The 141,462-nt window shown below is 37.7% G+C and overlaps 13 protein-coding genes and 1 long non-coding RNA gene across 29 annotated transcripts; 9 read left to right on the forward strand and 5 right to left on the reverse strand.

Moving 5' to 3' along the window:
* The first annotated feature begins 3,363 nt into the window (after positions 1 to 3,363).
* On the forward strand, positions 3,364 to 5,844 carry LOC112178586 (RNA polymerase II subunit A C-terminal domain phosphatase SSU72). The gene is made up of 4 exons (XM_024316736.2): positions 3,364 to 3,754; positions 4,103 to 4,248; positions 5,283 to 5,401; positions 5,480 to 5,844. Exons 1-4 carry the CDS (start codon positions 3,540 to 3,542, stop codon positions 5,579 to 5,581), a joined length of 582 nt encoding a protein of 193 aa, XP_024172504.1. The 5' UTR covers positions 3,364 to 3,539; the 3' UTR covers positions 5,582 to 5,844.
* A 661-nt stretch (positions 5,845 to 6,505) lies between these two features.
* On the forward strand, positions 6,506 to 11,207 carry LOC112176701 (extra-large guanine nucleotide-binding protein 3). 3 transcript variants are annotated; one of them, XR_005803154.1, is made up of 9 exons: positions 6,506 to 7,696; positions 7,780 to 7,917; positions 8,001 to 8,105; positions 8,219 to 8,407; positions 8,534 to 8,711; positions 9,177 to 9,409; positions 9,964 to 10,133; positions 10,240 to 10,926; positions 11,030 to 11,207. XR_005803154.1 is itself a non-coding variant. In XM_024314750.2 (8 exons), the coding sequence occupies exons 1-8, from the start codon at positions 6,740 to 6,742 to the stop codon at positions 10,820 to 10,822; spliced, it is 2,556 nt and encodes an 851-aa protein (XP_024170518.1). In that variant the 5' UTR covers positions 6,506 to 6,739; the 3' UTR covers positions 10,823 to 11,207. The 3 variants fall into 3 exon arrangements, 1 of the variants encoding a protein (XP_024170518.1); XR_002927065.2 differs by having other exon boundaries at positions 6,507 to 7,696; positions 9,174 to 9,409; XM_024314750.2 differs by having other exon boundaries at positions 9,174 to 9,409; positions 10,240 to 11,207.
* A 625-nt stretch (positions 11,208 to 11,832) lies between these two features.
* LOC112175105 (U-box domain-containing protein 21) lies at positions 11,833 to 13,486 on the forward strand. Its single transcript, XM_024312770.2, has one exon. The coding sequence runs from the start codon at positions 11,946 to 11,948 to the stop codon at positions 13,296 to 13,298; it is 1,353 nt and encodes a 450-aa protein (XP_024168538.1). The 5' UTR covers positions 11,833 to 11,945; the 3' UTR covers positions 13,299 to 13,486.
* A 3,159-nt stretch (positions 13,487 to 16,645) lies between these two features.
* LOC112176199 lies at positions 16,646 to 18,258 on the forward strand. Of its 6 annotated transcripts, none has more exons than XM_040511606.1 (4): positions 16,646 to 16,745; positions 17,254 to 17,355; positions 17,434 to 17,804; positions 17,889 to 18,258. In XM_040511606.1, the coding sequence occupies exons 2-4, from the start codon at positions 17,298 to 17,300 to the stop codon at positions 18,036 to 18,038; spliced, it is 579 nt and encodes a 192-aa protein (XP_040367540.1). In that variant the 5' UTR covers positions 16,646 to 16,745; positions 17,254 to 17,297; the 3' UTR covers positions 18,039 to 18,258. The 6 variants fall into 6 exon arrangements, with proteins under 6 accessions (XP_040367540.1, XP_040367544.1, XP_040367543.1 ...); XM_040511610.1 differs by having other exon boundaries at positions 17,443 to 17,804; XM_040511609.1 differs by having other exon boundaries at positions 16,656 to 16,759; positions 17,443 to 17,804.
* A 16,678-nt stretch (positions 18,259 to 34,936) lies between these two features.
* On the reverse strand, positions 34,937 to 39,153 carry LOC121050840. The gene is made up of 3 exons (XR_005804173.1): positions 39,032 to 39,153; positions 38,797 to 38,948; positions 34,937 to 35,028 (listed from the first exon to the last, which is right to left on the reverse strand). It is a non-coding gene; the product is annotated as an uncharacterized LOC121050840 (long non-coding RNA).
* A 16,550-nt stretch (positions 39,154 to 55,703) lies between these two features.
* Positions 55,704 to 57,396, forward strand: LOC112180092. Of its 2 annotated transcripts, none has more exons than XM_024318604.2 (4): positions 55,704 to 55,822; positions 56,348 to 56,449; positions 56,524 to 56,894; positions 56,980 to 57,396. In XM_024318604.2, exons 2-4 carry the CDS (start codon positions 56,392 to 56,394, stop codon positions 57,127 to 57,129), a joined length of 579 nt encoding a protein of 192 aa, XP_024174372.1. In that variant the 5' UTR covers positions 55,704 to 55,822; positions 56,348 to 56,391; the 3' UTR covers positions 57,130 to 57,396. The 2 variants fall into 2 exon arrangements, with proteins under 2 accessions (XP_024174372.1, XP_024174373.1); XM_024318605.2 differs by having other exon boundaries at positions 56,533 to 56,894.
* A 1,380-nt stretch (positions 57,397 to 58,776) lies between these two features.
* Positions 58,777 to 69,518, forward strand: LOC112176206 (separase-like). 4 transcript variants are annotated; one of them, XM_040510065.1, is made up of 23 exons: positions 58,777 to 59,672; positions 59,756 to 59,993; positions 60,405 to 60,677; positions 60,783 to 60,893; positions 61,018 to 61,290; positions 61,415 to 61,540; positions 61,670 to 61,990; positions 62,072 to 62,155; positions 62,290 to 62,508; positions 62,619 to 62,742; positions 62,837 to 63,397; positions 63,633 to 63,909; positions 64,593 to 64,695; positions 66,037 to 66,222; positions 66,541 to 66,578; positions 66,668 to 66,894; positions 66,985 to 67,216; positions 67,400 to 67,626; positions 67,711 to 67,778; positions 68,102 to 68,296; positions 68,450 to 68,537; positions 68,656 to 69,129; positions 69,240 to 69,518. In XM_040510065.1, exons 1-22 carry the CDS (start codon positions 59,065 to 59,067, stop codon positions 69,084 to 69,086), a joined length of 5,010 nt encoding a protein of 1,669 aa, XP_040365999.1. In that variant the 5' UTR covers positions 58,777 to 59,064; the 3' UTR covers positions 69,087 to 69,129; positions 69,240 to 69,518. The 4 variants fall into 4 exon arrangements, with proteins under 4 accessions (XP_040365999.1, XP_024169790.2, XP_040365998.1 ...); XM_024314022.2 differs by having other exon boundaries at positions 67,400 to 67,778; XM_040510064.1 differs by having other exon boundaries at positions 66,994 to 67,216; positions 67,400 to 67,778.
* Positions 69,519 to 72,125: 2,607 nt separating this feature from the next.
* LOC112176208 lies at positions 72,126 to 73,340 on the forward strand. 4 transcript variants are annotated; one of them, XM_040509906.1, is made up of 4 exons: positions 72,126 to 72,208; positions 72,403 to 72,504; positions 72,592 to 72,953; positions 73,039 to 73,340. In XM_040509906.1, the coding sequence occupies exons 2-4, from the start codon at positions 72,447 to 72,449 to the stop codon at positions 73,186 to 73,188; spliced, it is 570 nt and encodes a 189-aa protein (XP_040365840.1). In that variant the 5' UTR covers positions 72,126 to 72,208; positions 72,403 to 72,446; the 3' UTR covers positions 73,189 to 73,340. The 4 variants fall into 4 exon arrangements, with proteins under 4 accessions (XP_040365840.1, XP_024169792.1, XP_040365839.1 ...); XM_024314024.2 differs by having other exon boundaries at positions 72,131 to 72,208; positions 72,583 to 72,953; XM_040509905.1 differs by lacking the exon at positions 72,126 to 72,208 and having other exon boundaries at positions 72,292 to 72,504.
* A 381-nt stretch (positions 73,341 to 73,721) lies between these two features.
* LOC112175406 lies at positions 73,722 to 75,607 on the reverse strand. Its single transcript, XM_024313081.2, has 4 exons — positions 75,345 to 75,607; positions 75,127 to 75,209; positions 74,141 to 74,196; positions 73,722 to 74,035 (listed from the first exon to the last, which is right to left on the reverse strand). Exons 1-4 carry the CDS (start codon positions 75,514 to 75,516, stop codon positions 73,957 to 73,959), a joined length of 390 nt encoding a protein of 129 aa, XP_024168849.1. The 5' UTR covers positions 75,517 to 75,607; the 3' UTR covers positions 73,722 to 73,956.
* Positions 75,608 to 81,413: 5,806 nt separating this feature from the next.
* On the reverse strand, positions 81,414 to 86,766 carry LOC112175152 (potassium channel SKOR). Of its 2 annotated transcripts, XM_024312815.2 has the most exons (11): positions 86,321 to 86,763; positions 85,568 to 85,856; positions 84,497 to 84,836; positions 84,111 to 84,406; positions 83,791 to 83,871; positions 83,552 to 83,650; positions 82,940 to 83,164; positions 82,657 to 82,845; positions 82,492 to 82,567; positions 82,076 to 82,370; positions 81,414 to 81,751 (listed from the first exon to the last, which is right to left on the reverse strand). In XM_024312815.2, exons 1-11 carry the CDS (start codon positions 86,605 to 86,607, stop codon positions 81,628 to 81,630), a joined length of 2,301 nt encoding a protein of 766 aa, XP_024168583.1. In that variant the 5' UTR covers positions 86,608 to 86,763; the 3' UTR covers positions 81,414 to 81,627. The 2 variants fall into 2 exon arrangements, with proteins under 2 accessions (XP_024168583.1, XP_040368036.1); XM_040512102.1 differs by lacking the exon at positions 81,414 to 81,751 and having other exon boundaries at positions 82,135 to 82,296; positions 86,321 to 86,766.
* Positions 86,767 to 90,470: 3,704 nt separating this feature from the next.
* LOC112179492 (mitogen-activated protein kinase kinase 9) lies at positions 90,471 to 91,761 on the forward strand. Its single transcript, XM_024317917.2, has one exon. The coding sequence runs from the start codon at positions 90,537 to 90,539 to the stop codon at positions 91,521 to 91,523; it is 987 nt and encodes a 328-aa protein (XP_024173685.1). The 5' UTR covers positions 90,471 to 90,536; the 3' UTR covers positions 91,524 to 91,761.
* A 7,896-nt stretch (positions 91,762 to 99,657) lies between these two features.
* Positions 99,658 to 102,700, forward strand: LOC112179054 (dihydropyrimidine dehydrogenase (NADP(+)), chloroplastic). The gene is made up of 7 exons (XM_024317366.1): positions 99,658 to 99,939; positions 100,522 to 100,785; positions 100,859 to 101,029; positions 101,164 to 101,276; positions 101,363 to 101,549; positions 102,176 to 102,285; positions 102,376 to 102,700. Exons 1-7 carry the CDS (start codon positions 99,658 to 99,660, stop codon positions 102,530 to 102,532), a joined length of 1,284 nt encoding a protein of 427 aa, XP_024173134.1. The 3' UTR covers positions 102,533 to 102,700.
* A 3,688-nt stretch (positions 102,701 to 106,388) lies between these two features.
* On the reverse strand, positions 106,389 to 107,509 carry LOC112176210. The gene is made up of 3 exons (XM_024314025.1): positions 106,868 to 107,509; positions 106,707 to 106,784; positions 106,389 to 106,586 (listed from the first exon to the last, which is right to left on the reverse strand). Exons 1-3 carry the CDS (start codon positions 107,507 to 107,509, stop codon positions 106,389 to 106,391), a joined length of 918 nt encoding a protein of 305 aa, XP_024169793.1.
* Positions 107,510 to 125,745: 18,236 nt separating this feature from the next.
* Positions 125,746 to 128,073, reverse strand: LOC112175247 (homeobox protein knotted-1-like 1). Its single transcript, XM_024312908.2, has 5 exons — positions 127,667 to 128,073; positions 127,401 to 127,591; positions 126,887 to 127,000; positions 126,162 to 126,336; positions 125,746 to 126,038 (listed from the first exon to the last, which is right to left on the reverse strand). The coding sequence occupies exons 2-5, from the start codon at positions 127,542 to 127,544 to the stop codon at positions 125,992 to 125,994; spliced, it is 480 nt and encodes a 159-aa protein (XP_024168676.1). The 5' UTR covers positions 127,545 to 127,591; positions 127,667 to 128,073; the 3' UTR covers positions 125,746 to 125,991.
* Positions 128,074 to 141,462: the final 13,389 nt, after the last annotated feature.

Below are 141,462 nucleotides of genomic sequence, written 5' to 3' on the forward strand. Positions count from 1 at the left end.
TAGGGAAATTAGGACTGAGACTGTCCTATGCAAAGGATATGACATTACTCATTCTGTTCTTACAAAGAATCCGTAGGGATTTTGTGGATTGATTCAACCAACTTGCGGACGTTTAAATATCTCATGATGTTAGTTGACACGCAAACACATTGGTCATGTGTTGTGCCATTGTCCACTTGTAATGCTGCTTATGCTACACTCCTAGCACATATCATACAACAATGGGCTCACTCCCCAAATCATCCTATTTAGTCAATTGGATTTGACTATGCTAGAGAGTTTACATCGAAGACTTTCGATGGTTATTGCATTGGGACTAATGTTGGACATTATATTCCCCTGAACACACCCAAATGGTCTCACGGAAACGACTACGATGGTAGTCTGAACATTGGTAATGCGCACCAATCTTCTTACATCCGCTTGGGGTGATGCAATATCGCATGCAGCTATGCTAATTCGTCTACGACCTAATGCCACTCAATGTACCTCTGCGTTACAGCTAGTGACTTGGTACACATCTTTTGTACTTACGCACATTTGAGTGAGCCATTTTTGTGCCAATTGCGCCGCCACAGCGCTCTATGATGGGTCCTTACAGACGAATGGGCAACTACGTTGGATTTGAGACTTCCAACAATCGTCCGCTACTTGAATGCCCTTGCTAGGCGATCTCCTTACCGCTAGATTTGCGGATGTCACTTTGATGAGACAGTCTTCCCGTCGTTAGGGGGAGATAAGAACACGAATGTTCAACAGGAATGACAGGAATTGTCGTAGTCTGTCCCCACTATGTCTCATCTTGATCCCTATTAAAGTGACGAGATCACACAAATATGCCTGCAAGGAAGGACGTCCCTACGAGAGGACGTAAGCGCCACCCTACACGGAGGTAGGCATGGCGCCAATGCCAAAGAGAGTGGCACTCTGGCTTTACAGGCCATGGCCCCAGCTAGGATGCATGGGAGGCCCGTGGGTTCGAAGGATACTTTGGCACATTCCAATCCTTTGATCATCAAGACTCAAAATCCGTCTCATGAGAATCTTCCAGGTTATGGTTACCGTTGGGGGATGCCTCAATGTTAGAACCTATTCCTGAAAATATAGAGCTCTATGAAACTTACACTAGTGTACATGAGACGTGGGATAGAAACTCCATCATAATTGATGATGTAGTTACGCATTTTGTTGCGCATGAGTTTGCTGAGTCCGATGATATCGAACCACGCTCCATTGATGAATGAATGCCAACGTAGAGAGTTTTTGGCCTAAATGGAAAGATGCGATCCAGGTTAAGATGGATTCTCTAACGAAGAGGAAGGTTTTCGAGCTAGAGATGCCAACACCTCCTAACATAAAACCTGTTGACTAATGGGTCTTCGTTAGAAAGCGTAGTGAGAAAAAGAGATGGTAATCTCACCTTATGGCGGAAGGCTTCTCACAAAACGCCCTGGAATTGACTACGATGAGACATATTCTCTCGTAGTGAATGTCACTGCACTCCATTACCTTGTCAGTTTGGTAGTTTCCGAATAACTGAACATGCAGCTTACAAATGTGGTCACTACGTATCTCTATAGGGATCTAGATACGGAATATACATGAAGGTTCATGGTGAACTTCATTTACCCAAGTCAAGTGGCTCTAGACCATGGAGCGCGTTTACAAAGAGGTTGAAACGTTCACTAAAGTGACTACTTGATTGGGAAGGGATATGCCCACGCGTTTCTATGACAAGTTTCAGATTCTATCGCGATTCATGTTGGACATGATCTTCATTAGAAGCCCTTAAAGAGTTAAGGGAAACCGCTGAACACTTGAAATCTGAGTTTGAGATGAAGGATTTTGGGAGAACACGATTATGTCTCTGTTTGGAACTTGAGCATCGTGTCGATAGATGCTTAGGCATTTTTGACAAGGTCAAGCCTTCAAGCACCCCCATGATCGTCCGTAGTCTTGATCCTGAAAAGGATCCTTTTCGTCGAAAGGATGATGACGAAGATGTGCTAGAGGCAAAAGTGCCTTACTTAGTACAATAGGCGCATTATTGTACTTATCTCAATGCACAAGACCGGACATCTCATATGTTGTGTACTTGTTAGTTAGATATAGCTATGCGCCAACGCGACGCCATTGGATTGGTGTAATAGATATCTTTCGATACTTGAGATGTATGAATGATATGGGCTTGTTCTATCCCTACAAAGAGATGATGGATTCGGACCCATCACACACCAGAAACGCCGCCAACGCTGGCCTGCGTTCTCTATCTCCATCCCAAAACGACATGTGTTTTGGAAGGTTTTGCTGATGTTGGGTATTTCTCTGACCCACACAATGGTCATTCCCAAACTGGTTAAGTGTTCACCATGGGAAAAGACCATGATATCTTGGAGGTCTACAGAACAGACCGTAGTCGCTATATCTTCGAACAATGCAGAGATCATTGCTCTTCACGAAGTGGTTCGTGAATGTATATGGATTGGATCCATAATTACGCATGTTCGAACAATTGTGGTTTGAAGTCTACCACAGATGAGCCTACGAGCATTTAGGATAATGCTACTTGTTTTGAACAAATGAGGCAAGCCTACATCAATAGCGATAACACCAAGCATAATCAGCAACAACAGACACTCCTCGAGATCAAAGTGAACTAGGTTCGATCTGAGGACAGTGAGGCAGACTTGTTTACTAAGTCATTGCCCAATACCACGTTCGAGAAACATGTGGCAAGAATTGGCTTGCGGAAATTATCTGAACTCCCATGATCGTAGTCATCAGGGGGAGGTGCAGACATCAGGGGGAGATGTCTACATGTTCGTCTCGAATCGTGAAGGGTGTGTTGTGCTCTTTTTCCCCTTCGACCGAGGTTATTTTTGTCCCACTGGGTTTTTGTTACTCAGCAAGGTTTTTAACGAGGCAACGAGAGAAGCACCGTGTTTGGGCAACACAAGGGGGAGTGTTCAAGGAAAAGCTAATTTGTGTTTAGCCCAAACTCTAGGTTACTTGACCTAGTGGTAATAAGATTTAATTAGAAGGATCTAGAATCCTAATCAATGTAGAATTACTTTCCTTGTATGATTGAGATTCTATGCATTGTAATCCTCTATATAAAGAGGCCCTTATTATCAATGAGAATACACAGCAAATTCCTCTCAAATTCAGTTTCTCTACAACAGTTTTGATGGTTAATCTCATATATTCTAGATTTTTTTTTTTTTTTTTTTTTATATTTTTCGATGCTAACATTGATCAACATAAATGAAACAATGGTCATGGGCGGCACAAAGAACTAATTTGGCCGAAAGTGATCTGCCTTCCAAAGGATATTTTTTATTTTTTATGAGGCTCTACAATTGTATTAAGAAATAGCCAGAGGGTCGGAATTGAAATTCAAACTTGTTAAGGGAGGTTTTATACATAATTTCACCAAAGCAGATTGGGGTTTTCTTAAAAACAAAACAAAGCCGACCAAACCCGTGCCTAAACCTCAGCGTCCTCCAAAGCCCGAACGTCGTCGTTGAGCATCCGATACCATGAAGTTCCGGTACGCCATGGTGTGCTCGTCCAACCAGAACCGGAGCATGGAGGCTCACGCGCTCCTCAAGCGTCAAGGCTTCGATGTCTCGTCGTACGGCACTGGATCCCACGTTAAGCTCCCTGGACCTTCCCTCAGAGAACCCAACGTTTACGAGTTTGGAACTCCTTACAAGCAGATGTTAGACGAGCTCAGACGAAAAGACCCAGAATTGTATCCTCATCTAAACTTGAGCTTTAATTTCGTGGTTTTCCAAAGGTTTTGGCTTTAGTTTAACCAATTGTGAAATTTATGATTATCAAGTTAAGGATGTTATGCTGCACTAGTAGGTGACTAAGATTTTAGGCTCAATACTTCATTCTGTTTGCAATTTTCAAATTGACTATCTGCTGTTATCTGTTGATGTGTGTATTGGAGAGTATAGAATAGTCAATGCTTGTTGATAGTATGAGTGCAATGCTTCTGTTTTGTAGAATGTGGGATTGGATTGTGCATTTGTGTGTGTACTCTGCATTGTATTTTCTTTTAAAGTGAAGTTAATCCTTGACGATAAGAATACAGGTACAAGCGGAATGGCATTTTGCCTATGCTTAAGAGAAACGCGGCAGTTAAACTGGCACCTCAGCGGTGGCAAGACAATGCTGCTGATGGTTTCTTTGACGTGGTATTTACTTTTGAAGAAAAGGTTTTTGATATGGTTGTTGAAGGTTGGTAATGCTCCCTTATCATATTTATGGATTGCATCATATGGATTTGAATGGTATGGTAATCCCAAATCAAATAATTGAGTGCTTGCTTGTTTTGTTGTTATCATTTCTTTATTGGCAATCTGCTTGTACTGCACTGTTGGAACATGAATTGCTGGTAGAGTTGTTCACTTGTTCTCAATTCCATAATAATGTGTCTTAGATGCAGATTTTGCTATATTGTATGGAGGAGGAATCTAACTGAAGCTTTTAAGTTAGCTTCAGTATTATTAGAAATGGTAAAATAAACATAAACAGGACATGAGCCATCTTCCAAATTTGTTGGCCAAGGGTGAATTGTAAGGAAATTAGAAACTTGGTGTCTAATGATTCAATTCGCATAAAACAAGTCTGCTGGTTTTGAATCTTAAAAGAGGGAAAAGTTTAAATCTTTAGACATTGTTTCATAACAATCTTCCTTTTTGAATGATGAAAGGTTTTTCTTAGAGCTCTAGAGGATTAATTTCTGTGAAGATGAAAGTTTTCAACTTTTTAGTACAGTTTTAAAGCTATAGCTAGACAGTAGGTTAGAAACTTGATATGTGCTGGTTTGATTACATGCTTTAGACTTGCAGATAGTTTCCAAGAGAATACCATGGCTATTGAGGGTCTCGTCTTATGCTTAAAAGATGGAAATTAGCAACATAATGAAACAGGGTTTTGGTTAGATTTCTCTGATTTCTCCACATCTGACAAAATCACAAATCTATTTACCTTTGAAGTCTTTTAATTAAATTTATCCAAAGTTTGGATTTTCTAGAGTTATCTGTATGTTAATTGGGGACTTTTAACTTTATTCGCCTGCATGTATTTTTTGTATTCAGAAAAGAATCATAAGCACTTACTAATCCAAGTCATACAAGCTTTGAAGCTTGCTGAACCATTTGTTTTTGTCCAGTTTACATATCTATGAAAATACATGGACTATAAATGAATCTGTAACTTGAAGACTCCCTCTGTGTTGGTTTGTCTAACCTCTGTCCTGCAATGTATAGATCTTCACAATCGGGATCATGTGCTTAAGAAGTGTGTATTGATAATCAACTTGGAAGTAAAAGATAACCACGAGGAAGCAGCTGTGGGAGCTCGTCTTGCTTTAGATCTTTGCCAAGAGGTCTGTATTTGAATAATGCTCTAATTGGCCATTAATTCTACATTGTAAGACACTGATTGATCCTTTTTTTTGGCCTAGATTGATGCGACCGAGTCATGGGAGGATTCAATCGATGACATTCTGACTGCTTTTGAGAAACAGCATCGGCGGAAGTTACTGTATAGCATCTCATATTACTGAAAACTGTGGTGTCAGGAAACAAATATCAATAACCCATTCAATTGTTGCTGATAATCCATTCGATTAACCACTAGTTGCTCTCCCTTTTTGTGACATTCTTGCATAAGACTCCAATTTCAATACAAATCTAGCATCAATTTTGCTTGTGGTATCCTCCATTTCTACTACCATCCTCAATTCTTAATGTTGCAATGATGAATTATGAGCTGTACTTAGAATTTTGCGCTCTGAAGTTATCAATGACCGCTGCAAAAGTTAGAACTTGTCAGCTACCTTTTTCTAATATCATACACTACTTAAGTAACACGAGGGTTTTATAATGTAATGGGTTTTATACTGTAATGAATTATTAACACTCTAGAAATGGTAGCAAGTTTTACAACGTTATGAATTATTCAAACTCTGGTGACACGAGTAACTGTATAAGCATTATTATACGTTATTTAAAAAACACTCATGTGTTTTATAATGTTATGAATTATTGAAACTCTAAAGACGTGAGTAAATTTTAGAATGTTTTAGAGTACTGAAATTCCGGTGATACGGGTAATTTTATAATTTTATAAGTAACACATGAGTGTTTTAAAACTCTGAAGATGCGAGTAAATTTTAAAATATTTTAGATTGTTGAAATTCCGGTGACACGAGTAATTATATAAACATTATTCTAAAGACGCGAATAAATGTATAAATTTTAGTTTTATTGAAATTCCGAAGACGTGAGCAACTATATAAACATCAGTACTATTGGAACTCCGGAGACGCGAGCTAACCGTCTTGTAACCGCATTGGTAGCCAACGTAAAAAAAATGAAGGCGGGAGACGGGGAGAGAAAGAGTAGCGACTAGCGAAGGCTCATTCGTCACGTGCTTAACTTGATGCAGCGTCATTTGGCGCAGCAAAAAATTAATAAACTTGAGTGGATTGGTCCCTATATACATACAAGTCTGAACTCTGAACTGGCAAAGCTCTCTTCTATTCCATTTGGAAGCCCCCAAACTTCAAATCTTCACTCTCAACTTACCCATCGTTGACATCAAATCTCAACCCAAATCAATCACTCCCCACACATTCACTCTCTCTCTTCCCTATTTTGTCAGTTACAATCTTTCTCTCTTCCATTTCCGGTTTTCTAGCGGGTCCTCTAACGGCCGCGCCATGGCGGCTCCGGAACCCGAGGACGAGAAAAGCTGGCAGGAGCTACTCAGAAAGATGCTGCCTTCCGGCGTGCCGTTTCCGGACGACGACCATCTCGACTACTCCATCGCAGTTGAGTACGAAGGCCCTCCGCTGCCCTACGAAGTCCCCAAGGTTGATCCAGTCGACATCGACTCGCTTCACAACGCTGCGTCCGGAGCTTCGGGTTCGGGTTCGGAGCTTTCTTCGATTCCGGTGGCCGAGCCGGTCGATCGGGACGCCTCTCGGTTCAGCCGGATCAGGAACGGCGACGCCGCAAACGAAACGCAGACTTCGACGTCGTTTTCGGTAGGTTTCAGCTCTGAATTTTCAGCTCAGGACTCGAACTCGGAGCCGAAACCGGTCGAGGACGACGCCGGAGGAGGAGGAAAGAGAGCGGCGGTCGTGACTTTCAACACGCCGAGAGAATCGGAGACGGAAGACGACGGCGACCGGTCCTCGTCGCCGCAATCGGAGCCGGTGGGATCGCCGGTTGCTTGGGCCTCGCCGCTGAAGGTAGCGAGTAAGAGAGGGATTTGCAGCAGGTGTGGAAAAGGGAACAGATTGAAGGAGAGGGAGTGGTGCTTGGTGTGCGACTCAAAGTACTGTAGCAACTGTTTGCTTAAAGCTATGGGATCAATGCCGGAGGGGCGAAAATGTGTGAGCTGCATTGGGCAGCCTATAGATGAGTCCAAGAGGCCTAGTTTGGGCAAGTGTTCAAAGCTTCTTTCTAGGGTTTGTAGTCCTTTGGAGATTGGGCAGATAATGAGGGCCGAGAAGGAGTGTCCGGCCAATCAGCTCCGGCCACAGCAGTTGGTTGTGAATGGGAGGGAGTTGAGGGAAGAAGAGCTGGGTGAGATTTTGGGATGTGAAGTACCTCCTCAGAAGTTGAAGCCTGGGAGGTACTGGTACGATAAGGATTCAGGCCTCTGGGGAAAGGTAATGGACGAGCATTTGTTGTGTTTATCGTTCTTCTTCTTTTGTGGATTTGTGTTTAGTTGTGTTTGTGTATTTGATTTCAGGAGGGAGAGAAGCCTGATTGTATCATTACTCCTAAACTGAATGTTGGGGGTAAGCTTCGGGCTGATGCCAGCAATGGGAACACTAATGTCTTCATGAATGGCAGAGAGATCACAAAGATTGAGCTTAGGGTGCTCAAGGTATGCAAAATCATTAACCAAAAGCTCGCTGTTGAATGAACTTATTTGTTAGTCGTCTGAGCTTATTAATTCTTGCATTGCAGCTGGCCAATGTGCAGTGCCCTCCAGATACTCATTTCTGGGTGTATGAAGATGGTACATATGAGGAGGAAGGGCAGAATAACATTAAAGGAAACATATGGGGAAAGGTTCTCTCGTACCAGTGAATATTGGAATCTTGTTGTTTTGTGGGAGTTTAAATTTAGACAAATGAGTTTGAGTCGAATTTTTATACAATTGCAGTTTGGTTTTTGTCAGGCAGGCAACCACCCGTTTCATGTGTTCATTATTCTCATTGCCTGTACCATCTCGTAATCAAAATGGGGCAAGAGAAGATCCTATGACACAACCTTCAAGTAGGTCCATCCCTGAATACTTGGATCAGGCAAGAGTTCAAAAACTTTTGTTATTTGGTCTGGAGGGATCTGGAACTAGCACCATCTTCAAGCAGGTGAGTTTACATTTTGCTACTTTTGCTCCAGTATTTCTTTGCATTGACTTAACCAGTGTAATGTTGTTTAAATTGTTTGACATTTTAGAAATGCTTAGTTTATCGTTCGTTTTTTCTGTGAACTAGGCCAAGTTCTTATATGGGAACGAGTTCACTCCCGAGGAGGTGCAGAACATGAAGCTCATGATTCAAAGCAATATGTACAAGTACTTAAGTATATTACTTGAGGGCCGAGAACGTTTTGAAGAGGAAGCTTCATTGCAGAATACTTCTGATTCCTTGGCCACTGACGAGACGCCATCAGGTCTATATTATTTTAATTACATGACTATCATTTTGTTCTTTTTCTGATGGCAACACTCTTAGTAAGTTGAAACATAGGAAGGTAGCTGTTTGTTAGGTCCATCTTTGCAATATCGTCTCTTGACTCTAGATACATTGTAGTTGAATGGGTATGAATTTATACTTGGCCATGAATTTGATCTTTGCCATTTGGGAAAGGCTTTGAAACCCAAATGTAACATTTGGTTTATTTGTTTGCCTTCATTCAGTATCTACATACCACATGGATTTTGGTGGCTCTTAATAGGGATAGAATAATTTCCACGCTGATGCTGAATAGTACATATGTTTTTTTGAAGATTGTAGAGGAAACATGTTTACAATTGTTAGAAATGTGCAAGATTTTCTTATTTGGTTTTCTGCTTGTAGGCATGAATGACCCTTAGAGCAATGGTTGACTGTGAACTGAATTTATTTGAAACAGTAGTCGATGGAAGTAAGCAATGCATCTATTCTATCAACCAAAGATTCAAGCACTTTTCTGACTGGTTGCTGGATATCATGGCAACCGGAGACTTGGATGCATTCTTCCCTGCTGCTACACGTGAGTATGCTCCTATTGTAGATGAAGTATGGAAAGATTCTGCCATCCAGGAAACATACAAAAGAAGGGAGGAATTACATTGTCTTCCAGAAGTTGCCAAGTATTTCTTAGATCGGGTTAGTTATTTCTTGTTTTGGCCCCACATCTTTGAACTCCTACTTCATTCAGATTTTGTCGTTTATTTTGTCCATCAATATGGTTACATCTGCGGTATGCTTATTTATCTTGATTCATCAAATATCCATCACTAGCAAAGGTCCATCAGCAGTGATTTGTCCGGACTGAAATGGACAAGCCTGCATAAACTTTTATTGTCTTTCTTGTTTTGTTTTGACATTTTGTAATGAAGCCCATATATTTCATTATGCAGAGAATAATGAGTCCTACTTTACTTTCTGACCAAAACAGATAGTCGACTGGATTATGGAATTTCATATCTTTCTCAACACTTTGTTTGGAATATGAGTTTTGTTAATCACTGAATTGGTAGCATTCCTCTAATGGCATATTTTCAAATTTAGTTAATGATCTTTGGCGATTTACTTATCTAGTTGATATTATGTGGCGTATTTGTGGTTTCCTTAATAGATAGATGGATTCCAGCAAGGTGGATCACATTTCAAATCATCAATTGTTAACCTCATAGATATTTGGTGTTTCATTTGAACAGGCTATAGAAATATCAAGTAATGAGTATGAGCCAACCGAGAAGGACATTTTATATGCTGAAGGAGTTACTCAAAGCAATGGCCTTACCTCTCTAGAATTTTCATTTGATGATAGAAGCTCCATGTCTGAGCTATACAACGAAAACTATGAATGCCCCCTTCCGTTAACCAAGTAAAACCTTTATTCTTTCAGCCCTAATCGAGTGCTTTCTGTCTTAGCTTCTTTTTGCTTCTCCTGGAATCATGAATATGTTCCTCACTGGGTTTTCTTGTCTCAGGTACCAACTAATTTGTCTCAGTTCTAAGGGACTAAATGAGGGGTGCAAATGGCTTGCAATGTTTGAAGACGTGAGGGCAGTGATTTTTTGTGTTGCTTTGAGTGACTATGATCAAATGTGGGCCCTTGGTAATGGGCGTCTTCATAATAAATTGCTGGCAAGCAGAGATTTGTTCGAGAGTTTGGTGAGGCACCCTTGTTTTAGTAACACTCCATTTGTTCTTGTGCTGAACAAATATGATGCATTTGAAGACAAGATAGGCCAGGTTCCATTATCAGCTTGTGAGTGGTTCAATGACTTCAACCCTGTTAAGCCGCACAATAATAGTCAGGCTCTAGCTCAGCAAGCATATTACTATGTGGCAGTGAAATTCAAAGAGCTCTATTTATCCTTAAGCGGTCAAAAGTTATTTGTAGTGCAAACCCGAGCTAGAGATGGTAACTCGGTTGATGTGGCATTCAAGTACATAAGGGAGGTCCTCAAGTGGGATGAAGAAAAGGATGATAATTTCTTTGGAATAAATGGGGATGACTCCTATTTCAGTACAGAAATGAGTTCTTCTCCATATCTCAGGCAAGAATAAAACCACTGTTGTATTTAGCTCTGGCAAGTCATCATTGTCAAGTGAAGGATTGAAGCCGTCATGAGACTGAGTTTTATCATTCGTGCTATTACCGCTTGTAGAAGGTAGAGAAGCGAAGTGATCAATTACACTGGAAATTGTTTATTTATTTATTTTATTTTTCTGGTTACACGTGGATTTGCTTATTTCTTCCTCTGTTTTTTGTAGGCTGGATTTGTTTCATAGGTTACGCCGGATTTCTTTTCAAGCTTATTTGCCATTCTGGCTGATTAGATACATGAGATGAATATTGGCTTGTAAAAATAAGCTCATTTTGACTGGAGATTTTTTCTGTACAGTACTTCATATGTGAATAAAAGCATATCTATTAAGGATTCTTACAGAATATTTGGTTCATTCCAATCAACCCGGTTTTGATGCAGCATATGTTTGCGGGTTTGTTGTCACTCATTATGTAATTATATCTGTAATTATCGTATATGTTACTCACTACTCCTTTACCCCAAAAACACAAAAGAATCACTCAAATTCAAAACCAATTAAGAAGGCAGAGATAGCTAAGCTTGATGTAAAAGAAGACCAGGACTTGTTCTTACAAACCCAAGGCGACTTCTTTTCTCCAGTTATACAAGAAAGAATAAAATAAGATAGAAGCAGCTAGCTGGTGGTATCGGTCTTGTTCATCACCTCTAAATTTCAGAGAGAATCATAATAATCTTGGTCAACGCGTCACAACCTCACTCATACCTTAACCAGCTCATGTATGATCATATTTGGATAACTTAATTCGTTTACTCATAAACGTATTAGTCTCTACTTTTACCATTTCCTCTTTGACGGTTGGAGAGTTTAAGCTTTCAAACCTTCAACGGTCAACATTCAAATAATACTATTTCATACGAAAACCCTTCCCTGTCATTCAAATTCCTCTGTATGTACACGGTCTCAACTTCAACTTTGAACGCGGCGGCGTGTGAAAATCCTCAAAACTTGTAGCAAGTACATAAACCCCTTCACATCCCTTCTATTTTTCACAAACACAAACTCACAAGCTTCTTTCTTTAGCTTTCAATATCTCAAATTTATACTACTACTACAACAACTACTACTTCTAGTAGCACTAATGGTTTTGGGTTGGAGAAGAAGGAGCAGCACCGGCCACCGTGCCGCCGCTGCGAAAAAGAAGCCTTCACCTGGCAACCTCGACATGGATCAACTCGTGATCCCAAAGCATTTCCTCTGCCCAATATCGCTCGACTTGATGAAGGATCCGGTCACATTGTCCTCAGGGATAACTTATGATCGGCAGAGCATTGACACTTGGCTAGAAGCCGGCAACTTCAATTGCCCGGTGACCAATCAGGTGCTGAGGAACTTTGATATGATTCCCAACCACACTCTCCGAACAATGATTCAAGATTGGAGCGCTCAAAACCAACGCTACGGCATTCAGCGTGTCCCAACTCCTAGAATTCCCATCATGGCAGTTGAGGTCTCTGAGATTCTGTTTAGCATCACAGCCTCAGCGAGACGCGTCGATCAAAATGGTTGCTTAGAGTGCGTGCAGATAATCAAGAAATGGGCGGCTGAGGGCGACCGAAACAAGCGGTGCATCGTGGAGAATGGAGCGGCCTCTGTTCTTGCTTCTGCTTTTGATGCTTTTGCAAGTGATGGAATAAAGAAAAATGCTAGAGTGTGTGAAGAAATTTTGTCAGCTCTGAGTTGGATGATGTTTCCGTCATTAGATGAAGAAACCCAAAAGTACTTGGGATCTCATGCTTCTTTGGATTGCCTGGTTTGGTTCCTCAAGGTTGATGGAGATCTTTTGGTGAAGCAAAACTCAATTCTAGCATTGAAAGAGCTTCTTTCTAATAGCAATGATCAGAACAAACATGCGGTTGAAGCATTGGCAGAGATTGAAGGAGTCAATAAGATACTTTTCGGGTTCATCAAGGAGAAAAGTTCCATGACGATTACCAAGTCTTCTTTAACAGTAGTCTTCTACTTGGTTTCATTCAGTGAGAAGTTGAGATCAGCATTCTTGGAGATGGGTTTGGTTTCCCTATTGTTAGAGACCCTTCTCGACTCGGAAAAAGGCGTAACGGAGAGGGCTTTGTATGTTTTGGATTGTCTTTGTGATTGCAAAGAAGGGAGGGAACAGGCCTATGCTAATGCGCTGACTATACCAGTTTTGGTGAAGAAGATTTTGCGGGTGTCAGATATGGCGACCGAGTATTCGATCTCTGCTGTTTGGAAGCTGTGTAAGAATGCAACTAGGCAAGAAGAGAGAGTACTTGTTGAGGCTCTTCAAGTTGGTGCATTTCAGAAGCTCTTGGTGGTTTTACAGGTCCGTTGCGCCGGTGAATATGACACTAAGGACAAACCAACTGAGCTTTTGAAGCTGTTGAATCCTTACAGAGCTGGATTGGAATGCATCGAGTCTGTAGATTTCAAGAGTATTAAAAGGTCATTCTGAGATTAAACTTTTCAAACGATAAATTATATTCTTTCTACTAATAGATACTTCATTTTAACTTCATCAATTTGATGAACATATTCATTGTTAGAATAATAGTTTGTTCTCCAGAGTTGTTGTACAATACTGCAATTAAGTGGAATTGAGAAATAACATATTCATTACTAAATGTTTCTCACTTTCTTGTCTATCTGTCTGTTTGGTTCCATTTTCCAATTTTTTTAGGTACTAATATGAAAGCATGTGCTTGTTCCCCTTAAGATGTCACACCAGTTGGTCACGGTGTTTATTTCAATTTAGTCATTAAGCTGCGATGGATTGATGGGTGTTTGCAACATGGTATAGAAAAATCCAAGTGTCGTACCTTGAAGGAAAAAACCACATGATCAAACACATACTTTTGTCCACTTCTTGGTAGCGACTCGACTTAGTGGCATTGAGCCCCAACCAACACTGTTCTTCTTCTAATAAGTACATGGCTACTTCATTTCCATAGATGCTGCCCTACCAAAAGATGAGGTAGGAATATTGGAACTGCATAGTTTTCTTTAGGATTAAGAGAAGTTGGGAATATACATATATATTGTTGGGATCTCACATCTATCAGATAAAACATACAAAAAGATAATCAATTTGATTATTGAAAACTATTTTGTGGCTGTCTAAATTTACAAAAGTGTAAAATTTTAACGATGTACATGTCCACGTCATGTCTTTGAATATGACATATGGGAGAATTTTAATAAAAAATGTGTTGATGAGTATTGATATGCCATAATATGCCATGAGTGCCACAATGACATACCACGAGTGCTAAATCATGACAAGACTACTTTTTGTTCAAATTGCCTTGCACCATAATTTCACAATAGATTTTTAAATTTGCTCTAAGCAACGGCACTCAAAATTGTTGAATTTTTTTTTTTTAATGATTTTATCGATGCCTGAAGACGTATATATGTTTGTGTGTATACAGGAGGGGGGCACGCTGTCAATGCATTGAACATTTGAAATGTGTTCTTCTTTTCTATCTTTTCAAATTCCTCCAAGTGGGAATTTGGAAAGGAGTAGGAGAGCAGCCTTGTTCCAACTTCCAACTGTGGCCATATAGTCGTACAAAACAAAAGCTAAAACTTGGGTTGGCTACATGGTTAAGAAAAGGCAAGCATTGATGCTAAGACATATTATCCAGTCCCCGAGTATCAAGAACACAATCAAATGTGGACTTTGTTGCAGTTTTTGAAGAACAGTAGAAAGAATAGTAGCAGCTGATTTTATCACTCATTTCACAGACCAAATGCAATTTAGTCATGAAATTAAAGCGTGGGTTTCATAGGTCAATGCAAACGCAATTCACGCAAACTCAGGCCAATATATTAAGCACCCACCCTCCAGTGTTCAGATGGGTCAATGCGACCTGTAATTCATACCAAATCATTCTCATACTCCACGAATCACGACTTCACGAGCAAATAGAATTCATATAGTAAACAAAATTTCAAACAGGCATTCGTATGCATACTAAAAATTCCAAAGCTGAGACTTTCCTAAGAAAATTAACTTCTCAATTTCAATCTGGACTTTTAGGTATCTCGTGTCCGTTGCAATGGAAGACCTCACTTTGGACAGGACTGATTTCTTTGAAGTTCTTTGGTAAAAGAAAATCGCAGCCTGATATACGCCCCGAAAATGAAGACTAGAAGAGAATGATATTCTGATGTAATGTCTAGATCCACATAGGTACATAAAACACGGTGAAGTGTGTATGTTTGAAGCCTTGTATCACTGAGGAGGCATCACAAAAAAAGCCTTGTGTCGTTGATGACTTTAATATCAAAAGGAAAGGAGGGGTTGTTACAGAGGAAGATATAGCAGATGAAGACTCTGATGATGATTTTTCCGACGAACATGTTGTGAAGAGGATAGATTTAAATGATGAAGAAAATTTGGAGATATGTATGGCGGAGAAGCACGAAATGCACGATCACAAGAAATGTATGGAATTACAGGAAAAGGCTTTGAACGGGGAGTATGCATCTCAGAATCCAGCTGATATGAGTTTTCACTTCCTTTTGTCTATTTCTACAGTTATTTGTTGGCTTGAATCTTTCTTAACAATTCCACTCGTTCTTCTACATGCTATACCTTTCGATTGGGCCTGGGAGGACTTTGAGATCAAACCGATGGATGAATTAGAGGTTGAGGAATTATTAGATTCAATTAAAGTAGTAACACGAGTTAATGGAAGATATGAGTGTGTACATGCAACGACAATATATTCTTGGCTAAAGCTAGCAGCCATCACGAGGGTGGTAGCTTTTTTGAGTTCAATCTGGTTATTGGTTCTGTTGGTTTTTAGTTAACTTGACATTTGAATGTAGAACTCCGTTTTCCAAAACTTTATGGTGATGAATGTTTGTCTTCTTCAATCCACATGCATAATTATCATAGTTGTTGATCAACTTTGTATAATGGTTGAATTTATTGCAGTTCATATTTTCAACCACATTTGTTTAAATTTTCTTCAATCCACATGCATAATTAATTAATTATCATATGTGTTTGTTGAATTGCAGTTCATATTTTCAACCCCATGTGAAGATCGATATAAACAAATATGATAATTATGGATGAGGTTGAATTATGTAGTATGTCCTGCAATTCATATTTGTTGATCAACTTCAACCCACATTGCAGTTCATAATTTTCAACCTCTCCACGGACATGCCCGAATTTATGAACACATAGTCACTTAGCTAGATCGATTCACAGATTTAAGAATGTTTTTCCCCCTATTTTAGATTCTTGCATGAATTGATGATCATGTTACTTAGCGGACATTCTTACTACAATAATACAAAAACATTCCTAAATATTATATGTGACATTCCTACTAAAATTGCCATAGTAAGGCAATTTTTTATAATGACTATGATGTAGTAGTCATTAAAATGATGTGAAAACAACATTCTTCATGATCATATTGCATTTATGAACCTTACTAACACACAAATTTCAGTAAATTCGTGACGTGATGAATCTTATCAATGTAATACATTCTCGAGGTAAAAACCTATCAACTCCCTAGCAGATTAAGTGATTAACTGTCTCTCCCTAAAATTAACATCTGTCATACAAACTCTGGCAACCTAGTGCTCATGCACGTTTTTTCTCATTATTATTATTATTATTTTGAAGGGAAAAATCTATGAGAACAGTGCAAATATCTCTCATTTAGAAAAGCCTTATTATGGTATAGAAGGCCCAACAGGGACGAAAGGTTTACGGGCTAAGCCCAAACATACGGCCACCAAAACAAGGCGTTTTACTGACTTCCAAGGGTATTTGTGGAACTGCACTTATCTGATTGATAGCGAAGCCAAGCAGCAACCAGAAAACCCTCCATCTCTCTCTCTCTCTCTCCCGAACGCAGATTCTTTGACAATCGTAACCAACCATAAGTCTCCTCTCCCACCCCAGAACCCTAATTATTCTGTTCTAATTGATAATCAATTTTTTGTTTTTGTTATTACTAATGCTCGATTTTGATCTGCATTGTCTTCGATTTTCATCTATTTTGTGTTCGGGTCGAGCTCTTACAGAATTGTTTAAGCTCAATTGTTTTTCCGTCTTATGTTGATTGGATTATTTGAGTATTGATATATATATTTTTTTTATAGTGAAACAAAGTATATTATTTTATTCTGTCAATTAATAATTTAGAATTTGGTGAATGATTTTGAGTTCTTACAAGTAATTCTTTTTCATAGCCTTTGAACTGGTAACTGCATTCTCATTGGAAAACTTCACTTTCTAGTTTATAAGCATTCAGTTAGTTTTAGAAATCTCAATGTGCATTTTCTGTATTCAACTAATGGGCAGCGATGTTGGGTTTAGGTTAACAGGTATTTCTGTGCTATCTCACGTATTTTTTGTTTTTTTCCTTTCCTTCTAGAGTTCGTACCAAATTAAATCGGGAGTTCGCTACAAAAGGCACGAATGGCATCAGAAGTTTGTGGTTTGATTCAAGATCTAAATCTGAATGATCACTCTATTGGTACATCTCAAGTTCAATATGCTTTTGTTTCTGAGATTAATTGTTGTTGGGGTTAGTTTGGCCTAACTCTTGTAACAGTTACCACAGGAGCTTCTGCTGTGGAAAAGGATGATGTTTTGAAGGGGGGTTTTGGTGGGAGTAAAGCGTACGGTGATTTATCAAAATGTGGGAAGCCTGCTATGACTGAGGAGTCATCACAAAAGCAACAGCCTTCTGACATTGATGAAATTAATATCAAAAGGAAAGGAGGGGTTGTTACAGAGGAAGATATAGCAGATGAAGATTCTGACTATGATTATGATTTTTTTGATGAACATGTCGTGAAGAGGTCTGATCCAACTAAGGAAGAAATCTTGGAGATTATGGCGTACGAGCACGATCATAGGAGATGTATCGAATTACAGGAAAAGGCTTTGAAGGGGGAGTATGCATCTCAGAATCCAGCTGATGTGAGTCTTCACTTCCTTTTTTCTACATCTACAGTTATTTGTTGGCTTGAATCTTTCTTAACAATTCTACTGGTTCTTCTACAGTCTGCACTTTTCAATTGGCCCTGGGAGGAGGAATTTGAGAGCAAGCCGATGGATGTATCAGAGTTGTTGGAAATATTAGATTCATTGAAAGAATTAGGAGAAGTTGATGGAACAGATGAGTGTGTAGATGCAGCAACAGTTCTTGGCTAAAGCAGCCTTCAGGGAGGGGGTTGGCTTTTTCAATTGAGCGGAGTTTGATCTGGTTATTGTTTCTTTTGGTTTTTAGTTAACTTGACATCTGAAGGTAGAACTCTGTATTCCAAAACTATATGGTGATGAATGTTTGTTCTGTTCAATTCACATGCGTAATTGTCTTATTTGTTGATCAACTCGATTAATGGTGTATCTGATTATAAATTGCAGTTCATAATTTTCTGTGTTGCCGTGTATTATCAGTAAAATTTGTGTATAAATTACACACACATATATTTTCTTTCCCGTTGGTAGAACAGAGCTGAAGAGTTGGCTCTATTTAAGGCAAATGCATATCTGTTCTGTGAATTATGTTTATTGGGTAGATTAGAGCTCACAAAAAAAGAGAGAGAATGGGATTGATCACAGCTCGTGGGATTGATCAAAGCAGCTCAAACATTGTAATTGTATGATATTGGAAATTTTGAAAATTCTTCTATACACTGGCGGTTTGCAAGTCTTATATGATTGACCGATCAAAGCAGCTCAAACATTATAAGTGTATAATATTAGAAATTTTGAAAATTCTTTTATGCATCGGCGGTGCAAGTGACTCAGTATTTATTAGGTAATCTGACTTATTGATATTTATAATCAAATTTTTTTTATTAATAACCAAAAAGTGTGTTTAATGTTGTTGATGCTCTGAATCATCTCCCTAAGAATTCTGGTATCAAAGTAAATTCATTAAAACAAGGCACAATTAAATAGAATCCCGCCTGCACCATATACAAAGGTCCAAACTCATATGATTCGTGCTTAAATGCCACTTTGGTTTTCATAAAAACTTTAGGGTGTGTTTGGATAAAGTAGTTTCAATTTCCACAGATATTCTCAAATCATGGGAATTACGATTTTTTGAATTTAAATTCCATTGATTGAGAATTCTATTGTTTGGATTTCATAATGTTGAATTTTTAAAATGACAAGAATTACGAATTTTAGTGTTTGGACTTATTTTTGTTAATGGAATTCAAATCAAATTCAAACAAATTATTGGAATAATCAAGTAAAAGTTAGGATCAGATTCTAAACAAAGATCCAACCATAATTCTATCCCTCTTGGCCTTGCCTTTGATCTATAATGTACACTAAATATATATTTCTGTCCAATTTTCTGTAGTTGAGGTTTTGTTCCTTAGTCCTTACTGAGACATCTATATTTAGTGTGAAAATCAGGGTGCAGATTTGACAGAAAATAATAAAGTCTGCGTCTGATTGGTTTAGACATAAAGCACTACATAAGGAAGCTTCTCTGATGGAGAAATCAAGTACAACATGGATGTAAGAGTCCTTAACTTCAGCATGGGCAAGCCTCGCGTTATGTTCAATAACAACGAATTTCAACCTCAGGATTTACGAAACAATCCATTGCATATATTACACATACTCCAGAACAGAACCATTGTTGTCTGTATTCAAAGATCAAGAGCTACATCATGCATAAAAGGTGCCAAACCACAACCAAATGCAAATAAGAAGAAACAGTGAGAGGAAGAGCAGCTTACAGAAAAACCACCAAACAGATATGAAACAGAAATTCATGTTCCAACAGAATTTGATTCTGACGCATCAAATATAGATCCAGCATCACAGCCACAAAAATCATTCTTAATCAATCACAAAAATCATCTATTCAACTTTTAATATATATATATATATATATATATATATATATATAGAAGGAGATATATCTAATTTTTAGAAGAAGAATGAATTTTCAGAAGATAGACAATGAAGTTGTATGTGCAGCCAATTTTCCAATAAGGAGGCCACGACTATATCCAACAGCAACCCTCCACTTCGTCTTCGTCTTCCTCTATTATCCAATCAGTTCCTCTTCCTGTGGTACTTATCAAAGCTCCTATCTTACGGTTCTGAGTTGGAAGACTTTGATATAATTATAGCTTTATATAAACTCATATAAGATCTTCACCGCCAGACACGAAGGCTTTGGCACGATGGAAAAGCAAATCTCCCCGCTTGGACGGAATTGAAGAATAACGCCTATATTTGAAGGAATTGAAGTCGGGAATCTCCATCTCCAATTCCGTCGATTTTTCTCGTGCAGCAATTGCAAATTTCATGGAGTGTCTATCCAAACAGAGGACTTTGGGTCGTGGAATCGTGAAATATCGACTTTTCTTTAAATTCCCCCTTTTTTTCCCTTATCCAAACACACTCTTAGGGTTGTCAGTTTTCCTTCGGTTGCTCCCGTCCAGCAGCACCCCCGTGTCGGCACGTGCTTTTGGCCTCACCGGTGCGTGGTGGTTGTTGCCGGATGGGTGGTTGGTGCTTTCATTATGGTTTAGCGATCCTAGCACTATAGTGGTGCTCTGGTTACGGTGTCAATTCCATAGGATCTCTGTATTCTTTTTGTGGTCAAGGTAACGGGGAAGAGCTCCTACACATGATTTGGCGGTTTTGGATCATGGATTCATGGTGTTGAAGGGGGTAAGTTTCTTCTTGAGATTGGTTGCAAAGAGATATGGAGACTCTTGGATTAGGTTTATTGATGAGCCATTAATTTGGTGTTCTTCTTAAGGACTACATTTGATATTATCAGTAGCATCTTATCGTTAATATGGTTGTGGTCTGACTGTTTGGGGATACAGTGTTGAAAAGGGTGACATGGTTGTTTTTACTGTTGGCGGTGAGAATTTATCGCGACTCTTAGGCTTAAATGCCACTTTACAGTTTGCACCTATTATTTTTATTTATTTTTGACAGAAAATGAGCAAATTGGCTGTTAGGAATAGATAAGTAGTGAAAACTGGAAGTAAAGAATATACCAAGGGCTAAGTTGGGATATTTTATCAAAAAGAAAAAGTAATGGGCACAAATTGACAATTTATGCCAAACTAGAGGTGCGAAGTGTCAATTTGTGCCAAATTAGAGGTGCAAAGTGGCATAAAAGCCATTTTGCACACAAACAAATCTAGGAAGCAGTTAAATCCGGCGAAAGAGCCGGCGGCGGCGACCCTTTGAGTTCGATCTCCACCAATACAATACAATACGTACATATTTTATTATGACATTTGTCGAAGGGTAAACCCACTCCGTTTTTGAAAGCATTTTCTCTCCCGCGCTAAAGCTAAAGCTAAACCCTAAACCAGATTTTGGCTCCATGACCTCCTCCGAAGCCGACGTTCTGATTTCCGACCTCTCCACAGGTAAAGCAGGGATTCATGGACGCATTTCGGCCTACTTACTTGTGTTCAAAGAACCCCTCAAAAGCCGGTCCCAAAAGCAATCTCTTATTACCGATTACTACCCCTTCCTCAACCGAGCGCTTACTCTTCTCCCACGAAAGCTAGGTCATCCTTCAAAGTTGAATGAGAAATTCGCCGTCGAATGGTTCGCTGTTTACCGATTGTGCTTCGGCTGCATTGCCGTCATCTCCAGGATTCTAACGAAACCACTCCTGCTCCTTGATGAAGGGTTCAAGATGCTGCGGTGTTTCTCGCGTTGGCGTCGTTGGGAGGATGGCGAGAGGGAGGGACTAGCAATTTTGAAGGGCATCAAGGAGATGCAACGCCTCCCTGTCAGTGTCACATCCAACTTATATTTGCCGGATTTGGATGCCGATGCCGATGATGCAGGGGATGCAGCATTGCTTGCCAAAACGGTGCCCGTGCTGTTTGTTTGCGCAGCAAATAATAAGAAGCCCAAGCATCCTGACCAGTATCACCGCCTTTATCATATTGCTACCGAGTTTCATACATGGACCAGGCAGCTAGCTAGGTTATTTATTTATTTATTTATTTTAATTTAATTTTTCACATTCAAGATGTTATTGTTTTGGATCTAATTGATTGGTTCAAATATCACAGGGTATTGGATAAAGATCCCCGCCTGCTCGTGCTCGAGGAGCAAGCGAGCCATCTTGCGACTTTTAATTACCATCTTTTTAGTTGGCGAGGTTGATCAATTTGACTCCAAATTTGATCTTGCAAGCAAGTTTTGTGACCTAATTATCACCACATCAGTCCAAGGATCTCCTCACCTAACGAAGCTATGTGATTCTCTTTATCAAATTGGTGTGCGAATGTATAGTAACAAAGAATTTAAACAGGTTGTGTGATTAGTCTCTTTTTTAACTTCATCAATTTGATGAACATATTCATTGTTAGAATAATAGTTTGTTCTCCAGAGTTGTTGTACAATACTGCAATTAAGTGGAATTGAGAAATAACATATTCATAACTAAATGTCTAAATGTTTCTCACTTTCTTGTCTATCTATCTGTTTGATTCCATTTTCCAATTTTTTTAGGTGCTAATATGAAAGCATGTGCTTGTTCCCCTTAAGATGTCACACCAGTTGGTCACGATGTTTATTTCAATATAGTCATTAAGTGATTAAGCAGCGATGGATAATGGATTGATGCGTGTTTGCAACATGGTTTAGAAAAATGCTAGTGTCGTACCTTGAAGGAAAAGACCACATGATCAAACACATACTTTTGTCCACTTCTTGGTAGCGACTCGACTTAGTGGCATTGAGCCCCAACCAACACTGTCCTTCTTCTAATAAGTGCATGGCTACTTCATTTCCATAGATGCTGCCCTACCAAAAGATGAAGTAGAAATATTGGAAGTTTGGAACTGCATAGTTTTCTTTAGGATTAAGAGAAGTTGGGAACATACATATATATTGTTGGGATCTAATATCTATCAGATAAAACATACAAAAACATAATCAACTTGATTATTGAAAACTATTTTGTGGCTGTCTAAATTTATAAAAGTGTAAAATTTTAACGATATACATATCCATGTCATGCTTTTGAATATGACATATAGGAGAATTTTAATAGAAAATGTGTTGATGAGTATTGATATGCCATGAGTGCCACAATGACATGCCACGAGTGCTAAATCATGACAAGATCATAATATTACTTTTTGTTCAAATTGCCTTGCACCATAATTTCACAATAAATTTTTAAATCTTCTCTAAGTAACGGCACTCAAAAATGTCGGATATTATTATTTTTTATATGATTTTATCGATCCTCGAAGACCTGTATATGTTTGTGTATACAGAAGGGGGGCACGCTGTCAATGCATTGCACATTTGAACTGTGTTCTTCTTTTCTATCTTTTCAAATTCCTCCAAGTGGGAATTTGGAAAGGAGTAGGAGAGCAGCCTTGTTCCAACTGTGGCCATATAGTCAAGTACAAAACAAAAGCTAAAACTTGGGTTGGCTACATGGTTAAGAAAAGGCAAGCATTGATGCTAAGACTCATATTATCCAGTCCCCGAGTATCAAGAACACAATCGAATGTGGACTTTGTTCTTGCAGTTTTTGAAGAACAGTAGAAAGAATAGAAGCAGCTGATTTTAGCACTCATTTCACAGACCAAATACAATTTAGTCATGAAATTAAAGCGTGGGTTTCATAGGTCAATGCAGACGCAATTCACGCAAACTCGGGGCCAATATATTAAGCACCCACCCTCCAGTGTTCAGATGGGTCAATGCGACCTGTAATTCATACCAAATCATTCTCGTACTCCACGAATCACGACTTCACGAGCAAAAATAATTCATATAGTAATCAAAATTTCAAACAGGCATTCGTATGCATACTAAAAATTTCAAAGCTGAGACTTTCCTAAGAAAATTAACTTCTCAATTTCAATCTGGACTTTTAGGTATCTCGTGTCCGTTGCAATGGAAGTCCTCACTTTGGACAGGACTGATATACGCCCCTAAAATGAAGACTAGAACAGAATGATATTCTGATGTAATGTCTAGATCCACATAGGTACATAAAACACGTGGTGAAGTGTGTATGGTGATTTATCAAAATGTGGGAAGCCTTGTATGACTGATAAAGTAATCTGGGGTTCACATCCAAAACCAATTGGCAATGGATGGAGTGACCCAAATCCTTATAAACCTATATGTAAGGTCCCATTTTTCCCATGTGGGATTTACATATTCTCAACACGCCCCCGCACGTGTGGCGAATTTTCAAGCCATACACGTGGACAACTTTGGGTAACGTGGAGCCCATGTGGCCGCGAGTCATGCACACATGAGATAACCCGCTCTGATACCATGATAAAGTAATCTGGGGTACGGTTCATATCCAAAACCAATTAGCAATGGATGGAGTGGCCCAAATCCTTATAAACTTATAGGCAAGGTCTCATTTTTCCCATGTGGGATGTATATATTCTCAACAATGACCGAGGAGGCATCACAAAAGCAGCCTTGTGTCATTGATGACTTTAATATCAAAAGGAAAGGAGGGGTTGTTACAGAGGAAGATATAGCAGATGAAGACTCTGATGATGATTTTTTTGACGAACATGTTGTGAAGAGGATAGATTTAACTGATGAAGAAGATTTGGAGATATGTATGGCGGAGAAGCACGAAATGCACGATCATAAGTGTAGATACCTCCATTAGTATGGAGAAATAACTATGTCACCAAGCATATGTATCACCCTCTTTGAGGGGCCCACAAGCCATGATGGGACCTAACCACGATATGCATCCCGTAGCCAAATGTCCAAGCTACGCCATGGTAGTTGGAAATGCTCAAGAGCTTGCCGGGAAGCCAACTTCTCAACCATGAAAATATGCCTTCACAACATACTTTGAAGACTAGAAGAAAGAATTCTTGTCCCACATTGAAGAAAATGTAAAGGAGAGTGGACTCCCTTCCTTAGAAAAGGGACCACTCCTCCCACATAGTAAAGGGAGATGAACCACTATATATCTTGTGTATCTTTCTTCTCTAACGTTAACTAGACCCTCTTGATTTCTAACGTTAACATTGGCGCCGTTTGTGGGAAGCCGATACAATGGCTTCATCACTTACCACGCATTAAGTCAGCTTAACGAAACTTTCTTATTTCTTCTTTTAGTTATAATTTGATCGCTCGCAAGGCATCAATTTTCTTTGATCATCACTCAATATTTTCAAATTAATTAACATCAGCTCTCAGAGTCTCAGTGGCTCCCTTCATTACGTCAAGTATCACACTTGGCGATAACACACACAAAAAACTATGCCATCTTTGGCGATAAACACACATAAGTATCCCATACTTGGTGGTAAACAAAAAAAATTTCAACATAAACTTGTTCCCGGTGCTTGCAAAGTTTCAAGTCAAAATAAAGTCAACGCCAATTTAGGATGATCAACGCCAATCCATGAGGGCTGGCCAAACGCCAACATAAAAATAAAATTAAAAAAAATAAAAAAATAAAAAGGGGTCCTTGACCAAAAGCCCCAAAATGAGCCAAAGTTATCCCACTTATCCCAGCAAGAGATTTTTATTCCCATATACACAATTTGACGTCAAAAGACCATTTTGTCCTCAACCCATTTAAAGATTTACAACCAAACGCCACACACTCTCTCTCTCTCTCTCTCTCTCTCTCTCTCTCTCTCTCTGATCACACTCCATCTCTCTTCTCTCGAGCCTGTCACGATCTTGGCCAGATCGTCGTCGGCGTGGTCGCCGGTCGTCTGAAACTGTAACGTAATCCTTCAGTTGCCAGGCTCTTCACCCAATCGGAGGCCCGTCCGGCTTCGATGCTCCGTCGAGACTCTCTCCATCGCCAGGCTCTTCGCTCTGAATTTTGGGTTGGATATTGACCCACATCCTCATGGGAGGGCTGTTCCTCATGAAAGCCTTGAATTTGATTTGAGCGTTTTGTTGTTCGCGGTGATCGTTTTGATCGGAACCGGTTGGTCAGTTTTGTTGATGATTGTGATCCCTCTGCAATTTCTGGCCAATTTATTGGCTTCGGTTGTGAGTGATAAGACTAGGCCGTTTATTAAAGATTGGGTCATTTGGAAAGAGGTCTTCTTGTTTGTTGATATCATATGCTGTACTCTGTTTTGGCTTCTTTTTATATTTTAGTATTGAATTTTGTGTGCTTTTTCAAAGGAACGTGTTATAGCTATAGATGAATATGATGCTACCATTTGGCCTCTGAACTCATTCATCATGTTTACTGTTTAGAGCAACTGTTTCCCCTCATCCTTATTGGAAAAGATGGAATTGGATTTAGAAGGTCGCCTATGCTTTTGATTATACTGTTTTTCATTATCCTTTCTTTTATTTCTTATAAAATGAGGCCCAGAAGGAAAGAAAAAAGAAAGAAAAAAAAAGCTTATATTGGGGGGCAATAGACGTCTATTGGGGTGCAATAGACGTTTTGAATTAATGTAATCTCCTCTTTTTTTTTTCTTTAATTAAAGTTATATTTGTGTAATTTTTAAAAATTAGTTCTCATTTCTGTAATTGAAACGTCTATTGGGGGGCAATAGACGTCTATTGGGGGACAATAGACGTCTATTGGGAGGCAATAGACGTTTTAAAATTGATATAATTTCTTCGTTTTTTTTCTTTAATCAAAATTTTATCTGTCTAATTTTAGAAAGATTAGTTCTTATTCCGGCTACCGAAAGTTTTATTGGCGGGCAATAGAGGTCTATTGGGGGGCAATACATGGCTGATAGTCGTCTATGGAGGGGCAATAGAGGTCTATTGGGTGCAAAAAAACTTTCCGGTGAGATTTTCAGCAAATTCTTGTAGGCGGTAGCCGGTGACGGGACTCCGGCGAACGTTGACCGGATTCCGGCGACCGATGACCGGACTCCGGCGAAGTCTCCCATGGTTTCTCTCTCTTCCATTTTCTCTCTCTCTCTAAGTAACAAAGGGGTAAGGGTAAAATGGTATTAAAAAAAATTAAAAAAAAAAAAAATCTTAATGGGGTATCAGGGAAGTGTTTTTGGTAAGAGAGAATTAAAAAAACTTAATAGGGTAAGTGGGAAAAAAATCTCTAAAAATGGAGTAAATAGACAAAAACCCTAAAAAAAAGGGGGGTGAAATTGGCACTCTTAAAATTACAAACCACACCCCATTTCAATTTTTTAATAATATTTCATCTCAAGTGTTTTTGCACTTCCTAAAATACCCTCAAAAATCAGATTTTCTTTTTCTTCTTTTTGGGTCTTTTCTTCCCTTTCTCTCTCTCACTTTCACTCTCACTCGTTCTCTTCTCCAAAATCACGACGAGGATCCTCTTCTCTCTTTCTTCTCCAGACAAAGCCCAGCCATCTCCGACCAAATTCGCCGACCTCTTCCTCATCTTGCATCTCAATTATTGGTTCCCAATACATCATCACGTCCTCATCATCAACCTTACCATGATTGGTCGATGGTGAATTTGAACTCTGAATTTTTGTTTTCTGCAATAACTCTTCGGCTAATTTCCGACAACCTCTGGGCATCAGGTTTCTCAAGATTTGCATCCCCAAAAGAAACATTTAACAAGTCATCCTTATCCCTCTCCCTCGAAAGTTTCTCCCAATACTTGGTCAAGTATCCAGCACCGGCAGCTGCTGCGAGCCTGCGACAACCCACAAATCCATATCCACTATCCCTTCTAACAAAGAGAGCCTAACTTAATACCACCACACACGCTCCTCTTTATTTCAAGCCTCAATACCCCATAACCATAAACTTCCATAAAGCCAAAATTGGGGAGACAACAAAAAACCTTTGAACCAATGAATCAAACACCCTTTGATTACAAAAAACTCAAACTTGAACCAAAATCCAATGCCCAGTTCATCAAAAACAGAACTTCAGCTGTCAATTCTCAGCATCAAAAGCTGGAAAATACTACTTCCACAGAACAACACAACACTAAACAGGCATCAATATCCAACTCCCAAAAAACTGAAAAAGAAACCTCCAATTTTCTGCAAGAACAAGAACAAAAAAAAAATACAGAACTGAACTCCTCAATCCACAGAAGAAACCAACCAAGAGCAACAATATAAACAACATATATAAAATTCCAAGCACTACCCACTTCATAGCAACCTACAAACACTAAAACCCATCACTCAGAAAACTCCACAAACCCCACCAAACCCATTACTGAATCAAACTCATTCCACCAATCACCATTAGCAAGAATGTGAAAATGTCTCAGTGCTCTGAAAATAAAACAAGAAAAAGATAAGAGACTACGAATTATGAAGGTCCTGGAGGCAATCCAAAAGCAGCCCAACTTGTGAATCTTGAAGAATTAGCACCCGCTGCTCTGTTATCTACAGGGCTCCGATGCAACCCACAAGTTCTTACTCATGTCATCTCCGATCCTCCATTACATCCCATTGCAAGTATATACAAATAGCTCCGGTCTTGACAGCTGTTGACGAAAATGTATAACCTCCTCAGAGCCTCCTCCAGCTACTCCAACGGCTCTCGAGTCTCCGGATACCTCTTGAGCTCCGAGATCTTGAGTTGCTCCAATAAATTCCCGATCAGCTTCGATGCTGCGCAAATTGCCTGCAGTTCTTCTTGTGCATTCTCGTCGTGGCCGCCGCCTTAACTATCATTCCGATCAGCTTCACGGCGTCGAGCCCTATCAACTGAGCCACATTGGAGAAGAAAGAGAGAAGAGGATCCTCGTCGTGATTTTGGAGAAGAGAACGAGTGAGAGTGAAAGTGAGAGAGAGAGAGAGGGAAGAAAAGACCCAAAAAGAAGAAAAAGAAAATCTGATTTTTGAGGGTATTTTAGGAAGTGCAAAAAGATTTGAGATGAATTATTATTAAAAAATTGAAATGGGGTGTGGTTTACAATTTTTAGGGTGCCAATTTCACCCCCCAAAAAAAATATGAGGGCAGCAGCAAACATGACGAACTCCTCTTCAGTGCCAAAGAAGGCCCGTCAGCGGCAAAGCAGGTCCGTACCAAGAAAGCCATCAGCGGCAAAGCAGCTTGTCGCACCGCCAACAAGAATTGCAACTTTGCTTCTTATCTCCCACCACCAACTTTGATCGGTCAATTCTCAGCACCAAATCGCCAAACTCCAAGGTGTGCACCGCCAAGCCGAGCCTTGCGGCAACATCATCCCATCCTTGGTGTTAACAAAAAAAAAAAAAAAAAGAGGTTTGCTGCCATTTACTCTGGACACCCAGAAAGAACACGAGAAGCTTGCTTCGTCAGCGACACACACATTGACGCACCGCCACATCCTTCTTCTTACTGCACCGCCGAGCGGCAACCGCCAAGCACCGTTAAGATGTTCTGCCAAGAGCCTCCGCCATGTTCTTCGATCAAAGCACCGTTAAGATCAATCCACCGCCAAGCATCATCCACCAAGGGTGGTCTCCGCCAAGCATCATCTACCAAGGGTCATCAGCCAAGGGCCTCCACGAAGCAAAGTGCACCGCCAAACACGGAGAGTCATCCGCCAAATGCCAAGCAAAACCACCGCAATACAAAAATGTGACGCAGCTTTGCTTCTTGTCTTGTCGCACCGCCAACAACAAGAACCACCGCTTTGCTTCTTGTCGCACCGCCAACAAGAACCTCAACTTTGCTTCTTGTCGCACCGCCAATAAGAACCTCCCGACATACCCATTCCTTGCAATCGTCACCGTCAACTGAACTTGACGGGGTCGTCACCACCATCCTCTCATCATCGTCAGTTCGTGAGCTCATCTCTCTCATTCAGGTCTTGCAGACCACTCCGAGCACTTCTTCGAAGAACAACCGCAGCTGAACTTCTGTCTCACAATCACCTGCATATTTGATCCCGCCATGGCCATTTGCAGCTATATGATTGGAACACCCATCTCATTACTCTTCACACCCCGAAGCTGATAAGTACACCATCAAGGCATCAATTGCAGCTTCAATTATCCTCAGCTGCCCAACACCCTTCTTCTTCAGTCATCTTCAATTATCACAAATGAGATAAGCACCTTCTTTCATATACTCGATCTGTTTACATTTCAAACATGCTCTGCGGTTTTCATTCTTATTTCCTGAGCACAAACCAACCCATGAGTTATATATATGGGGCTGCAAACGACCGTGCCACTCCAGACGCTTGCCATGTTTTAACTATATGCATGATCAATTATGCTAGCTACTATACTAAATCGATGCCACGTATCAATGGCATGAGTAAATTTGTCTGCACACACATATTCATCCCACCATTTCATGAATGCTCTTGTATATGCGATCTCTAGCTACTTCGTACAAGCATGCATAGCCATGCCTATTGACACATGCACAGGCCTACAGATGTTTGAACTTTTGCCTTCGAAGTTACTATACATTTCTGGCTTCTTTAGCTCGTAAGATGCCAACAGAAACTACCCTTCTAACCTTATGTTTTATGGGGCGTGGGTGTATATGTATAAACAATATGTATAAGTGGCTGCATATGCATGTACATTAAAGGGTTATCTCACTTTTACCATATGATTTAACGGGTGCATCTATCTAAGCACACAACCTAGCTGCTATGTTTAACTATTACACATAATGAATCTTGTAGGCTTCCCTGCCAATTTCAGTCAAAACAAATTTGAGTATGGGTTTGTCGTCAAGAGACCACATAGCTTTCACTACTTTCTTAATTACTCGTGCCTATCCCACGTTGTTTACCAAAAACAAGCAAGAATGTGATTATTTATAATCTTGTTCTACACTTCTACCACAAACAACTGAACGGTGCTCAATAACTTAATGTACCCATACCACATATCCATTGTTGTTTTCATTATTATCAAGATGCACCGTCAGTGGTTATAGTCATATGTGATTGCCTACGGCATGTCAGCGTAAATTCGCTCACTCAATTGACCTCACTGCCTTTAGAAAATGCATGACATGTGCACATATTAGCTAGTAAACTCACATAGCTACTGCATATATGTATACATACGATTAAGGCCATATGTCGTATATGTTTTTTTTTTTTCCGACATTATAATTGCACATTCAAAATAGCAACCACTCTTGGTCCAAACCTAATTTAGTCATTGTAGTTCAATGCTATTTTGGTATATGTTTATATAGGCTCCAGCGCCTAGCGCACATATGATGACCAGTGCACAAATGACGACCTATTTTCATTGCCAATATTAAAAAACAAAACAAAACAAAACACGTTAGAAGCACACAAATACAACATGTCATTTGTTATCAACTACTACACTATTGCATTGTTTGTACACTTTGCTCAATTGATACATATATTCAAATAATTTGTCTATTTTATCAAAGCACTTGTGCAAGTTGCTAATGTTGATTTCACAAATTCATGTATTAATCATCTTTTTTTTTTTTTTTCAAGGAAATCCAACTTTCCTGTTGAGCATTTACCTACTTGCAAGGAGTACCTTGATGACGATACTCATATCGATACGTTGACAACTTTAACATGAAGCGTCATGCTTGGACAACTCCAACATGATTTGGGTACTCATATCAATTCCAACTCCAATCTACTCCAAATCGGCATAAGATAAGTAAACATATCTCCTTCTTTATGCTCTTGCATTTAGAGCTCATGCCATGCTAAAGCCAAGCTTTATTTTATACGTTGCAAATGATTTTAAGCATGCTCACAACTTGTACCAATTTTAGTAGCACACCTACTATGCTTACATAATATTGCCATGCCTTAACATGTCTCCATGACCCTTAAGCATGCATGTCTACAAAAATGCAAAAATGTTATTAGCAACTTTACTACAAGTACATGCTATACACATGACATGCTTCAATCCATTTAATGTGACACTCACTTAAGAAAACTATGTCATGCTTATTTGTTATTCATATAATTAGCACACTTTACATGTACTCTATATGTAAATATATTGGCTAGCCTCTTGGTCACCATACTTTGTCAAAATCTCCCTACGAGAAAAAGACCTAAAATAGGTCTAGACTTCACGAGTCTATAGTCCCTGACCAACCGCCAAGTGGTAAGGCAACGCCTCATAATGACTATTACCGCTACGCTGCAATGTAGTCAAGTTTTTCTCCTCTGGGAAAGAGTAAAGGGACCGGTTAATGCAGCTCATGGTAACCATTGATCCGGCAGTTAACCCCTGACGCTTGGGTATCAAAAGATTAGATTCGCTACCTAACGCCCATTGTTAAACGCAGCTCCCTTCATCAAACAATTTTCTGACCATACGGAGGTCTATAGCCAGGAGTGGGGGACTCCTTGGAGGGCCTAGCAGGGGTCCACCCGAAAAGGCATAAGTGTTCGCTCTGACAAAATTCTAGATGGACGACGCATTTGCACTAATTATGCTCGCAATACGGCACAAAGCCACGCTTTGGTATCAACTTCGTGAGAAAACCCTCCTTGACTGGGGATTTCGGGGACTTGTACATACAGCTCAGCATAATTAGCAACGGTTGCTCTCATGTCTCAGGGCATCACCTTCAAGCTACCCGTTAATGCCTCATGGAATCCTCGTGCTTTAACACTCTTGCCTTCTCGACAACCCCTGAGCTTCACGCTCACTCCTCCCCGGTATTCCCGACCTTTACACTCGTGTCTCCTCAGCATAGTACACATTAATGAAACATTGAATTCTTCTACCATTTGTCATTTGCAACAATCAAATTCTTTTCACATTCCATTAATCCGAGCAAAAACCAAACTAACACAAGCGTTTGCATATTCATTGTTCATGAGTCACAAACCATTGCCTTCACGACACTCATGCAACTTACACCTCACGAGCATAACCTCGTCAATTAGACCTTGTTCGTTTTTCTTGCGCACATCACGCATTCATCATATGCAACCCATACAAGTATGTGAGTTTTCAAGTTTATATGTCATAACCGATCGCACTTGGCGCCGTTCACATATATACATGATCATGTATCATACGCCTCATACATTCATACATGCTAACGCATATCGATGCAACTCTCATACGTTGCCCAATATAACAAGCATTCTACATGTGCGTGCTTCTATCTTTCTTTAGCAGGTTAGAGAGTCTCTTCTTGCTTATGGAGTTTGGGGACTTATAGAGGCTGGGCGCCGGCCGGACTTCACTTATGCTTGATGACACCATGTTTATAACTCCCCAACCAAGAAGCTCCTCTTACTTGGGGACTTGTAGATATCTCCATTAGTGTGGAGAAATAACTATGTCACCAAGCATAGGTATCACCCTCTTTGAGGGGCCCACAAGCCATGGTGGGACCCAACCACGATATGCTTCCCTTAGCCCGATGTCCAAACTACGCCGTGGTAGTCGGAAATGCTCAAGAGCTTGCCGGGAAGTCAACTTCCCAACCATGACAATATGCCTTCATAACATGCTTTGAAGACTAGAAGAAAGACTTCTTGTCCCACATTGAAGAAAATGTAAAGGAGAGTGGCTCCTTTCCTTATAAAAGGGACCACTCCTCCCACTTAGAATCCACTCCATTACAACTTGTAATCTTCTTGGGCTGCAAGGCCCAAACACATAATAAAGCTTCAAGTGGATGTAGTCTTCCCCAAAGTGGGAGACGAACCACTATATATCTTGTGTATCTTTCTTCTCTAACGTTAACTAGACCCCCTCGGTTTCTAACGTTAACAATAAAAAACGTATGAAATTACAAGAAAAGGCTTTGAACGAGGAGTATACATCTCAGCATCCAGCTGATATGAGTCTTTCTTAACAATTCCACTCGTTCTTCTACATGCTATACCTTTCCATTGGGCCTGGGAGGACTTTGAGATCAAGCCGATGGATGAATTAGAGGTTGAGGAATTATTAGATTCAATTAAAGTAGTAACACGAGTTAATGGAAGATATGAGTGTGTAGATGCACCAACAATTCTTGGCTAAAGCTAGCAGCCATCACGAGGGGGGTAGCTTTTTTGAGTTCAATCTGGTTATTGGTTCTGTTGGTTTTTAGTTAACTTGACATTTGAATGTAGAACTCCGTTTTCCAAAACTTTATGGTGATGAATGTTTATTTTCTTCAATCCACATGCATAATTATCATAGTTGTTGATCAACTTAATTTGTATAATAGTTGAACTGGAAATTATGCCCACGCTTTGCCGCGGGAGTTACTCGTATGAATTAGAACTACATAATGGAAGAAAGAAATTATTACATAATATTTCATGGTATCCCTGATCTCATAACATTACTATTGTTCAGGAGAGTAATTGCTTGTGTAGACAACGATAGAGATCAATTCCGCGTGATGCTGCGGGTTGGTTATAAGTTTAACTACAACAAAAACAAACGTTCAAAACATTACGTCCGTAATCAGAGTATCTTTTACAGATTTGAAAATCTGGTATGTTAACCAGATACATACATGAGCGATTTTGATCCAATTAGGTACATCGGTGTTGCAAATGAAACCAAGAGCAACAGAAGATCAGAACTTTAAGAATCAGATTAATCAAACACGAAAATCAAGTCAAAATATTCTTCCAATTTCAGAGTAAAAAAAGTTAAAAATTTTCCTTATCAAACTTAAAAGCTGAAAGTTCATCACTGTAATTATAAAAAAAAAAAAAAAAAAAAAAAAGGGAGAGAGAGCAATTTTTTGCCATGAAATGTTCCAATATTTGCAAAACATCTAGTGAACAATGAAATACCTAATTCCCTAATAAAAACTTCCATTCTTTCAATCGCTGTCCCAAATTTTTGTTTTGGGGGAGGAGGGGAGCTAGGGGGAGAAATAATCCCACAGAATTGCAATAGAATCATTTGAGCACCATGGCCCCCTAAGAGTTAGAAGTGTACATGTTATTTATGCAAGTGCATCATCTGTAAATGATATAATCAATTTCCTAACCACATGTAAATGAAAACTTTCCTTCCATTTTTCAGAAACTACATGAAACAAAAGAGCACGAACAATCAAGCAAGAATTGTGCTAAAACAACTCACTCCTCAAAATCTGAACTTTGAAGAGTAAAGGTATTCCCAATGTTAGAAAAACCAATACAGAAACAGCAACATACTTTTTGCTATTTGTTAAGCAGCAGACAAAGGGTTATTACCTGCTATGGCATTTACAAATGTCTTAATTTGAAAGTTGCTGCTTCCATCATTCTTGCCACTGGTGCAAAATCTTGGCAAACATCCTGAGGTGTAGAATGTCTCTTTAGCTGCAACAGGCGCCATATATCTACCTTAAAGATAAAAAAAAATTGAGGAACAATTGTGCTAGATCGCCCAGCTAGAAATACACAAATAGCGCTAAATGATTGCTTACACATTTAAACTGATAAATTCAGTTGTTAAAGCAAAGGAAACCAGTAGCTTACAATCCCAGGTGTGATAGTTGGAAATTAGAGAAGCGACTTGCTGAAATGCTTTTAGCCAATATGTAATTCATAAGAAGCAACCAGCCATAGCTGCTGTAATCAACCAAGTTAAGCCTTTAAAGCTGAAGACTAAATTTGAAACTATGACCGAATGACTCAAGCTAGAAAAAACATGCAGATGCCAGACAAATTGGAATCGAAGCTTTCAGTAGAATCAGTTGATCTATTTTCTTGTATCTGTCACTGAAGCCTAGTGAAATTTTATCAAAAGATTATATGCCTTTTTTTAAAGGATGTTAAGGCTTTAAGGTAATGCATAAATGAAGCATTTTATATTAACTGTTCCTGATTATTAGGCTAAAACGAAGCATAAAATTTTAGAAAATAAACAGACAGAAGAAAGCAGTATATCTAAAAGATGTAGATACAGATCACAAAATGCAGAAACTTGAGAAAAGAAATTCATCAATTAAAAATTTTGTTTCTTGCTGGAACATGGTGCAATTTGTTTCGTTTGAGGAAGATCACTTTGTTAATCATACAGTTAACCATTTCATGACAACACCAAAAGCTACTATGCTAAGTTAATTGAGCACTATAGAGATGTTTGAACGAAAAGACAATGGATTCAGATTCATTCACAACTAAATAATAATTCTGGTAAAAGGAAACAAAGTTTATATAAAAGGATTATAAAACATGAAAAGAAAATAATGATCAAAATATGAAAGATGATAACTGTAACACCCCAATTTGCACCACACCAAGTTGGAAGTGTTACAGTGCCACAAATCTTTAAGAACACAAGCTAAGAGGGCTTAACTCATGTCCTAAAGAAGCGCAAGACAATAAAGTTTAAAAAAAATTTGAATGGTAAGATTTGGCGAAAAGCGTAAAGAAGTTCAAAGTGTGGTGATATTGACCATGTTAGGTCAGTTAAAATGGCAACTCAAGGAATACTAAAAATAATGGGTTTTAGTTCCAGCCATCACTTTTGTGAAAGAACATAATAACGAAGTTATCAATCCAGAACAATGGAGAATAAGACTCATGAAACTCAAGTTGGTCTCGAACACTTGGCACACCAAATGAAAATTAACGGAAGGAACTAAGCAAAGATTGAGGTCATTACAATCAAACTGTCGCCTCAAAGAAATAATGACAATTAAAACAGAGGTGATTAAATATGTGAATGCAATTATACCGAAAGGTTTAAGGTGAATACACAACACCCAGCTCAGTCCCAAAGTCCTCCTCAATCCTCGTGCACAATACCTGCATGACCAACTATAGTAGGGGTGAGCTTTCGTTCTTGCTGCTCAAACATCAACCCTAGCTAGGTTTGAAAACCAAATAGTAATTGGCGCCAGTTGAGTAAAATGAAATAAAATCGATAGAAGTTTTTCCAATGCAAAATAAAATGGAAATTCAAGAGTACCCGGATAAAATCCAAACCTGATGACCGGTCTAATACTAGCCAACTACATCCTCACCGAAGATATAAATCTTCAACCATTGGTGAAGCGTAGCGAGAGTGTCCATTTATGCCGTACCACCTAGATCTAGTGTCACACCTCAAAGGATGTCAGACACTGTCCCGTCCGTACAGCCCCTCCGGAGGTTTTGGGATCGAAACCCAAGGAAGTCGCTATGCCTCGCTCACTCTCAGGGCATGTTTACTTACTTGAAATGTAATGGAATGATTACGGAGTAAAAACACCCCTGTATTTACTAACACATAAAGGAATCGGAATGATTCCAGGTAAAAGAATTCTTGTGTTTACTAACACATGAAGGAATCGGAATTGGTGTAGGTCCCACCTATTTATCAGGAATCGATTCCTGAATACTCAGGAATTCGATTACGAAGGGGAGAGATGAGTTTAGGAATCATTCCTCCGGAATCAATACCAATTCCTTTCTTCTCCCATTCCACTTGTCTCCGATTCATGATTATTTTCCATTCCAAGTAAGTAAACGTGTCATCAAGTCATCCTCATCAACTCAAGTAAGAAAATTTTATAAAGCATTTGCAAATAATAAAAGAATTTAGAAAAGCCGCTAACTAGGGCGAGCCTCCCTACCTCGATTGTTAATTCATGGTGATATATCGATGCACATGATCTTCCTTTACTGGTCCTCCATCGATTTCAGTCCAAAGCTTGCTCGAAGTCCTAGTATAACAGAAATCACAGATTTTCAATCTCATGCTCCATTTTCTATGCAACCTTTACGATGTCTAAACTCTCAATTCACTCATAACTCATAAGGACAGTAGTGACATATGAAGAAGTAGGATGAGATAAGGTTTGAAATGAATATCTTTCAACTCTGTACATTTGGGAACTCAGTGGAAGTATTTGGACCAAGTGTACAAGAACAAAGGTTGGAATGAAAGAAACTGCTCAGGTTTGGAAAATCATTAAAATTTCAATTTTAAACCAATGGCCATGAAACTTTCCAGATTTAAAGGTAACAGGTTCAGGTAGAACATACTAAAATTTCATGCCATTTGGAGTTCGGGAAGTGAGGAAAAGATGAATACAAACTGACTGAACTGTCAGACTTTATAAAAATCTCAGCAGCGTAGTTTACTTTGAAAATCACCAAGAATTCAATCTAACTCCAACTGAAAAGAAATCCATCTTAAAAAGAAAATTTAGGTGTCTATTTTGAAACAAGATCAACTCAAAGGGTGAATCCAACAATATCAAGGACAATTTATCAAACCGTCTACAAGGCAAATTGTAAAAGATGATCTTGTCAAAAACTTGAAACAGAGTAAGCTAATATTGCACAAGAGAATGAGATAAGATTTTAAGTGAGCTTAGAGGCACATGATATCTAATGATCACTATGTTATTGAACTTGAAACAATATATAGAAATTGAACAAGAAGGAAGATATTCGATGTACGTCATGAAACTTACCAATTAGCACTCTTGAAAGTTTCGGAGCAAGATTAAGGTGAAGATCTCATGGGTTAACTAAACATCACTGTAGGAACATGACCCATTACGAGGATGAATTGAATTTGGAAGAAAATAGGACATGCAAACACAAATTAGAAAAAAAATGGCAACTATATATCAAAACAGGATTTTCCCTGAACAATACACGGTTTTAACTTGATCGTGAACAATCCAACCGTTGCATTGTTATGATTTTCGAGCACAGCATAGAAGACATGATTTCGAACAAGTTTCATGAAGAAATATTGATGAAAAGAATCCCAGATGCAGTACTAAACATCCATCGAAGTCGACTGACAGCAATAGTAACGAGACAGGATGTCACCCATGCAGCTTCCTCAATTTTGCTTCAAAAGGTTAAAAGGAAACATAACAATAAGGTAGGCATCAGTGAACGCGTGGCCAAGGTCTAGGCTTTTCCCTTCTTTGAATGCCCCAGAATAGACCACATGCCCTAGTAAATATATATACAATTCTAGCTCCTTCAATATCCTTCAAAAGTTCAATAAAACAGTTTAGGAGTACCCAAAAAGTAAACGAAGAGTACAACGAACTCCTTCTCTTGGAAATGCACACTTGAGTTCAAGAAATTATGAAGTATACTTCTCACAATTATCGGGGTCTCACAATAACTCACGTAGACACTGCTGGCCATTGTACTGGTGCCCAAACGCATTTTTTCTGATCAATTCTGGCAAGTTATCTAAGAATCCAAACTAAACCAAAAGCATGGGCCAGAGAAGACCCACCTGGTTTGAACCCCTTATATAAATTCCACATCTTGAATTCCTGAAAAAAAAAAAAAAATTTATGTTAAACCTTAAATTGCAGGACTCAAACTTTAATTTGCAATATGCATTGGCATGCCTTACCTTTGAATTGCTCAAAGGTCTTCTTCTTTCTGTTTCAATCATGACAATAGCATGTGAATGGATCCCTGCAAATATAGATGATGAAAATCATGAAATTAATTCATTATTTTCTCCCAATATTCATATCAAATCAATTGCACAACTAAACCAAACAATGACGTAAAAAGGGAAAGACTAAACCAAAATGAGTGAGGATTAGTTCAAATTAATAAAAGAAATTGGTAAGTGTAAATGAATGAAAAAGCTTGGGTAACTCACCAAGTCTGTGCTGATGTTGATCTTGATGGAGAAGTTTGTGTAAGACATAATGTGGACTATCAATATTCATCAAGTATTACAATAACTAAGCTGCATACTTACAGAACAAGAAAATAGACATTCCTAGTGTTAATCGATTCGTGTTGGATTTCCTATTGCTATCAGTACTGATTTAAGAGGTTACTTTGCTAATGAGGTATACCTAATTGCATATGGAACAAGAATAAGGTTGGCCTAAATGTAAAAGGATTAGGAAACCTTTATGGGAGGCACCTAATCCTCAATGCCTATTTATAGACCTTGGTCCTTGCTCTAACAATATATACAAGCATTCAAGTTCTCTGCCCCATTAGTGAGATTGCCTTCATCAGATTGTTCAGAGGAGAAGATCAAGTATGTCTTTTTCAGGTTAGTGTTATGCTCTTTACTCTTTAGACATTATTTGTATTGGTGTGTTCTTAAATTGAGTGCAATATATACATGTTTATGTTAACTACTTCTTACAATTGGTATCAGAGCCATTGTGCTCAACTAAGAACCTAAAACAGAAAATATATTTGTTTTCAAAAAAAAACAAATTCTATTTCTTGTATAAAGTTTTGGTTGGGCCTCGCTTCATTATCGAAGCCCATCACCCACTCGGAGACAATCCAAAGACCCGCTTTAGTAAGACAGTCCTTCATTCCAACCTAAATGTTATACCCATAACGGTCAGCCCCAAATTTCATTCCCAAATTTCTAGGGTTCTTCGATGGCGATCTCGGTCATGGTTTTTCCGCCTAAATTTTCTTGAACTATGATTGGAATCGTGATTGGACAGCCCTAAAAGCTGTTATACGGGTATGTTTTTGTAACGACCTATACTTTTAATAATATTAAGAAAGTAAGATATAGTGAATATTTTATTTTTGCTTGAGTATTAACTTATATTCTTAATTATGGGTGTGTGTGTATGTATAATTATTTTATGGTGTGATATATATATATATATATATATAAATATATACACACACACATCACCAAGACGTGTTGTTTATATATAAGTATATATGCTATCTCTATATTTTTAGACCAGCCCATTATTTGTTTTATTTATTTATTTTTTTTAAAACCCAAGTCAATCTTAAAAGCCCAAGACCAATTGATTTATACTTCTATTGGATGTCGTTTAACGACAAACCAATCTCAAACCCTCGTCTGCTACCTTCATCGTCTTCCTCCCCTATTTTTCTCTTTGCAAGCACCACTCCACCTAAACCAAAGGATCAGTACCACTACGATAGACTACCCGGATAAGAATAATCTTAGAAGCTGGAGGTGTCGATGTTGCTGAAGAGCCTTGGAGAGTCAGTTACCAGAGTTGTGAATCATCAAAGCTAAAAGCAGGAGGTGGATCCCTAGGAGCGTGTGGTGGAGACCTAGAACCAGGAGGTGGCAGTTCTTATCAAAACATAGAGGAAGCCAATAGTGTTGGCATCCAAAGCTACTCTTTATTGTGCTTATCTAGAATAAAAATCTGACCTCTTTGCCATACACTATAAATATCCAGGTTTGATTTACTTTCTTTATTGAGTTCCCTTGTATTTGTTTACAAAAAAAAAAGAGGAGTGAGGGAAGGAGAAATTTTGAGACTAAGGAGGAACCTGAGAAGTATAAACTAATTTCCGAAACAAGGTAGGGGGGATCTGGGGAAACCTCTATTTAATTTGTAGGTTTGCTGTGTTGCTATATGTGATTTCAGTTATGAAATTTGATTGATGGATGAGTTAATGGGTGTTATCTATTGTTTATCATATTGTTTCATTAGCATATTCATGAAGTCTGAGGCATGGTTTTGATAGAATAGAATGGGAATGAAATATGTGGGAGTATTCTTTTGTGTAGTTGAGCTTAATCCGTAAGGACCAAATTTCAGGTGGGCTAATAGAGCTGTACGATTTTGGTGATCGAGATTAAGTAAGATGACTAGCAAAGAGGGAATCATGATTTGGGTTATGGGGTTAATTCATATGTTATTTCATCTAGAGTCACCTCAAAAAGGTAAACTACATGGTATGGGACATGTAGACTCTTTGTCTCTTGGCATATGAGTTAACAGGTAATAGATGAAAGTAGCATTGCATATATCCATGTATTACTGGTTTGTGTTGCTTCAAGAGGCTTAGCCTCCTACTGAGCTATTGATGCTCACCCCTATTAATATTGCAGGTACTGAACATGAAGTTTAATTTTCCCTTTTGAAGAGCTTTGTGATTGATGTGAAGGAAGTGTGAGCAAAGGCTGCCAGTTTGTAGTTTGCCTTTGAAATATAGGTTTGAATTTTCTGTGGGAATAATGAACTATCAAGAAAGTTTGTACTGTAATCCATATAATTGTGTTTGTTGTATTATAAATTTCTTCTTTTTTTTCCCTAATCCATACTATGGTCATTGATTCTGTTATGTCTTTTAATTGATTCTATGTTCTTTGATTTGTTTCATTATGTTCCGGTTCTTATATTTAAAATTCATTGGCTAAATTCAAGGTAGAACAAAGGTCTACAAATCTGAAATTGTGTTTCTGGGCTTTTGATGCAATTGCCTTTTTACTGAAAACTGTACATTTTGGTTGGGTATTTGAAGTTGGTGTCTTCATGAAAGTTGCAGTAGACATCAAAGATCATTTCAGAATTGGAATCTCTTGAAAACGATTTTTCTAGAATTAGTTATGATTTTTCAAAGTTACAGTTCTGTTGTATTAGTATTTCTGCTGGAAGGGCAACTTGGTTATTTCTTTCAGTACTTCAAATCTGATTCAAATGGACTACGAATTTTCTTTATTATGTTTCTATTCTTTAATATACAAGTCATACCTTCAACTAAAAAAAAAAAAAAATCCCTGAGTTGGGTTGTGACAGTTTTCGAACTGCTGCAGAACAATTTTGAAGGAAAATTGATCTAATATCCCGATTCATATATGTTCTACGTTATTTTATGCTCCTTACTATTGCTGAGACATGTTTTTCGATCTTTGGTTTTGTTGGCTTATATGTGATTATGCTTAATTGGTCCTTTGTGAGTATTTGTAGTTTACTGCTATGTATATGTATACCTATAAATCCCACTTGATTAATTATGTATTCTGGGTTTATTGAGCTTCTGCTATATATCTTCCTATTCACTAGTAAATTTATGCGATTGTTTTGTGTGTCTTGATTATTCTTGTTCATTGGCCAGTAATAGAGTACTTATCCTGTATCTCAGTATTTTCTGTGATTAATTGGTTTTGTGTCTACTTCTCCTCGTAATCATTGTTCACTGTTTGTATTACTATTAAAAATGTAAAACTTCATATGTTCTTTTGATCGGTCTCTCCTTATCAAAAGGAAGCAAATAAATTTTTGTATTCGGGTATGTTTTCGCATTGCTAAAGACAAGCTTTGAAGTGAACCAATCTTAAATATATAAATTTAAATTTATTTTGCCTTCTCTTACTTAGCTTTGTTGGCATATGTGTGATTACGTATGTGACTAATTATGTGTTTTGGGTTTCTTGTACGTGCTTCTGCATCCAAGTATTGTGTGTTCACTGCTTTATGTTTATCTCCCTATTCAGTATATTAAATTTCTTGTGAACACGCTCTAACAAAACCCAAGACACAAACTTCATATATTCTCTTGATCCAGTTTAGTTAAATTTTTCACATATAGTATTGTCAATAGCAATCCCATGTTAAAAACTTTAATTAAACCTCAGTGTTGGATCAACATCTTGTGACATTAGTTTTAGAAGCTGGAATCCTTGCTCCCCATAGGAGGTTTAAATGATTATGGCTCCTGAGATTGATGTCAGCATATAACAGGCTTTAAAACTAGCCTTCAGAAGGTGAACTGAACTGTCTTCTTGCCACCCTAGGTGTAGACATGTTCTAAACAACCTATAGTTGAGTTTTGATTTTCTGCTTATATGATTCAGTTAGTGTCTATATGTCTTTTGCCACTCTAGGTAAGGCAGACACTTTATGTATTATTTGAGGGCACTTCAGTTTAATGCCATGAATTCAAATTTATAAATTTCCTACTAAATCTGGAACCTTTTAATGTTTTTGCTACAGCCATTAACCTCCCTTTAGGATTTCATCAAATTGAGAGCTTAAATTGATCAAACTTTAAAAGATGGAAGCGGGATATAGAGCTGCATTTAGGCATGATAGATTATGACCATGTCCTTAAGGAAGATCCACCAGTTGAACCAACACCTACTACCAGCAAGGATGTGAAGGATAGGTACCATTAATGGCACAAACACAACAGATTGACCCTAGTAATTATGAAGAAATCTATGACAGAAGCTGTGAGAGGTATTATACCTAAGTCTAAGTATGCTAGGGAATACTTTAAAAATGTAGAAGAAAAATTCAAAGTGTCAGATAAAGCTGAAATTGGAAACTTGATGAATATTCTCATTACCATGAAGTTTGATGGAGTTGGAAGCATTAGAGAATATATAATGAAGGGTATTGATGTAGCTGCAAAACTCAAGGTCCTAAATGTCAGTATTGAAGACACCTTCTTGGTACACTTGCTTTTGAATTCTCTACCTCAACAATAAAGTCAGATGCAGTCAAATTACAATACACAGAAGGAGAGTTGGAGTGTAAATGAACTGATTTCAATATGTGTCCAAGAAGAGGATAGAATTAAGAAGGGAAAGAGCATCGGAATTAACCTTGTCAGCAAGCCTCAGTTTAAGAAGAATTCAACTATAGATCAAACCAATCAGGTGCCTCATCTTCTAAAGTTTCTCAAGGGTCTAGCAACTCTGAAAATTTTAAGAATGGTTCTGTAAGATGCTTTTTCTGCCGAAAGCCTGGACATATAAAAAAGGATTGCAAGGGTTTCAAAGACTGGCTTATGAAGAAAGGGATTTCTAAGGAAGAGGATCCCAAACAAGGAGGCTAGGAGTTAAGGCAGTTGGTTTGTTTCAAATTCTTATGGGAATTTTATTAAATTTTTGGTGCTTTACATTAGTGGGAGGATTTAGAATTTATTTTTCTGCATTATTTGATTTCATTGCTGTAGACTTCATTCAAATTTATTTAGAACATTGATTTTGAGGTTCCTGTTTCAGTATTTTAAATCTGCAGATTTCTGACTCAAGAAGTATTATTGAAAGTTCTGCATTTGTGATGTTTTACTCGAGTATGATTGATTCTTTCATTAGCCTTATTTGTAGGAATGTTCAATATACTGATGAAATTTGTGTTGAGCTTGTTTGAAAGCACTAAATTTACAGATTCCTTAATTTTCAGAATCTATGTTTTGGATCATTTTCTTGCACTGCATTTTGTAAGAAAATCTGAGTTTCATATGCAATTGTGCTCTTGTGTTTTGTGAAATATTACATTGTGATTGCAGGGTGCTAATGCTTGGTTAAGCATTAGGTTTCCGGTGGTTCAATATAATGAATTACAGAATGACTGAGTGTTGGAATGAATTTGATGATGCTAAGCATGTCTCTGTGCACACTTCATTTTTGCTATAACTGATGCAGCAGCTTTTATTATTGTTTGAACATTGATAGTCCAAGTGGGAGATTGTAAGACATAATGTGGACTATCAATATTCATCAAGTATTACAATAACTAAGCTGCATACTTACAGAACAAGCAAATAGACATTCCTAGTGTTAATCGATTCGTGTTGGATTTCCTATTGCTATCAGTACTGATTTAAGAGGTTACTTTGCTAATAAGGTATACCTAATTGCATATGGAACAAGAATAAGGTTGGCCTAAATGTAAAAGGGTTAGGAAACCTTTATGGGAGGCACCTAATCTTCAATGCCTATTTATAGACCTTGGTCTCTGCTCTAACAATATATACAAGCATTCAAGTTCTCTGCCCCATTAGTGAGATTGCCTTCATCAGATTGTTCAGAGAAGAAGATCAAGCATGTCTTTTTCAGGTTAGTGTTATGCTCTTTACTCTTTAGACATTATTTGTATTGGTGTGTTCTTAAATTGAGTGCAATAGATACATGTTTATGTTAACTACTTCTTACAGTTTGATGTCGGCTAAAAGCAGATGCTGATAACAATGGAGGCTTCTCGAATTAGGATAGTACCGGAGATCCCTCTTATATATTCAACTATTCAGGGCAAAACTGTAATCCCAAAATGGAATCCATTTCGAACACTGTTTGTCCGATTGTGAAATCTGAAAGAATCGGTATTCTTCGTTTTGTTTGGACTTGATAATAGCATTATCTGCTTTTGTTCGAGCTTGCAGGTTGTTTCTGCCAGCTGACATAGTATGAAACACGTAGAAAAACGTGTAATTGGGAGAAAAATTCAAGGGCATAATGGCCTTTTCGACCTGATGAACAGTAGTAACAGTAACCAGCCAACCGGTCTTTCGTATATAGTATAATTTATTGCAGTTCATATTTTCAACCACATTTATTTAATTTTTCTTCTATCCACATGCATAATTAATTAATTATCATATTTGTTGAATTGCAGTTCATGTGAATTTATTGCAGTTCATATTTTCAACCACATGTGAAGATATAAACAAATATGATAATTATGCATGATGTTGAATTATGTAATATGTCCTGCAATTCATATTTGTTGATCAACTTCCACATTGCAGTTCATAATTTTCAACCTCTCCACGGACATGCCCGAATTTATGAACACATAGTGACTTAGCTAGATCGATTCACAGATTTAAGAATGTTTTCCTTGTTGTAAATATTATTATCTATATGGCTGTCCACGTAAATACTCATTACTTGTGTACTTTGATGTAAACCCTACCTCTATATAAAGGAGGCTAATGAGACTGAATGAGAACACTTATACTTCCTCCCAACTATTCTCTCTCTATCTTCTCTCTACTTTATAATACGTTATCAGCACGTTTTGCTCTTATTCTTTTTTTTCTTAAAAACTCGATGATGATCTAAGATGTCTTGGCGCAACGTTTGTTGCTTTTGACCATGATTCATGATCTATGAGTTTTAATTTTCATAATTATATCGGTTGATTTTGTGTAACCTATATATGTTTTTGATTCACAGGTTATATAATTATGCAAACAAATTGTTTTGATTTGGATATATTACCATCTTGAATTCTTGATTAAGGGACGGCTAGCTGCTGACTTGCTATCAAATCATTTGGTTCGATTGGATTTAGCAACCCTTTGTCAATACTCTTAATTTTCATTGTTTGGTTTATCAATTTGTTATTCCCAATGTCGTGATATGAGCAATCTGATCCTTTGATTTACCTGATATGCATGAGATAATTATGAGCAATCTGATCCTTTGCTCGTAAGTTTATGGTTTCAATTTGACATTTGCTATTACAGGCCCACATATATGTTGGTGAAATATGAATGGTTTTTTTTTGTTTCTTTTTTGTTTTCCGTTTATTATCGATCACTGATCAGTTCCCAAATTTTCAACCCCTTGGTTAAGGTTAGTCAAAGCAATTACATCTGACAAATATATTATTGCATTCCTTTTTTTTTGTGTCTGCATACACACCACAAAGCATGCACGCTCTACCAAACATTTCATATATACCAATATATTTTTATCTTCTATTCTGGGTACGTTCTTTTGAAATCCAGGTATATTTTTATTGATCAATATTGTTTCCTGGAGAGAAGATTTAGCATTTATTGGTTCAGGCAAGGCTGAAGAAAGAGGGAGTTTGGTGATTTTGTGTATCCCAATTCCAAACCAATATACACATATACATGATCAGTGCATATTTCAGCCTTTCGATTGAAAGAATTTCATATCGAGACCTTAAGTCTCTTGATTCAATTACAGAGGGCCTGAAGTTCCTCGAGTTACATAATCAAAATTGCTACATGAAGTTTCTCAGAACTTATGCAATTACGAGGGCCAGAAGATCCTCATAGTTATATAATCGAGTATATGAACTCACATATTTTTATCTCAATAATTATAAGAGGGCCAGAAGTTCCTCAAAATTTTTAGGCTGCACGACAATGTGATTTTGAAGTTCCTTACCTCATTTTGATATTATGTTCTTGTGCAATTAGAGGAGTGACACAAGATTATCATATTTTAGTTAAGCAGACCAGAAGTTCTGTGTACTTTATTCATTCACGGAACCAAAAGTTTCCACTATTTATTTGTTTATTTTTCTTCCCTGCAATTTTCCTATTATGTTGCAATTTTCCACTATATACTTTTGTTACAGTACTTATCTTTTAAATTATTTTTTTGTTACTCATACGGACCAGCAGTCCTATACCTCGAACATATGAATTTTGAGTGTAATATTTTTGAACCAGAAGTTCAAAATTTCATAGTAGAACCTGAAGTTCTAACAGTAAAACTCAAACCCGAAGTTTTGAGTATAAAATATAAATTAGTTAAAAGTGAACTTGAAGATTCACTTTAGTCACCTCGAGCCTGAAGTTTCGAGCACCAAATTTATTTGAACCCGAAGTTCAAATTACAAAATCTTGGAACTTGCAGTTCATAGAAAAATATTCAAACCTGAAGTTTTGATTACACATATAATTCATTCATAGTTTATTTGACTTTAAGTCAACTCGAACTAGAAGTTTCGAGTAAATTTTCATATGTCGATTGATAGATTCTTCTTTTATGCCTGCTTAAAGTATTCCACCTTAGAACTTAAAGTTCTAATTGTGCAGACTCGAGCCATAAGTCTTGAGTAAATATATAGACAATTTATCATAAAGTTTTAATCTGAGTCAACCTCAAACCTGAAGCTTTGAGGGGATTATTTTGACACCAATTTAAAAGTAAGCAGATATTTAACCGTTGCTTTATGACGAATGAGTATGAGTATACCCCAAATTTGTGATCGTGAATTTTTGTAATTAAAAGAGATCAGAACCTGTAGTGAGACTTGCAGTTCCTTGATCCTTAATTACATGAGGACCTGAAGTTCCTCAATGATCATATTCACTACATGACCATATAAAATCTCTCATTTATAAGTTATAGTCATGATTGATGGTACTACAAGATGGTCACATGTAAATACCATATTTTAGAACATGCAGTTCTAATTAGTAAAACTCGAACCAGAAGTTACGAGTAAATATATGATGGAAACTTAATGTTTCCCGATTATAACAGGATTAGAAGTTCCTTAACTTGGTATTACATGAAAATGGGCGTACAGTCTCTCTTCTTATAATTACATGTGAACCTGCAGTTCACTCCACTCTTAGAACCTGAAGCTTCTAATTGTGTAGACTCGAACCTGAAGTTTCGAGTGGATCAAGAATGAAAAAGTTCTAGTATGTGTCACCCTCAAACCTAAAGTTTCGAGTAAGTTGTTTTTCAACATGAGATTGTACAAGAACCTGAAGTTCTAAATCCTGACACATCCCATTTATGAAAACGTTGTGTCAACAACATAATGCAATCGTGTTCATGGTTTTTTAAAGCTCTGGTAATAACAATAATCTCAGGTCTTGTAGATCTGATTGATCGATGACTCCGGAAGAGTTCATCTAGTGGAGTATAGTTGCATTATGCACCTCCAAAAGAGACATATGTTGGAAGAGCTTACCATCTTGTATGGATTGTATCATAAAGCCAATTTTGAAATGGCTAAATCATAACCACAAGAAGTAGAATAATGGCAAATGAAAAGACCATATAAGTGGTGCCCAAAAATCATGGGAATGCTTTCTACATGTGAGATGGAATTAAGCATTGGGCATATGCATGTTTTGCACTCGATACTACGGCAGATTTTTATCAAGCCACTCTGGAAGAGAAGTGACCAAAGTAAGCACTGAGATGTTTTCAACATGCTTGATATTCCACCATGCTATGTTAAGAGTCATCCTTTATTTTGGCTAGGACTTCCACCATAATAATATTGAAACATGGTGTTGTGAATTTTGTGATTGAAAGATATTAGAACCTGAAGTTTCTTTATCTTTAATCACATGATGAGAACCTGAAGTTTCTCAAAGGTATCGCCAAAAAAGATATCGAAACTTGAAGTTTCTTGATTCTTGATTATATGAGAGCTTGCAGTTCTTCAACAATGTTAATGTGGATCCTCTAAATAAAGTTCATGCTCCTTTTGGAACCTGAAGTTCCAAAAGTTATTTAAACTCGACCCAGAAGCTTTGAGTATAATTAAAGGGTCACAAAAAGCACAACTATTAGCCTCGAACTAGAAGTTTCGAGTAAAATATTGTGACATGAAATTCAAAGATGTTGACTTGTTAAGAACCTAGAGTTCTAACATTTATGGATTCCAACGCATCGTTTCCTTCTAAGTAAATTTGGCGAAAGAAAGAAGGAAAAATATGTGCTGCAATGATGCGCATGATCTCTAAAGATCATAAGTAGCTCTCAACATTTATCTTTACCAAGGTAAATGTAATCTATCCCAGATCCTATAGATCTTGGTGGATAGCTCTAGAAGAGCTCGCATTTATGTTACCAAAATGAGAGATGTCTTTGTGTTTGGTACCTTCAGTACTTAAAGTCCGTGGTGTATATTGAAAAAAACATCCGCTCTCTCATTTGGATTATATTACACAACAATAAGAGGCATATATGGTTATGAACCAGAAGTTCACCAAGCCAAATATATTAATTTGGCATGACCAAATTGGTCATTCATGTTGTGTAAGTTACCAACAAGTTCCAATGAGATCTATTGTCGAATTCAAATATTATTGTGTTAAACAATAGTGATTGCAAAATTTGCTAGTGAGGAATTTTGTCAATGACCAGTATTGCATATATGATTTGTCACTTCAATGAGACAATATTCTTGCCGTTAGGGGGAGAAAAGAATGTCTTTAATGAACGGCGTGAATTAATCATTTCTCTTATTAGGCCTGGTACCTGAAGTACGACGGGTAATTCATCATTCATGCCTGAGCATGAATCAGTAAATTTATCATGTCTCAAATTGAGCCTCGTACATAAAGTACGAAGGATTTATTAATCACTACTTCTGAAGTGAATTGGTTTACAAGTGACAAAATCATGTGCTAAATACAATCCTCATACTAGGGATAAAAATTCCCTAAAGCAAAAATATTGTACAAGCAGTCTAGACCACACTCGAATTATGGAAAACGTGTTGGTCCAAATGGCATGATTCTCCTGATAAGACTGCCATACTAAAATGTTGGCGCTCCTAACGAGGCTGCACAAATAAAGCTTGCAAAAGCTATTATAAATGATGTCATGGTTAGACATTTCATCAAATATGTCAATCGCCTGAAGCGTGACATATCTATAGGTTCCAAAGTTGTAACTACTGTGAAGTAGAGGTCATAAAGCCCTATATCACTCTAACGCTCTAGATGAGGTTATGAGTAAAAGATCCACATTCTCTAAATAAGATCATCCATGTGATATGACTGCTCTGTAAGAGATACAAGTCTATTGAGAAAGGATGAAAGCCCCAAAAGAGGCATGGGTACCCAATATTAATAAGCTATATGGATAGATAATGCATGCATATGAGAATAGTGGGATCACAAAATGGATGATCATCGATGATTGATATTATCTATGGTAGCTACCAAAATTATCAAGGGCTATGATGACATTGAATCACGTTCTCATACAAAATTCGACATTATTATTGGCCAAATTGGAAAGAGGCAATTCCAATGAATTTGAAACGTGATGAAATATTTAGACCTTTAACCCTACATGGTACAAAAGGGTATTTATCAAAAGTGAAGATAAATCACTATGACACAATGTCTATTTATAGAGACATGAGATTATGAATATCTTTTCCTATACGAATGACAATATTCTATAAGCACAGTGTTACATATAGCTGTTATATTGACGAGAGATTTATGGCACGTTGTCATCGTATATTATGAAGATCTTAAAGACACATTGCTAAAAGCAAAATCTCAAAAGTAAAGTGTCATTATAAGCGTATTGCTTATCAAATCCTCAAGGGATTCAAATACATTAATGATTCAAATGCAAGTCCATGAAAGGTTGTAAGAGCCTGAAGCTCACTGATGGAATCAAAGAGTCTAAAGCTAGCTCATATGTACTCATTTCGTTCTAGTCAACGAAATTTAAATTGCCTTAATGAGTACTATGACGAGACTACTATCGAATACAAATTATTATTATAATGTTGCAACATATTCTAACTTTCACAAAGTTATGAATTACTTAGAGCTCTTGAAGAGCTTATATGGGACACTTTGTTTTTAGGACACTTTGTTGAATTCCTTACCCTTCGTTTCTTTACTTAGAGCTTATACGCAAAGATATTGATATGTATGGCTAGGTATGCCATGATGATTTTTCAATGTTTTAAACTATACAAAGTTAAATGTGTCAATTTCTTTATATTGTTTAGCTATTACTTTGTGTAAGGCTCATTGAAAATCATCTAGTTTTGTTGGTATTGCTTAAACTTTACAGGTATGAAAATTTGTGATGAGCCCCCATATGCAAAGCACACATGGTCTCACTTTAGTGATAGACACATCAAACCACTATACATGGTACATGTAGCTTATTGCATACATAAATGAGGCTTGCAACAATCAGGGGGAGATTCTCATCAGGGGGAGCATCCAGAAGCATGCTACCTAGGACATATGCGCGTTGTGCTCTTTTTGTCCTTCGACCAGGGTTATTTTTTCCCATTGGGTTTTTGTTACCTAGCAAGGTTTTTAACGAGGCAACAATAAGCGCGTCCAATATCATCATTCATTGGTGGACATCCAAAGGGGAGTGTTGTAAATATTATTATCTATATGGCTGTCCACGTAAATACTCATTAGTTGTGTACTTTGATGTAAACCCTACCTCTATATAAAGGAGGCTAATGAGACTGACTTGGATACACATTTACGCAAGCGTACGTATCGTTGTCAAGATAGGGAAGTATAATGCCCAAAGTTTATCGTACCACGGGGATTAGTGGCTAACCCACAATCCTTGGGTGGTCGGAACTAAAGTCACTAAGCAAATAAAGGAAATAAAACAAATAAAATAAAATAAAATAACACTAATCTAAGGCACCAAGCCCTAGCAATGCTCAGTTTTGGTTCTCACCAAAGCCTAATCACAACTAAGAGCCTAATGATGATTATCTACAATGAGTCGAAATTCAATATTTTGAGAGATGATTTTATATTAACAAAATGTAATGAAATGTAAAGCAATTAATAAAAATGAAAATAAATTAATAAAAGTGTAACCAAATAAATGGGAATGTCGGGTGTTAGGGAGGTTCCTTCACCCAAATTCTATGTGTCGGAAGCTAATATAATGTAGATGCATATTTCCTATTTTGGCTGTAGTCGTATCCAAGGCGGTTCAAGGCTCAAGGACCGAAATTCCCTTTCATGGTATTCCTACTCCGGTTCAAGGGCCGTAGGGACTCACTTGGCATGAATTAGAGCCGGTTCAAGGGTCACTAATTCACATCAAGAGGCGTAGAGATCGAGGAATTAGACTACTAAGCGACCCGCCCGCGCAATCACGCAACGGGTGTAAATCACCATGCTTATAACCCCTCGAATACGAAATTGAAGGTTTCTAGCTTAGGAATTAGAGAGGGTCAAGCCTCTAACTCCGTCCTAGACATGCTCAAAATACACACCCTAGAGTTGACTAGGCTCCTAGACATGCATTTTAACCCAACAAAAATAGATATAAACATCCATCATATGAAAATTGCATCATTACATTAAATTAAACATCTTTTACACAAAATTTGGGTTAGGGACACAACCCTAAAACCCAACAAGAAAATTACTCACAACCCATAATTATAGACATCAAAACTACAAAATTCAAATAGAAAAGAGTAGAGAAGTGTAGGAAGAAACAAGAAAAATCATAAATAGCTAAAAAACTAGCATGACTAGTCTTGAATTACAACTCCCACAAAATACCCAAATAATGAATTTTGTAGAGGTTAAGCCATTTGATAGATTCTTGAACCTTTGGGTGAGTAAATCCTTGAAATCCCTAAAATAAAACTAAAGAAAAGAGAAAAAATGGAAAAATGGAGGAAGATGTGGGAAGAGAGCAGCCCTTTGGGCTGCCTCTGTTTTGGTACCGAGGTGCGCGGTGCTGTTAGGGTCTTGATGTCTGGAAGGGATGAGCTTGAATATATATATATATATATATATATATATATTATTCGTCACCTGTAAGGCTGTGATCAATTGCAAGAGCAGGTTAAAGGGCCATGGGCCTGGGCCAATGATGAGAAAATGCATTGGTGGCTGATGGGTCGAGAGGAAAAGGAAGGAATGGATAATGTGGCACGTGGTCTGCAGAAAATGTAGGAAAAATTGGTTTGACTGCATGGAGAGATCAGACGTCAGACCACGGTTTAATCAAACCAAATGGTTTAATTAACACATTTGCTTCACGTGCCACTGCTTCCATCACTTTAATTAACCATTGGTTAATTAAATGTGAACATATATATATATATATATATATATATATATATATATATTTCTTCTTTATTTCCACTCCGTCAAAATGCATTCGTAAACACTCTCATTCTCAATCGGGTTCCACTCTCTTGTAGACAGTGATCATGTTCTATCGACTATTTCATCATTTTGTCGGAAATTCCAATATGCTCCAATTTCGCACCAATTTCTCTCGGTTTCCTCAATTCCGCTTATTTCCTACACAATAAATAAAAAAGGATTAATTACATAATAATTGACTTGAGGATTAACTTATTTCGAGTGTTTTAGATACAATTACATGCATATAAATACGTGTAATCAGAGACTGAATGAGAACACTTTTACTTCCTCCCAACCATTCTCTCTCTATCTTCTCTCTACTTTATAACATTCCCCCTATTTTAGATTTTTACGCGAATTGATCATCATGTTACTTAGTAGGGCTGGGCACCCAAAACCGAAAGCCCGATACCGTACCGAACCCGGCCCAAAAAATGGCGGGACAGGCCGGTTTTGAAAATCCAAATTTATTGTTTAAGCCCGTCCCGTACCGTTATGAAGAAACGGGCTCGGGATTGATTCTAGCCCAATGAATCCCGTTCAGGCCTGTCCCGTATCGAATTTATAAAATAAATAAAATCTTGTATTATTTATATTATGTGGCTGAGTTTAATTGGTCCATTTAGTCAAGTCTAACATGAACTCAACCACACTTGATCACAATTATATTCAATCCTAAACATCGAAACCTGATCTCCCCCATTCTCTATCTTTCAGTCATTCTCTCCATAGAACCCTAGTGCCCAATTCTCTATTTCTCTCCTACGATTCGAATTTGTCTCACCAAATCACCAATTCATCTCTTGCGATCATCACTAAAGTTCTCACCAAATCTTTATTCTTCATCACCAAATCACCAGTTCATCACTCATCAGTTTTTTGATTTCGGGATTACACCTATTCTTAATTCATCACTCCTGGAATCAGCTTACTTTTTCTCAAATCCGCCCCCAAAACTCCTCAAAATTGCTTTATTCATCAAGAAATGGCGTCATAGGTCTCAAGGCTCAAACGCCATGCTTTGACCCTCCACCACTTCTGCTTCAAATTCCTTCTTCCTAAGGTACCCATTGAACAATTTATGCTTTCACCTCTCAAAACCAGCAGCTTCTTGCCTCTAGTTATTGAATCCAGAAACGAATAATTGATGAGATGAAGAACAGGTGTAATCCCGAAATGAGCCCGAGCCCGACCTGATCCTGATCGGTTTCGGTACCGTCGGTATCAGCTTTGAAAAATCGAAGTCTCGTCCCGGCCCGTCCCGAAAAATATTAAATGTACCGGGTTCGGTATCAGGCAATAACCGGCCCGTCCCAGCCAGTGCCCAACCCTATTACTTAGTGGGGACATTCTTACTACAATAATACAAAAAACATTCCTAAATCTGTGACATTCCTACTAAAATAGCCATAGTAAGGCAACTCCTTATAATGACTATGATGTAGTAGTCAATAAAATGATGTGAAAACAAACATTCTTCATCATCATATTACATTCATGAACCTTACTAACACACAAATTTCAGTAAATTCGCGATGTGTGGGATCTTATCAATATAATACATTCTCGAGGTAAAAAGCTATCAACTCCCTAGCAGATTAACTGTCTCTCCCTAAAATTAACATCTGTCATACAAGCTTTGGCAGCCTAGTGCTCATGTACATTTTTTTTTCATTTTTGTTTTGTTTTATTATTATCGTTATTTTTTTTTTTAAGGGATCTATCTATGCTGAAAGCCTGAAAATTCTCATTTTTGTTTGAACAATGCAAAATATCTCTCATTTAGAAAAGCCCTATTATGGTATAGATGGCCCAACAGGGACGAGAGGTTTACGGGCCAAGCCCAAACATAGGGCCACCAAAACAACGCGTTTGAGTAAATTCCAAGGGTATTTGTGGAACTGCATTTATCTGATTGATAGCGAAGCCAAGCGGCAACCAGAAAACCCTAGAGCATCCCTCCATCTCTTGCTCTCTGCGTTCGGTTCTTTAACAATCGTAACCAACCGTAAGTCTCCTCTGCCACTCCAGAAACCTAATTATTCTGTTCTAATTGATAATCAATTTTTTGTTTTTGTTATTATTAATGCTCGATTTTGATCTGCTTTGTCTGCGATTTTGATCTATTTTGTGTTCGGGTCGAGCTCTTACAGAATTGTTTAAGCTCAATTGTTTTTCCGTCTTATATTGATTGGATTATTTGAGTATTGATTTTGTTTTTTTATAGTGAAACAAAGTATATTATTTTATTCTGTCAATTTTTCATTCTTCTCCTAGGCTTCTTTTGTTTAAAATAATTTAGAATTTGGTGAATGATTTTGAGTTCTCACAAGTAATTCTTTTTCATAGCTTTTGAACTGGTAGCTGCATTCTCATTGGAAAACTTCACTTTCTAGTTTATACGCATTCAGTTAGTTTTAGAAATCTCAATGTGCATTTTCTGTATTCAACTAATGGGCAGCGATGTTGGGTTTAGGTTAAAAGGTATTTCTGTGCTATCTCACGTATTTTTTGTTTTTTTCTTTCCTTCTAGAGTTGGTACCAAATTAAATCGGGAGTTCGCTACAAAAGGCACGAATGGCATCAGAAGTTTGTGGTTTGATTCAAGATCTAAATCTGAATGATCACTCTATTGGTACATCTCAAGTTCAATATGCTTTTGTTTATGAGATTGTTGTTGGGGTTAGTTTGGCCTAACTCTTGTAACAGTTACCACAGGAGCTTCTGTTGCGGAAAAGGATGATGTTTTGAAGGGGGGTTTTGGTGGGAGTAAAGCGTATGGTGATTTATCAAAATGTGGGAAGCCTGCTATGACTGAGGAGTCATCACAAAAGCAACAGCCTTCTGACATTGATGAAAGTAATATCAAAAGGAAAGGAGGGGTTGTTACAGAGGAAGATATAGCAGATGAAGATTCTGATTCTGATTATGATTTTTTTGATGAACGTGTCGTGAAGAGGTCTGATCCAACCAAGGAAGAAATCTTGGAGATTATGGCGTACGAGCACGATCATAGGAGATGTATCGAATTACAGGAAAAGGCTTTGAAGGAGGAGTATGCATTTGAGAATCCAGCTTATGTGAGTTTTTACTTCCTCTTTTTCTATATCTACAGTTATTTGTTGGCTTGAATTTTTCTTAACAATTCTACTGGTTCTTCTACAGTCTCCATTTTTTGATTTGCCCTGGGAGGAGGAATTTGAGAGCAAGCCGATGGATGTATCAGAGTTGTTGGAAATATTAGATTCATTGAAAGAATTAGGAGAAGTTGATGGAACATATGAGTGTGTAGATGCAGCAACAGTTCTTGGCTAAAGCAGCCTTCAGGGAGGGGGTTGGCTTTTTTAATTGAGCAGAGTTCGATCTGGTTATTGTTTCTTTTGGTTTTTAGTTAACTTGACATCTGAATGTGGAACTCTGTATGGGTTAGCTTTTTTTATTGAGAAGAGTTCGATCTGGTTATTGTTTCTCTTGGTTTTTAGTTAACTTGACATCTGAATGTAGAACTCTGTATTCCAAAACTATATGGTGATGAATGTTTGTTTTGTTCAATTCACATGCGCAATTGTCTTATTTGTTGATCAACTCGATTAATGGTGTATCTGATTATAAATTGCAGTTCATAATTTTCTGTGTTGCCGTGTAATATCAGTAAAATTTGTGTATAAATTACACATATTTTTTTCCCATTGGTAGAACAGGGCTGAAGAGTTGGTTCTAGCTAAGGCAAATGCGTATCTGTTCTGTGAATTATGTTTATTGGGTAGATTAGAGCTCACAAAAACAGAGAGAGAATGGGATCGATCAGAGCTCATAAGTTGCGGTATATGGATGTCGTGTGATTGGGCGGATCAAAGCAGCTCAAACATTATAATTGTATAATATTAGAAATTTTGAAAATTCTTCTATTTACTGGCGGTATGCATGTCTTATGAATGGCTGATCAAAGCAACTCAAACATTTTAAGTGTATAATATTAGGAATTTTGAAAATTCTTTTATGCATCGGCGGTGCAAGTAACTCAGCACTTATTAAGCAATTTGACCTAATCAACTTTTTATTAGTAATAACCAAAAAGTGTGTTTAATGTTTGTTGGTGCTCTGAATTTTGTAGGGAGATATTTTGGTATCAAAGTAAATTAATTAAAACAAGACACATTTAACCAAAAAGTGTGTTTAATGTTTGTTGGTGCTCTGAATTATCTCCCTACAAATTTTGGTATCAAAGTAAATTAATTAAAACAAGACACATTTAAACAGAACCCCGCCCACACCATATACAAAGATCCAAACTCATATGATTTGTGCTTAAATGCCAGTTTGGATTTCACAAAAACTTTGGGGTTGTCAGTTTTCATTTTGTTGCTCCCGTTCGAGGGCACCCCTATGCTGACACGTGCCTTTGGCCTCACGTGTGCGTGGTGGTTGTTGGGGGATGGGTAGTTGGTACTTTCGTTATGGTTTAGGGGTCCTAGTACTATAATGGTGCTATTGTTACAGTGTCAATTCCAGAGAATATATGTATTTTTTTTGTGGTCAAGGTAATGGGAAATAGCTCCTGCACATGAATTTGGTGGTTTTGGGTCATGGTGTTGAACGGGGTAAGTTTCTTCTTGAGATTGGCTACAAAGAGGTATGGAGACTCTTGGATTAGGTTTATTGATGAGCCATTAATTTGGTGTTATTCTCAAGGACTACATTTGATATTATCAGTAGCTTCTTATCGTCAATATGGTTGTTTATCTTTGCACGTGGTCTAACTGTTTGGGGATATGGTGTTGAAGAGGGTGACATGGTTGTTTTGACTGTTGGCGGTGAGAATTTATTGCGACTCTTAGGCTTAAATGCCACTTTATAGCTTGCACTTGTTATTTCTATAGATTTTTGACAGAAAAGGAGCAAATTGGTGGTTAGGAATAGATAAGTGGTGAAAATTAGAAGTAAAGAAAATACTAGGGTCTAAGTTGGGGATATTTTATTAAAATTAAAAAGTAAAGGGGTACAAATTGACAATTTGTGCCAAACTAGAGGTGCAAAGTGGCATAGAAGCCATTTTGCACACAAACAAATCTAGCAAGCAGTTAATTCCGGCGAAAGAACCGGCGGCGGCGACCCTTTGAGTTCGATCTGCACCAATACAATACAATACACGTCATAATATTTGTGGAAGGGTAACCCCACTCTGTTTTTGAAAGCATTTTCTCTCCCGCGCTAAAGCTAAAGCTAAACCCTAAACCAGATTTTGGCGCCATGACCTCCTCCGAAGCCGACGTTCTGATTTCCGACCTCTCCACAGGTAAAGCAGGGATTCATGGACGCATTTCGGCCTACCTACTTGTGTTCAAAGAACCCCTCAAAACCTGTGCCCAAAAGCAATCTCTTATTACCGATTACTTTCCCTTCCTCAACCGAGCGCTTACTCTTCTCCGGCGAAAGCTAGGTCATCCTTCAAAGTTGAATGAGAAATTCGCAGCCGAATGGTTCGCTGTTTACCGACTCTGTGTCGACTGCATTGCCGTCATCTCCAGGATTCTAACGAAACCACTTCTGCTCCTTGACGAAGGGTTCAAGATCCTGCGGTGTTTCGCGCGTTGGCGTCGTTGGGAGGATGGCGAGAGGGAGGGACTAGCAATTTTAAAGGGCATCAAGGAGATGCAACGCCTCCCTGTCAGTGACGTCACATCCAACTTATATTTGCCGGATTTGGATGCCGATGCCGATGACGCAGGGGAAGCAACATTGCTTGCCAAAACGGTGCCGTTGCTGTTTGTTTGCGCAGCAAAGAATAAGAAGCCCAAGCATCCTGACCAGTATCACCGCCTCTATCATATTGCTACCGAGTTTCATACATGGACCAGGTAGCTAGCTAGGTTATTTACTTTTTCGAGTTTCATTAAGATGTTATTGTTTTGGATCTAATTGATTGGTTCAAATATCACAGTGTATTGGATAAAGATCCCCGCCAGCTCGTGCTCGAGGAGCAAGCGAGCTATCTTGCGACTTGTACCATCTTTTTAGTTGGCAAGGTTGATCAATTTGACTCCAAATTTGATCTTGCAAGCAAGTTTTGTGACCTAATTATCACCACATCAGTCCAAGGATCTCCTCACCTAACGAAGCTATGTGATTCCCTTTATCAAATTGGTGTGCGAATGTTTAGTAACAAAGAATTTAAACAGGTTGTGTGCTTAGTCTCTTTTTTAATCTACTTATATATGCTACATAAATGCTTGTGCATTTTCCTTGAATGACTTATTGCAATACAACCAGATATAATGGTTAATAATTTATTCTGAATGGACTATATGTTACTGCTATTGCAACTTCAATGCAATCTATAAGGGGAACAATAAAGATTGACAAATTTACTCTTTGTGTTTTCTTGGAAATTGGATGTTAGATGGATATATCGGCAAGGCAATGTTTTGATTCTCTCTCTTACACATGAATGAATTAAACCATATGATTTATTGGTCCCAATGTGAGAAGGAATTCAGAGTGCTTGTGAATGGTTCTTTCACTTCTTTGTGGCTGCTTATAGAAATTTTCTTCTCTCCTTTTTCGAGTAATTTGTTGCAGTGTCTCTCCAGGCTTCAGACACTTTGAAGTTGTATTGTCAGGCAACATGGCTTATAATCGAAGGAAAACTAAAGGAGGCAGAAACTAGATTATCAAATTATTACAGCTTGGAATTATTTGGCAAGTGGTGTGAAGCAAGTACTTTACTACTCCAAGTTCTTAGTCAATCTGAGGGTACTCATGCAGTGCAAGGAGTTATAAAAGACTGGGCTGAAAAGTGGGCTGCTGAACATTTTTCTAATAGACTGCCAGGTCCCATCTCGTTGGTGGAGCAATGGGTGGAGGTAGCACCTGAGACTTTTCTCATTTTGTTTACTTACCCTGCTGTTTCTGTTTACTTACAATGCCATGTCTTCTTACTTACCATGCGCACCTCATTTTTCTGTCAGATTCAGGTAAAACTCGTAAAAGGTCATGAAAATGGGGATGATGTGGGCACTTTGTTAGGCAATTTGTTTCTATCTTCTAGCAAAGTATCAAGAAAGAAGATCTTGCAGCAGGTCTGACTATTTTGTGCTTTTCTTTTCACATGTAATTCATTAAATGCTTATTTACAGATTTTATTTGTTACGTTGTTTGAGAGTGATATTTATCTCTCCCACGTTTATATCTTGAAAATTGAAGGAACTTCTATTTTATGTTCAAATGCAAAATGACAACCCCAACTTTTGTAAGAGAATGCAAATGATGATTAAGGATTTACTAGAGAAAGATGGGTTTGGCACACTAATTGATTGGTTAGAGGAATCAAGCTGTTTAAGACTGTGTGGAGTCAGAGGTCCAAAATACTGCACTCAATGCTTGTCACAAGCACTTGAAGTTGCTTCTGGCCATCAATTAGCAGTGGCATATTGTTTACGATCACTTTGCACCGAGGAATATGAACCAAACTCAGAGGTATAATTCTAGTTTCCAAAATTAAGCAGTTTTTGCTTCAACGCTTCATACCTTCATTTTGTAGCTCACATCTAATTGAAATTAACGATATTTAACTATCTGATTGGTATTTTGTTATATGCAGAAAGTGTTTCAAGATATTCAGTCTGCCCTTGCTGTGTGGTCGAGCATTCCTACTTCAGATGGCTCCATGGTGCCTGAAAATATAATGAAGATACTTTATTCTGTAATTGATTTGCTATCCCTCAAGGTATGAACCTGAAAACACATGAATGAATATATATTCTCTTTTGAAAGAAAGATTGGGGAATAATCTAAATGGTATTTTGACATGATATTGTTTTAAAACTGACATAGGTTTTTTGTTGTTTATGTACAGGGTCGCGTAGACTTTCACTGTACTATATACAAGGTTATGATTAAGATCTATACCCAGAGAGGAGTCTCGTTGAATAATTTGTTGGCCAAATTGTGGGAATCCAGAAGGATCAGTCATGCACTCTGCCCTTCTCCAGTTCAAGAGGCATTTATGAGCCTGTCAGTTGTTTTTGGCGAAAAGTTAAAGTTAACTGAGTTTTGGATAGAGTGTTTTAGTAAATCCCAGCCATTGGTAGTAGGGTTTCATAACAATTTCTCATCTTCCCAATCCAATATAACAGTTCATAATGTTGAAGAAGTAACTTCTGCACTAATTTCAAGTGTAAGTAAGTCGCAAGTTTCTACCACGTGTTATTGCCTTAATGATGCAATCACTATATTTTATTTGTTACTCTTCTTGTAGGTTTCTGAATCTGGTTCTTACCTAGCTGGATATATGTACTACGATTTGTGTGAAAAATTGGTTTCAAATGGGCGTTCAGTTGAGGTATACATAGTTATGATTTCAGTTTTTTCTCGAGTTAGTGTAAATATCTTCATTTTCCCTTAATTACTCGAATATGCATTAATATTGGGAACTCTGGTTATTGAGTGTGTTTCATATGTGTTAATACTATTTAGGCTCTTCCGTATGCAATGGAAGCCCACCGCTTACGAGTAGAACTATTCAAACAGAAATTTCCATGGTCTTTTGAAGGACGCAGTGAAGGGAATCACGTGCTAGTCTGTAGATCAGTTGCTAGTGAACTATGGTCCTTTGATACTAATTCATGTGACTTGGACATCTGCTATATTAGCCCCTGGAATGCACTTCAGTGCTATCTTGAGAGCATTCTTCAGGTTCTTCTTTCCCTTGTTAACCCTTCGAGTTTAAAAATTTGAAAGTTCAAGAGTGACCCTTTTTTCACTAAAATCTGATACCGAATTTGGATTTTTCATTTAATCTGCAGGTAGGGGTTATCCATGAAATACTGGGAAATGGAGCTGAGGCCGAATATTTTTTGGATCGGGGAAAAAGTCTTTCCTGCTCACATAGCTTGACTCTTTTTAACATTGTTTTTTCTTCCTTTTTGGGTAATAACAACAAACTACTATTTCTTTATGCAATTATTATTACAAACAGCTTGTTGTTTTCCACTTCTGATCCACCATTTTCAAATGTCTTTAGGAGAACTATACCATAAGAAGCAGCGTTGGGCTTCAGCAAAAAAGGAACTTCAAAGTTCCAGGGAACTCTTGAAGGATGGCATAATAGATGGTTTTTGCTCAAAATGCAAAGTGATAGTTGAAGTAACTGTTACACATAATCTTGCTGATTTATACCAAAGCCCCATCAGTGAAATTGAGAGTGCATCTGCAGAGAAATTATCTACTGATCTCTACAAAGAAACTCTAGCCAAGCTACATACTTCTGAGTGGAAAAAGTCTATTGCTTGTCTTGAAGAACAAGATGGTACTATTTTAGTCAAAGATGGTAATTCACAACTTGAAGGCAGTATTGAGTGCAATTCTCCCAATACATTGTGTACGAAGGAACTTTCCTGGGATTTGGATTTGCAAAACTGTGTAGTATCATTTGGGGGTGATGTACCATGCATATGCAAAACAATGGGGTGTTGGCATTGTCTTACAGGGAAAGTAACAAAATCTGGCTTAGTGACTGACGCTATAAAGTTGAAGTGGGAACTAGTACACCGTCGTCTTTCACTCAAGCTGCTCACAGGATTAGGTCTGTATATTTATTCTTTCATATTGGTAATTTTACTGCAAATCACTGACATTTGTTTGAAAAGCATTGGCACATTTACTGCTAGGTTTGGTCCTTTTAGCTGCAAAGCATTTCTACTTTTGAAGTACAATTATTGGTAATTCTAGTGTAAAGCATTAGAATGAAGGGGTAAATCATGCAATCCAATCCGTTGGGCTTCACTTTTTATTTTGTTTTCTCTAATCCTTCCAACCAGGAAAATGCTTGGAGAATGATGGCCAAATTCATGAAGCATGTGAAATTATATTTCAAAGCATATCAGTATTAGTTGGACCAAACCCATTTTGTCGCGCAAGCAAATCAACTTTCTTGCCTGATACGATGGGAAAGGAAATCAGTGCTCAGCGGAAACATATAAACCTATATCATCTAATGGGAAGGGAAATCCCAGGAGATATGCTGAATGTTGAGCGTGCTGTAATACTTTACAACCTATGTTGGTTGTCTTTGAAGGACCGTAAGAAGGATACCAGGTACTTAAAGAAATTTTTATGCTGTTTTTTTTTATATTATTTTTTTATATATCTTTTAGAATAGTTTTGAAAAATTCAGTAGCTTTTATTGGTTAGGCAATAAGATGCTTGGCCTACACGGCTACACACTTGGAATGTAGAAAAATAACACAAATGAAGGGCTAAATTTTAGTAATGATTGTAATGTCGAACACACTCTTAAAGTCTTAATGTGGAATAGCCCAGAAAAAAAAAATAATATAAGAAGGATAAAGCACTGAAGCAGAGGCCAAATGCTTCTTCCAACAGTGGTGGATTACAGGAATAAGTACTGCCCCCTTTTTTTTCTTCTTGATTTTGGATGTGATGCTGTTAGTAGCAGCATTGATTCCAAGAACCCAAGGTGCCCATGTAGAATTCACTACAGTAAAAGATCGGTGTTGGTTGCTATAGTCGTGCTGTAACTTTTAAGTAGCATTATGATTTTAACTTGAAGCTGGTATCTTTAAATGAGGGAGAAAAAAAAATATGCCATGCTACTTCTGATTTCTGAAGAATAGAATGCAAACTGACCCAAGTTCTATGATGAAAAACCCTGTTCTGTTTTGGTTGGCTTAGTTTATTGTTGTCACAATTTCCTATCATCTTGAATATCATTTTTCTACCAGAGTATTGCCTGACACATACTCTCACATATGCAACAGAAATAATCCCCATGTGCTGATTGATATTCCTATATCAAAACTAGTGTCTTGGTTGATGCTTTCATTCGTCCTCTGCCGTGAGGTTCCTGCACTTTTTCAGAAGGTCAAACTTTTCTTGCTTTCTGAATTTTTCTTATAAAATCATGTTGCTGTCTTTTCATCTTCTGTTGTAGTATTATCACTGATATGCTGATGCAGGACAAATAAGGAGAATTCTATAGAACAAGGTTTTCTCCATAGAATCTTGGGATTTTATAGCCAAGAGGTCTAGCTGTTTAAAAATTATAGAGGGGCTGTAGAGAATCAAGAAAATAAATGGATAAATCTACTAGCATCATACCAATAGCGGTCTAGGCTAGCGGTCTAGGCATCACACCTAACATTTACGTGGCACTACACGAAACTGGAGAGAAGCAAAAGCTTTTGATTTTATTACGTCAAGTTTGAACTGAAAATTAAAGATTACAGTTGCCTTTTTTCTTTTCCTGTCAGTTAGGGGTCTCGCGGCCCATTATGGCTTGAATTTAACGTCAGGTCCTGAACTCCTGATTATAGTCTCAATAGTAATGTTTGTATGGTAATCAAATGCATAAAGGACAACTCTGGAGAGTCTTATTCTCCACAACTTTTACTGGAATCACATTAAATTTATGATAATTGTTATAACTTTTAATCAATGGAGGTGCATTTTATGTTGGGTTTCTATAATCACATCCAAATCATGCAGTCCAGAAAGGTGCTTGATAGAAGAATGCTACAGAATTATTGAACATAAGAATCTGGCCTAATTTCACATATCCTATGTTCTTTTACTCAATATTATGATTTAATGGGATATCTATCTTTCTGCTTAGAAACTTGAGACTGATCTTTCCTGTGGCTATATAAGTGATGCATAATTAACGTTTGAAAATATTTTTCTGGTCAAACCAACTTTGAATTCTTTAAAGATTGTGAGGAGTAATTTGGAGTTTTTCTGGATGAATTAATTTTTTTTTACTTGAGTATAGGAGAATTGATTGAGTTTGTAGGTGGAGCTGCATCTTATATATAAGGCAAAAAAATCTACTTGTAACTTTAAAGTTTAAACATATGGAATCGGTTCATGATCTATGTCAAAAAAATCTGCATTAAAGTTGAGTTTATATGGATTTAACACTTGTAACAACTGAAATTATTTTCCAATGTTTTGATCTTTGTAGATTTTTTTCTAATAGTTGATTTCCGTAGTCCCTTTTCCAACAGTTGCACTTTTTTTATTTTTTATTTTTTTATTGCTTTCCTTATATGGACTTTGTTCCCAAAGCTACTATTATTAAGTAATGTAAATATTTGAATGCAATACTTTAAAGATCTAGTGTTGCAAAGGGGATTGTGAAAATCGCCTCCCTTTATATTCTTCTGTTTATTTTCCATGCGATATATTGAATTTTGTTTTCAACAGGTTTCGAGATTGCTGGCTGCTATTTTCTCACTGTCTACCTCAAGTGTGCTTGAAGCTCCATTGTCAACTTCTTGCAAAGATCTCTGTGGACGTCATTGGGTTTGTTTTTTTCATCAAGCTTCACTTGGAATTCAGTTTAATTACCTGTTTTCCATGAAAGAAGTCCAGCAGGGTGCAGACACTAAGGTATGTACGTACACTTCAATTCTGTCTGTTACTCTAATTTTCTTAGCAACTAATCAATCTTCATGCTTATTACTTAAAAAGATTTGGAACTTGGGTGAAATACTGAAGTTATTTGATTCTCTCCTCTCAATGTTTGTTGCCTTTACTAGTATGGTCTTTAATTGGTTTCAAGTTTTCTAATGGTTTTATCCTTTACTCTGCTGATTAGCATGTAGATTCCCGATCTAGAATGTCATAGTTACTAAGAACACCAAATGTTACTTTCTTTTATGTAAAACTGCATTGTAATAAATTAATATAATGAAATCTTTATTTCAGGGTTCACACATGGCATCAGGAGCACAGAGTTTACCTAGGTAATTTGTGTTACTTTTGAGAATAAAGTTCATCATGTGATGAAGCCATTCTCACATGGTTTTTCCCCTTCTGTTCTTACATCATGCAGGCTCGCACCAGAATCTATTCTAAACCTTAAAGACTTTGTAAAAGAATTTTTTGAAGGCCTTCCTGGCACCACAGTCATCTGTCTAAGTTTACTTGGCTGCCCATATACTAGTATGTTTCAGGAATTATTGTCTTGTTCATCTGCTCCTGCATGGATTATGGTGTCTCGCTTAAACCTTAAGAATCTTCCTATACATATTCTTCTTCCGGTGCATTCAGTACCAGGAGGTAATTTGTTTAATATACACATGTAATTCAGAAATTCACAGCTCTCGTAGATTATAATATCTGATGTGTGAGTACTTGCTATTCTTAAAGGAGATTCAGATGGTGTTACAATTTCTGGTGAGAATGATGGTGGTCAGTGGTGCTGTCCATGGGGTTCCACTGTGGTTGATGATGTGGCTCCGAATTTTAGAATGCTATTGGAGGAGAATTTCAATTTAGCAAAGTACGAGTTAGCTTTAAGTCCTGCTGAAAAGAAAGATCATATATATAATGTGTGGGAAGCGAGACGGAGGATTGATGATCGCCTTTGTACATTGCTGAAGTGTGTTATACTCTCCTCCTCTCTATGTAATTTTGGTCTTCTACTATATTTTATTTTTAGTTAACAAGTTCAAATTCTGTTTTGCCAAAAAAATAATAATAATAATAAATAAAAATTAAACACTTTTCAATTCTGATAATTATATATCAATTGGCACTCATTAGTTACATCTTCATGCACCAGAAACTTGGAAGATTCATGGTTTGGTAGTACTTTGAAATATGTGCTTCTTGGTGAAGTGTCCAACTGCAAGGATCTGGACACGTTATGTGAGAACCTTGTGAGGAAATTGAAATCTCAATTCACGGACATAGATTCTAGTCTTCTGAAAGTCATCGTCCTTGGGGTGTCCAAATATGGCTTTAAAGGAGGCACAGAACAAGTTATGTTGGAGTTTTGCCTTAAGAAAGGTAGTTTCTTTAGTGATGTTCATTTCAAGGATGACCATTGTGCTGATGAATTGCGTGGCTTTGCTTCCAAACTACATGAAGCAGTGAAGAAGGTCAAAGGCTTTAATAGAATTATAAAGCCGATAATCTTAGTCCCAGACTTTGACGTCCAGGTATGTTTATTTTATAGATATTAAGTTTCTAAAGTTTTGAAGATAAATGTTTTTGTTGTTTGTTGTTTCAGTTGTAAAGCTTACTATATAATGTATCAATTAGTATTTAAACATCCTATTAGGCTTTCCTTTAGATATCTATGCTCCCATGTTGTTTCATCTACGTTTTTGAATCTATGGTCCTTAATTTGGCTTGTTTCCCTTCATGCTAACGAGTCAGTTTAAACATTGGCAAATTTATGGATCAGAAGTTCAGAACCTATACCCTTTCCAATTTTTGGAACCATAAGTTAAACAAGTTGATTGCTGGTTAATTATTGCAGATGCTTCCTTGGGAGAATTTACCGGTACTAAAGAACCAGGAGGTTTATCGCATGCCATCAGTTTGGAGTATATTGGCAGCATATAGAAATGAGCGCAAGATCAATCCTTTGGATGCCTATTATTTGTTAAACCCTGATGGTAGCCTGAATTGCAAACCCGATTTTGACAAATTGTTTAGAGATAATAAGTTGAAGGTATCCTGGTTGCTATTTCTGTTACTATAGTACCACTTGCATCTTTGTTGTATATTCCTCACCAATTTGTACAGAAATTACATGCATGAGCATCTGACACACACATACAGGTTAAGGTTCTACATAGTAATTTTCATTTGAATTACTGTACAGGGGAAGGTTGGACATGCACCCCCAACTGAAAAACTGGCAGCAGCTTTGGAAAGCAGGGATCTCTTCATATATATAGGCCATGGAGATGGTATGTTTGATATACTTATTGCTTGTCTGATTGTTCTATCGATCAGTTACTTCTGTCTAATTATTTGAGTAACAAGTTTCCAAGCATCAATGTTTTATGTGTATGTGCTTTCATACAGGGTCGTTATATATTCCTAATGATAGGATCGAGAGACTCCAAAACTGTGCTGGGGCTTTCCTAATGGGATGCAGTAGTGCTTCTTTGAAACTAGATGGGTGTTACGTTCCACGAGGTCCTCCCCTATCGTATCTGCTTGCCGGTTCTCCTGTCATTCTCGGCAATTTATGGGAAGTAACAGGCCTTGACATTGATAAATTTACACATGCTATGCTTGTCTCTTGGTTTAAAGATAGGTCTTACCGTAAAGATTGCGATCAGAAGCTAATGATTGGAACATGCATGAGTCGAGCCCGTGATAAGTGCAGTCATTTTCCTTGCTTGGTTGGGGCATCACCGGTCTGTTATGGAGTTCCAACAGAACTCAAAGGAACTATGGAAGTAGCCACTCCTAGCACTGAGCTAAGCCCAACAACCTGCCTTGGGAAATAATTAGATGATGTACATGAGTGTAGCATCTCAGATTGAATATGAGGTGAATTGTCACGTACTGTTTTCTATTTCTACAGTTATTTGTTGGATTGAATCTCTACAGTTATTTGTTGGATTGAATCTTTCTTAACAATTCCACTTGTTCTTCTACAGGCTATACCTTTGGAGGATTTTGAGATCAAGCCGATGGATGAATCAGAATTAATCGAAGCATTAGAGTCAATGAAAGTAGTTAATGGAAGAATCGACTCTGAGAACATAACATCATAAGCAAACCAATCACATTATTTTTAAGCCTCCAAGTGTTTGATCTAATTTTAAAGTAGAATACATCAGCAGAGGTGTCTCAAATTGTTGTGCTCTGTTTCAAATTGAAGATTTCCCAAATAACAGAAAATCGGATAAAAGAAAAATATTGAAGGCCGACTTTTCAGCAAACGAACGTTTTTTTTTTTTTTTGGTGACACAGGAAACTGATTGCAACCGCTATGGATTCACATAGCATTACTTCTACATGGGTCTCACAACCATTATTTGGACCTAACCACCCCACCAATATTGTTTATTTTCCATCAGTGTCATTTTGATACCCTTGAATTTTAATCTGGTTTTCATGATGACAAAAGCAATCCTATCTCCCACTTCTAATAGGGCATATACTTACACTGTACACGAGCAGTCTGTTCTTTAATGCAGTTCACATCAAACCTCAAGAAAACCTTCAAAAAACTTGGGGAGTGACGGGTAATTGTCACCAAAATAAGGCCAACTGGACTGTATGTTCAAGCAAGTAAAACCAGTCATGGACAAAGTTATAAGCACTTTATCATTGTCATGGTTTTCATATGAAGTGGATCGAGCTACCAGGAGAACATGCTAAACACATACTAGATAGATGTCTACAGATGGTTACCAAACAAATTCAAAACATTACAGTATTACTAAAGGTAATGTTTGGTTTCCCATTTACTATGAAAAATATGAACTCAGTTGTTTTCACTGCAAAAGAACAATCATACATGAGAACTGGCTGAAGAGCTACTCTTCCTTGAACCTCTTCTCCACTTCCTCCAACCTTTCAATATCCTTGTAGTACTTGTCGATGCACCTGTGCAAAGATTTTTACATCATTTTTAACCACAATAAATCAATTAGGGGCTCAGAAGTTCCATTTAAGAGAAAAAGATAAGGGCATATGATGGCTAACCAACATACCAGTAGAGAACACATGCTGCAGAGCAGAGAATTACATTCTTTTGAGCCTTGTATTAATCATTCATTCCTTTAGTTAGTTTCAGCTTCAGTAAAATTTGTAGTGTCGAGCAGAACAATTCTGCATGACATATATTATTCTGTGTCAGGTCAAGAATAATGTTATTTAGAATGAAAGAATCAGAACTCATATATTTCAATATTCATGATTGATACAGGGCTAAGAGCATCAAACAATAATGAAGTCAATACTGGGCTGGTCAATACTGAGCATCAAACAATATTCTAGATCCACATAGGTACATAATGCACGGTAGTGTGTATTGTGATTTATCAAAATGTGGGAAGCCTTGTATGACTGAGGAGACTGAGGAGGCATCACAAAAAACAGCCTTGTTTGTTGATGACTTTAATATCAAAAGGAAAGGAGGGGTTGTTTTACAGAAGAAGGTAAATCTGATGATGATTTTTTCGACGAACATGTTGTGTAGAGGATAGATTTAACTGCTGAAGAAATTTTGGAGATATGTATGGCGGATAAGCACGAAATGCACGATCATAATTAAGAAATGTATGGAATTACAGGAAAAGGCTCTGAGCGGGGAGTATGCATCTCAGAATCCAGCTGATGTGAGTTTTCACTCCCTTTTTTCTATTTCTACAGTTATTTGTTGGCTTGAATCTTTCTTAACAATTCCACTCGTTCTTCTACATGCTATACCTTTCGATTGGGCCTAGGAGGACTTTGAGCTCAAGTCGATGGATGAATTAGAGTTTGAGGAATTATTAGATTCAATTAAAGTAGTAACACGAGTTAATGGAAGATATGAGTGTGTAGATGCATCAACAAATAGCAGCCGTCACGAGGGAGGTGGCTTTTTTTGAGCTCAATCTGGTTATTGGTTCTTTTGGTTTTTAGTTAACTTGACATTTGAATGAGAACTCCGTTTTCCAAGTCTTTATGGTGATGAATGTTTATTTTCTTCAATCCACATGCATAATTATCATATTTGTTGATCAACTTTATATAATGGTTGAATTTAATTATTGCAGTTCATATTTTCAACCCATTTGTTTATATTTTCTTCAATCCACGAGCATAATTATCATATGTGTTTGTTGAATTGCAGTTCATGTGAATTTATTGCAGTTCATATTTTCAACCACATGTGAAAATATAAACAAAAATGATAAATATGCATGCGGTGAATTATATAATTTGTCCTGCAATTCATATTTGTTGATCAACAATTCAATCCACATTGCAGTTCATAATTTTCAACCTCTCCATGGACGTGCCCAAATTTATGAACACATTGTGACTTGGCTATGTCGATTCACGGATTTAAGAATGTTTTCCCCCTTTTAGATTCTTGTGTGAATTAATCATTATGTTACTTGGCGGACATTCTTACTACCATAATACAAAAACATTCCTAAATCTGTGAATCTTATTATGTGACATTCCTACTAAAATAGCAATAGTACTAAGGCAACTCCTTAGAATGACTATGAAATAGCAGTCATTAAAATGGTGTGAAAACAAACATTCTTCATCATCATATAACATTCATTAACCTTACTAAACACACAAATTTCAGTAAATTCGCGACGTGAGAGATCTCATTCTCACCAATGTAATACATTCTCGAGCTAAAAAGCTATCAATTCCCTAGCAGATTAACTGTCTCATTTTTGTTTGAACAATGACAGAAAGCCCGATTATGGTATAGGAAGCCCAACACGGACGGGCCAAGCCCAACGTACGGCCACCAAAGAAAGGCGTTTTACTCAATTCGAAGGGTATTTGTGGAACTGCATTTATCTAATTGATAGCGAAGCCAGCAGCAACCAAAAAAGCCTAGAGAGAGCATCCCCTCCGGAATGTTTTTTGACGATCGTAACCAACAGTAAGTCTCCTCTCCCAATGGTAACTGCATTCTCATTGGAAAACTTCACTTTCTAGTTTATAAGCATTCAGTTAGTTTTAGAAATCTCAATGTGCATTTTCTGTATTCAACTAATGGGCAGCGATGTTGGGTTTAGGTTAAAAGGTATTTCTGTGCTATCTCACGTATTTTTTGTTTTTTTCCTTTCCTTCTAGAGTTCGTACCAAATTAAATCGGGAGTTCGCTACAAAAGGCACGAATGGCATCAGAAGTTTGTGGTTTGATTCAAGATCTAAATCTGAATGATCACTCTATTGGTACATCTCAAGTTCAATATGCTTTTGTTTCTGAGATTAATTGTTGTTGGGGTTAGTTTGGCCTAACTCTTGTAACAGTTACCACAGGAGCTTCTGTTGTGGAAAAGGATGATGTTTTGAAGGGGGGTTTTGGTGGGAGTAAAGCGTATGGTGATTTATCAAAATGTGGGAAGCCTGCTATGACTGAGGAGTCATCACAAAAGCAACAGCCTTCTGACATTGATGAAATTAATATCAAAAGGAAAGGAGGGGTTGTTACAGAGGAAGATATAGCAGATGAAGATTCTGATTATGATTATGATTTTTTTGATGAACGTGTCGTGAAGAGGTCTGATCCAACTAAGGAAGAAATCTTGGAGATTATGGCGTACGAGCACGATCATAGGAGATGTATCGAATTACAGGAAAAGGCTTTGAAGGAGGAGTATGCATTTGAGAATCCAGCTTATGTGAGTTTTTACTTCCTCTTTTTCTATATCTACAGTTATTTGTTGGCTTGAATTTTTCTTAACAATTCTACTGGTTCTTCTACAGTCTCCATTTTTCGACTGGCCCTGGGAGGAGGAATTTGAGATCAAGCCGATGGATGAATCAGAGTTGGAGGAAATATCAGATTCAGTGCTAGTATTAGTAGAAGTTGATGGAACATATGAGTGTGTAGATGCAGCAACAGTTCTTGGCTAAAGCAGCCTTCAGGGAGGGGGTTGGCTTTTTTAATTAAGCAGAGTTCGATCTGGTTACTGTTTCTTTTGGTTTTTTGTTAACTTGACATCTGAATGTAGAACTCTATATATATCCAAACGAAAAAATGAAAAAATGAAAAAAAAAAAAAAAAACAGCAGTTTTCAATTCTGGTACTATGTATCAATTGGCACTCATTAGTTACATCTACATGCACCAGAAACTTGGAAGATTCATGGTTTGGCAGTACTTTGAATTATGTGCTACTTGGTGAAAGTGTCCAACTGCAAGGATCTGGACCCGTTCTGTGGGAACCTTGTGAGGAAGTTGAGAAATCTGAATTCACGGACATAGATTCTAGTCTTTCTTCTGAAAGTCATCGTCCTTGGGGTGTCCAAATATGGCTTTAAAGTAGGCACAGAACAAGTTATGATGGAGTTTTGCCTCAATAAAGGTTCTTTAGTGATGTTTAATTGTCACCAAAATAAGGCCAATTGGATTGTATGTTCAAGCAAGAATCATCAACACACCAGTCATGGACAAACTTTTAAGCACTTTATCATTGTCATGGTTTTCATATGAAGTGGATCGAGCTACCAGGATAACAGGCTAAAACACATACTAGATAGATGTCTACAGATGGTTACCAAACAAATTCAAAACATTACAGTATTACTAAAGGTAATATTGGTTTCCCATTTACGACGAAAAATATGAACTCAGTTGGATCCACTTCAGAAGAACAATCATACATGAGAACTAGCTGAACAGCTACTCTTCCTTGAACCTCTTCTCCACTTCCTCCAACCTTTCAATATCCTTGCAGTACTTACAGATGCGATAGATGCACCTGTGCAAAGATTTTTTACATCATTTTTAACCGCAATAAATCAATTAGGCGCTCAGAAGTTCCATTTAAGAGAAAAGAAGGGCATTTGATAGCTAACCAACATACCAGTAAAGAAGACATGCTGCAGAGCAGAGAATTACATTCTTTTGAGCCTTGTACATCTGCATGACATATTATTCTGTGTCAGGTCAAGAATAATGTTATTTAGAATGAAAGAATCAGAACTCACATATTTCAATATTCATGATTGATAGAGGGCTAAGAGCATCAAACAATAATGGAGTCAATAGTGGGCTGATCAACTCTTTAATCATCAAAGAAAATGGCAAACGATAACCACATTAAGCTATGTGAATGGAGTAGAAGGTGGTAACTACAGTTGCCAGTCATGAATGGTTTCAAAAGGACAACGACAACGTAGGTTGCACAAATGCATTGCCTTCTAACTCCAGCATATGGTGGCCACTATAAACAAAAAGCTTGCTCAAGCCCAAATCACTCAGAAAATCCTACTTAACCACATAAAACCCCCCAAGTTCACATCTTAAAGCCTAAACAGACAGAAAAGCACTCAGGTAAGAACCTTTGGGTCTTTCACAAAAGTTCACCCAACCAAACAGTGAGCTTGGCTTAACCGTGTGCATAAGATTACGAAAACAAAACTTTCTGAAACTCATCTAAATTGAAGCTACAGCCAATACTTCCAACAAGAATACTCCATATGAGCAAACCCTTTCGTCCGCACTGATCCTCAATAACCCATACGCAAAGCAAGTCCAGAAAAACAAGCCAAGCAGAAATCCATTCAGAAAGAAACAGTTATGAGACTCCAGGATTTAAGTCATTTAACAGAAAAATCATAAAGAACATTCGAAACAAACCCAGCAATCTAACACCATCAAGTACGAATGCTATAGAAACACTGAAATTAAGTGACTGATTAAACAAACAGAATTTCGTAAATGCTATCATATCCTACCTTTCCGTTTCCCTAATATGGATGAGCAAGATCTAAGATCAAATTTCTAAGAAAACTAAATCGAAACGAAAAAGAAAAAAAAAAGAAAAAAAGTAGTTGGGAAGAAACTGACGGATTTCTCATAGCGGTCGCGCTCAGCAGCAGTGCAGATGTCTGAGGTGCACATCAAGCGATGTTCCATCTTCCAGTAGATATCTACACACCAAAGCAAAGCAAGCAAAATCAATCTCCAATTCAAATCTCTCATGCCTAAGAAATCAGAAATCCCTAAAATGCAGATCGTCGGGAAAAAAACTGCGGAAATGAAACAAAAGGGAGCAAAGATCGAACCGAGGAGCTGGAATCCGGCGAAGGGGACGACGAAGAGCGCCGGCTGAAGAATGAGAGAGATCAAAGAGACGAGGCGGTTCTTCAAGAGCTTGGGCGCGGGGAGAGTTAGCAGAAGGGCTACGGCGGCCTCTGCCGCCACCACGTACGTCAGAATCATCCACTGCAACGCCATTTTCCGATTCACACCTCTTCGTCTTCGTCAAATTCGATTTTAGTATATCTTTGGATTTCTTAGCTTCTTCTTCTGCTCTTGCAGCTACTTGTCTTAATTACCAAGCAAAGCATCGATCAATCTGATGTCGGTTGGATTGGATCAATTTCTCGCAGAGGCCCAATATCAACACCTTTTGGGCCTTGCAAAATTGGTGCACCAAAAGCCCAATCTAATTTTAGGTCCAAGTAATTTTTGGCATTTGGGTTCATGTCAATTGGCTGAAAGCATTTTCACTAGGTCCAAGTCCCTCATTGCTACAGTAGCGCAGAGAAAATCTTCAATAACAAGTTAAGAGTAGCAACAGGGTTTTATACGCTTCAAGCAATGGAGTACGTGTTACCAAAACAACATATTTATGTTTGTGTGTGTGTTAGGTGCATAATTTTTGTCCCTAAACATGAAACTGATTGATTAGTCGTGATGCCCACTGTGATTTATTATTAATAATGTCCAAATTTGGCTCCAAATGAAGGAAAAAACAAAAGAGAAAGACAATTTAAGAGAGACTTATTGTGAAAGACCCAAAGGGAATAAGAGAAAACAATTTAAAACCTTTACTTTGAGACATAGCTATAGTACTTATAATAAGTCTTTCTCTTTTGTTCGTTACGTCAAACATTTTCCTTTAGCCAAATAACTCCATCACTAAGTTGACCAATCCCTCTTTAGTCATGCACTCATGTAATGTCTTTCAAAATGATATCGTATCATTTTTATAAAAAAAAAAATTAAAAAAAATGCTTATACTGAATATTATATTGCAAACTGATCAATCACAGACTCAACTTGTGGATGGTAGATTATAATTTATAAATATTGATAAGACGAAGAAGAAGAAGATGTTGGCTCACACATATACAGCAAGCTACGTAACGTTAAATTTCAAGGAAAATTACAAATGATTAGGTTAGCATGAATTAATTAGTGGTAACACGATTATCATGTGACTGAAGCCGGCTCTTTCAGTGCCATATTGCCATGTATGATCACTCCATATTTTTTTATTTTATTTTAGAATGAATGAATGATCACTTCTTATTGGTCATCCATTGATAAACTATATATTTCTTTCCAAATTTGAATAAATCAATCTCCTCATTGGTGTGACCTCTTATCTAATTACTATTTAAACGATCATTTTTGACTAACAATTGTTGTTTTTAGTGCTTTCGCATACTATTGTTAGAATATCTTGCACCTTTTTCCTCATTTAATTAAATGGAAAAGGTTGATTAAAGTACAGGCAAAAGTCTCATCATTCAAGTGTTGAACCAATCCGATCTTATTTTAGTAACTCATGCTGTTCAAATTAGATTTTCTATTTATAACATATATCAAAATTTTACCAAAGATATATATATATATATATATATATATATATAGACGTATGACCACCAAGCCTAAAGTCTTCATCTCTAACCGCTGATATATATAGTAACTTATAAAATTGGTGGCTTTGATCATCGAATTTTATAAATGACGGTGTATACAAATCGTTAAAAGTACATATTTTCTTACTTTTTTTAAATTAGGGAAATTGTATACGAATTTTTTACTTGAGAGTTGAGAATAATTATATATATGTTCAAGTAAATCCAGAATATGTGTCTGGCCCAAACTCGAGGTTACTTGCTCTAGTTGAAATAGGGATTATATTATAGATATTCTCAGAGAATCTTAGGAGATATCCAATCAATGTACGATTATGTTTCCTTGTACAAATCTATCTCTATGCTTGTAATCATCTATATAAAGAGACCTCTATTATCAATGAAATGACGATTCAATTTTCTCCCAATTCAGTTTTCCTTAAACACGTTATCAACATGAAGCCCTAACCCTGAAACAAATAGCTAAAACCCTAAATCCGAATACAAAACCTTAAAACATTTTCTGCCTCCGCCACACTACTTGAAGAATCTAGAACAGGTAGCAAAACCACCCGAACAGGCCGAAAACCTACCGAACCGGCCACCGAAATCTTCAAACCACCCGCAGCAAATATTCCACCGGTTCACCACCATCCGGACTTCCAATTGCTACCAAATTTTTCCGGCAGTAGCATATCAATCCCATAAATCCGGAACCTGAAGAAAACCCCTGAAAACCGGATTAAAAGTCACTGAACCGGCCGACTGAATCGTCTGGCAGAAAACCGGTAGAAGGAAAAGAAAAGGAAAAGAACAAAAAAGGGAGGAAGGAGAAGCCCACTGCAACAGGCCCAAGCCTTCGGCCCAGAAGCCCACTGACCCAAACCCAGAAGTCTGCTGACGTCAGCAGCAGGGACCTACCGCCACGTTAGCATCCAGCCCACTGCCACATCAGCACCGGTCAACGCCGGTTGACCGTTTCCGGTCAACTTTCAGGTGACTTTTTGCAGCGACCTATTTCGAGGTTTTTCTTTCTAAAAGTGCCCTTTTTTTTTTTTTTTTTAGAGTTTTTAATTCAATTTCTTTTCTTTTTCTCGAGGACTTGCAAACTCCTTTCTTCTACCCCCTTTCTTCATCATAGGGGAGACCTAATTAAGCCGAACTATAGGGGTTCGTGCTCACTCCAAGCTTAGAGCTTGTTGAGATTTCTAAACTTAGAGTTTATAGAGAATTTATGATCGACCACTTACATCATTGTTTCGATCTAATCCAATACCTCTTGGCATTGAATTTCTTGGAAGTGATTATGCTAAGAAATTCATAATTTCTTGGGAGAAACTACACTCAGAAATTTTATATGTTTTCTTCGTAGCCTTTTTACGCTCTAAAACTAACCCTAATTTCTTGTTCTATTTCAGGATGAGTAACCTGAACAAACTAGACTTTGCTCCATTGGGAACAACTGGCTCTGAATATCACAGGTGGGTTCGTGATGTCCGCCAACATCTCAAGGCCGATGGAATCCTGGATATGATTCTCGTGCCTAGCAAGGACGTGCTAAATGTTTAGCAAACTCAAGATTTGGAAGCAAATAAAGCAGCCTTAGAGGCAAATAAGGCGAAAGTCATCATCCTAATGACTCGTCATATGGATGATTCGCTCCAGTACGAGTGTATGAATGAAGAAGACCCCAGAAGGCTGTGGTTCTCACTAGAAGAAAGATTTGGCAACGTCCGTGACTCCCTGCTTCCTGACCTAGAAGTGAGATGACATAGCCTCCGCTTCTGTGATTTCAAGTAAGTTCTTGACTACAACCCGGAAGCATTTCGCATTAAATCCTTAATGGAATTCTGTGGTAAAGAGATCACAAATGCGATATTGATTGAGAAAACTCTCTCTACCTTCCCCGTCTCTGCATTGATGGTTGCTAAGAACTATCGAATCGATGTTACTGCAGGACGGATCACAAGGTTTCATGAGCAAATTGGAGCTATGAATGTCGCTGAAAAGCATGACAACATCCTTGTGAAGAACTATAATTCGAGATCCATGGAAACAGAGCATATTCCGGAATCCAATTATAATCGCGCCCCTAAGAAAGGGAGCTAAGAGCGAAACCCTAATCTTAGGGATACTTCTGGCTCTAGTCCATATGATTGCTCTACATAGAAAGGTAACCGCCAAAATAGACGAACACAGAACCGAAGAGGTCAACGTGGAAAGAGATAGGGAGGCAACACCTCTGGCCATGTTGGTGGCGCCACCAACACTAAGAGTCATCTAAATGACGCTTTCAAAATGCCTCAATCAATGGAGTTTCACAAGCAGGGCAAGGTGATTCATATATACTATGCTGTCAAACATGAAAGTATCTCTTATCAAAAATAATATATATATACACACACACATGGAGGCGATCTAGATCGGACGTCCGCACTGTCGCTAAAGTGCGCACGGTGACGCTGCAGCAGCTTTCAGGCCTCAACAGCACCACAAGACTTGTTGGATGGAGGCCAGGGGTCGATCTCGACCTTCTTCTTGATGGTGGAGTCGTCGGCTATCAATTTGCAGTCGCTATTCAGAACCTTGAAGTTTTAGGTGAGGTTGCTGCCCAGAACCTTCAACCTTGATCTCCCTCGACCTTGATCGTTGCCCAGAAGCGGTTTAGGATGCCTTTGGCCTCCGTCCAGCAAGATTCGAGCCGCCGTCTGAGCCTGAACTTGGCTGCAACATTGCCGTCCGTACTTTAGCGACAATGTGGACGTACGCTCTACATCGCCTCCGTGTGTGTGTGTGTATTATTTTTGATAAGAGATACTTTCATGTTTGACAGCATAGTATATATGAATCACCTTGCCCTACTTGTGAAACTATATCGATACTCCGATACCCTCTCTTCTTTGAGTAATTATAATTTGGTTCTTGAATACTAGCTATGGTGACACTGGCTAATAAATTTGAGACATGTTAGTGGAACACAGTGCATGGAGTAAAAAAAAAAAAATCTATGACCAACCAACAAAAAGTTGTTGCTGAATGAATCAATCACATTAGCGTAGACCACGCTACATATGCTACATATACATGGTGATCCGAGATCATAAAATCTTACAACTAGGTCTTCACCTTGCCCTGCTTGTGAAACTATAGCGATATATATATATATATATATAGAGGCCCGATCACAGGCAGATGTCCGCATTGTCGCTAAAGTGCGAACGTCGACGCAGCAGCAGCTTCTAGGCGGTGACGGCGGCGCGCGGCTTGTAGGAGGGAGATCGGAGGCATCCCGGACCGTTCTGGGCAGCGATTGAGGTCGGAGGAGATCGAGGTTGCACGTTCTGGGCAGCGGCCGAACCTGCAACTGCAAGGTTTTGGGCAACGCCGCAACCTCTTCCCCGAAGACTCCACCCAACTGCAGACCGGCTTCTCAGACCCCTAGCCCCCTCCGGCAAGTCGCACTACGCCGTTGAAGCTTGATCGAGGCCGGAGGAGCGTCGTCCGCACTTTTTCTAGGTTGCGGACGTACGCTCTTGAATTGCTGCGTGTGCACACACACACACATGCCCGTTCCAAAGCGGACGTCCGCACTTCGCTAAAGTGAGGACGACGACGCAGCGGAGGCTTTCCAGGTGGCGACGACGGCTAGCGGCTTGCAGGAGGGAGGCCGGAGGCATCTGGGACTATTCTGGGCAGCGTTCGAGGTTGGAGGAGGTCGGGGTTGCAGGTTCTGGGCAGCAACCCGACCTGCAACTACAGGTTTTCTGGACAGCGCTGCAATGATGTCGCCGACGACTCCGCCCGACCCTCGGGGTCCTTCCGGCAACCCCCGCTGCTCCGTCGCGCCTCGAGCCGAGCTGCAGCGTCGCCGTCTGCACTTTAGCGAAAGTGCGGACGTCCTCTTTGGAACGGCCTGCTATATATATATATTTATTATGTCCTGCACACTGGCCAATATATAACAAGACTGATAACATATATAAGCTAACATCCGAAGTTGTTTAGTTGTGAATTCACTACAAACTTTCGGCGGAATGATGCATTCAAACTTGAATGTTAAGTTGACTTTATTATTTTTCAGAGAAAACTAACCTACACTCTAGCTCGATCCATTCTACACTACTGCAATAAACTAAGACCAGCTAGCTATAAATGTAGATCAATTAAACAACACTAAGAAAAAGACAAGATATATATTAGACAATCACACAATTAGTTACGACGGAATGAATGATAGATGATAGATCGATTAAAGAAAATCCCAAGTGTGAATTAATCAATTGAACAAGTCATGTCGCTGATCATGATCAGTGGTCACCATTTTTAAATAATAAAATAATAAAGAAATTAAGGATGATAATCAAGATGAGTCACAGGTACAACTGCAGATTTAGCACATAGCCAAAAGAGAAAAGATAGTACTAATCGGGCTTATTCCCTTCTCTTTTCTTCAAATAATTACTTGGTATTATCACTAGCTAGCTCTGGTAATGTACGTTTGTTGACCTCTCTTATTCCGTAATGAAGCGGAAGACATGCTCTGCTCTATGCGTACAGTAATAATTAATCGATCACTACCAAGAGTTTTACTAAAATATATCATTTCTAGATCAGAGGATATTGGATCACAGAAGATACACATCAACAGGTAAGCAGAAGATAAGTTTAGAAAAGTCTACTTATACTACAGTTTACACACCTAATTCACTACTTGAGAACCATCAGAGAACTCTGACAACTGAGAAAGTCTTGTAGATTCGAGCAATTGCATTAGCTTGTTACTTCCACCTATGCGGGCTTCATCAAGTGGAGTTTTCCCCCATCTGCAATCAGCAAGTACATAGAATAAAAAGGTTGAACATGTTGCTGTATAAACTCCTTCACTTTACTTTTAGTGCCTTTACACAAAATTGTGAGTACGTTTATTGGTTTCCATGTCATATAAGGAGCTTGCTGAACATAGGGATAAGCCACAGTCAATCCATAAGCAGCATTTCAGGACACAGTAATTTGAAGTAGGACAAGAATAAGAGTTGGTTGATCACAACTCCCCATTCTCATCACATACTTGGAAGTTTCATAGAGACCATGACATCAGTTAGAACAATCTGACAAACAAGATGGACATTCAGATAGTCAAATTGTACCTGTCCTTTGATAGAACACTTGCTCCTGCTTCTAATAGGAACTCTGCCATTGGATATAACCCTTCTGAAGCAGCTACATGTAGTGGTGATCTCTGATCATAATTTTTCGCATTTGGATTCATGTCATTGGCTAAAAGCCTTTTCACGAGGTCCAAATCCCTCTTTGCTACAGTAGCACAGAGAAAATCACCAGCATCTTCAATAGTAAGTGATGCCCCTGCCTGAACAAGTAAAGAAGCAACTTGATCATGCCCATTTTTTATGGCTTCAAGCAATGGAGTCTTCCCAAACTTATCTGGTACAGCAAGTAATACGGAAAGCTAATCAACATTGGTAAATCTGGTACTAGTGTGATTTCCTTCAGATCATACATGATCCAATTGAAAATTTTTTAGCAGAGTTTGTTAGAAGATCACCTGACATCTTGACGTCTCCCCCTTTTTCAATAAGAAAACGAGCAATATCCTCGTACCCTTTTGATGCAGCAACATGCTGTTGGAAACAGATAAACATTAAGAAAGCCTCACAAGAATGTATTGCAGTTTAGTAACTACACACATATTAGCCATTCAGATTCATACCAGAGGGGACCTTCCAGCATAATCCACCTTGTTTGGATCTACACCAGCTCCAATCAAACGTTTTACTCGATAAAAATCTCCATCATAGACAGCACAATTTACTTTCATAACTAACTCCATTTCATGCTTTCCGATATATAGAGTGATATCTGATTCCAAAAGCTTATTCCGGGTATACAAGTCTTTTCCCTGTGGGTTGAGAAGCAAAGCCAATTACATTTTCCGTTTGGATCATGGGTGGAAGTGAGAAAATGAAGACTACCACAATTTCAAGTATATTTACCTCAAGCAGGTTATCCAAGATAAGCCGGCCATCTAAGAAATATATCTCCAGTATTTCTCTAAAGGACTGTCTATCAAGTCGTAAGACCCTACACAGTTGACAAACCCGAACAGCATACGGCTGGGGAGTGTTGCAAAGAAAAGAAACCTCTCCAAATGAGCTATAGGTTTGCAAACGCTCAAGCAGCTCTTCACTGTCATCATCTTCACCCCTTCCCAGCTTTTCCTGTAGAGAGTCTCAAATCCATTAGGCAAAGGTTCAAGAATATATCAATGTGCTAAGCATAAAATACATGTAGCTATCCTCTAACCTTCAGCTGTTACAAAAAGGTAAACTATGAATCTTTTTGTAGATGCAAACAGAAAGATGTGCACACAGGCAAACAGAGAAGGGTATGTCTGAGCAGGGTTGCATGTATGCATAGTTTTATGCAGATATTTATATGTAATCAAAAGGCAGGTATTAAGTTTGGACCAGAGTAACTATTAGCTAGGTTTCACTATGTGCAGGTAGGTATTATTTCAAAAGCATAATATATATATATATATATATATATATATATGCTTTTGAAATAATACCTATATATAAGGATATTCAGATTGAAAGCCATACCAGTTCACCATGGCATACTATATATAGGTGATCTACTACATCCCCCTGCTCTATAATCACTTCTGCTGGAAGGAAAAACTCCTCATGAATTCTCGTTGCCTGATAAACCAGTAACATAATTAAAATTCTTTCCTCTACAATAAGGTAAGTGCAGAATGATTTAAGGTGGTGAAAAAAATCAAATGACAACAGCAATTTTTTTTCCCGGATGGATAAAATTACTGAAGACATTGGCTTACTATCTGTTTTATGAATCCCGTAGAGCACCCTTTAAAAAGATGAACTTCTTTGATGTATGGCTCATACAATTTCTGTGAAATCTGCAATAAAGAAACAAGGAACTATAGTAGAGTTCTACAATCAACAGTACTAACATTTATGGAATGGGAAAGAGAGCTAATCAGAAGTAAGACCCCATGCAAACGTAATGTATCAATTCTCACTAATAGCAAATCAATAATAAGGATCATATTTTTTTGCTTAAATGCTAAAGCCACAGTTTTAGCCTGCTTGAGTATATGTAACCTTAGGCCTTAAGAACTTAAAAGGAGATCAATACCTTACTGCGAATAGAGGCAGGGATATCCTGAAGAACAGCAGCTTCGGTGTAGCTACGGTCATACTGTAATCTCAAATGGTTTTTAATTTCCTTACTTATCCCTCTATCAATACGGTTTCTATTCATGTATTTGATAAGGTCCGCCATCTTGTCCCTAAACTTCTCTGTTTTTGATCCTTTCACTATCAATGCCGCAATGTTACCAAGCAGATAAGCACCAAGAATCATATCGAAAGACACATAAAACATGATGAATATCATCTCCCTCACATTCACTGCATGTATCTCTCCATAACCTGAAATTGCATCATTGAATACAATCAGTAATTTGTAGCATACATATCAAGTTATTAATAACGACAAGTGAACTAAGAATCTTAAATTACCAACGGTGGCCATGGTAACAACTGCAAAATAGAGCGAAGTTATGTAACGCTTCCAAAGATCAATCTCCCTGAAATGTGCATAGCTATAGTCACCCATCTTCAAACTCCCAATCCATGTGTAACCTTCCTGTGATGGAGGCATGGTAGTAGCCAGATAATAAAATATGCAAGCAGCTGTGTGTGTGCTATAAAGTTCAACAACAAATAGCTTGGCAATTCTTGTAAACAGGTAATTGATTCTGATATCTTTCTCCAATTTCTCAAAAAACTCCGTTACTCTCCGTGCCCGGCTTAGCCGTATCCACAGTAAGTACCTCACCGCCTCTTCTCTCCCAGAAGCCTGCACATAGTTATTTAATATGAAAATGTCCAATTCTACATTGTCACATATATATATATATACACACACACACGGGAGCCGTTCGAGAGAGCGGACGTCTGCAACCCAGAAAAAGTGCGGACGTCACTGCTCCGGCCTCGATCCAGCTCCGACGGGGCGGTGCGGCTTGCAGGAGGGAGGCCAGGGGTCTGTAGTCGGGTAGAGTCACTGGCGACGGGTTTTGCGGTGCTGCACAGAACCTGCAGTTGTAGGTGAGGTGGCTGCCCAGAAACCAGCAAGCCCTACCTCCCTCCTGCAAGCCCCGCGCTGCCGTCGACGCAGCAACACTTTAGCGACAGTGCAGACATCCGCCCTTGATCGGGCCTCTATATATATATATATATATATATATATATATATATATATATAGGGTTTTTCTCATCACAGGTGTTTAAATTATTTTGCACCGGTTAAAATAATATCAAACAATTAAAAACGATTTATAGACTGGAAATTTCATATCAAAGTCATACTTCACACTTCCATACAGTGTACTTGATGTTTCATTTCCATCATTCTCTCCATGACTCCATGCATTACACATGCCATTAACCTAAGATGCACGTCGGTACAGATTTTCAAATCTAGGTATAGTATTAATCGTTTTTAATTTTAGGGTATCATGTTGACAGGTGCAAAAAAGTGAATACACTAATGGTGAATGTACTACCAAACGTCAAATATATACATACCTTATAGATGGCATCCCAGGGAAGACAGCCGAGAAAATCGACGAGGAAACGAGACTTGAGGTATCGGAGAGCGATGAGGTGGCGATCGTAGACAATGCGGTGGGAGTGGAAGTCGCGATAGGCGACGAAGAAGCGGACGATGATATCGATGAGAAAGGCTATCTGGCCGCAGCTGTCGAGCATGAACAGGTTCTCCGGCAGGCCTCTGAAGAAGCCGAACTCCAGAGGTGTGAAGAAGGAGGAGTAGACTGCCCATAACAGAATGAAATGCGTCCACCCCACGTACCACCTGCACGCGTAACAATCAAATTCAATTAGACTCCCTCCTCCATTTTCATCTACAAAACCCTACACAAGAGGGTCCATCTATGGGCTATATCTTGGGCCATAATATGGCAAACCCAACCCAAAGAAACTTTGCTTATGTGGGCCTAATTAATAGAGTCACATTCTTGTCCAGGCTAGCTGATGAAGATAATTCTGGACGTTCTCGTGCATAACAGTACGCTCTTTATGATTAAGTGTATTATTATTATTATTATTTTTTTTTTTTTTGTGTGGCAAAGATCTTGATGATAAGTATATTCATCCTAATTAATCCTAGACCACATGTTTCGTCCCAGGCTATCAAGAACAAAAGTGATGATCCATGCTCAGATCGAAATAATAATGTACTATAAGTAGGCAACTAGCTAGCTAGAAAGATCGATTATATATATATATATATATATATATATATATATACGCGCGTACCAGTTATCGGGATGAATGACCATTCTACTGAAAAGCGAATTAGAAGCCGATGATGATGATGTTCTGCTTGCATTGGCCGCAGTAGTCTCAACAGTGGTGGCATTAGTGCCTGCAGACTCACTTCTCTTCAAAGAGAAACGCCTTTTCCACCAGAACTGTCTCGACGACGACCTCGAATCGGTGATGAGCTCGTCGTCCTCGACCTCGAATCCTTCATCGTCAGAGGAGTCGTGGCGGTGACCCTCAGCTCCTCCTGACGATCTTCGTCTTTCTTGAGCTCCATGCATTTTTTATCTTTCTGGTCGATTCTCCAACTGAAAACCATGTATTGTCCAGACCTAGCTATATATAATGAAGAAGCAAACAACAATTTGGCATAAAGTGAATGAGTGCCATGTCCAACATGATATATAATTAATTAATGCCGTTTCGTGCCAATGTTTTAAAGCTAGCTAGCTGTATTTTTCTCTGCCAGAATTTCTAAAAAGTAGGGTACTTTTAATTGTGGTGACAAAAAGAATCCAGGGGTACTGATACCTTTGATTTAATCAATCAGGTAAGGAACCTAATTAAGACGTACATTCATACAGTCGTGCATAATTAGCTCTATCAAATTATCGATTAGGGTTTTTTCTTTGTTTAATATTTTTCCTTTTTCTAGCTTTAACCTTTAGGAATCCAAAACTTTTTCTTTTTTAATTAGAGCATCCAATCCTATCCAATCAATAATAAGATTCTTCCCAAAAGAAATTAAAAGACGGAAGACAAATAGTTAAAGATGAGAGACTAGCTAGAGGAATTAACGCATGTAAAAGAATTTATACTGACCCTGAATTCAAATGGAGGGGAAGTTACACTAGTTGTTGTCGCAGGAGGATTACCGATAGAGTAGCATCGCATAAATCTTATTGCGGAATCATATATGCCTTCTAAGAATTCAGAGATCTTCCCCCATTCTTAGTTTCGAAGGAAAAGTGCAGAGCACTAGCAACTCTTGATTGATTAATGAAGGAGAAAAAGTTGCAAAATTCGGTGATAAAACTTGATTCAGTGATATTTACACCATGAGCTTAAGAAACACAGCTCAGTAACCGTTAAGATTAAAACCCATATATAAGGACATCAATTGGAGAGGTTAGAACTATAATCTATTTGAATCTTAATTGGTTCGCTACATTTCTGTTATCATATCCAATACCCAGCTCACATGTTATTAACATCCTTTATTTACTAATTATACTAATTCCTGTTACAATTTCTTTTTTAAAGAAGAAGAAGAACAACAAGATAGAAGAAGATATAAAGACCATTTTCAATCTCCTTTTAAACCTTCCATTCAGCAAAAGCGGGGCAATTGTTAGAAGTTTCAACTTTTCTTTCCCACGTGGATCTTAATTTCTTCCTCTTCAGCGAGGATTCTTCCGATTAAACTCCAACTAGCCAGGTATTGCAGATTTTTTGGGTAAGGGACTTTGACATTGTCTGCCTATGGGCTTGTGGTATTATCACCAATTTATGGTTAACTCTTAAATTTTTAGACCTTTTAAAAGTACTATCAACCCAGATAATAAGGTTTATAATTTGCCCAACTCTAATCATTAGGAGCCAAATTCTAATTTTCCAACACAATCATTCTTCATCCACTTATGGTGTACAACATGGTCTAAATGTATATCAACCTTTAGCTTTTAGACCTTTAAAAAAAATTGTAATAGGTCCAACACGTTGTTGTTGCAGATGGGTTTTCAAAACATAAGAGTCCACCATCAGGACTCTGGACCTAAGATTGGATGAGTAGATGACCCAAAGTATAGACAATTACAAGTCCATGGGATTAGGGTTAGAGCATTTTTTGTTTTAAGCGATATGGCTAAGAGCCTAGGACAAATAAAGGTTTACCTTCGAGTCTTAACCAAGAAAGAAGACACTTCATCAAAAAAGCCAAGAAAGAAGACATAACCGCTATTGTCAGGCATGACGCATCAAAATCACAATCAATCAATTAAAAATTGGAAGTACACAACGAAGCAACAGGTAGATTGATATTTTTGTAGACAAAACAATTACTTATATAATGCAAAATTTAAAAGAAATCCCATTTTCGTTTTCCTTGGCGATAAACCGATTTGCGATAGCTACATGCAGCTAGTTGCATGTTGTGTGCTTCATGGCTTGCCACCATAGAACTGACTATTGACATCATCAACTTACAACATAATACCCAAATTATGAATTGACCAAAAAAAAAAGGGACAGCTAGCTGGCCCATCTTTGTCATGCATAAATTTGTTAGTTTTTTCTGTATCTAATTATCTATAGATAAATAAATACTTATCATAAAAATCATATAATTAACAATTACTTTCTTCCATCTTGCATAATTGCATTGTCATCCTCTACTTTGCAATTCATTAATATAATGCAGAATATAAAATAAAATCATACTGTATCTGCACAATATTTTACTATCTTAATTTGTTGCTTCATTTTGCTTTGCAAATATGATACCAAAACAACAAAATTAGAATTTAAATTTATGTGGTGGAGAAAGTTGTTGGATAACTTTTTTTTTTTTTCCTGAGATAAAAGTTGCTGGAGAACATTGCAGAGTGTTATACTCTCTCCCAAGATAGCAAAAAGTATTTTTATATTATCATTTTGTTGTTTCATAGATGTTGATCATCGACTTATGAGATTATTATGAAATTGAAACATTGAGGAGTATAAACTAATTAGATGAAAAATGATAACACCAATACCCAAAATGCACATCACATACTAAAATGCAATTTTAATTTCTCTCAAAAATGTGTACTGCCCACAGTTCGTCAGTTGGTAACAACGTTGTAGTGCGATATAAGACCTACAAGGAAAATTAAGTAAAATAAAATTGTGATATTAAATTAGCAAGTATGCCCCATGCTATTTTCTTATCTTATTAACATGTAGTGGAGCAACATGGACGTCGAATAAGACGGAGGAAAGGGCCACCTATGTCATGACATTTTCGACCAAGTTCAATGCACACCTATATATGTCACTTCAATCTCTCTTCGAAACTTGATTACCCAAACTTATTCGTAACTATAGAAACCAACCCCAAAACCAATTTGTCCAAATATGGAGAAATTCAGAACACCGAAATCTAATATAACCAAGCTCCAACTCGATCAAATATCTTCAATTTGTTTTTAAATACAATTATATATCCTCATGTTGCATGCAAGTATATCCTAATTAAATGTGTAATTAGTTTAACTAATTTGCGAATCAATCATTGCAAAGAAAAAGGTAATGGTCTTCTATTAGTTTACTCTCACACAATGGAATCTTGATATCATAGATCTCTACTTGCCACCAAACTTAATGATATGAAAATGAAAAAAGAACAAATATATATATATATATATATATGAAAAAAGCAATAGAAAAAGACCTCCCCGTCTCCGCCCAAAGCACAGGGCTCATTAATCAAACAAAACTTCAGATGCACCTAATATTTTTATTTATTTTTTAATAAACTGCTGATGGCTTACCAAGATTTCCATATTTATCGAAACTTGATTCATCTAACAACGTACAGTTGTGTCTTAATAAATACTCAAATAAGATAAGATCGTCATGACCAATAACAAAATAAGATAAGATCGTAACCCACATGTGATTTTCGTTCATTAATATTAGTTTAAAGATAAACTGGAATAAAAAAGTATATCAAGCCAGTGATGGAGTAGAAGATGATCCAAAAGCCGCTTGCTAGAGTGATAGGGACAGAAACAGCACGTACTCCATTGCCTTGAACTCATCTGATTAAAAAAAAAAATTTGTTTTTTGATACAAAAATAAAATAAAAATGATGATCAAGAAATAGTTTTAAAACCAAGTGGCGGGCTATCCACTAGGGCATGCATTTAAATCACATGTCCTATTTTAACAAGTAGCCCCAAAATAATAATGCAGGTCACCTCCTCCATCGTTACCCTAGCTCGTTATCTGTATGTGGGAGAACTGGACCCCACACACCCCCCCCCATATCCATCCCCCTTCCTCGCTCCCCAGTCCCCACCACCACACTACACTCCAGCCGGCTGCTCAACTCGATCGTCCCCACGTGCTTTTTCATTCCCACTTATATATAGCGACCAAAACCCTCCCCAATTTAATCCCAACCTCCCCCTAGACTCTCCTCAACTCGACTCCTCCCTCCGAAAATCCAATGGCTCTCATCCGGGAACGCCGCCAGCTCAACCTCAGCCTCCCCTTGCCGGAACCCTCCGAGCGTCGCCCACGTTTCACTCTACCTCTCCCTCCCACCGCCGCCGTGGCAACCACCACAAACTGCTCCTCCGCCGCCGCCGCCTCCTTCTCCGCCTCGGACCTCGAAAGACTAGAGGTACTAGGCCACGGTAACGGCGGCACAGTCTACAAAGTCCGCCACAAGCGCACTGGAGCTAACTACGCCCTAAAAATAGTGAAAGGCGACTCCGACCCCACCGTCCGCCGCCAGCTCTACCGCGAAATAGAAATCCTCCGCCGCACGGACTCCCCCCACGTGGTTCACTGCAACGCCATCATCGAGAAGCCCACCGGAGACATCTGGATTCTCATGGAGTACATGGACTCGGGAACATTAGAGACCTCGCTCAAAGAAAACGGCACGTTCTCCGAGGCCAAGGTCGCTCGTGTAGCTCGTCAAGTCCTCAACGGTCTCAATTACCTCCACACTCAGAAGATCATCCACCGTGACATCAAGCCAGCCAATCTGTTAGTCAACAGCAACATGGAAGTCAAGATTGCCGACTTCGGCGTCAGCAAAATGATGTGCCGAACTCTCGATAACTGTAACTCATACGTTGGGACTTGTGCTTACATGAGCCCGGAGAGATTTGACCCCGACACTTACGGTGGAAACTACAATGGGTACGCCAGTGATATATGGAGCTTGGGTCTAACCCTCATGGAGCTTTACATGGGCCACTTTCCGTTCTTGCCTCCGGGTCAGAGACCCGACTGGGCGACCCTTATGTGCGCCATATGTTTCGGGGAGCCACCGGCCTTGCCGGAGGGGGTGTCGGAGGAGTTCAGGAGTTTTATGGAGTGTTGCTTGCAAAAGGAGTCGGGGAAGAGGTGGACGGCGGCTCAGCTTTTGACGCACCCGTTTGTTTGTAAAGATCCGAAAGCCATTCGGTACCTGAAGGATTAATGTTCATATTGTTGGTGTCGAATATCCGCGCGGCGGAATCCGATTGTAATTAGTATTCGGGTCCCCGGGTTTGACATAACTTTTTGGACACTGCTGCTGTAGGATACTACTGAGTAACAATTGTAGATACTGGCCGGATTCGGATTCTTTAATCGTTACTTCTTGTTTCTTCATCATGTTCCATTTTGTCCATGGTTTAAGAATCAGGATAACAATCTCAGCTTTTGAGGTTCCATAAACACCTATTCTCAAAGCCTAATCTCATCTCTTAATTAGTTTAATATGAATTGATCAGAGAAATATCTTCAATTAATGAATGTCAGAAACCGCCTTCAATTTGATATTTTGGAATTTATATATGAAAGTCACATTTTTCAAAATTTCTTAATTTCAGCTATCAAATGCAACGAAACGAGCTAGCTAGCTAACTGATCAACTGATTGTCCAAGTGATTAAAGGTCGAGAGTTCAAGAGATGTACACTTACTTAGAAGTTGAGAAGCTAAGAGCAACTCCAATCATGGTGTCAAAAGCCAAAATGGCTACCTCAATCAAAATCCACAATCTCCAACAATAGCTAAGATAGAGTCATTTTGGCTTTTGAGCCAAAAGAGGAGTCAAAATGACTGCATATTGTTGAACGAAAGCCATATGTGGTGAGACGTGAATTGAGATGGGCCCCAACAGCATGTGATGAATTTATGAAATGACTTTGGCTCTTGACTAAAGATAGTTAGAAATGCAAAATATGAATAAATATGGATGACACTAGGAGAGCCAAATTTTGCAAATGACTTTAACTTTTGACTCCATTGTTGGAGATGTTCTAAGAAACACTAGTAAAAGACCACAAAGGGTTATAAATGTATATGTTCATAAATCGATTAATACTGTTATATATGTGGGTACGGTTGGGGGCGTATCCACGTTGGTGGCTGGTTGGGCTTTAAAACTTCTAATATATGTCAATTGTATGTTAAAAAATTTTACAAAGCCATGAATGGTTCAGTTGGCAAAGTGGTATGTTATTTCCCTTGTGAGCTTGGTTTGAATCCTCTTACAGGCATGAATTTCTTTTGCTTTTTCCTCATTTACTTCTCCCCCGTTTTGTTCTTTTGTTCCGGTTCTTTTTTTTTTTGTTCTTTCTACACTTTTTTTCTCCATTTTTTTCCCTTTTGGTACCACATTTTTTATTACTATTTCTTCAAAATTTCTTACTTGTTTTTTCCACTTTTCACATTTTTTCTCCATGTTTTTCTGTAGTTAGTAGTTACAACAATTTCTAATAGTATTTCTTTGAAATTTAGTGTCAAAATCCTTGAAAGTAATATTGATGGAAAAAAAAAATCTTATGAATAAGCCTTAGAATAGCCCACCCCAAATTTATATCCTAAATCCGCTATTGAGTGCTGTGATGGTGAATAACAATTGAGTAGAAGCTGTACACAGTTGAATAGTTTATCATGAGTCTTGCTGCGTGGCCGTCTACATGACTAAATGTGACTAACCAGCTCTTAAATTAATTCTACGATCGATTTTGTTAAGAAGGAATTTAAGTCAATAATCATATTTTAATGAGCAAGAATATATTAGCAGAATCAACGGCAGAATATTATAAACACACTTAATTAAGTCTAGTCAATCAAATTTCAATTGCATGCAGTATATAACAAAATCTGGCAGGCAACTGGCCAAAGTTTCTTGGTTTGAAATTTATCCATGATTGAATAAGAGTAGCCGGTAGCTAGTTTGGTTAAACCGTGCAAGAAATGTATAAACGTTGCTTACAATTCAACCATCAGTCCTAGATTAGAAACAAAATGATTTGCGGCATATAGGTCCAAATCAAACGTGCTTATTGTAGGTTATTGTTTAATTATATTAACAAGTTAACCATCGTTAGGTGGGCTTTTGTTGTTGTTTTGTTAAAATTTGAAAGAGATGGTTCTACTTCTACGAAGCCTCCCAGTTGCAATTCTAAATGTAATTGGCCATTGATGAGCCTCCAAAGTCTCCAAGTAAGAGTTGGTTTTGGGTGGAAGATGAGCTAGAGTTGGCGAGTAGCACGAAAGTTTGAGATAGATGTTTCGGGACAGCTTCGATGATCATAATCATATATATATATGTGACGCACAAATCATATATCGTCCTAAATCTAAAAGTGATGACCTATGCGGTTATGCATACACAATTCCGTTTGTGTGTGTCAAAATCAAGCTAGCTTTAATAGGTTGTCTCGTGCATGAACCAGAGCGCTCCATCGATATTTCTCTAACTCATTAGAGGGGCCATGCATCAATCAATCAATCATAACGCATCATGTCACTGTCTAAATAGTTACTTGGCTGTATAGGCCACTCTAGAGGGAACATTTAACATTAAAAGCCAAAAAGAAACCAGCCGCTTTATGATTCATAATTTCATATGAATTTTTTGTGTTGAAAATAGGGTTCGGAAATGACAGAACCCGCACTCATATTATTAATATTAATAGACTTACATATTAGGAAAACATAAGGCCGAAATGACAGAAAAAAGTATCACAGTCCTTGAACATTACATCCAGAATAATATCAGGCATCTTAAATTCATTTAAATGAAAACCTTTATGAAAAGTTGGGGTAATCAGCTTATGAAATCTCAATGAATATTTCGAAGAATTCGATCTGATCTTGCATTGATTTTATCATAATCTATTTAACTAATAGAAGAAGATAACAGATAACAATATTTTAGGGATTGTGGCACATGATATCATGCATTGAATCATCCATATAGTATATCCAGCTCGAACATCCTACTTTCCACTTACGCTTTTCAAAAGATAGTACCGCTTGTTCGAATGGGCCAAAAGTGTAGATGTCAAATCAATTACACCTAATGAGTATAGTCTGGCCCAGTCAGTTTGTATAGTTTGGACGCTCCTTTTAACCCTTTCGGAGAATGGAAGATTGTCCAAACAGTGTCTGTTCAGACTATTAGTTTTCTTTAGAAAATTACCTTACCTATACTTTAAAAAAAAAAATCAAAATGGTACCTAAAGATTTACCCCAACTCAATTTTCGTATCTAGTAACAGTAAAGTTATAAACTCCGTTAAATTTTGAGGGGTAAATCTGGCACTTCATGTGGTTTGGATCAGATGCGGAGCTCTACAGAGAACCCTTTACCTGGTCCTGGCTGTCAAACGTTAACCCTGTCGGCGAAGCTGTGGGTTTTAGAGGAAGAACTACATCAAGCTCTGACTCTTTTCTCTCTTTCATTTCCCAAATCATCAATGGCTTCTCCTCAGCAAAACGCACAAGCATTTTTTATTATTGTTGATTTATGGTGTTGGAAAGAACTGGTTTTGGATCGAAGAGTTGAAATGGCTGTACGTGTGTCGATTGAATCCTTATACTTGAGTTTTATGGGAGTTTCTTTCTAAGTTGGATCTAGAACTACCATGTTGAAGATTAGATTAGTTAACAAAATTCTTACTGTGAATTTAAATCCATTAATCTTGTGGCTTTAGTTCCATGCACTCAATATTCCGTCACTTAGATTGTTGAACGTACAACCATAAAGTTTGATTGAGAAAGTAGAATCCCGCACCAAGATTAATTTTGTGCTTCTAGGTCCAATTTGGATTTTGTAATTGTCATCCTTAATTTTGTGCAGGTGTTTCAGCTCATTCTTCAACTCAACCTCTTGCTTGTGAATTGTGATTCCATGGATCAATGAAAAGTTTAGAAAGCTGTTTTGAAATCCAACGGCCGTCGATCTTCTCCACTCTTTGATTCACTTTACTGGAATACATGAAGCATCAATTTTACCCCTCGACAGTTGACAGAGTTGACGACTTTACTGTTTCTAGGTACGGAAATTGGGTTGGGGTAAAATCTTCAGGTACCATTTTAAATTTTTTTCAAAGTATAGATATGAAAATTATTAGTACGAAAAAATTCAGACACTGTTTGGACAATGATCCTTCATGAGAAACAACAAAAATGTCTAAAGAAGATGTAGAAGAAGAAATAAATTATTTCTTAGAGTTACATATGTCGTACACACAAAGGACTTGTTCTCCAACGGGGCCCATCACTACCATTTTCACTCTTTTGCAGTCGGACGACTCCTCAATCCTCATAGTCATACAGGTCGCTCTTTTGCATGTCCAGGGTGACTTGACGCCACACATTCTGGACCTATATACTTTTTACTAGATTTCATATTCACTATATTGACCACTAACAAATTCAGGGAAATGATTCGAAATACGTAATATAGGAGATAGCTAGGTTAGGAGATACAATGACAAGCTCAACTTGTTCAGAAAATAATAGTCGGGCTTACATTTTTACAATTAAATATAAATCTAATATCGCTTGATATAAAGGTAATGTATTTATTTTAAGATTTGCTTTTTTATTTATTTATCTGAACAAGAGAATCGGGATGTGAGTAAAAAGGAGGGGTTTTACTGTAAGTTTGTAAGTGTCATTTTTGAAGACACTATCATAACAGCTTAAAAAAGCTAATAAACAAAAGGAAAATGATTTGTGGCCTAAGATTTGTGGCCTCAATTCTAGGTGCCATGTCATGTTATCTACACAAATCACCTATTTGCCAAATCATGTCATGTAATTCTTGAGTAAAAAGACTATCTTATCCTTCCAAAATCTAATGGCTCTAAATTATTTTGGTTTTCATCTAAAAATAAAATATATTATTTTTTTTCTTCTTTTTTTCGTTATATATATAATTATATATATAATTCGTCAAAAAAAAATTATATACAAATATGTGTTTGTGTGTATAAATATATATATATATATATATATATATTAATGTCATAATTCTAACCCACAAAATTAAAAAAAAAAGTTGATCAAAAAAAAGTCAAATTTAAAATTGATTCCACAAAAATGGAAAGAAAACATATTAATATCTTAATTATAACCCATCAAATTTGGTAAATTGAAGTAATATTCAACTCTTTTAATAAATGAATTTAATAAAATTAATGGAAGATTAGTTTACCTTACACTAACAAGTTAATTAGAAAAGTCAAAAATTAAATTGGATCCACAAAAATGGAAAGAAAATGTATTGAAATCGTAATTAAAACCTATGAAATCCGGTAATTGAAGAGGTAAGAAAATATCATTAATAAATTAAATTGATAAAATTGTAGATTCCATCATTTCAAAATTTCTCGATAATTTAATATTGTCTCATCCAAACGCAACATTAGGAAGTGTTCCTTAAAGGTCAAGTGAGACTTCATTAATACAACTGTTCATTTATTTTTACATGAAAAAATAATTATAATGTTATTAATACTATGTAGAAATTCAATGAACAATAGGTGTATAACACAGCAATAATAAAAAAAAAAGTGCAATTAAGGAAGGTGTAAAATAGAAGTCATCGTCCACATTAACATTAAAGTCAGCTAACATGTCTTACACGAACAAATAAGTAATAAGTAGCTAATAATGAGCCAGTAAAGTTTACTGGGGACTTTTCCCTAATGGCATATTTACACTGAAATAGAAATCATCATCCACACTGAAATTTAAAGTCAGCTAACATGTCTTACAGTACCTTTCAAAAAAAAAAAAAACATGTCTTACAGTAACAAATAAGTACTAAGTAGCCAATGATGAACTAGTAGAGTTCGCTGGAGACTTTTACCTAATGGCATGTTCACACTTAAATAGAAGCTATCATTTACTGAAACTGAAAGAGCTAACATGTCTTGCACGAACAAGTAAGTATTAAGTAGCCAATGATATGTAAAGTTTACTGAGGATCTTTTCCTAATAGCATGATTACACTAAAATAGAAGTCATCATGCACATTATCTTACAGTAACAAATAAGTACTAAGTAGCCAATAATGAGCTAGTAAAGTTCACTGGGGACCTTTTCCTAATGACATAATTACACTAAAATAGAAGTCATCATCCACACTGAAATTTAAAGTTAGCTAGCATGTCTTACACGAACAATAAGTACTAAGTAGCTAATAATGAGCCAGTAAAGTTTACTAGAGACCTTTCTCGAATGGCATATTCACACTAAAATAGAAGCCATCATCCATTGAAACTTAAAATAAGCTAGTGTGTCTTGCACGAACAAGTAAGTACTAAGTAGCCAATAGTAAAGTTCAACGGGGAATCTTTCCCTAATAACATATTCACATTAAAATTGAAGCCATATATCATTCACATTGAAATTGAAAGTCAACTAAGTACTAACATGTCTTATACGAACAAAAAAGTACTAAGTAGCTAATAACGAACAAGTAGAGTTCACTGGAAACTTTTTTCCAATGACATATTTACACTAAAATAGAAGCTATCATTCACATTTAAAAATCATTATTGTCTATTGAAAAATTTGGGATCAACAAAACAAGTATACTTTCAAAAATTAATTTCCTCATGTGCAATATATTGTATTCCATATTAAGCAATTTCTTTTCAGATATCAACTTCCCAATCAATTTAGATATCTAGGTTTTCAATCACCAGATTTATGAGTTAAAATTACTATTTAAATACATTTTCTTTCCATTTTTGTGAATCCAATTTAATTTTTGACTTTTCAAATTAACTTGTTAATGTAAGGTAACTAATTTTCCATTAATTTTATTTATTAAAAGATTTAAATATTACTTTAATTTACCAGATTTCATGGATTATAATTACGATATTAATATAAATATATATACACACACCACATTCATTCTCCATCGAAAATATATAAATTTTTTGGACGAATTTTATATATATATATATAACTTTGTTCTTAACGAATTATATATATACACCCATACTTTTTTTTTGAATATGTATAATGAAAAAAAATCCAAAATAATGAAAAAGAAAGAAAGGAAAAAAAACCAAACAATATTTGTTTTAGAAGAAAGTCAAAATAATTTAGAGCCGTTATATATTCAACAACATATATATATATATATATATATATTTTTTTTTTTTGACAAATTATAGATAAATATATATATATATATATTCACAAAAATATATAAATATAATTTTTTTTAGACAAGTTATATATATAATAAAAAAAGAAAAAGAAAAAAAATAAAATAATGTATCTTTTCTAAAAGAAAGCTAAAATAATTTAGAGTCATTAGATTTTGAAAGGATAAGATAGTCTTTTTATTCAAGAATGACATGACATGATTTGATAAATTAGTGAGGTGTATAGATGATATGGCTTGACACCTAAGATTGAGGCCACAAATTTTAGGCCTCATTGAGGCCCTATATCATTGCCCTAAACAAAAACGCATTTACTACTAACAGTTGTTCTGACTATAACTTCCATGAAAGTACATATCTATACTATTATTAAGAGAAGAAGTTTTGTTAGTCAAAATCAAAAATTTTGACAGAAATGACCTTAAGAGATTAAAATACTTTGAGTATTAATTAAATCACAAGGGTTATTACGACAATTACAAATTATATTTTTCTTAATAAAAATAAACAAAATAAATCCCACAGCCCACTTTTCTCTCCCACTAACTTATCTCTGTAATAACTGTTTTCTTCCATTATCATTTTTTTTTATTTTCTGAAAAAAAAAAAAATTACTTACACATGCTCTGCATGTGTGAAGGAAGGCTAGTTTATAATAAGAAATCAGAAGAAGTGAAAAAAATGAAAGTACATATTTATAATCAGAAATCAGAAGAAGTGAAAAAAAAAAATGTTCACTTATCCTCAAATCTAAACTAAAGATAATCTCATTAAACTCTTGTTCGAAATAAAATCCATCAAGACAAAACTACGACCCAAGAGAAGAGTACCACTTACTTTTAACACAGTTGAGCACTTGCTTACAAAAATGGTCAAAACAATGTTTAGATCTATCTGTCAACAATCACCGTCCACATGCAGAGTCTATCAATTACCTTAAATTATTCTCATTCCACCTTCAAAGTTCAAACCCATTCAATTCAATCAAATACTATACGACGCCAATAATTCCTCCGATTCCACGCTGTCTAGCTAAGTCCCCCATTGAATATTATAACTCAGATTCAATCCTGATCCTTTTCCTCGTTTTCTTGTTATTTTTCTTGGGTTCTCAGAGCTCAGAAAACTTTGCTTGATCATCCATGGCCTCTCTTAGCTTGACTCAGATCAGAGGCAACAACCCAGTTGCCGAGTCTGCCAGAACTCGTTCTCCTCAGTTGGGTTTCCCTCTTCGGTCTAGCAGAGTTGGGTTTCGGGTGTTTGCGTCAGAGAGCAGCAAGGGCCCAGAGCCTGATCTGAGCGTTAATGTAAATGGGTTGCACATGCCCAACCCTTTCGTTATCGGGTCGGGTCCACCCGGTACTAACTACACCGTCATGAAAAGGGCCTTTGATGAAGGCTGGGGTGCTGTGATTGCCAAAACTGTAAGTTTTTTGCTCCTCTCATCTTTCCATTTCATTGTCAAATTGTCAGGTTGTACTGACTACTGAGAAAAGCCAAAGAATAAAATGAAAGTTATAATCTTTGATGAGAGATGTTGCTGGCGTTATTCTACCCAAAAGGCTTAAATAAATGAATATTTAGTGCTGTACAGAGACTCTACTAGCCAGTTAGCAGGTGTATCAGGCTGTTAATATCTTCAGATTATTGGTTTTTGTAGCTAGAAGTGTTAAATTCACACAGGTCAAAGACCATAATTCTATGTTATGTGGTAATCTGTCAAAGTTGTGCTCTTTGAGACTTGGATGGTAGTTTATCACTAAGAAATGTATGATCTTTAGCAGAGATCATGGGTGCTCTGAAGTCTGATACTCTCCACGTGTTTGGTAGAATGTACAGAGATGCTATTAGCTCGTTAGCCTGTCAAACTCACATAGGCAAAAAGCCATTCTCTAATGGGCAGTGTGGAAGCTAATTTCAGGCCTTAAATTTTAAGTTGCATTGTGGAATGATCCAGGAGATACCTTTTTCATTAGAGCTTTGCAATTGATATTATGATTCAATAGGTGTCGCTTGACGCAGCAAAAGTGAAGAATGTCACTCCACGATATGCAAAGCTACGAGCTGATGCAAATGGCTCAGCCAAAGGGCAGATTATTGGGTGGGAGAATATAGAACTTATAAGTGATCGACCTCTTGAAACTATGTTGAAAGAATTCAAGCAATTGAAGGAAGAGTATCCGGACAGGATTCTGATTGCTTCAATCATGGAGGAATATGACAAAGCTGGCTGGGAGGAACTTATTGATCGTGTGGAGCAAACTGGAGTTGTAAGCTTCTACCATAGTTTTCATTCATTGAGCTTGGAGGTTCTCATCTAACACTTCTGACATTTTTCTTCAGGATGCCTTTGAAATCAACTTCTCCTGTCCTCATGGTATGCCGGAGCGCAAGATGGGTGCTGCTGTTGGGCAAGACTGTGTACTGTTGGAAGAAGTCTGTGGATGGATCAATGCCAAAGCTACAATTCCGGTTTGGGCAAAGATGACTCCTAACGTCACTGACATTACACAGGTCAACTTGCTTTCGCTTACCTTTGCATTACTTCATATGTGTTGACTCTTGTGTGCTGAACAATAGAATTACTATAACGAATTATAAGATTTTTATTGTAACATTGCTCATATCAATGAGGTTTTTGTTTGTAGCCAGCTAGAGTGGCTCTTAGCTCAGGATGTGAGGGAGTATCAGCTATTAACACGATCATGAGTGTAATGGGAATAAATCTGACTACCTTACGGCCTGAGCCTTGTGTGGAGGGGTATGCATGCCAAAACTAGCAATACATGTTATACTGTTGATATGTCATTCATCTCATGAAAACATGCCTCAATTTTTATTTTTCAGATACTCGACTCCTGGGGGCTATTCTTCCAAGGCAGTTCATCCTATTGCACTTGCAAAAGTGATGAGTATCGCAAAAATGATGAAATCAGAATTTGCTAATAAAGATCTTTCACTTTCTGGGATCGGTGGTGTTGAGACCGGTGGTGATGCTGCTGAATTTATCCTTCTGGGAGCAAATTCTGTTCAGGTAGGTTGAGAAACTCACTGTTGTAGTGTGGATGAAGGCTCTCAGTATTTTATCTTCTTTACTGATATAAAAAAAAAAATTGTATTGATCTGATGATTTCACATTCTGAGGTGATTCTTTTGTTTTTGCTTTTCATATTTTTCTCTCTCTTATTGCTAGTTTACATAGGAAGTAACCAGTGAAGGCACTTTATTTATTGTGCTGCACATGGTTATCTAGGCAAAATAATATACCTGATAAGTGGCAGAACAAGCCAAAACAGTTACAAAAATACTTTTTCAGAAGTAATATATTCATTTTTGAAGTCTCAGAATAGTTGTTTTGCTGATCTAATAGGCTTGATAGCGTATGCATAGAAAATTCAGGGTGAGCTTTTGATCTTCTCATAAACTAGCCAATGGAGTATGTTCTGCTAAACTTCGAGTATGGAAGCTTGATTTCCACACACACACACACTTGTCTTTGAGATTGAGACTTTTTTTTTCTTCTTTTGTGAATTGATTACATTTTATCACTTTTATCTTCTGTTGTCAACAACTGGGTATCTTCCTCGTTGAATATAGTATTTAGCTAGTTGTGTTATTATGATATACCCAAGCATATGGAATCATTGGTTTCATCTGCAGGTATGTACTGGGGTTATGATGCATGGGTACGGCGTTGTGAAGAAACTCTGTTCTGAGCTAAAGGATTTCATGAGACAGCACAATTTCTCATCTATAGAAGATTTCAGAGGGTACACACTTTGAGAATGAATATCAGACTGAAACATAATCTAATTTCTGCTACAAATGAATTTTACTCATATTTTCTCTGCACTTTTCAGGGCTTCCCTCGAGTATTTTACAACGCATACTGATTTAGTACGCCGACAGCAAGAAGCCATCCTACAAAGAAAAGCTGTGAAGAGAGGGTTGCAGTCCGACAAAGATTGGACAGGAGATGGTTTCGTTAAAGAGACCGAGAGCATGGTCTCTAATTAAACTACACGATGATTGAAAACAAATGAGCTGTTCATCTCTTTTCTGGTCTAAAGTTTAGCCGAAAATCCTTTTATTCCAAACTGAGCTGTGTTCTGTAATAATAAACTGTTTCAGATGCTTTTTACTAATCAATCTAATTGAATCAAATAAACAGTATGGCTTTGTATACTCGTGTGTCTCTGATTAACATCCTTAGTCTGGAAAATTCGCCATGCATTTACTCTCTCAAAAGCTCTTTAATTAATACATCATTGGATGCAACATTAGAATTGAAGGGTGCTAGTGTAATATACACATCGAAATTGAAGAGTTACAAGAAGTACAATGAGCCTCTTGCCAAATCCCATGAATAAAAACTATATAACGAAACATTCAGCTCTATATATTCTCATTCATGGCCATAACACAATGAATTACCAGCAACCATAAAGTCATAAGAGTTTTGGAACAAGCAGTTATACTTAATAATGTGTTATAACAAACAACCAAAGTAAACTAGAGACAGACTGAAGTCTGCTCAATTGAAAAGTGCCAGCCCCCTCTAAACCTTTGCCCTTGCTTTGCTGCCGCATCCAAGTCAAAGCTGAGACAATGTGTTTGTAATTCCAAATCTCTAACCAAATCAAGCAGATGGTCAAGTCTTGGTGGAGGAGTTGAACCAAAGGGGCGGGGAGAGGAAGGCTGCTTGTCTTCCATGCAGGGGGTAGGCTTCTTGTATCCCATAAGATGTTCCATACATTTTTCATGATCGTGCGAGTCCAATGGGAATGGAAAATCCAGGTCTGAAACATCTACTGCCTCTGAAGCAGCTTTCAACTGTGTAGCACTTAGTTTGGATCCTATCATTTTTTTTTTCTTTTCCAAAGTCATCATTGTAAAAAAGCTGCTCTGGTGCTGGTGATGTCCCAGTCTTAGAAGGCTTCAGAATTTTCCCTTCATGACAACCATACACCATAGTTCCGCCAAGGCGGGCCTTCCTCTTTCCTTGGGGCTTCGAAAGCATCACCCTTTTCCCACAACAGAAACTCCTATGGTTGATATCAAGAGTTACATCACACTAACCAAACAGAAACTCCCAGGGAAAGCATCATTATCTATACCTTTAGGCCGCGTTTGGCAGCGTTGACTAGATTGGATTGGTAATTATAACCAGATTGGATTGGTTGGGGATTAGGATTTGCTGCAACAGATAATGACATCACTAGATAAGGCAACTCACAGGTCCTTGACTCTGGATCCTCAAGGGAGCCATTACCATTTCCAGCACCCTGAAGGAGTGAAGGGTGCCTATTTTGTAGAATCTCGTCGAAAGATAAACGGGCCGGATGGGCCCGAACACTGTAAAAGACCAATATCTACATATGGGTCTGGCTACAAAGTACAAACATTGGCTCAACGAGCAGACTATGCCCGAGTTGTGTACTCTGTGGTTATATTGGAGGGATCCTAACCCAATTCTCTTCTCTCTCTCACCATTTGGGCTTTAGACGACTTGTTTTATTATTTATTTAATTTAATCTTATCTATACTATTATTTCAAAAAATAATAATAATTACAAAAAAAAACTAGTCGAGCCTACTCTTTCCCTCTCCTCCTCTCCGCTATTGGCAATTTCAACCTTTCTCTCATAGGCCATCTATCTTCAACTGAGGACAGCACAATTTTTCTATCTATAAATTTTTTTTTTAAATGTATATGTACACCGTCGTTAAAAATGAATATCAAACTTAGATATAATTCTAATTTCTATTACAAATGAATTTTACCCATTTTTTCTATTTTTTTTTAGGGCTCTGATCCCTTGAGTATTTTACTGCAGATATTGTTTAATACGCAGGCAGCATCTTACAAAAAAAAAAGGTGTGAAAGGAGGGTTGCAACCTGACAAAGAATGGACGGTAGATGGTTTCATCAAAGAGACTAGGAATATGGTCTCAAATTAAACTATATAATGGTGTTCACATAGCACTACTATTTCAGGTGCACAGTTAGCCGAAAATTATTTTATTGAAACCGAGCTATAATAATAGACTTTATCATATCTAATTCGATCAAATAAACAGTAGTATGGCTTTGTACACTCATTTGTCTCTAACTAACATCCTTAGTCTTGAAAATTCATTAGTAGGCATTTATTCTCTCAAAATCTCTTGAAATAATACTTCATTGCATGCAAGATGAGAACTAGAGGGTGCTACTGTATTGTTAGACTTATACATGTTGAAATTAGAGGTGGCAAACGGCCCGGGCTGGCCCATTTTAAGCGGGTCAAGTGGTGTTTCGTGCCGTGTTTGGACTGGCCCATTTATTATCGTGCCGACCTATTTACTTAAATATTAAGCCCGGTTCGGCCCATGACCCGAGCCCATATCGTGCCGGGTCAATAAACGGGCCGTGCTCGTGCCTATCCACTATAAAGCACGATTTTAAAATCTTAATTTGAATAAATAAAAAATAATTTTATTTAACTATTTAGAAAATTCAAATAAATTAAGTTCTACAATGTTTTTCTCAATCTTAGCTTTTTAAGATTAGTTTTCTAATAATTTTTTATATTCCACTACAAAAAAGAAAGAAAGAAAGAAAAAATAACACAAAATATATTGCTTTTAGTATATTATTGTGAGATTAATTTTTGTTAATATAATGAAGATTTAGTATCATATTATTCTTTCCTTCATTCTATAGTTGTATTATTATGAGATTAGTCTTTATTCATAAACATATATTTAATATTTAGAAAAAATACTTTTATGTCAAAATAAGGATATAATGTTTTTTTTCACTATTTTGACAACATAAAAGAAATAGCATTGGTGGAATTGTCATGAGATTTTAAATAAGGAGGTCTAATATTCAAATCTTATCATTATGGTTTTTTAATATTTTTAAAAACAAAATGAAATTTTGTGTTTGAAACGGGCTGACCTAAATATGTCGTGCTCGGACCGTGTCAGGCCCATTACGGGCTCGGGCCAGGTCGGGCCAATGGACTAATATTCCTAGGCCCAACCCGGCTCGGGTCGTGCTGGGCCACTAACGGGCTTGGGCTGTGGTAGACCAGTTTTAAGCGTGCCGGGCCCGTGTCGTGCTCGTGTTTAGCGGCTCGTTTGCCGCCTCTTGTTGAAATTGAAGGCTTACAAGAAGTACAATTAGCAATGTGACTTTTGCCGAATCCCATGAATAAAAACTAGGATTAATTCTAGTTTACCCACTTCAACTTTGGGGCAATCTTCATTTTAGTCCATGGTTTTTTAAATTTCATCAGCTACACCCCTGAGTTTCCAAAATTAATCAACTGTGTACGATTTCGTTAATTCCGTCCAAATTTTCTGTCAATTACTGACATGGCAGGAAATGGGTAGGAGAAACGGGCCCACAGGAAGGGCAAAATGGATATTTTGTATCTGTTACCAACAAAAGCAAAAAACATCCTAGTAATCAAATACAACCATACTTTTTCCCCTCCAAAGAGCATCTTCTATTACATATTCAGATAGGAGGAAGAAAAGTTCACTTTTTTGGGGTAAGTTGGGCATATGAACACTGATATTGTAATAACCAAACATAGAGTTTAAAAAGCTGTAAAATAACACAACCTACTCTTCATTAATAATAGGAATAATACTGATTGTCTAAAGAATTAGCAGCCAATAAAGATGCATTTCACTGTTTTACATCCAAACAACAAAAAAAGAAGTTGGAAATAGTTGCTTTGTTCAGATTAGCTCTAATCATCATAACAAAAGATTAGAGCCAGCAACCTTGTGACACAGCACAAGGTTGCACAAAATAATGCAACACTTCATCAATTGATATAAAATAACCTGGCTTGCTAATCCCAGCCTCCTAGGTCTATTTTCCGGCCTCATTTCTAGCTTTAATCCTCTGTGATGATCTTGTTGGTGTTAAAGACTTTGCAGAGGTAGAAGCTTTATTGTTTGCTGTAGCAGCACGGGTAGTGGTTGAAGTTGTGCTCGATTTTGTTGTTGCTTTAGCAGTGGTTGATTTTGCAGTAGCAAAAGCTGCTGCCTTATGTGCATCCCTCTTTTTCTACAGTAAGACATTAAACCACAAATTAGAAACCTTGGTTTTTCAGCAGCCACTACAATTTACAGAAACCACAATAACCAAAACATATAATAATTCCAACACACAGCCCCAACAAATTACCTTCATCTTGTCTGCTTTCTGTATAACTTTGGTCCTAAGCTCGTTCTTTATCAGAGGAGGCTTTTTTATTCCCTTAGCCTACATTCAAATGTACAGTTGTCATATTACAGATATAAACAAGTTGAACAATATAAAGCAAACATATCCTAAACTTGAAATACCTTGGATTGAGATGAGGTGCCCTCTCCGGTGTCTAGCTTCCTCTTTTTGCTCATCTTCTCCTTAGGTAGCAAGTGCCTATGGCAGGTCTTGACATTGTGCCCCAAAAACCCATAGCTGCTGCACTTCAATGATTTCTGTACTCTTCCCAGCTTGGTTCCCTCATTAGCTTTCTTTGAAGTATCCTTAATTCTCTTGGTTTTTGGCCTACTAGGCTGTCTGTTGTATTGAGGAGGAAGAATTGCAGCATCATCAGTCCTTTCCCAAAGATCCATTCCATTTACATGGCTAATGGTGTTTGAGTAGATGGCCAAGTATGTCTTTGTCCAGTAGAAAGTATCAACATAATCCTTAGGTTTTTCCCTCATGTAGTGGATGGCAGATACAACATGTTTGCAAGGGATCCCACTCAAATCCCATCTCCTACAAGCACAACTCTTTCTCTCAATATCAACTATATGTCTTGCTCCTCCAATGCTTTCCACTTCGATTTTTGAGCTTCCTGAACCAAATGGAATGCAGTGTGTGGCAGCTTTCAGTTTGTTCTTCTCCAGTATTTCTCTTGGCTTGGGGCAGATGGTATCCTGAACCTTCATCATCTTGTCCCTCCTAATGTGAATCCTCTTCATCAACTTGATCCTCATTTCCTCAAACATGCTGATTACAGGTTTGAATCTTGCAGCAGTATGAAGGCATTGAAGCTAGCTTTCACTAAATTGTTGAGTAGAATGTCACATTTAAGCACTGTTTTGAAATGTGACCTAGACTAGTGCTTTGCAGGTCTTTCAGGCTCTATAAAACGCACAACATTGGCAGTTAATGTATTAAAAATTCAATGTCAAGAATATAAAGAACATGAAGTGATAATAATGGTAGCATTACAAACCTGTGAGATAGTTATAAGCCTCTAACTCCATTTGGTTCTTTAGGACCATCTCCTTAGTAAAGTGAGCCATTATGGTTGACTTTGCGATGGCCCATAATTGGTCCTTTAAAGCTTTCCCTGGAAACTTCTTGTTGAAATTCGTCCATAAATGTCTTACACAGAACCTGTGCTCCGCACTTGGCAAAACCACCTTAAATGCTGGTAAAAGGCCCTTTTGTTTATCAGATATAAAGGTCCACCCAGCTCCATCACTCCTAATGTCCAAGTCATTAGCCAACAACTCCAGAAACCATATCCAACTATCCTTACACTCCTGCTCCACCATTGCATAACCAACTACCCAAGTATTGTTGTTAGCATCCACTCCAACCGCTGACAAAAGTTGACCTCCATAAGGACTCTTCAGATGACAACCATCTAGTACTATCAATGACCTACAACTTGCTTTAAATCCCTTCTTCAGTGCACCAAGACAAAAATACATCCTCTTGAAAACAGGTTTCTGGCCAGGTTATTGAAGTCGCACTGGATGTCCATTGTTGTGCTTGGATTAACCCTCTTCAACTCTGCTGCATAGTCATTCACCCTTGAATACTACTCTGCATGTAATCGCTCAAGTATACTTAATGCAGCCTTCTTAGTTCTATATGCTTGCTGAACTGAGACTCTTGCTTGCACTTTTGCTGACATAGTTTAGGCTAGAGATTCTGTGGCACAAAAGGGTTAAAGGCAATAGAATGTGCTATTGTAAATAAAGCTTAGTAAGTAAAGGCATTGAATTAAATTGATCAAGTCTTGGGGAAACTACCTGTGGACCAATCAGGGTTAAGCTTTATTTGATCAATAAACTTTTCAGTCAGGTAAGGGGTCCTAACCATGCTATTATCTAGCACCCTTGCACAGTTGTGTTGACCATTGTATGTCTTGATCATTAGAGCGTCTTCATGCTGCATCTTAGAGGCATAAAGCTCGAAGGGGCAGTTTTCTGCTTTGCAAATCACCCTCACCCTCACTTTATCACTCTTCACAAACATGGCCTCCCAACCCTTTTGTATTGCCTTCTCCCTTACAGCAGCTCTCAATATCTTAGCAAATGCAAACCTCATACCCTTACAAAACTGAGGGTTCCCCATGTTTGTCTTGGGGTTGAACTCTGGAAACCTTTGCATATCATCTCCCTCATCATCTGAGTTTGCTTCATGACCAATCCCCTCTTCATCAGAGTCCAGAGCCCCATACATTGGCTCATTATCTTCAACCTCCATGTTCTCATCCACATCAACACTTGTTCCAACACTAGCTTGCTCATATGACTTTGCCTCTTTCTTCTTTCCCTTCCTATCTCCAGCACTTGTTCCTACATCCTCAGTAGCTTGCTCATGCTTGTCCACACTCTCTTCAGATTCCATATAATCTAGCCAGTTATCATCAACACCATAATTAGCATAGTCTTCATCATCCCTACATGGATCATAGTCTACATCCTCACTAGCATCATCTTCACTGCTCATAGGGTCCCCATGTAACACCTTGCATCACTGACATCTATGTCTACTGTTACTGTATGTGACCGAGGGGTCTAATTAACTATAAATAGAGAGAGAGAGAGAGACACACACACACACACACAAAAGAAGTATAGTTGTTCGTCTCCAGCCTTAGCGGGAGACTATGTCTACTTGAAAGCTTAACTATGTGTGTTGGGCCTTGCGTCCCAAGAGGATTACATGAGATATAATGGGATGTTGAGTAAGTGGAAAGAAGTCTCCTTTTATAGGGGATGGAGGCTCTTTCCTTTACATATTTTCCAATGTGGGATAAGAAACCACTATTTTAGTCTAGAAAGCCATATTGTGGAGGCATGTTGGCAAGGTCGGGAATGTGGCTTCCTAGCGAGGTATTGGTCGCTTCTGTCTACCGTGGCGTAGCTTGGACATCGAGCTATGAGATGCATGTCTCGGTTGGGCCCCACCATGGCTTGTGGGCCCCCTAAGAAGGTGTTACTTATGCTTGGTGAGATAGCAAATTAGTCATGCTAATGAAAGGTATCTACAAGTCCCCGAAGTCCCCAAGTAAGAGGTAGGGTTGGGCTTGGGTCGAGCCGGGCCCGAAAATCAGTAAGACCGAGACCGAGACTGGAATTATCGGTTCGGGCCAGTTCGGGCTTTTTTCGAAATCAAAACCGATAGAAACTGAACCCATTCGGGCAGGTTCGGTCTTTCGGGCTTTTTGGGCCCAATTTTCAGTTCAACAAACTTTGCATGTTTTCCCTGTTTTCCAAACTGCAGTTCTGCACTTCTAGTACCTGGAAGACTAGAAATCTAGAATGCATATCCAAATATCCAATTATCTCATTAACATAACAATTAATAAATTCAATAATCATGCATTATTACAAGTTTATACTTTATAGCTTACAACACAAACTCACAAATACATTGTCTGATTGTCCATTGTCCAACAGAAAGAAATCCAAATTTAAACCATGTGTTCAATCAATTGAAATTCAAATTTTAAATGGTACTACAAGTCTACAACTGCAAGTCTGCAACACAAAGTCACAAACAGGAACACAATTTCCAGTTTTGCACAAATACCTGCTCGGCCGACTCCCTTGCTCAACAGCTCCAGAACTCCATGACAAGTTATCTCCTGTGTTCAACATAAAGTAATTTTATCTCATACATTTCAATTTCATTCACAGATCAAGAGGATTGAAAAAGTCAAATTGAAAACCCTTAAATCTAGATTACTTACCGAACTGAGTTGCGAGGAGCATCGATGGCGACGGCGACTGGAGAATCGAACTTCTGGAGCTTCGCATCCAATCAAGGAGTCGTTGGCGGAGGAGGATTTCTGATTTCGGAGACGGAGAGTGGTGCAGCAGCTGGTAATGGACGGAAAGAGAGAGAGAGAGAGAGAGAGTGAGTGAGACAAGGTTGAGACCGTGAAGGAGGGACTGAGTCACTGAAAGGGAGAATCTGAGATGGTATCGAGTATCGACTCGATCTCGATACTATCGAGAGAGACTGAGAAAGGGAGGCTGAGGTGAGTGAGGTCGGGTTACTCGATCTGCTTTAGCGTTTTAGGGTTGTTATTATTATTTTTTTAATACTTAACATATTATTATATCACCCAATCAATGACTGACATATGGCAACTGATACAAGATTCGGGTCGGTTCGGGCCTTCGGTCCCTGAAAATTTGAAGCCCGAGACCGAACCGATTATATGAATTCGGGTCGTGCTTTGGACCGAACTGAAAATTCCTATATTAAAACCGAACCGAATCGGGCTTTTTCCCTTGGTTCGGGTCTGGTCCTCGGTCTTTCGGGTCCGGATGCCCAGCCCTACTAAGAGGAGCTTCTTGGTTGGGAAGTTATAAACATGATGTCATCAAGCATAAGTAACACTCAAGAGGCGTCTAGCCCTTACAAGTACCCGAACTCTAGCGGAAGATGTCAAACATCTCAGCTTCATAATCTTCTCTTTCTTGTTGTTCTACAACTTTTTGTTTCCCTTTGTCTTTGTTGTCACATACTGCAACCTTGCTTGCTTGAGTTGGAACCTCTTCTTAAACCTCTCTAATCACAATTCCCACAACATTTTTTCTGTTTGCACATACTTTAACCCGACATCCTAACTTTGGATTTCCTTTCACAACTTCAGGCTTCTTTTTAGGTGAATTTGGCAACTCTTCGATCTTTACACAACACTTCCTCTTTGGTGAATTAGGAAGTTCTTTGTTAATGTTGTATGACCGAGGGGTCTAATTAACGTAAAAGATGGAGAGAGATAGAGCGAGACATAAGAAGTATAGTGATTCGTCTCCCGCCTTAACGGGAAACTACGTCCACTTGAATATTGTACTATGTGTGTTTGGGTCTTGCGGCCCAAAAGGGATTACAAAGTATGTAATGGGATAAAGTTTAAGTGGGAGGAGGGGTCCCTTTTATAAGTAAGGGAACCCCTCTCATTTACATTTTCTTAGATGTGGGATGCAAAACCACTATTCTAGTCTTAGAAAGTATGTTTGTAAAGGTAACTTGGCAAGGCCGGGAAGGTTGCTTCCCGACGACACATTGGCTGCCTCCGACCACCGTGGCGTAGCTTGAGTGTCGAGGTACGAGATGTATACCGTGGTCGGGTTCCACCATGGCTTGTGGGCCCACTAAGAGGGTGTTACTTATGCTTGGTGAGATAGCAAACTAGCTTGCCATTAGAGGTATCTACATTCTTCAATCACCAACCCTGATGAACCAGCTTGACTATACCCCCATGCAGTTGGTTCATCATCAAACATCTCGACATCATCCCCATCAGATTGGTAGTCGTCATGCAGATCTAAATGATCTAAGTGGATGATTATCAACCTGATATGAGGTACACAACAACACATTTGTATGGCATCAAAGTCTGTGGAAAGCTTGGTCAGAGCATCATCTTCACTCCCAATTGAATACCAATAGTCCATCCTCCTTCCAACATACGCAGGGTTTATCCCTCTCACCATAGAATCCACCTCAATTAGGGACATCTTGTCCTCATCCACATTGTCATAGTAGTTGATTTTTCCCCCTACATATTTGTTCTCCCTTATGATTCCACCATGGTACATTTTGACTATGAATAAATCAGAATTTACTGCATGACAAACATAACCAACAGTTAGCATCCTTAAGGAAACATTAACCAGCAGCACTGACAGCCATTTATTCCATAAACAATAATTCAAAAACACGTTGATACAGTATTAAACACAACAACACTAACAGCCTTTTGGACCACAACAACACTAACACCCTTTTGGACCGCAACACCACTTTTTGAAAGATAGAGTATTAAACACAACAAGACACAAACTGTAGTATTTCAGCTACCCAACAAGGTCCACATGCATATCACTCTTACTTTAATCACAATTTCTCTAAGTAATAAACACAAGAAGACAAAAATTTGATAAAGAAACCCTAAATCCCACCAACCCAGATTCAATACATACATATATAAACCAAAGTGCAGTGCAGTGGTTCTAACAGAAACATCACCCCAAACCACAACTCGAAACCATCAAAATAAGAAGCTTCTAAACCCTAAATCTCATGGTTCATCGAAACCCCAAAATGAAAAATTTTGAAATTCTTAAAACCTTACAATCGAAACCCGTAAATTAGAGGATTCAAAACCCCCGAATCAGAGGCTTCGAAGCCCCCGAATCAGAAGCTTCAAAACCCCCAAATCAGAAGCTTCGAATCTCAACCCAACAGGTCCACAGACATAGCCCTTAAATCAACCAAGCTAAATCCCCAAACCATTAATCATGATTTCTAACACATATTTTTGTTCGGAACTCACCATAATGGGGGATTTCATCGCCTCCTTCTTTCGTTCTGGGTAACCAGTCTTCAATTTCATTACCATCCATGTGCCTGCAACCTTGAACTAGAGATTGGGGTGGGTATTTTGAAAACGAAGTTATAATCGAAACCGTAATCTGGGTTCAGTTAGGGTTTTAAATTTTCGGGACCGTCATGGAAGCGTAATGGAGTCGAGGGTTTAGACTGAATTAGGCCTCATCATATGGCCCTCGGGCCCAAAGGCCGCCCTAAGCCAGACCGGCCTAGCCTTTCCATTAGGGTGGGCTGGCCCGACCCTTTCTAAAATAGGTTACGGTATGGGTCATACAAATGAAGCTCGGCCCGATTGAGCCCGTAAAGGCTAGGCCCGGCCCTAAAATTTATAATTTATTTTTGTTATTTTCTATTACATGTGTATAAAACTACAGAAGTATAGGACTTTTGATGAATTATTTGAATTTGTCAATCTGTTATATTAGAAAATGGGTCTTTTAAATTGAGTCTTTCTGTTTGAGCCTAAAAGCCAAAGGTACGAAGCCCAACCCAAGTCTTGAAGCAAAACCTAGATGGCTTGAGCATCGAGGTCTTCAACTCTTCAGAGTTCAAACAAACTAGGCCGCCTCTCTCTCAAAACCCTATCTTCCTTCAGACAGCGTCTATATATACTCCTCCATCGCCAGCGTCTGCAATAGTTCATCTCTAATGGCAGACGTCACCTCAGCACCTAAACCAAAACCCAACTCTTCTTTAGCACCACCTCTATAGTGAAATCAAATAAAAATGAAAATCCACAAATCCATTTCACACCACTTCTTTCTTCTTCTTCTCTTCTTGCTCTCTGCAAACAATCTCCAGTTTCCTCCATAGACCTGAGCTTCATCACCTTCTTCACAAACCTCACAATTATTTCTACTTTCTTGATGAGCATTGATTCTCTACAATCACTCACTCTAAAATCTACGGGCCTCACCGACATCATTTCTTTTCCGGTTAAATCCAAGTGCAGCCCTCTGAGTTCGGCGTCATGCAGCAGAGTCAAGTCTACCAAATCAGCGGCGGTGGTTGGATGGAAGGGGTTGGTGACGGCGGAGTCAGGCTCGAAGACAACAACGGTAAAGGCGAGGGTGGCGATTGCGAAGTCTGTGATGAAATTCATTTGTTCTCAGTAAGCTGCAGATCCAGTCCTTGAGGGTTGCTATAGGTAGATAGAAGACCATGAGAGACATTGCTTCATTTTTTGTAGCCTTAGTGGCTTAGTGCCTCTGTACAATTTCAATTCAATTTCAAGTCTACTACTTGATCAGTTTCAGTTTATGTGGGCTTTGTGGATATTTGTAATTAACTCAGGTTTTCATATCTCAAGTACTTAGTTTATATTTTTTTTCCCCTTCAGTTTGATTGTGTAAAAAGAAAAATTGCATTTTATATGAGTTAAACAAAGGCCCAGCCCGGCCCTTTCGGCCTTTACGGAATGGGCCTTAAGGGCGGGTAAGGGTTTACGTATTGAAGCCTCGGCCCTAACTTTCGTTGACTTGGTCAAAGCTCAGCCCGGCCCTACCCTAAGCCCTAAAATTTAGGGTAGGGTTGGCCCTAAGAGCAAGTTTACCTGTTGGGTCACTGAGGCACCTACTATTCACTGTTTTTTAGTGTATATTTTCGTTCTCTGGGTCACAAAATACACTGTGCCCGTGACCCAGGACACGAAAAACACTGTGCTCGTGACCTAGATGGTGAAATTAACACTAAAAAGCAGTGAATAGTGAGTGACTGTTGGATCATAATTCATATACATATTTGTGCCCTAAAACATGGAAATTACTCTAAAGTCCAAATTTAATGTTGACTAATCCAATTTCATTATTTCCCTAATCTTGTACTTTTGGTTAACCTTTGCGTTTATTTATATATATTTATTATGTTTTCCTTATCATGCTAGGAAATGATGGAGAAGAATGGAAATGCACTAAAAAGTCAACCCTAGAACATTTTCTTACTCCGGCTAGGAGAAAGTGAGCTAGACAAGAAAGGAGGGGTAGCTGCCTGACCAAACAAACTCTGAATGAGTTGAAACTCTCCAGTTTCATCCTAGACATCCCAAGAATCATTTTTTATGAAGAGTACTAGAGCTATTTTTGAGTGAAAAGCCTTCAAACAGTCAGTCCAATCTTCTGAAAGATGAAAACCGGAAAACCTGACCTGTACGTATTTCAGAAGCATTTACGGTTGAACCACAATGAATTTAACTCTGAGATTCTACCAGGATGATCTGGACTCATGGAGGAACATTTAATATGAAGAAGTCAGAGGCCCATTCTAAATTCTTGAAGGAGATATAATTGAATGAATAAAGGGGCAGAAAGTGACCTGAAAAACAGCTCAACATATTCCCACCCACATGAAGAAAGCTAGATGCTTTTCTCTTTTTCCTTGGATATATTTTTCTACTCCATTCTCTTTAATATATCACCATCACTTCCATATTTCTGCATCTTCATGCTTTGCTTTCATTTCATCATTACTCCATCTTTTCCATATTTTACAAACCCCTTCCATACTCCACTTTCATTTTTTTTCTGCCACTCATCATTTCACTCTTCTTTTTCTTCCATATTTAAACACATTCTCCTCTCACTCTCAAGCACCAATTTCTGAATCCATAACATCTTCTTTCTCTCTTCATAAAATCTCCATCACCACTACCACAACCTTCATCATCTTTTCCATCTACCCATTCTATTTCATAGACAAAAAGCTTCACTACTCCACTATTTCACGACTTGATCATCTCTACATCTCATATTCCATCATCAACTTTCAAAGAAGAAGGAGAGGAGTCTAGCATCACATGAGTTCATTTACACCATCCTCAACTTGATTATCACTAGTCCCTTCTCTATCCCTACTTTTTAGTTTGATGTTCATAAACATGTTGAAGCTTATGTATTTGATTATGAGTGAGTAGTTAGTTTGTTGGGGTTAGGGTTGAAAGCCCTAGCTAAACTTGTAATGAATTGATGTTTGAGTCTTATTTGATGCATTTTCCATGATCATCTTCACATGCTAATTCAAGAAGTGAATGCTTGTATTTGAATCTAGCTAATTTGAATACTTTGTATTTGTCATTACATGAACAATGTTTAGAGAATAGCTAGCTTTAGACATTGAAAAGCATGATAGCACACTAGGTGTGTATGTGAGGGTAGTGAGTTAAAATCACCTAGATCTAGGATTGGTTTGCTTGCTTGATTATCTAAACTCAAATCTTTATGCATCTAGGAGCAAGGAATTGATACTTATTCAGTAATGTAACTTGTTCTTGGGTAGTTAATTTCGCACTTATTCGGTGGAAATTGATAAAATAAAAGGAGTTTAGGCCTTAGTAGTCTTATCCGGATGCTAAGAGGGTAATTGGATATTTGGATTTACATTACTTATAGTTTGAACATCAGTGCATGCAAGAGAGGCTATGGTGAACAATTTAAAGCTCTAACTTCCATCCATTTTATCACATCTAGTTTAACATAGCCTAGTTTACATTTCAAGTTTCATTTTGTGTTAATTTGATTCGAAACCATTTTCATAGCCAAAAATCAAACCGCTACACCATCTTGCATATATTCACCATGAACTTTGGTTCACTTGTGAGCTCTTGTTTATGACTTGTACATTTGCATATTCATCTAGCACCCTTTAGGTTTTCCTTAGCTAGAGTAGGTTTTCCAATCCCTTGGGTACGATATCTCCTACTCATAATCCCCTACACTATAACTTGGGCCTTATACTTGAGGGTGGTTATTTGGCTAACAGTGACCTGATGACCCAACGGGTGAACTTGCTCTAACCCGGCCCATGATGAGCCCTAGATTGAATTAGTGGTAATGGGAGCGTAATGGATACAATTTTAGGGTTTTTGGGGATGAAAACTTTTCTGGGGATGCACGCTGAGAGGAGGGAAAACGGTCGCAAAGGGTATTATTGACTTTCGATCTCCTACCCATTTCCTACCACATCAATCGGCAGTTGATGGAAAATTTGGACTAAATTAATGAAATCGGACACGGTTGATTAATTTAGGAAGCTCAGGGGTGTAGCTGATGAAATTAAAAGAACAGAGACTAAAATAAAGATTGCCTCAAAGTTGAAGTGGGTAAACTAGAATTAATCCTAAAAACTATATATAACAAAACATTCAGCTATAGCCTATATATTTATACCAAGAAATTAATGGAATCCTTAGCTGTGCTATGAGCCTATGAAATCTAATTTCCTCATTGAAGCCAATTGATTAAAGCTTCAAAAGGTAAAGGTAGTGCAGTAGCATTATCTTCAAAATCAGTGCCAATGGTGAGAACTCCTTTAGGAGGTTTGGAATTCCTCCTACTCCTATTAGTTCTATCTCTAGGGAAGTAAGTAGATGCTATTTGAACCCAAAATGAACATTTTTTCCCGACGAGGGAATCCTGGCCAATATCGGTGGCCCAAGCTATATATTTTCGATAAGTTAGGAATATATTGTTTAGAGGCTAAATAAAACCTACTTGGAGACCAAGTAATATTAAGGCAAATCGTGATCTTATTGGTTTACTATTAATAATCAAGATATTTAATAATTAATAGTGGTTTACTTGGTTACGAAAACGGATCATAGGGAAAGATCTTTGCATTAAAGATGGCCTCATGGTTTTGTTTGGCTAGGATTCTAATGGACATATTTGACATAAGATCAACAAGAGGAGTCCTGGTTACGTGAATCTCCCTTGATTCTCCTTAGTTGCATGAAGGATGCCAGTATACTCACATATTGGCATGCAGGGATGGTCCATGCAATTAAGTCCTATGGTGGACCAATTAAGCAAGGAATCAAACCTACATATATTGCAATTAAAGGTGGCATGGACATGGACCATGCCAATAAGGATTCAATTATGGCAATTATGGTTTCCCATGCTGACAGGGTCCACCCCGGATTCCACCCTGGAATCCGAAGTGGCCCCGCGGGACCCACCTTTAAAGAAGGTTTACCAAAAATTTCGGCATAACCTCCCTTAAAAATGGGCAACCCAAAACCTGTAGAATTTCAATTTCACTTCTAAACAACCCTCCCAAAACTCCTGGAGCCACCCTGCTCCCAAAACCGCACAACTTCACAATTTAGAGTATCAAATTATCCAATTAACTCAAATTACAACCAAGTCATAGGTTACAATAATAATACAAAATACTCAAGGTTATCAGAGCAATTTAGAACCAAAAGAACAACGATACACATAGTAGGTTAGCAAGTAACCTACGAGGGATAGATGACAGCGGTGGTGTTAAGCCTCAACTCCTAAAGCCGAACAGCTACACTGCGAACTGGGCATTTGAAACCGAAGGGCCCAGGGGAAAGTACATAAAAACGTTAGCGTGAGTGGACAAAAATAAACAATTTCAAACAAAAGGGATTTTATACTTTCCCACATTTATTTCTTTAAAAAAAATTCTGATGCATGCAATGATTAATGAAAATAAAACAAGAGGAGTTCCGCTCAAGAAAACCGACTAGCCCCGCTAGTCACAAATGATTAAAAGAAAAGGTTGAATCTCTGATATTCAAGGAAAATAAAACCAGCCCCGCTGGCTAAAATAAATCGGACTAGCCCCGCTAGTCGAAAATAATAAAATGAGTAGGGGAAGACGATAGCCATACAAGTGAGCCTTCCAGGCTTGGGTGATAGCCTCCCAGGCTAAAATACTCCCATAACTCCCGTAATATACCCTTACGCCACTAAGTGTAGCGATAGGATACCGGGCTACAGAATTACTGTCACAAAGACAGTAACCTGCGCCACAAAGGCGGAAGGGCTACGGTGATCCCATCACCGCGCCACAAAGGCGGAAAAATCAATGCTAGCAATGATAAGTCACCCAAAGTATGGCAAAAGAAAATCCGAAAACCTCATAAATCCATAAGTACATAAAGCTTCCCCATCTCTTGCAAATGAATTCCCATGACATGTCCCACACGCCAAGATCATCTCAAATTCAAAGTAAATAGGCATAAATAATATTATTCATAAACCGGAACAAAATCCATTTCCAAAATCATCAACAAGGCATTCTCAATGCCAAAACTGAAGTCGATATAAAAAGAGGAAATACAACTCCATCGAAATCCCATTTTGAAACTCCTTAAAAAGTCTCAAATCGAAATAAAATATAATTAGAGAATAATTCCGGAAATCACCTCGGAAATAAGATAATTTCACCTAGGGCTGTCAATGGGTAGTGTCGGGTTGGGTTCGTGTCGGGTCAAGGTATTTGTCGTGTCACAAGATACAAACCCAAACCCAACCCATTTAATAATCGTGTCAAAAATTTAAACCCAAACCCAACCTATTTATTAAACGGGTTACCCGTTTCCAACCCGCTTAACCCATTTAATAAATAGGTTGTGTCGTGTTTGACAAAATGACTCATTTAAGGGTTAACAATGCGACCCATTTAACTAAAAAAATGCATAAATTGATTAAATTCACCAAAAACTCTACAAGACGAAGAATATAAATAATTATATATAATTCATAAATAATTAAATCCAATAATTATAAAGCAAAATATTTCAAATTGTCTAATCCTATGATCAAATACTCTCAACGTCTAAAATTTCAGGATGAAGTATAGCATAATCGGGTTATACGGGTTCACTTCGTGTTGGCGGGTTGACCCGTGGCCGACCCATTTATTAAATGGGTCATGGCGGGTTGACCCATGACTGACCCGCTTTTTAATTGTGCGGGTTCAACCCGCTTTATTTCGTGCGGGTTTCGAGTCGTGTTATCGGGTCGTGTCGGAATTGACAGCCCTAATTTCACCATTAAGATTATAAATCAAAAGCAATTTCGGAAACGAATCAATAATCAAAGTATTTATATGAGATAATACGAAATCAATTTATAATCTCATACTCGAAATGTAAATTGATGAATCAATAGAGCATACTTTAAGAAATAATGCATGCATCAATTACTTAAAAACAAAAGTCCACTCACGATATACGGCTAACGTGGTATTCAAGCGTAAGGATCCTCGTCGAGCGATAGGTCGGTATCACGTCCTGTACACAATTATAATCCGTAAACAACAATTTGATAAATATTTACGATAATCAATAATTAATCTCAAAACCCATAACCTCAACTTCTCCAATCCTCTTCCACACCCAATCAAACTTCACCATTAATATCCATCCGTCGATTAATGTATTCCATATCGGAACAAAGGAAATCCGAAGGTCGGATTCCCACAATTCAACAACCGAAACTCCTAAACTTCGGAAATTCATAATCCATGTCAAACTTCTCCCAAAATTAACCAAAATCAGATATTTAACCTCTACAACAATTATAGAATTTAATAAGCTAAAAATTGAACTTAAAAAGAACCCCTACGCGCCTCCACGCGCAACCTACAGTGACGGCGCGTGGGGTCCACGCGCCGACGGCCACCACCTCCGATGGCCACCAAATTTCGGCAGCAACAACTACTCAACACGCCCAATCTTTTTCTCAACTACAACACAATCTAATTTTACCTTGAAACAGTCGAAATCAACCGGTGAAGAAAACCCAGAAATTCCAAACCCTAGGTTTGGGAATTTCCTCGATTCGACCTCCACGCTGCAAAATGAAGTGAATGACCTTAGGGGAAATGATCACCGGCAAAAACCCAACCTTCGACGCCAGTTTGGTGGCCGGAGACGGCCGGAATCGCCGGAATCGAAGGAAATTACAAACTGCTACAGTGAAACTTCAAGGACCCGATGCGTCATTTTCCGGCCAAGCCGCCGTGAGTTACCGCCGTGAGGAGGTTGGGTAGGAGTAGAGGTGTCGACCGGTGCCGGTTGTTCGCTCCCAGGTGGCCGGAAGAGAGAGATGGCCGGAGTTGCAGAGAGCGCCAAGGAGAGGGAGAAAACGAGGGAGAAAGGAGAGAGAAAGAGAAAGAAAAAACTTACCGGCCACAGTAACTTTTTCAAATATATACTACTTACCATGAACAGTAATTTCCTTAATTCGCTCATAACTTTGGCATACGAACTCCGATTTCTACGTACCACATCTGCATGCGCTCGGTTTAACGTCCTCTACAACTTTCATGAAGGAAATTTTCTCAAATTTTGATCCGAACAAAAAGTCGACTTTTAGGGCCACTAAACGTACTAAAACAATAGTAAAAGTGAAAATAAAGGTCGTTTACCGTCCAAATGACTAGTAAACGGGTAATTAAGATACGGGACGTTACACATGCAATCAAGCAATTAAGGTGGACGTGGAGCATGCAATCATGCTTGATTGCAATCCTCAAGGAATCTAGTTATATATATATAGTTGCATTGCATGTGCAGGGCAGAAGATCAATTAAGGAAATATCATCCTTAATTGCATGGAGATACGAGTGCTCGCGAAGTCGCGAAGATATATTTGCATGCAGTTAAAGGAGTCCCCGCGATATATTTGCAATTGATACGTACATATCCTATTGCTCGCATCCAGCGATTACATCCAGGACTCCAAGAGGCAATTAACCTTGCCTAGAAGATTGCTACGACAGAGTCAATCTTTTATTACTTGCGATAGTTATCAAAACTATTAAGAGTTTTGATTTGATTCAAGGCCAATAACTGTGGCCTAAAATATAGTATTTCATTCCTATTTGGAAAGTGAATCAACAAGCAGCCTATATATAGAGGCTAAAGACGATAAGCAAAAGACAACTCTCAAATCAATCAATCCCTCCGATTATCAAGCCTCCCCGGAGCAAACCTTCAACCTAATTGAAACCCGGCGACTGTACTTCTAGTCCTAGTCTCTCCAAGAGCCGACTGTTAGTGCTACTGCCACCGATACTACCAGCGAAGAAAGGGTAACGCCCTTGCAACCCCCGCGAAGCTAAAGTCACGCTTTAGCAAACCTTGTGCTTTCTCCAAACTTCCCAGTGATTGCTCTGCTTAGTCTACAACACTAAGTATCGATTCGGTGACGCGAAGAGATCACAACCAAAGCTCTTATCTGTAAGGCAAGCAGTCCTTTCTAGGAAGGCAGAGAAAAGAGTCTTGTGACGAGATTGGTGCTCTCCTCGTCCACAACGCTTGATCAAGAAGTCAGGTCAAGGGACGCCCCGACGACTGCACCCCACGGTGCTGGCACGCTCGCGCATTCAAAAGAGACAGTTTGTGCCGTAATGGATTTTCATGTCAAACATATGCATACTTGGCAAAGGCCGACGTCGAGACCTCATCGTCAACACTGTCAACTTTGCAGTCACCCAATTCTTCCTCATTTCCATCGCTATGTGCGTTTATAAGCCAACTTAATGAAGCTTCAACCATTTGTAAGGATGATCGATGTAAAATTTCCGTCACGGCAGCCACTCCTGTCATTTGAATTAATTTACATCCCAATTGATTGAAGCTTCAGTAGGTAAAGGAACCATAGAACCAGAATCATGATTAACAAGGCCGGAATCATTCTGGTCATCTCCAAATCTGAGAATTCCTATAGGAGACTTGCAATTCCTCCTCCGATGAGTTTTCTCTATGAGGAAGCAAGTTTCTGCATATTTTGTAAAGGTTGTCGTTGAAGAAGAAAAATCAATTATAGATTTTTAAGGTCTTGAAGCCATAGGAGATGGGTTTTTAATTTTGAACAGGGGTTTGGGAAGAGAGAGCAGTTTTGGTTCTTTGTTATTGTGAAATGAGCCACGTTTCCTTTCCCGGTTCGGGTAAACTTTCATTTTTCCTTGTTCTTCGGGGTAGAGTTTCCTTTTCCTTGTTCTTCATGGTAAACATTTGTTAAGCGTGTTAATAAAAAACTTTTCCTAACTTTTGTGGGTAACTCTAACTAACTCCTTTTAGGAATAGGAAGCTTTGCAAATTCAAGTGGCTCTTTTCCAGTACTAGCAGCCCTACCCATTTGGCCGAATCAAGCCCTTGATACTTGCTGGATACTCAAGTTATACATATACAACAACAGAGTGTATGGTATATATTGAAGGGGTGACACACTATAATGAGTGGTGATCAATCAATCACAAGTAAAGATCATGATTTATGTATCGATTCCCCATTTTCATGGTTGAAAAAAGAAAATAATATATAATTTGTCCTTCTTGTTTGGCTACTCGTTGATCTTGCTCCAGGTGCTGTTAATTAAGTTTAAGCTTTTCGATGAACCATTAATCTAGGTATTTATTATTATTATTATTATTATTATTATTATTATTATTATTATTATTATTATTATTATTTTCTCTAATAATAAGGGGAATTTGATTCTACACCCAAATTCACACACCCCTTTTAGAATAAACTCATCCATAAGAGTGTTTTAATATACACCCAAACCTATTAATTAGGTTTATTCAAAATAAAAAAACATATTAAATATGATAAATATTAAAACCTAATGTTGTTGAGAATTACTAAAGCTGCCACTATCAAATTCCCCATTCACCTTTTAAATAGGATTAATAGTCAAAATCATCTAGCAAATAGTATGGAGTTTGATTGACGTTATTGTTGGTATTACCTTCACATAATTGAACCTTCCTTATAGGTTCTAAATCTATAATTAAGATTTTTCACTTTTTTAGTTTGACTTTTTTGCCCTTCTGATTGAATAAATAAAATATTCCTCAAATATAGCTGTTGACTATTTTTTGAATTTAAATATTTAGAATTTAATACAATCAATTTAATCCTTGATTTTTCTCTGATTTAAAACGATTAATTGCCTTAATTATTCTGTATTTCTTTCTTTCCGAGATCTATATATTTGTAATTTTTTAATAAATATGTTTGTGTATTATCAGATTATGTTATATTCCTATTATATCTCGACATGAGTAAACATCCTCTCATTAAGGTATGTTATTTTCTTATCCGTTCTAATAGGTGTAGTTATACAATCATTCCATATTCATTAATTTTCTAAAATAGTCGAGTTAATGTAATTAGCCCATGTAAAATGTACTTGATGTACATTGATTGCTTTAAGATATTTTTTTTCCCGCCCCTACATTTTTCTACACATAGATGTCTGATTCTATGGGGTGATCGAGGACCACATAATAGTTATGTGTAACTGTAGAGTTTGTTTAATATATAATTATCCCTTAATTTTGGCACATTGAATAATTTTGAATGTGCAAGAGTTTTTGCACTATAATTTAGCAAACTCATTATTATCATTCATTGTTTTACAATTGAAAATGAACTCTACAATATTAAGAAATTTATTTCTAATATCAAGGTAATTTAAATACACATTCTTTTTGAAGGAATAAACCTAAAAATTTATTGAAATAGGGACAATGAGTACAACCGTAAATGATGTTTATCCAGTATTGAAATAAACAATTTTAAATTTGTTTTTACAATTGAAATATAAAATTTACATTTTTGAACCTAATATAAAGAACATTATAACACTTCATCCATCATATTGACTAGCACTTTACAATGTAGTCTTCAAAAATCTCTCAACTTCTAGTGCCCTGCATATTGTGATTCCTTATACAATTGCAAATTACCTTCATAGATCTATTTCAAAGGTAAAACTCTATTAGGATTTACATTCAAAGGTAAAACTCTATTAGGATTTACATACATATATCCAAATATATTATCTAAATTATAGGTATATTAATTGTCAATACTATAGGTTATGGAATAAACAACCTATGATATAGAGTCACACAAATAATTTAAAACTACAAAAACAAACATCTAAATCATAGGTATTACATATTAAAGCAATCTAAGTATCAGGCAATTAGAAATAACGATTCTATTTTGAAGGAATGTAACCAAGTTTTGTACCAGATTCATAAATTGAAATTTCTAATTACTAAAAATCCATCCAATTCAAGCTTTACACAAATTCAAGAGATTAACAAAGATATTATACGTACTAAATAAATCTGATGCATAGGTAATTTGAATTACGAATACGATATATGTACCTATTTGAAAATGATGAAATAAACCTCATGAATAGGTCGTTTGAAATCAAATGCAACTTTGTGAAAGGTCTCCACCCAAAGAAAAAAAATGACGAATGAATTCACTAGCTTTTATATATAGGCAGAAACATACCAAAAATTCATCATTATATCATAATAATGAGATTAATGTAAACACCTAAAATTAAGTACTGATTAAAACCTAAAGTGAAGGTAATACCAACAATGTCATGTTATCGTTTTTGTTATTTTCCTTAATTTCGTTGCCGAATCAGATCGGAGAGATGCAAAACAGGCCAGTTGCAAGGCTTTTCAGTCAAGGCTCTTAGCTTATAAAAAATCATGGAAGAGTCCATATCGATCATGTTTTTAGATAGAGTCTCATAATTTATTAACTAACCAGTCTAACCGAGGATAAGGGATCAGACATACATGTTTAGAAAGTCCCTAGCTAGCTAGCTATATATATCATGTTGCCCATGACGTACAGACGATACATGCAGTAGTGTCACAATTAACATGACAATCATATATGATAGACTGGTGGCAATTCAGTCATAGCATAGCTCTAAGTCATCATGATTGTTCAGAATTCAAGCAAAATTATGAAGAAGAAAAGCTGATTGTAGACGATAAACGCAGAGATGCAACCTTGAATTAGAGAGAGAAATGGAGTTTGTTTCGTTACAGAGGAAGAAAAATGCAAAGAACTAAAGTTAGTTACAGCAATAGCATAGCCGGCTATTTATACCAAGCACATAAGCCAATGGACTTCTGGCACATGGCACTACTGAATAACAACTACAAAATGCTGACTTTCATTCGCCTAATTTCGCAAATTAAAATCATGTTCCATACATGAGCTGCATCCTGTCCCTGTGCTCTAGATCGATCTTCTGGCACAGTCGATCATCTCTGGCTTTCTTTCACCTAATTCAAGATTCAGAAGAAGAATTTAATTAGAAGCTGTACCGATCCGGTTAGATTGCAATTAATGTTGTTAGTTTGTATTTGTTTGTCTGTTCAATTTAGTTGGTCCAATTTTAGACTGACCAGAAGTGTGGCGGTGGTGGTGGAAGCTGGCAGGTGATTCAGGTAGATCAAGATGAGACCTGGTGGCGGTTAGCTCCTTGAGTTGATGGTGCATGTTAGTTATGAAAGTCATGGACTTTTGGTGAGGTTCCTCCATTGCTTCCTTCAGCTTCCTAAGTGCCAAGCAATATGCTTCCTAATGACACACACATTAGTTTATATGATCACAAATATGTTAATTACTAGCTAGTATAAATGTACTAAAGAGAAGTAAATAAAGCAATTAACTAATATATGCTTCCTGCGTCCAAGCATAGCTGGTCCTGTATATCTTTTCAAGGTAAAGCTTAACTTTCATCAGCCTTATCTACTCATCTCTACTACAATAAAGAAAACTGGGAAATATAGGTTGTCTCAAAGTTCTTTAGTAATATTCACGCTACTGAAGTAACTGAAAATCACAATTCTCGCAGAACACCTAACTACACACCAATTACATTAATTAGTAAGCAAACTGGGAAATGTAGGTTTGTCTCAAATTTCTCAAGTAACATTCACACTACAGAAGTAACTTAATTAAAATCACAATTCACACTGGACGTACACCTAGCTACATACCAATTACATTAGTAACAGTGTTAGCTGCTAGCTAGCTCGTAGAATATTAACTTCCATAATTGATTTGGCCGGCTTTTAAATGTTTAGTAATGTTAATAATCAACAGAGAATTATTAATTTGGTGATACCATGAAGTGATCGAGCTCTGATTCTCCTAAAGTACTGGTCTTGTGATTGTCAAGCTGCTTCATATAATCCCTGAGGGCATCACTTTCCTCTAGGTCATCTTCATTACCACCTACCTGCATATCAGAAAAGGAATAAGAAGATCGATCGCGAAGAAGAGAAACGCAGCAGCCCTATATATTCGCTTATATCAAATAGTAGAACTTAATTAGAAGGCATCTATATATATGAAAGCAAAACAGCAAATTGAAGAATTACTTTTTATATCGCTCCCTCTCTTTTTTGGACAAATTAAAGAAAAGCTAGCAGATGATACAAGTTCTGTTCAATGTTATATATAAAATCGGCTTCCTGACAGATCGAAATAGGGCTAGCTAGCTCTTGCAGATCGTAATCATCATGATGTTCATGTATATTCATAATAGATTTGCCAGCTTCGCTGTAATATCGTATCAAAATTAAGCACACACAGTCGATCGATCCACCGAGAGAGAGAGAGAGAGAGAGAGAGGTTACCTTCAGACAGTCTAGGTGAGTTTCAACCAAGAGCCCATATAAAGGATGGCTAGAGATTCTAGTTTTGAGGAGCTCATGATGATGATTATCTTGATTTTCTTCTTGGTTTTCTTTCTCCTTGTAACTACCCGTGAAAGCCTCCATATATACTCCAAGTTAAACAACAGAGATGATGGAGACGAACTAAAAGCCTGAAACAACAATTTTTGTTAACCTAGTTAGCTGGCAATATACCAAGACAAGATATATGATCGAGTAGTCTTTACTATATATGTTCACTCATAGAAAGGCCACCGTGGAGGGGTTGTACTGTAGATTACTGACGCTCCCATTTTTGGAGTTCAGCAATGGAATGACTAATGCATGCATAATAATCTGAATGAGTGCATGCCCGAATGGTACAACATCAGTCAGACTCTACTCAGTAGTCGACTGAGAACACACTAGCTAGCTAATAATGAATTCATATTCATGGAGAGGGAAAGCAAAGACTGGTGGGTCTCTTGGCCTTTTCGCTATCTCCCTCTTTTCTTTTTTCTGTCTTTTTACATGAAGAAAGGAACTTATCAAGGGGCTAGTTTCTCGAACAATGGGAGCCTTGTTACTAGTACCAGTACTAGCTAAATTAGCACCATTGATTTCACAAGCTAGCATCATCGTCATCATCAAATCGATCTTTGTTTTTTTACCGGTCAACAGTTCAATACCTCACTTTCTGAAGCAGCACAAAGATCCAAATTCGTAACTGTTCACTCATAAATAGTTACCTGCTTTTATCGATGTTTGGCCACATGAATTTGAGGAAGAGAATGTTTCCACTACTGTTGATACGCTCATACGAAAACGACTATTCAAGGCGTAATTTTTTATTTCTGATTATATGGGGAAGGTATCAAAGATTATGTATGTACGTATGCAGACAGATATATCATCCAGATAGATAAATATCATATATTCCCCACCAAAGCTGAAGCTAAGCTCGCTTTTCTCTCAATGATCCAATTAGAATTACTAGTTACTCTACAAACCAGATCATCGATCCGTGGCTCCGTGTCTATGAAAGTGAAAATCCCAACCTGGCTGGTGGACTAACTAGACCAATAAAAATAAAAAAATAAAAAAAAATTATTTTGGGTGGTTAAAATATGTGCTTTACTTTCATTCTTTTTCTCGTTGTCTGTAATAGGGGGCCGATTCATTTGTTTTCCAAGCAAAACCAATGTAGTGGTTTAGACTTGGTTTTACCTTTTTTGAAGGATTTTGTCAAACATACAAGGTTTGCATGAATATGAAGGATACCGCTGAAATGGTCGTGATCGAATACCTAATTGCCTCAATAGTACTTGCGACTGTGCAACAAAAGGTAGAAAATTAAACTCTTGATCTCATCAAAGGAGAAAAATATCACTTGCATATATTTCTAGTTGATATAAAAGTTTATAACAAAATTAGTGAAAATATTAATCTAAGTATCAAACTGGGTGATGACAACATTCTATATATATGTACGTTTCATCTTGAAGAAACAAGTTTTTTAAGCTTAATTTATAATGCTATAAAACATCTTGGGGGCCTGGGGCCTTTAAACATAACTTTATTAGAAAAGGCAGGCCAACATCGATGGACAACATGCATGGGCGAGCAGGGCAGGTCGGCTGGAAATTGGAGATGGGAGAGGAGGTGCTCTAGTAAACCCAAAGGTTAATAATCAACGGGCCATGAGGTGGCACTATATATATCATATATGGCGCTGATCTGATCAGATTTAATCCAACCTGGGAAGAAAAGGAAAAGAAAGATCATGATGATTCGACTTAAAGCCCAATGCTATACAAACTAAACCATGCAATCTGAGAGATGCATGGATCGGATTCTCCCGTAATTGACCCGATACCTGTTGGCTTCCAAATTCAGTTTCGTTTTCGATCATATCGAGATATGTCAATTTTGTTGGTTCCCTTTTGAACGGCAGTAGTCCGAAACATGCAGTTTCTCCATCTCGGATTTTCGCTAGTGAAATGAGTTGATTCTATATAAGTTAATAATGTCTACATCATAGTAGAAAGCCACTGGGCCGCCCCAATAATCACAATCTAGAAATATAAAACTCTATATATATTCAAAATATTTTTGTTTGGTATGTAAAAAAATTGAATATATGACAAGAAATGATTAGATGATCAGACAAACTTAATGGTACGGTTTGTTTATGTTGTTGGCAACATGCGGATGCGCCATGCTTATAAGTTTTTCAATCTTATCTGTAAAAGATGGTGTGCCAATAACTACCAACATATACATGTGGGTTTGTAGGGGTATGCACTGCACCCTTACATATTCCATGGTTTGGTCGATATATATACATGCATCATGATATGACATAGATTCTTATCTGCTGGTAAATACTGGAGGAGAAAGTCTTGCGTAGGGCATGTGTAAAGGACGCGTGATAGGGCTGTCCAATCAGGTTCTAAACAGGGGGTATTTTGGATATTTCACTTTCAAAAACAGGGGCAGTTTCGAAATACATGTAAAGTTTGGTGAGTTTTGATTGGGTAACCGCACGGCCACGTGGTGCGGCTGCCATATGTAAGAATTTTTCATACTGGAGCTGTAATTAGCAAACTTTTGCTGAAAATTAGGATCATGATCGCAGTTTACCTGCTAGACCCATACTCTATTGATCGGTGTTTGATCGAGAGCGAGGGGAAGGGTAAACACCTAAACCCTACCTAGCTATCTAGAGGTGCGTTTAGTATATACACGACTAGGGCTGTCAATTCCGACACCGACCCGATAACACGACTCAAAACCAGCACGAAATAAAGCCGGTTGAACTTTCATGATTAAAAAGCGGGTCAGCCACGGGTCAACCCGCCATGACCCATTTAATAAATGGGTCGGCCACGGGTCAACCCACCAACACGAAGTGAACCCGTATAACCCGATTATGCTATATTTTATCCTGAAATTTTAGATGTTGGGAGTATTTGATCATAGGATTAGACAATTTGAAATATTTTTCTTTATAATTATTGGATTTAATTATTTATGAATTATATATAATTATTTATATTCTTCGTCTTGTGGAGTTTTTAGCAAATTTAATCAATTTATGCATTTTTTTAGTTAAATGGGTCGCATTGTTAACCCTTAAATGAGTCATTTTGTCAAACACAACACAACCTATTTATTAAATGGGTTAAGCGGGTTGGAAACGGGTAACCCATTTAATAAATGGGTTGGGTTTGGGTTTAAATTTTTGACACGATTATTAAATGGGTTGGGTTTGGGTTTGTATCTTGCAACACGATAAATACCTTGACCCGACACGAACCCAACCCGACACGACCCATTGACAGCCCTATACACGACGATTAATTAGGAGCCATGTCCCTGCCTTTGATGTGGTTATTAATTAGGCATCTAGGACTCTCTCTTTCTCTCCTCCCTATCCTAGTTTGTGGGGGAGAGAGTTCACGTGATGGTCCTGATGGAGCAGATGGTTGGAGCGAGCAAGCACGGAGCTTGGCCTGAAGTCATGTGCCCAACTGCTTTCGTTAACTGTTTGATTAGTTTAGCCAGTGGATGTGTTGTCACCTTCTTCGATCTATTCATATGATCTACTTGATCGATCGACGGATGGACCTTAAGCAATATGTTGTTGTTTTCAGGTTGATCGAGTTGACGTATATGGTCTGCTCTGCATGGACATCGATCCATCCGATGGATCATGTCCCCGCCAATCTGTACAAACTTACTGATCAAAAAACTAATCTCACAATCTAATTTGTGCCTCAAACCAATTCTTTAGGCCGAGCTAGCTCGATCATCAAGTAATTCAGCTATCGTTTTCAAGTTTTTATATTTGTATATGAGGTCGACTTTCATGTATATAAGAGATTATGCACTGCATTGTGATCAAATTAGAATGTATAGAGATTATATAGAGGTAGAAGAATATAGAAAATTAAGGAAGAGGAAAATAAAACTGGGACTACATTGTGATCAAATTATCTCTAATTCTCTTTATATATTAAAAGAAAAATAACCAACACTTTTACTATATAACCCTTAACATATAAAATAAGTAAAAATACAAACATATAAATAGAGTTCGTACATACGTTTCTTTGAGGGACATAGAATTCATAGCTAATTAAGCTAACTAGGGCGCAACTACTGCAAGTGGCCTAGTGGTTCTTGCCTTGTTGGGTGTGCTCCCCAACCTAGCTTTGAATCTTGAAGCTGTCAAAGTAGTCAGGCACTGTGCTGCAATGCACAGTTGGAGCATTTCACATGCGCCGAAGGGGTTTATCTTGGGCTTAGGAAGACTTTGGGTTCCCCTTGACAAAGTCAAAAAAAAAAAAAAACTAACTAGGGTGCACTCTTGTTTTCAAAATAATATTGATATATTCATTCCCAATAGTGCACGCAAGGGCAGCAGTACTTCAATGCATAGATATAGGCATGTACAATTGATTCTAAGAGATTACTTCAATCTAGAGAAATATAGCACCATGTTCTACGTACTTCACTAGCTACTGTTTCTGGTTAGTAAATGTGAATCCCCGTACGAAGATATGCAAACAGAAGCTGATTTGAATCGAATCGAATTGAAGTGACCTTATATATATGTATGCTACATATATCGATCAATTTTCTGGCTTTGCTTATGCCTACGTGAACTTACTCCAAAAACACACTCGTCCCCATATGTCCAATAATCTCATCCACATATGCCATGGACACTTGACACTACAAGCTAGCTAGGTATAGCCAACTGCGATATCCATGCATCTATGTTTATGCATGAACATGGCATCATCAATTTGTGTGTCTATATAAGGCATTGGAAAGTGGAAACTCAAACTGTGTGGAGAGAAACTTGTAGAATTTCCAGCTACTTACCTGGTGAAGTAACTACTTTTGTTGCAATTACATGATGGCTTTCTTAACGGTGAACAAGCGCAATAACATCTCTCTTCAGCTCGCATTTCTGCTACTCTTCCTCGTCCCGGCACTATTACTCTTAGCTCATGGTAAATCAGTAGTTTAAAATTGTATGATAGTATATATGATCGATTTTGATATAGATAAAACTAATTGATGATTTTTCTCTTCTGGTCGGTTACTTTGTTGTACGTACGTGCATGACACAGCACGAGATATCAGCAGCAGCAGCAGAAGGCTCGATGTGGTCGTGAAGAAAGGTGCTGCTGCAAGTAGTGTGCTTCAAGATGCAGAACCAGTCGAGAGCAGTGATATCAGCAGCAGCAGAAGCAGCCACGCATTTGAAAAAAAGCACGAACAAGAGAATCTGACTGGTACAGAAGGCATAGGTGACGATTTACTGGTCGGGGATTACACCCCAACTAGAAAGAAGTCTCCCATTCATAACTAATGAATGAATGGTTCGATCAATCTCCGCCATAATAAATTAAACTAGTAAATCAAATATTGGTCCATGCAGTAAGTACGTACTTGAAGATTCCATATTTGAAACTCTCGAGTAAATGTCTCCTGTGCTTGGAGCAGCTTGCTAGCTTCTGGATCATAAGGTAGCTATCTAGCTAAATAAGCCCTATCTAATACGGTTCACCGGTTAGGGTGTGACGTGCGTGTGAGAAAGATATTGCTGCTGTTTACATATATGTTGCCTGCAAGCTAAGCTTCTTATTTGGTCTTTTATATGTACCAATAAATGTAAAGGTTGCTTGTTCACCATAGATATGTTATATGTATATGATCTTGAGAGTTTCTATTCATATATATTTGTATGTAAATGATTATATGATGAGGTTGAAACGTTATGGTGATTCTCTTATGAATCATGCATCTCGATCATTCATGCTTGCGGTCAAAATCATAAAATGAGAAACTATGGAGAAAATGGCCCATGGATATAGACATGCAAATAGTATTTAGTAGCCATCTCAATCTTCTTAATTAATATAAGGTGCGTTTATTTCCACCCTCCTAAATATTTTGTTTACCCTATAATCAAACTTTTTCTTTAAAAGCCCAAAATTGTCCTTTACAACAGTTATTAACATAAAAAATGAAAATGAGAAATCAATTTTGTTTTTTTTTTTTAAAAAAAAAAAAAAAAAAAACTTGACCCAACAGACATCCTAATATGAATTATCATAACAACTTTCTATACCAAAAAAATAATAATTGTCATAGCTTCTTCATCGCTAGCCGACCAAACAAATAATTAGACTAAATTTTCAAGCTATAGCAACAAGTGAAAAAAATTGTTGGTTAGTATTATTTTCTTTTTCTTTTTGTTTTTTTCTTTTCCAATTTCACATTTTCAGCAATAATATCTTTTGTTTCTTTTTAAAATTAGTTGAGGGTGAAATTGGAAATTTCATGATAAAAATTTAATTATAGGGTGAACAAAGCATTTGGTAGGGTGAAAATAGCCTCACCCTTAAGGGAAAGAGATATCGGATCATTAAATATTAATTGTTTGTGCATGACTAAATTTTTTGTCAAAAACTAATAACCTGGTGTATTTTATATGCTGTGTACATGCAGTATATGTATAAGAGTATAAGACTACTCAGCATGTTTTTTCTTTCTTTTATTTTTCAGTCGAAATATGAGGATACATATAACATATATACATAAGACATATGTACACCGTTTATGTGGTGTAACATTCTACTTTATTGTTAGCACGTGTTTTTTTTTTTTTTTTTTTTTTTTTTTTTTGTAGTGTTTAACTCTAGAAAAAATAAGGATTTTTGTCCATTTACCTCATTTCTAAAGATTTTTTTTTCCACTTACCCCATTAAGTTTTTTTAATTCCCTCTTACCAAAAACACTCTAAGGAGGTCTTCCCTAATACCCCATTAAGATTTTTTGTTTTGTTTTTTTATTTTTTTTAATACCATTGTACCCTCACCCTTTGTTACTTAGAGAGAGAGAAAGAGAAAATGGAAGAGAGAGAAACCATATGATCGAAACTTTGCCGGAACCCGGTCACCGGATTCTGGCCAACTTTCGCCAGAGTCCGATCACCAGTCGCCGAATTCCAGCCAACTTTCACCAGATTCCGATCACTGGCCGGCAGATTCCAGTCACCGACCGCAGCCCACCGGAATTTTCAGAAAATCTCACCAGAAATGTTTATTGCCCCAATAAACATCTATTGCCCCCTAATAGAGGGGCGATAGATCTCTATTGCCCTCCAATAGACATTACGATCACCGAAATGGGAACTAATCTTCCTAAAATTAGAAAAATGAAACTTTGATTAAAGAAAAAAAATGAAGAGATTATATCAATTTTAAAACATCTATTGCCTTCAATAGAGATTTCGACCACCGAAATGAGAACTAATCTTCTTAAAATTAGACAAATAAAATTTTGATTAAAGAAAAAAATGAAGAGATTATATCAATTTAAAAACGTCTATTGCCCCCCAATAGACTTCTATTGCCACCCAATAGAATTTTTTTCTTCATTTTTCTTTCTTTCCGGGCTTTTTGCCCCTGGAAATTTTAAATACACATCCCTAATTACTTAATACACATCTCTATTATTTTATATTTCAAATTAGATTTTGTAGGTAGGTTAAATGACCAAAACAGACATCTATATATGCATTAGAAGAAGAAAAAAAAAGTCATATTTTCCTTATATTATTCTATTTATGTATAAATAGTTAGATAAACACAACAAATTTCTATACATGGCTTCCCAATTTAATACAAGAATAAAGTTAGAAACTATCTAACTTAATTTTTTTCTTAAATAAATTGTAATTAAATGAGGTTTGAAACCATAATATTTAGAATTTCAAAATCAATGGCATTAAATATTTTTAAAACATATCGCTTTACTCCCATTTCTTAGTTAATTTCCTTTTTTGTTCTAAGAGTTATGATTAATCAATTTATTTTCTAATATAAAACATCACAGGTGAAAAAACTTTTTAATTGTTAATTTGTTTGGCCCCTCTAATAACAACTTTTTAGTTCCGCCATGATGGAGAAACTACTGGTATAGTTTTGGTTGAATGTTCAACTCATAATTCTATACTTGATTAACTTGGTGTTTGGTGGATTCTCGCTCAAATAACACAAAACATATTTATATGCATCTATTTAAAGGGAACAATATTAAATCTTTATGTATTTCTCAATAACTAACACAAGTAATCAATATGGTCATTTACAAAACGTCAATATACTAGAATATACTAATCATATTAAATAGTAACCTTAATATAGTCAAAAAGTAGGATATTTCATGATTTTTGAGATTAAGGGTATTTTAGGTAATTTGGGTTGTGTATTTAGTAAAATATTAGAATGAAAAATCAAATGGGTGATGTATTAAGTATGAAGTGCGTATTAAGTAATTAGGAGTGTGTATTTAAAACTTCTCCTTTTGCCCCCATTTTGCCAAAAAGAAGAAGAAGAAAAAAACAGATTGTATAAAGTAAACAAGACCAAATTAGATGATGAAATTCTTTTCAAATCTCTGCATGTGTAGAATAAGAACAAATTGTATAAAACTTTTTCTTTTTTCTTTTTTCTTTCCGCCTACACTATACTAAAAAAAAAAAAATATTGGCCACCCAGAGAAATACTTTGGGCATCATATCGGAGCAAACTGAGAAATCCTCTACACCGTTCGGATGTTGGGTGCAGCTGAGGGATCTAAGCTCGGCCTCAATAGCACTGTAACAGGATAATAATGGCCTGAATCAGAGACCATGGAAAACCTGATGACGCTCTGCTTGTTCAGCAAAGCCAGCTGCTCCACCGAGATCCGACATCCTCATCTACACCACAGGCGAGTTCACCGCCACCTGCAACAGCTAGCTCCGGCTCAGCCTGGACAGCACCTCCACATCACTGGCGCCGCCGACTAGGGATAGCAAAAATCCCCATCGGGTATTCGACCCTAATGGGTAGAAATTTGGGGGAAATCGGGTAACGGGGATGGGGATCCCCATTATTCGAATTTCGAAATCAGGTACGAGGCCGGAATGGTATTTTAATCCCCATCCTCATACCCACCCAATAAGAATTATCTGCAATATATATATATATATATATATATATATTATAATATATTTTTGATATTATTTATAAATAAATAGTTATGTAAACTTCATCTTTTTGTCAATATTTAAATTATGTTAATAAATATGTTCAAAAAAAGGAAGATTCTTTTAATAAAAAATCTTTATCAACATGTCAATTTTCCTTGATTGAAATAAAAGATTTATTTTATTTTGATGTTTGAACTTAACTTCATATTTTACAATCTAAAATTATTTGTATGAATTTTTATATAATAAATTAGTAATATTGTTAACGGGGATTGGGGCGGGTACATGGACGTAATCCCTAATGGGGACAGGGAATCCCCAGTATCTTATTACGGGGATTGGGGCAAGGGGATGGGGAATGAAGTCAGGTATGGAAATGGTAATTTAATCCCCTTACCCTACCCTTCCCATTGCCATCCATACCTGTCACGCCCCTAATTTTTAACACAAATAAAAATCGATATACAATCTCATAATTATATCTGCGTGAACGTTCAGCCATCAATACAAAATACATATAAACTTTTTTCTTTTTAAACCAATTACATATTGATGCCCTGAACCCACTGTGACAATATTGACCCGCTCCATAGAGTCATATATTACATAAGTTATGAATTAAATTGTCAACAACAAAATAAAACGTAAATGTTGCTCAGAGTTAACTATACAACGGAAGTCCTTATCAACGGTAAAGTCACAAAAATGGTTTCCTACCGTAAAGCTGCAAAGGCGCTATCTCAACTTCAGCCCTGATTATCCTGACCTGCAAGATTAACCCCTACACCGTTTGAATGGTGCACCGGGTTGCCACACAACAAACTCAGTAAGCTTTTGCAAGCCCGTATGAATAAACTCAAAACCACAAAGCAAAGCACATTTATAAGTCACCTCAACCTAAACACGATATGCACATATTTCACGCCTACGGCCATCAATTCCATAACCTTTCATATCGTGCCTACATAAGTCAATTGGTGACTGAAGCCTCCTGCTCATATTCTCAACTAGCGTCCCATTACACAAATTCAATCAAATAAGACTTCCTCAAGCAATGTTTGATGTCATTCTAACACACTACGGCGAATTCCAAATCACACTCATTCCCTCCCCCCAGGAGCTTTTTTTCATCAACATGACAACAAAGGTGAAAATCAATGAATCACCTTCCTATCCTCACCACAGAGTACAATTCGTCACCACTATGGCTCTTAAGATAAATCAAACCATAAATCAATACAATTAAGAAGAAACAAAGCAATCACATTTCAAAACAAGCAAAACAATTCATGGTAACCCCTGCATATAATTTAGTTTAGGAGGTCACACTAAGTCAAGCAATTCAAATCATAGTAATCAACGTAATCCCACACTTTGACGTCTGTAGGTAGCCCCGACCATCACAGCAGTCTTCTCCATTATTGTTAACTTAATAACAATTCAGCTCCATTACCGAGCAGTCGTCACACTGATCATCGCACAGATTCCACCGGTCATCACACAGATAGCCATCGTCCTACTGATCATCACATATATTTCAAGAATCATCACATAGATTGCAATTGTCCAGCTGATCACCACACAGATTTTGCTGGTCATCACGCAGATAACCATGGTCCAGCGAATCATCACACAGATTCCACCGGTCATCACACAGATAGCAATCATCACAAACATTCATCACAATGATTTCAATAATTCATTACACAGATATTCATACACAAGCTTTACATTGCAATCATCACAAAGATTCATCATACTGATTTCAACGATTCATTACACAGATATTCCTACACAAACTTTACATGACAATCATCACAAAGATTCATCAATACATATATATTTCACGTGTATATATATATACACACACACGTAGTAATTCACTCAGGAATACCACTAATACCAACTATAGTCGTAGTTAACTTAATAACTCCAAGACAATAGGGTAATCTTGCTCATAACAAATATCGATCATGCTCATAATAAATATCGTGAGATTTACTCACCTTTGAATCCCGGTGCGTCTTCACACGAGAACCAAAACAAGCACAATCGCCACAATCAGTTCAACAAGTCCAACAAGCACCTGAACACATAAGATCTTGATTCAATGTGCGAATCACAAAGTGATTAAAGTTCAAAACCCCCGTTTTGAACCCAAATCCCAAAAGTAATGCCAATTGAGGCGAAACTATATTCGAGACCTCCCTAAGTCTCCAGAACACTTCTACGATCGATGTGTCCAACCACAAGTCAATCGGAAGCTCGAATCCTCATGGATCAAATAAATCAACCGGTATGAAACCATAAAAATCATAACAAATCCATTCGAACTCCAAAATTTGCATATTATATATCGAAACACTCGTATCAACGAGTAGAACATATATAATACCAAAAACAGTTCCCTACATGGCTGAAAAGCCACCAGAACGCCGCCACCGGCCAAAACTCAATATTTCACAAAACTCCAAACATCAAAGTTGTTCATCTAAGCATGCTTGTGAATTTTTATAACTAGCTCGAAGTCAGAAAACAAGCATAAAGGATCAAAAACTACCTCACAAGCCATGGATTACTGTTCAATCCGAGTTGAACCAAGTTTCACGTGAATCGATCCAAACAACCACCAAGGATCGATCAAGGAGGTTGCTGCGAGCTCCTGAAGCTTTGTTTGAAGCCCCGCTGACATTGGAGATCAGAGAACCGATCGGGTCCAATTTCTCCAAAAAGTCACCGCCTTGCTGCACTTCTTCCACCGAGAATTGCCACAGAGACGACCGCACAAGGGAGGCGAATCTATCTGTGCAGATTTCAAGGCTGGAGGTCGCTGGAGAATGGAGTTCCGACCGGGTCGGAATACCGGGTTCGGGTCGGGTCGATCGAGGGTGAGGAGAGAGAACGGGGCGTTTCTGATTTTTTTCCGGAATGGTGAAAGTAAAATGGAAATAGTAAATTTCCAAAAGTGGAAACTCCTATTTATAGAACTTTCCCAAAACTTTCGCAGACCATAACTTTCTCATACGAACTCCAATTGACGCGTTCCACATGTCCACGAACTCGTATCGACGCGTTCTATAACTTTGTGAAGGAAGTTTTTGGAGAATCCCAACAAATAAAAAGTCAAACTTTGCAACCCCCTAAAACCACATTCTTTGAATAATTATTCGCCCGAAACACTTCCTCTCCATCCACGAGCCACGAAACCATCCAATAATCACAATTTAGATTCTGGAAAATCCTCTAAAAATAAATACTAATTTCAGGGGCATCACAATAACGCTGATGCTGCGTTTCAGGACGGGCAGGGAGTCGGCGGAGTCGGAGGTGACGATGGCCATGGCATGGAGGGCCGCGACCTGAGGCTGGAGGAATCAAACGTAGCGCTGCGCCACCTCGAGCGTGGTGGCTGTGTCCATCTTCTTCTCCCACGGTAGCAGCTTCTGCAGCCTTTTCGGTGCCGTCTGAGCCGAGAGAGAGAGAGAGAGAGAGAGAGAGAGAGAGAGAGAGAGAGAGAGAGAGAGAGAGAGAGAGAGAGAGAGAGAGAGAGAGAGAGAGAGAGAGAGAGAGTTTGGTAGATCGTGAGAAAGAGAGAGAGAGTGTGGCATTTGATGTAGTTGTTTAATTAGGCTGAGGGTAGGTTTGCCATTATACTCTAAACTGGGTTGATGGGAATAAAAATCTGTTGCTAGGGTAAGTGGGATAAATTTGTCCAATTTTGGTGCATTTAGTTAAGATCCCAAAAGATAACTCTAAACTCCGAAATAAAAACCTTAAACCATAAAAAGTGGTAGTTGTATGAGAATAGCTTTAGTGTTTCATGGGCATCCATGCATCAAATTTGAGTGTCTTGCATATTGCACCTCTAACATGTGGTTCACTACCCACTCTTATCATGTGGGGGACCATCTATTTTGAGAAAATGTGCATGTTTAGTGCGACTTTACTGAAGTGAATAAATTAAGACAACCACACCCTATCAAGAAAAATGTACTAACCCACCAATCACCTTAAGTCTTGATTATACCTCTAACTTAAATTTAAATAAAATAATAATGGATGAACAAATAAATAGTTAAATAAAGGGCAAAATACTATTCAGTCCTTGAAGTATCCCTTCGTCCTCGTTTGAGTCCATACTTTTCTAATTTAATCTAAAAAGTTCCTGAGGTCACAATTTCGTGTCTAATAAGTCCTCGCTGTCTAAATATTTCGTTAACTGGCTGACGTGGCAGATCAGTAGACGCCAACTCAGCGCCACGTAAGCATGGTGGATGTTAAAATGTCGAAAATAACCCTAGCCTCCCCTTTTAATTTTTTAATTCTTTTCTTTTTTGTTCTTTGCTGCAATCTCTTCTTCCTCTTATTCTTTTACCCAAACACAGGCCTCATCATCCTAGCTCTTCTTCTTCCTCTCATTCAATCTAACCTCAAAGCTAAAGAAGACAAACAAAGCCACTCCGTGAGACCAAAACCAAGGAGAACCCAGTCTTTGCCTCATGTTTTGGCTTTCATTCCCGAGCAAGTGCGCCACCTCCATGCCACTCACTCGCTAGAGTTCCTCAGCCTCCGATTCACTGACACTATTGGGCTTCTCAAAGAATCGAGCTCTGGTTCAGATCTCGTGATCAGAGTTTGGCCACAGAGGCAGAGCTTCAATAACCACGACTTCGGTTCTGTTCCATCCCAATGGAAGATGAACCAGACTACGGAATCCGACTGTGATGGTGGGTACAAGGCCGACGGTGATGGCGGCGACGCTGCATGCGCTTGCGATTTTGTTGAAGCAAGCTGAGGATTGGGATAGGTAACCCAATCTCAGTGTTTCGGATTGATTGTTTTCTGGTAATTTTGGGTTTCAAAGAAAGAATTGGGGTTAATTTGAGGTGGAATTTGGTTTTTGATGAACTTGGAAATACCCAAATGTTGGATATGTTGCTGTGATTGATTCTGTAGGTATAGTTCTTGGAATTTGTTGATATATAA

The sequence above is a fragment of the Rosa chinensis genome, chromosome 7 (genome assembly GCF_002994745.2).
Source record: "Rosa chinensis cultivar Old Blush chromosome 7, RchiOBHm-V2, whole genome shotgun sequence".
NCBI lineage: Eukaryota > Viridiplantae > Streptophyta > Magnoliopsida > Rosales > Rosaceae > Rosa > Rosa chinensis.

Bases quoted from the DNA above. Each gene is read 5' to 3' on its own strand.
- LOC112179054 (XM_024317366.1), top strand. From the start codon at position 99,658: ATGGCCTCTCTTAGCTTGACTCAGATCAGAGGCAACAACCCAGTTGCC. The intron at 99,940-100,521 runs GTAAGTTTTTTG...ATGATTCAATAG, and splicing joins GTGCTGTGATTGCCAAAACT to GTGTCGCTTGACGCAGCAAA. The intron at 101,550-102,175 runs GTAGGTTGAGAA...TTTCATCTGCAG, and splicing joins TGGGAGCAAATTCTGTTCAG to GTATGTACTGGGGTTATGAT.
- LOC112175247 (XM_024312908.2), bottom strand. From the start codon at position 127,544: ATGGAGGCTTTCACGGGTAGTTACAAGGAGAAAGAAAACCAAGAAGAA. The intron at 127,001-127,400 runs GTAACCTCTCTC...TCTGATATGCAG, and splicing joins CTCACCTAGACTGTCTGAAG to GTAGGTGGTAATGAAGATGA. The intron at 126,039-126,161 runs GTCAGTCTAAAA...ATCTTGAATTAG, and splicing joins CCACCACCGCCACACTTCTG to GTGAAAGAAAGCCAGAGATG.
- LOC112179492 (XM_024317917.2), top strand. From the start codon at position 90,537: ATGGCTCTCATCCGGGAACGCCGCCAGCTCAACCTCAGCCTCCCCTTG.
- LOC112175152 (XM_024312815.2), bottom strand. From the start codon at position 86,607: ATGCATGGAGCTCAAGAAAGACGAAGATCGTCAGGAGGAGCTGAGGGT. The intron at 83,165-83,551 runs GTATGGCTTTCA...GACTCTCTACAG, and splicing joins TAGTATGCCATGGTGAACTG to GAAAAGCTGGGAAGGGGTGA. The intron at 81,752-82,075 runs GTACAATTTGAC...TGCTGATTGCAG, and splicing joins AGTGTTCTATCAAAGGACAG to ATGGGGGAAAACTCCACTTG.
- LOC112175105 (XM_024312770.2), top strand. From the start codon at position 11,946: ATGGTTTTGGGTTGGAGAAGAAGGAGCAGCACCGGCCACCGTGCCGCC.
- LOC112178586 (XM_024316736.2), top strand. From the start codon at position 3,540: ATGAAGTTCCGGTACGCCATGGTGTGCTCGTCCAACCAGAACCGGAGC. The intron at 3,755-4,102 runs GTATCCTCATCT...ATAAGAATACAG, and splicing joins AGACGAAAAGACCCAGAATT to GTACAAGCGGAATGGCATTT. The intron at 5,402-5,479 runs GTCTGTATTTGA...TTTTTGGCCTAG, and splicing joins CTTTAGATCTTTGCCAAGAG to ATTGATGCGACCGAGTCATG.
- LOC112176199 (XM_040511606.1), top strand. From the start codon at position 17,298: ATGGCATCAGAAGTTTGTGGTTTGATTCAAGATCTAAATCTGAATGAT. The intron at 17,356-17,433 runs GTACATCTCAAG...CTCTTGTAACAG, and splicing joins TCTGAATGATCACTCTATTG to TTACCACAGGAGCTTCTGCT. The intron at 17,805-17,888 runs GTGAGTCTTCAC...GTTCTTCTACAG, and splicing joins CATCTCAGAATCCAGCTGAT to TCTGCACTTTTCAATTGGCC.
- LOC112176210 (XM_024314025.1), bottom strand. From the start codon at position 107,509: ATGAGGATCAAGTTGATGAAGAGGATTCACATTAGGAGGGACAAGATG. The intron at 106,785-106,867 runs GTATTTCAAGTT...ATTTGAATGTAG, and splicing joins GCACCTCATCTCAATCCAAG to GCTAAGGGAATAAAAAAGCC. The intron at 106,587-106,706 runs GTAATTTGTTGG...GTCTTACTGTAG, and splicing joins AGAAAGCAGACAAGATGAAG to AAAAAGAGGGATGCACATAA.
- LOC112176208 (XM_024314024.2), top strand. From the start codon at position 72,447: ATGGCATCAGAAGTTTGTGGTTTGATTCAAGATCTAAATCTGAATGAT. The intron at 72,505-72,582 runs GTACATCTCAAG...CTCTTGTAACAG, and splicing joins TCTGAATGATCACTCTATTG to TTACCACAGGAGCTTCTGTT. The intron at 72,954-73,038 runs GTGAGTTTTTAC...GTTCTTCTACAG, and splicing joins CATTTGAGAATCCAGCTTAT to TCTCCATTTTTCGACTGGCC.
- LOC112176206 (XM_024314022.2), top strand. From the start codon at position 59,065: ATGACCTCCTCCGAAGCCGACGTTCTGATTTCCGACCTCTCCACAGGT. The intron at 61,541-61,669 runs GTATGAACCTGA...GTTTATGTACAG, and splicing joins TTGATTTGCTATCCCTCAAG to GGTCGCGTAGACTTTCACTG. The intron at 63,910-64,592 runs GTACTTAAAGAA...CATATGCAACAG, and splicing joins GACCGTAAGAAGGATACCAG to AAATAATCCCCATGTGCTGA.
- LOC112180092 (XM_024318604.2), top strand. From the start codon at position 56,392: ATGGCATCAGAAGTTTGTGGTTTGATTCAAGATCTAAATCTGAATGAT. The intron at 56,450-56,523 runs GTACATCTCAAG...CTCTTGTAACAG, and splicing joins TCTGAATGATCACTCTATTG to TTACCACAGGAGCTTCTGTT. The intron at 56,895-56,979 runs GTGAGTTTTTAC...GTTCTTCTACAG, and splicing joins CATTTGAGAATCCAGCTTAT to TCTCCATTTTTTGATTTGCC.
- LOC112176701 (XM_024314750.2), top strand. From the start codon at position 6,740: ATGGCGGCTCCGGAACCCGAGGACGAGAAAAGCTGGCAGGAGCTACTC. The intron at 8,106-8,218 runs GTTCTCTCGTAC...TTTGTCAGGCAG, and splicing joins AAGGAAACATATGGGGAAAG to GCAACCACCCGTTTCATGTG. The intron at 8,712-9,173 runs GTCTATATTATT...TATTTGAAACAG, and splicing joins CACTGACGAGACGCCATCAG to TAGTCGATGGAAGTAAGCAA.
- LOC112175406 (XM_024313081.2), bottom strand. From the start codon at position 75,516: ATGGCGTTGCAGTGGATGATTCTGACGTACGTGGTGGCGGCAGAGGCC. The intron at 74,197-75,126 runs GTCAGTTTCTTC...TATGTCATGCAG, and splicing joins GCGACCGCTATGAGAAATCC to ATGTACAAGGCTCAAAAGAA. The intron at 74,036-74,140 runs GTATGTTGGTTA...ATCTTTGCACAG, and splicing joins GCAGCATGTCTTCTTTACTG to GTGCATCTATCGCATCTGTA.